The following is a 144179-nucleotide window of genomic DNA, read 5'->3' as shown; positions in this document are numbered from 1 at the left end:
ATGTATGTAGCATGCATGTAGTATGTATGTAGTATGTATGTAGCATGCATGTAGCATGCATGTATGTAGTATGTATGTAGCATGCATGTAGTATGTATGTAGTATGTATGTAGTATGTATGTAGTATGTATGTAGCATGTAGTATATGTAGCATGCATGTAGTATGTATGTAGTATGTATGTAGCAGGTAGTATATATGTAGCATGCATGTAGTATGTATGTAGCATGTAGTATGTATGTAGTATGTATGTAGCATGCATGTAGTATGTATGTAGTATGTATGTAGCATGTAGTATGTATGTAGTATGTATGTAGCATGTAGTATGTATGTAGCATGCATGTAGTATGTATGTAGTATGTATGTAGCATGTAGCATGCATGTAGTATGTATGTAGTATGTATGTAGCATGTAGTATGTATGTAGTATGTATGTAGCATGCATGTAGTATGTATGTATGTAGTATTTTTTTTTTAATTTTTTTATTTTTTTTACATTTAACACATTAGCCGGATGATGGGACTACTACTGTCCCATCATTGGCTAATGTGTCAATCACTGTCATGGTAGCAGGCATCGCCAGATGGGACTTGTAGTCCCATCGGACGATGCCTGCAAAGACCCCCGGACATCAGCACAGCCCCCCGGCAGGCCGGCACAGCTCCCCGGCAGGCCGGTACAGACCCCCACAGGGTGCACAGCCCCCCGGCAGGCCGGCACAGCCCCCTGGCAGGCCGGTGCAGACCCCCACAGGGTGCACAGGCCACCGGCAGGCCGGAACAGCCCCCCGGCAGGCCGGTACAGACCCCGGGCAGTCCGCACAGCCCACCGGCAGGCCGGCACAGCCCCCCGGCAGGCCGGCAGAGACCCCCGGAAGGCCCGTACAGACCCCCGAGAGGCTGTACAAGGGCAGGAAAGGGTTTTTCCAATTCCGATACCGGAAGTCTCATAGATAGAGTTGAGCGATACCGTCCGATACTTCAAAGTATCGGATCGGAATGGATCGGCCGATCTTAAAAAAAAGTATCGGTATCGCCGATTCCGATACCGGAAGTCCCATTCAAGTCTATGGGACTTCCGGTATCGGAATAAGAAAAACCCTGTTTTTGCCTTGTACAGCCTCTCTGGGGTCTGTACGGGCCTTTCGGGGGGCTGTGCCGGCCTGCCAGGGGGTCTGTGCAGGCTCCGGTGGTCTGTGCCGGCCTGCCGGGGGGCTGTGCCGGCCTGCCGGTGGTCTGTGCAGGCTCCGGTGGGCTGTGCCGGCCTGCCGGGGGGCTGTGCCGGCCTGCCGGTGGTCTGTGCAGGCTTCGGGGGTCTGTGCAGGCATCGTCCGATGGGACTACAAGTCCCATCGGGCGATGCCTGCTACCATGACAGTGATTGACACATTAGCCAATGATGGGACAGTAGTAGTCCCATCATCCGGCTAATGTGTTGAATGTAAAAAAAAAAAAAAAAAATTACATGCTACATACATGCTACATACATACAACATGCATACTACATACATGCTACATTCATACTACATACTACATACATGCTACATTCATACTACATATATACTACATGCAACATACATACTACATATATACTACATGCATGCAACATGCATACTACATATATACTACATGCTACATACATACTACATATATACTACATGCATGCTACATACATACTACATATATACTACATGCATGCTACATACATACTGCATGCTACATACATACTACATGCTACATACATACCACATATATACTACATACATACTACATGCATGCTACATGCTACATACATACTACATACATACTACATACATACTACATGCATGCTACATGCTACATACATAACACATATATACTACATGCATGCTACATACATACTACATGCTACATACATACCACATACATACTACATACATACTACATACATACTACATGCATGCTGCATACATACTACATGCTACATACATACTACATATATACTACATGCATGCTACATACATACTACATGCTACATACATACCACATACATACTACATACATACTACATGCATGCTACATACATACTACATGCTACATACATACCACATACATACTACATACATACTACATACTACATGCTACATACATACTACATATATACTACATGCATGCTACATACATACTACATGCTACATACATACCACATATATACTACATACAATAAAAAAAGTCCCTAGTCTCACTTTATGCCATTGCTGTGTGGGAATTTCCCACGCAGCAATGGCATAAAGTGAGACTAGGGACTTTTTTTTTTAAGTGGCGGAGGAATACAGTGCGGAAGGATACCTACCTTCCGTCATTGGATTCCTGCAGCCCGTAGAGAACGGCAGCATCAGCTGATGCTGCCGTTCTCTACCCAAGATCGTCGTGGGACACACTCGTGGACTGCTTCGGATCGTGGGTGAGTATTTTTGTGGTTTGTTATGTTAATATTTATTCCGTAAAAGACAATGGCTTCGGGGAACAATGTGACAAGTATTGGTAAGTATGTTACTCTGTTATATGTACTGTATGTCTATGTATGTATTGTATGAATGTATTGTATGTAGTATGTATGTAGTATATATGTGGTATGTATGTAGCATGTAGTATGTATGTAGTATGTATGTAGCATGCATGTAGCATGCAGTATGTATGTAGCATGCATGTAGTATATATGTAGTATGTATGTAGCATGTAGTATGTAGTATGTATGTAGTATGTATGTGGTATGTATGTAGCATGTAGTATGTATGTAGCATGCATGTAGTATGTATGTAGTATGTATGTAGTATGTATGTGGTATGTATGTAGCATGTAGTATGTATGTAGCATGCATGTAGTATATATGTAGTATGTATGTAGCATGTAGTATGTATGTAGCATGCATGTAGTATGTATGTAGTATGTATGTAGTATGTATGTGGTATGTATGTAGCATGTAGTATGTATGTAGCATGCATGTAGTATATATGTGTTATGTATGTAGCATGCATGTAGTATGTATGTAGTATGTATGTAGTATGTATGTGGTATGTATGTAGCATGCATGTAGTATGTATGTAGTATATATGTGGTATGTATGTAGTATGTATGTAGTATGTATGTAGCATGCAGTATGTATGTAGCATGCATGTAGTATATATGTAGTATGTATGTAGCATGTAGTATGTATGTAGCATGCATGTAGTATATATGTAGTATGTATGTAGCATGTAGTATGTATGTAGCATGCATGTAGTATGTATGTAGTATGTATGTAGTATTTTTTTTTTTTTTTTTAACATTTAACACATTAGCCGGATGATGGGACTACTACTGTCCCATCATTGGCTAATGTGTCAATCACTGTCATGGTAGCAGGCATCGCCAGATGGGACTTATAGTCCCATCGGACAATGCTTGCACAGACCCCCGGACATCAGCACAGCCCCCCGGCAGGCCGGCACAGCCCCCCGGCAGGCCGGTACAGACCCCCACAGGGTGCACAGACCACCGGCAGGCCGGCACAGCCCCCCGGCAGGCCGGTACAGACCCCGGGCAGTCCACACAGCCCCCCGGCAGGCCGGCAGAGACCCCCGGAAGGCCCGAAATGACGGCGCATCATGATGCGCACACACCGCGCATCATGATGACGTCATTTCGGCTGTCAATCAACTTTGAACTTCCGATTCCGATGCCGACTTCCGATATTGAAAAAATATCGGAAGTCGGTATCGGAATTCCGATACAGCAAGTATCGGCCGATACCCGATACTTGCGGTATCGGAATGCTCAACATTACTCATAGACTTGAATGGGACTTCCGGTATCGGCATCGGCGATACCGATACTTTTTTTAAAGATCGGCCGATCCATTCCGATCCGATATTTTGAAGTATCGGACGGTATCGCTCAACTCTAGTCATTAGACAAGGTTTGGTGAGGTTATTTTCTATGATGTGTTTTTGCTAAAATTTACAGGATTTTTAAGTCCTTTTTTCCCTGTCTGTGAGCTTTGAATTGATGTTTAGTTAGGTACGCACAAAAAAATGGGGATCCTTGATATTGGATTGCGAGCTTATCTCTTTTGGCCAAAATAGTACCCAATACCTCATTGAATGCATTTATTATATGCATTTTTTTGTATCTTTTTATTGAACTTTTTATCATTCTTTGCAGGATGCAGCTGGGCTCCTTTTTGATGGCTGTGTTTTTGTGAATATTGCACATCATTCCGTCAGCCAGAGCCACGGGACTACTATTACTTATATCCCACATCATCCCATCACAGCCGCCGACTACTAACACTAAATCCCACATCATCCCGTCAGAGCCACCGGACTACTATCCCTAATATCCAACATCATCCCGTCAGCCAGAGCTACCGGACTACTACCCCTAATATCCCACATCTTCCCTTCTGCCAGAGCCACCGGACTACTACCCCTAATATCCCACATCATCCCATCATCCTGGGGTCAGAACCAGAGCATTGAGTTGAATGGTCCTAACTTCCATACCGGGGATCCCTTTAAGAGAGTCCTGGGGTCAGTACCAAAGTGCAGAGTGGATTTGCCCTCATTTCCATACTGGGGATCCCTTTAACAGGGGCCTGGGGTCAGAATCAGAGTGCAGAGTGGATTTGCCCTCACTTCCATACTGGGGATCCCTTTAAGAGGGGCCTGGGGTCAGAACCAGAGTGGTGAGTGGAATTGCCCTAACATCCATACCAATGAGACCCTTTAAGAGGCCCTTGGGTCTGAACCACAATGCTGAGTGGAACGGTCCTATCTTCCATACTGGTTATCCCTTTAAGAGAGGCCTGGGGTCAAAGCCAAAGAGCTGGATGGATTATCCCTGACTTCCATACCAATGATCCCTTTAAGAGAGGCCTGGGGTATTTGAAGGCAATTGCCCTGACTTCCATATCGGGGGATCCCTTTAAGAGAGCCTGGAGTCAGAACCAGAACGCTGAGTGGAATTGCCCTAACTTCCATACCGGGGATCCCTTTAAGAGAGGCCTGGGGTCAGAATCAAAGCGCTGAGGGATTTTCCCTAACTCCCATACCAGACATCCCTTTAAGAGAGGCCTGGAGTCAGTACCAAAGCGCAGAGTGGATTTGCCCTCACTTCCGTACCCGGGATCCCTTTAAGAGGGGCCTGGGGTGAGAACCAGAGTGCTCAGTGGAATTGCCCTAACTTCCATACCAATGATCCCTTTAACCCCTTAAATACAATTGACGTAATATTCCGTCCATGTGACCCTGGACCTAAATACCATGGACGGAATATTACGTCACCGCGATCAGCGGCGCCCACGTGGTGAGCGCCGCTGATCGTGGCCGAGTGTCAGCTAATTATCATAGCTGACACCCTGCACAATGTGTAAGGGGCAGTCACGGACCGCCCCCGACACGTTAACCCCTTGCACACCGCGATCAAACACGATCGCGGTGTACCGGGGGTTAAAGGGAAGCATCGGCAGGGAGGGGGCTCCCTCCGTGCTTCCCTGAGCCCCCCACGGCAGCGCAATGTGCAGCGCTGCTGCGGGGGACTCCTTTGCTGCAGGTCCCTGGATCCAATATGACGACGGGGACCTCCGGGGGCCTGCAGGAAGCTGGCTTCCTCAGTGCCTGCAAAGCGCAGGCATGAGGAAGCCTGTGCAGTGCCTGTGACAGATCGCTGATCTGTCACAGTGATTTGTGATGTGACAGATCAGCGATCTGTCACAGGACAGTTATGTCTCCCCTGGGACATTGTAATAAAGTTAAAAAAAAAAAAAAAAGTGTAAAAATAATTTTTAAAAAATCGCTAAATAAATTTAAAAAAAAAAAAAATATTCCCCAATAAATTCATTTTTTGGAAATAAAAAAAAAAAACACAATAAAAGTACACATATTTGGTATCGCCGCGTCTGTGACGACCCGCCCTATAAAACTTTCCCAATAGTTAACCCCTTAAGTGAACCCCTTCAAAAATAAAAATAAAAAACGAAGCAAAAAATAATGATTTATTATCATACCGCCAAACAAAAAGTGCAATAACGCACGATCAAAAAGACGCATATAAATATCCATGGTACCGCTGAAAACGTCATCTTGTCCCGCAAAAAACGAGCTGCCATACAGCATCATCAGCGAAAAAATAAAAAAGTTATAGCTCGCACAATAAAGTGATGCAAAAATAATTATTTTTTATGTAAAATTGTTTTCACTGCATAAAAGCGCCAAAACATAAAAAAATGACCTAAATGAGGTATCGCTGTAACCGTACTGACCCGAAGAATAAAATAGCCTTATAAATTTTACCGCACCCGGAACGGCGTAAACGCACCACCCAAAAGAAATTCATGAAACGCCTTTTTTTTGTAAATTCTGCGTCCCAAAAAATGAAATAAAAAGCGATCAAAAAATGTCACATGCCCGAACATGATACCAATAAAAGCGTCAACTCGTCCCGCAAAAAATAAGACCTCACGTGACTCGGTGGGTCAAAATATGGAAAAATTATAGCTCTCAATATGTGGTGATGCAAAAACTATTTTTACAATAAAAAGCGTCTTTTAGCGTGCGACAGCCGCCAAACATAAAACCGCCATAAATAGTAAATCAAACCCCCCGTTATCACCCCCTTAGTTAGGGAAAAATAATAAAATTAAAAAAATGTATTTATTTCCATTTTCCCATTAGGGTTAGGGGTAGGGTTAGGGTTAGGGCTAGGGCTAGGGTTAGGGTTAGGGCTAGGGCTAGGGTTAGGGTTAGGGTTAGAATTGGGGGTTTCCACTATTTGCGCACATCTGGTGCTCTCCAAACGCAACATGGCATCTGATCTCAATTCCAGCCAATTCTGCGTTGAAAAAGTCAAATGGTGCTCCTTCCCTTCCAAGCTCTGCCATGCACCCAAACAGTTTTACCCCCTCATATGGGGTATCAGCCTACTCAGGACAATTTGCAAAACAACTTTTGGGGTCCTATTTCTCCTGTTGCCCTTAGGAAAATAAAAATTTGGGGGCAAAAATATCATTTTTGTGGAAAAAAAATATTTTTTTTATTTTCACGCCTGGGCGTTATAAACTTCTGTGAAGCACTTGGGGGTTCAAAGTTCTCACCACACATCTAGATAAGTTCCTTAGGGGGTCTAGTTTCCAAAATGGTGTCATTTGTGGGGGGTTTCCACTGTTTTGGGACATCAGGGGTTTTCCAATCGCGACATGATGTCCAATCTCAATTCCAGCCAAAAACGTCAAATGGCGCTGCTTCCCTTCCGAGCTCTGCCGTGCGCCCAAATAGTGGTTTACCCCCACATGTGGGGTATCAGCGTACTCAGGACAAATTGCACAATAACTTTTGGGGTCCTGTTACCCTTGGGAAAATAAAAATTGGGGTGAAAAGATCATTTTTGTGGAAAAAACATGATTTTTTAATTGTACCGCTGTACGTTATAAACTTCTGTAAAGCCCTTGTGGGTTCAAAGTTGTCACCACATATCTAGATAAGTTCCTTGGGGGGTCTAGTTTCCAAAATGGGGTCACTTGTAGGGGGTTTCCACTGTTTAGGTACATCAGGGACTCTCCAAACGTGACATGGCGTCCGATCTGAATTCCAGCCAATTTTGCATTGAAAAAGTCAAACGGCGCTCCTTCCATTCTGAGTTTTGCCATGCGCCGAAACAGTCGTTCCCCCCACATATCAGGTATCGGCGTACTCAGGACAAATTGCACAATAACTTTTGCAGTCCAATTTCTCCTGTTACCCTTGGTAAAATAAAAAAAATTGAACCTGAAGTATTTTTTTGTGAAAAAAAGTTAGATGTTCATTTTTTTTTTTAAATATTCAAAAAAATTCCTGTGACACACCTAAAGGGTTAATAAACTTCTTGAATGTGGTTTTGAGCACCTTAAGGGGTGCAGTTTTTAGAATGGTGTCACTTTTGGGTATTTTCTATCATATACACCCCTCAAAGTGGCTTCAAATGTGATGTGGTCCTAAAAATAAAATGGTGTTGTAAAAATGAGAAATCGCTGGTCAACTTTTAACCCTTATAACTTCCTAACAAAAAAAAATTTTGGTTCCAAAATTGTGCTGATGTAAAGTAAACATGTGGGAAATGTTAGTTATCAAGTTTTTTGTGTGCCGTATCTCTGTGATTTAAGGGCATAAAAATTCAAAGTTGGAAAATTGCGAAATTTTCAAAATTTTCGCCAAATTTCCGTTTTTCTCACAAATAAACGCAAATTATATGAATGAAATTTTACCACTGTCATGAAGTACAATATGTCATGAGAAAACAATGTCAGAATCACCGGGATCCATGGAAGCGTTTCAGAGTTATTACCTCATAAAGGGACAGTGGTCAGAATTGTAAAAATTGGCCCGGGAGTTAACGTGCAAACCACCCTTGGTAGTGAAAGGGTTAATAGAAGCCTGGGTCAGAATCAGAGTGCTGAGGGATTTTCCCTAACTTCCATACCGGAGATCCCTTTAAGAGACCCTGGGGTCAGAATCAGAGCGCTGAGTGGAATGGTCTTAACTTCCGTACCGGAGATCCCTTTAAGAGGGAAAATGTGCCTATCGGATGGAGGAGGTGTGATGTGTATATGGGCAGGGAGGGGGGATTCATTTCTGTCATGTGGTCCCTGTTCCTTTCTTGGGGAAGACAATGGCTGGGAGCTTATGTTCCCGGGGATGCTAGATTTCTCCCACCATGTTAGTGTCTGTTGAGGTGTTGTTGTGGTGTGAGAAAACTGTTGCTCATAGCAACCAATCACAGCTCAGCTTCTTTTAAACAGTTATGGTAAAATGAAAGATGCTTAGTGATTGGTTGCAAGGAAAACTGTTGCTCATAGCAACCAATCACAGCTCAGCTTCTTTTAAACAGCTCTGGTGAAATGAAAGATGCTTCATGATTGGTTGGCGATACACACACATTCAGTTTTATATATATAGTTTATTGCTCTGATATGGATCTATATAAATACATATACACACGTGGACAAAATTGTTGGTACCCTTCTGTTAAAGACAATTTGTCGGAAGAATTGACCCTCCTAAGCCATCTATATGAACATGCATGTCATAGAAAGTTGAATAAAATGACACCTTGATATCAGTAATCAGATGCCTTATTCCAGAGAAATGCACTATTTTATTATATGTAAGTGAGCTGCTAGGATCAATGGGCTGGACACAGATCTTCATGAGAATCTGTCTCCAGACCTTATGTTAAATGAAAGGGGAAGTTACCACTGAGATGTGTAATGGCTACTCTCCTAATCTGACTATAGAGGTGTGCGTGACTGTAACTGACACATCTGCAGGTGCCTTAGTGCTTCAGCTTCCATTTCACAGGCATCCAGTTTTCCAATACAGCAGACCTGTGAGAGCTGCAGCCGCCTGCAGCAAATGTGTTTGTCAGGAGACAAAGTTCAGTTCTACTATCCTGTGTTAGTTACTTTAAATATAAGCTCTGGAGGCAAATTATCATGCAGATTAGTATCCTGCCCATAATTAACAGCTCTTTTTTTAAATACAAGAAAAACATGGATTTTTCTGGAAAATACGTTGGATAGCAGATATCAAGGTATCATTTTATCAGCTTTCTATGAAAGACATGCCCATACAGATGGCGCAGGAGGGTTGACCCTACTGACAGATTCCCTTTAAAGTAACAAAAACACACAATGTTGACTATGTGACAGAGTCACTGGTGAAGTGATGGAGGGGAGATACATGTCACTGCCCATGATGGTGTAAACCAGAGTAGTTTCCTCCAGCACACCACGTGTTGGGAGAATTAAATGAAAGTTAGGTTATGGGCTGGTTTTATTGGACATTCATAGAGTGGATGTCCACTGTATCTCCACCTGCAGAGTCCTGACAGGACCTGTGTGATGTCAAGATCATGTGATCAGTCACATGATGGAGGAGTCATATGGTCTGGTCATATATGTCTGATGGCCAGAGCTTCCAGTGTTCAGTGTGTGCCTGGAGAGGGAGCACTCCAAGAAGATGTGTTAAACCTGAACTGTGGACATTGCTACCTGTGAGCGGGCTGCTCCCCGCAAGGAAAAGACTATGTTTTTGTTTCTTTGTTTTGCTGTTTTGCCCAGAGGGCCATGTTTATTTTCCCAAGCTTGGTTAATGCTGTCTTCAATAAACCAAGTATACCTCTGTGTCCAGCCGAGTGAGGTGCTCTACCACAACTGAAATAACTTGAACCTGACTGAGGGACAAGGGAGAATCCATTTTGGATTTTAAGTTCAGGACATCTCCTTCCACTCCTGAAATGTTCCCCCACCCTTGCATTCCCCAAGGTCATAAAGAGCCATGCAGTGTTTATCTTTAATTAAAAAGCTAGAAACAAACCTTTTGAAGCTCTTGACACAATGATGTGAAATCTTCTGCAGCTGTAGCCAGCTCTTTTGTCTGAATGAAACACATGGAAACCCCATGGTACAACAAGTCACAGCAAGCTCTGAGGTACTGAGTCTGGAAAATGACCTATAATAACAGAAAGCAATATCTGAGACTAGCCGAGCACATAATCCGAATCAGTGTTCCTTTCTCCATGCGCCCATATATAGCTACCTGTAGCATTCTATATTATGGAGTTACTAGCTGAAGAGCCCGGTGCTGCCCGGGCATAGTAACTAACTGTGGTTAGTTATAGCAAATTATAATTATCCTCCATCCCATAGTCCCGTGCTCATATACCCATCATACATATCCATGATCCCATAGGCCCATGCCCATATACCCATCATACATATCCACGATCCCATAGGCCCGTGCCCATATACCCATCATACATATCCTCCATCCCATAGTCGAATGCCCATATACCCATCACACATCCTCCATCCCATAGTCCCATGCCCATATACCCATCACACATCCTTCATCTCATAGTCCCATGCTCATATACCCATCATACATATCCTCCATCCCATAGTCCCATGCCCATATACCCATCATACATATCCTCCATCCCATAGTCCAGTGCCCATATACCCATCACACATCCTCCATCCCATAGTCCCGTGCCCATATACCCGTCATACATATCCTCCTTCCCATAGTCCAGTGCCCATATACCCATCACACATCCTTCATCTCATAGTCCCATGCCCATATACCCATCATACATATCCTCCATCCCATAGTCCCGTGCCCATATACCCATCATACATATCCTCCATCCCATAGTCCAGTGCCCATATACCCATCACACATCCTCCATCCCATAGTCCCGTGCCCATATACCCATCATACATATCTTCCATCCCATAGTCCCATGCCCATATACCCATCATACATATCCTCCATCCCATAGTCCAGTGCCCATATACCCATCACACATCCTCCATCCCATAGTCCCGTGCCCATATGCCCGTCATACATATCCTCCATCCCATAGTCCAGTGCCCATATACCCATCAGACATCCTCCATCCCATAGTCAACCATTATGACATCATAATGAGGGGCGGGGCTTGATACACACACTTTTTCCCCATTATATAGATAGGGGCAAAATTGTTTGGTGAATTGGAACGCGCGGGGTTAAAATTTCACCTCACAACATAGCCTAGGATGCTCTCAGGGTCTAGATGTGTGACTGTGCCAAATTTTGTGGCTGTAGCTGTGACGGTGCGGATGTCTATCCCGGACATACACACATACATCCATACATACATACACACACTTGAGCTTTATATAATAGATAAAGCATAGCTAATAGGAATTACATACAGTAGGCATATTTGGTCTCTATGCGAAGATAAAATCCAGCGAGATCCAATGGCAGTACAACCAACCCATTCAGAGCTTCGGGCACAAAGTTATGGGCCAGCCACGGTTCTGGACAGAAAATCTTATTCTCAGACATGGGAGACAGCCAAGTCCAGGGGAGGCAACAAAGTGTGGTAGGGGAGAGCCTAGGAGATAAGAGACAGCTGCTCATTTTGAGCTCAGTTTTTCTAATGGCCAGAGGATACGTTGGCTGATGCAGCCAGGAATACCTGTAACTAAGATTTGGACCTGTGATCCATCAGCGCCTCCCTGTGATCACAAGTTACATAACATGGTTATTGCAACTTATCTATGCCAAATTCTTTGTACTACACTCCTGACTGCAGGGGCTGGCTGGCACTTTTCTGCCTGTGGGCAATCACAAGGCAGTGGCCCTCGAATTGTGGTGGCTCACCTCTGCTCTGCTTATCTCTGGCCGCTGCATTAAAGCAGCAGCGATGACAAGCTTTAAAGACAGGCTGGTACATAGATATGGGAACAGAACAGGGCTTGCTGCATAGATATGGGAGTAGAACCAAGCTTACTGCCTACATAGATACTGTAACAGAAGCAAGCTAACTACACAGACACAAGAACGGACCCAAGATAACTACGTAGATAAGGGAACTGAAACAAGCTTACTACAGAGATAAGCAAGTAGAACTGCGCTTACTACAGAGCTATGGGAGCAGATCCGAGCTTACTAGCAAGATATGGGAGCAGAAATGAGCTTACTACAGAGATATAGGAGCACAACAGAGTTTACTACAGAGATATGGGAGCAGAAGAGAGTTTACTACAGAGATATGGGAGCAGAACAGAGTTTACTTCAGAGATATGGGAGCTGAACCGAGATTGCTAAGTCTACTACATAAATGCGGGAACAATACCAAGCTTACGGCATACATATGGTACCAGAATCTAGATTACTACATCGATACAGTATCAGAACCAAGCTTACTGCTTAGATATGGTACCATAACTGAGATTACCTTCAAACATACAACTCCAGAAACACGGACATGTAAACACACAGTATGCAGGGGCATTGCTAGGGTCCTAAAAGACCAGGGGTCCAAGCCCCAAAGTGCATGTTTCTCCATATGACCCCCCCTATATTCATATAAAATAGCATCTGTACATATGTAATTACAGTATATCACTGATGCTAGCCAACAACACACAATGCAGAGACCAATAGTATCAAAATGACTACTACAAAAGACCAAACAATACGGCTACACAATGTCCACTACCATCACCACTACACAGAGAATACATAATAATATGACCATTACCTCTACATAACAAAATACTCTATACAAAGACCAATGATACCAGCATACACCTTCTACTACATAATGACTGAAACACATTAACCTGTTACTAAATAAAAAAAATAAAAACACTACTAAAAAGAGCAATATTACCACCTTACAGTAACCGTATATTGGTAGATACCAGTCCCACAGAACATACACGTGATTACAGTACAGTTTAACTTACACATGACGTTCTTTCTTATTTGGGTTGTTCACTTTTCCAGTCTTTTCCATCTGGCCCAGACCTCCATTACCACTTCTCCAGCCACAGCTGGCCTGCACAGATTACAACAAAAACACAGTTAAAGCGACGTCGCCATCTATTTCCAACCTACAAAAACTCCCCACTCTGCGTGCACTTGCGGTGTGGAGCACTGACCCCAATATTTAAAAAATTGGGCCATTATTAGGATTACTCCCTCCCCAAAAATTAAAGTGTCCCATAGAAAGTATTAATGCCCCTACTGTGCAAAGGCCTGTATTCTATGTAATATCCCAAGTGCCCCCTTCCAGAAACAAATACCCTTGAGCGTCCACTTAAAGTTAATAATGCCCCCCCCAACAAAAATAAATAATGGGACCTGAGTGCCCCTATCAAAACTAATAATGTCCCCTTTTATAACAAATAATGTCCTCTGAGTATCCACACAGCTCTGTATATACAGAATGATGGTTCTACAGCCCTCAATACGCAATGTGATGGTCCCCAATGCCCTTTATAATACATTGAGGACCCCAGAGCTCCCTTTATATAGTAAAATGGCTACATAGCCTCTATATACAATATGATGTCCCCACTGCCCCCTATATATAGTATGAAGGTCCTCACTGTCCTATACGTATTATACAGTGGGGAAAAAAGTATTTAGTCAGCCACCAATTGTGCAAGTTCTCCCACTTAAAAAGATGAGAGAGGCCTGTAATTGACATCATAGGTAGACCACAACTATGAGAGTCAAAATGAGAAAAGAAATCCAGAAAATCACCTTGTCTGATTTAGCAAGATTTATTTTGCAAATTATGGTGGAAAATAAGTATTTGGTCACCTAAAACCATGCAAGATTTTTGGCTCTCACAGACCTGTAACTTCTTTAAGAGGCTCCTCTGTCCTCCACTTATTACCTGTAGTAATGGCAGCTGTTTGAACTTTTTATCAGTATAAAAGACACCTGTCCACAACCTCAAACAGTCACATTCCAAACTCCACTATGGTGAAGACCAAAGAGCTGTCGAAGGACACCAGAAACAAAATTGTAGCCTGCACTAGGCTGGGAAGACTGAATCTGCAATAGACAAACAGCTTGGTGTCATGAAATCAACTGTGGGAGCAATAGTAAGAAAATGGAAGACATACAAGACCACTGATAATCTCCCTCGATCTGGGGCTCCAGACAAGATCTCACCCCGTGGGGTCAAATTGATCACAAGAACGGTGAGCAAAAATCCCAGAACCACACGGGGGGATCCAGTGAATGACCTGCACAGAGCTGGGACCACCATAACAAAGGCTACCATCAGTAACACACTAGGCCACCAGGGACTCAGATCCTGCAGTGCAAAATGTGTCCCCCTGCCAGTACATGTCCGGGCCCATCTGAAGTTTGCTAGAGAGCATTTGGATTATCCAGAAGAGTATTCTGAGAATGTCATATGGTCTGATGAAACCAAAGTAGAATTGTTTGGTAGAAACAAAACTCGTCGTGTTTGGAGGAGACAGACTGCTGAGTTACATCCAAAGAACATCACCATACCTACTGTGAAGCATGGGGATGGCAACATCATGCTTTGGGGCTGTTTCTCTGCAAAGGGACCAGGACGACTGATCCGTGTAGATGAAAGAATGAATGGGGCCATGCATTGTGAGATTTTGAGTACAAACCTCCTCCCATCAGCAAGGGCGTTGAAGATGAAACATGGATGGGTCTTTCAGCATGATAATGATCCCGAGCAAACCCACAGGGCAATGAAGGAGTGGCTTCATAAGAAGCATATGAAGGTCCAGGAGTGGCTTAGCCAGTCTCCAGATCTCAACCCCACAGAAAACCTTTGGAAGGATTTGAAAGTCCATGTTGCCCAGGGACAGGCCCAAAACATCACTGCTCTAGAGGAGATCTGCATGGAAGAATGGGCCAACATACCACCAACAGTGTGTGCCAACCTTGTGAAGATAATTTGTTTGACCTCTGTCATTGCCAAAAAAGGATATATAACAAAATATTGAGATGAACTTTTATTAATGAACAAATACTTATTTTCCACAATAATTTGAAAAATAAATCTTGCCAAATCAGACAAGGTGATTTTCTGGATTTGTCTCCTCATTTTGACTCCCATACTTGTGGTTTACCTATGATGTCAATTACAGGCCTCTCATCTTTTTAAGTGGGAGAACTTGCACAATTGGTGGATGACTAAATACTTTTCCCCCACTGTGTGTGTGTATATACACACACACACACATTATGAAGGCCCTCACACCACCATTCCTCACACAGTGCCTCATCATCCCCCATCCCCCACACACAGCCCCTCATTATCCCCCCATTCCCCACACAGCCCCTCATCATCCCCCTTCTCCCTACAGCCCCTCATCATCCCCCCTTCTCCCCACAGCTCCTCATCATCCCCCTTCTCCCCACAGCCCCTCATCATCCACCTTCTCCCCACAGCCCCTCATCATCCCCCTTTTTCCCCACAGCCGCTCATCATCTCCACTTCTCCCCACAGCACCTCATCATCTTGCCACAGCCCCCCTTCTCCCCACAGCCCCTCATAATCCCCCCTTCTCCCCACAGCCCCTCATCATCCCCCTGCTCCCCACAGCCCCTCATCATCCCCCTTCTCCCCACAGCCCCTCATCATCCCCCCTTCTCCCCACAGCCCATTATCATCCCCCCTTCTCCCCACAGCCCTTTATCATCTTGCCACAGCCCCTCATCTTCCCACAGCCCCTCATCATCCCCCTTCTCTACACAGCCCCTTATCACCTTGCCACAGCCCCTTATCTTGCCACAGCCCTCATCTCCCCACAGCCCCTTATCATCTCACATTCTCCCCACAGCCCCTCATCTCCCCACAGCCCCTCATCATCCCTTCTCCCCACAGCCCCTCATCCCCCTTCTCCCCACAGCCCCTTATCTCACCATAGCCCCTCATCATCCCTTCTCTCCACAGCCCCTTATCATCCCCCTTCTACCCACAGCCCCTTGTCATCTTGCCACAGCCCCTCATCATCCCCATCTCCCCACAGCCCCTCATCATCCCCCTTCTCCCCACAGCCCCTTGTCATCTTGCCACAGCCCCTCATCTCCCCACAGCCCCTTATCACCCCCCTTCTCCCCACAGCCCCTCATCATCCCTTCTCCCTACAGCCCCTTATCATCCCCCTTCTCCACACAGCCCCTAATCATCATGCCACAGCCCCTTATTATCTTGTCACAGCCCCTCATCTCCCCACAGCCTCTTATCATCCCCCCTTCTCCCCACAGCCCCTCACCATCCCTTCTCCTCACAGCCCCCGTCATCCCCCTTCTCCCCACAGCCCCTTATCTCACCACAGCCCCTTATCTACCCACAGCCCCTCATCATCCATTCTCGCCACAGCCCCTCATCATCCTCCTTCTCCCCACAGCCCCTCATCATCCCTTCTCAGCACACACAGCTCCTCATCACCTCCCCTTTCTCCCCACAATGCCCCTCATCATCCCCCCATTCCCCACACAATCTTCCCTTTGCAGGTCCACTCAAGTAGTATCAACCCCTTTCCAAAATACATCCTCAGGGTCCTCACACCAAGTTCTGCATCCCATTTGCAGCACCTCAGTCCTCTCCTCACAGGGCTCCATGCTGCAGCCTCTCAGTTTCCTTCTCCAGCAGCCTTGCCAAAACACAGCTTCACTTCCTGCTATTGGATCGTCACTGGACTGAAGGAGGCCCCGCCCCTTCCAGTGACATCATTACCTGAAGAAATCAACTCCGATCTTCTAGACACAAACCCTGCTGCCAGCCGCATCACACAGACAGTACTGTGCAGCACAGCAGACACGGCCACACGCAGTTTGCTGTGTGCAGCCATCAGGAGGCCGGCCCTGCACAGCTGCTTGGTGAGTGACCCGGGGAGCACTTGCCTTCCTGCCACCTGGCCCAGCCTGCCCCTGCCTGACTGCATACTTGTATATTGTTCTGTAAATAAATGCTTGTATAATTCTAGTGTGCCTTTTAGGTGATTAAATATAAAATTAATCTTGGGCTGCTCTTTTATCTCGATCCACGAATCTCCACATCCGCATGCTCAGTTGGTTCTATTATACGCTACCCAGGTTGCTTTCTGACCTGACATAAGCCTGTTGTTGGACGGGCCTTATGACGAACGAGGAACTGGTGCCATAATGGCGTATTGTTTTAGTGAGGAACTCTGGGAGTGGTGGCCGGGAGGTTTAAATACATATCCCTAGCCTGGATATATATTCCCCCTCACTGGGAGCACCTCACTAACTCATACCTATTAGGGAAGCCTTTCCGGTGAGTATTTGCCCTCTGTGCAGTTCCCTGACTGACCTAGAGCAAGAGGTTGCACGAGAGAGCCGATCCCTGAGGGGCCCTTCTCTCCCCTCCTCCTATGAGATCCATCACACTGACAAAGTAATTTTCAATTTAAATCTACTGAATATTAACTATTGAAAATCAGACATTGTTTTCAATTGTGGTTCAAGTTTAACAGAAGAGTACAACAATAATATTCATGACTGTATATATATATATATATTATATATATATATTTATATATATATAATAAATAAAGCTCAATGTGGGTGTGTATGTATGTATGTATGTATGTATGTCTGGGATTGGCATCCGCACCGTCGCAGCTACAGCAACAAAATTTGGCACAGTCACACGTCTGGACCCCGAGAGTGTCATAGGCTATGTTGTGAGGCAAAATTTTAACCCTGAGCATTCCAAACAATTTTGCCCCTATCTACATAATGGGGAAAAAGTGTATGTATTAGCATCTGCACCGTCGTAGCTACAGTCACAAAATTTTGCAGTCACATGTCTGGACCCCGAGAGCATAATAGGCTATGTTGTGAGGCAAAATTTTAACCCCACGCGTTCCAATTCACCAAACAATTTTGCCCGTATCTACATTTAGGTAGAAAAATTGTATGTATTCGCATCTACACCATCGCAACTACAGCCACAAAATTTTGCACAGTCACACGTCTGGACCCCGAGAGCGTCATAGGCTATGTTGTGAGGCAAAATTTTAAGCACGCGCGTTCCAGTTCACCAAACAATTTTGCCCCTGTCTACATAATGGGGAAAAAGTGAAAGGCAAAGTGTTGGAGGCCAATTGACAGCTGCCAGATGTGAACAAGGGGGACTTAAAGAATGAGTGTGATGGCGCCAAAGAGTATATACCATACAGCTGCTAAGGTGGGGCCCTGACATAGGATACTCACCACACTTGGGGATATGAACACACACACAAAATGCGCCATACACTACCACGTGCTTCAACACATATACCACCCTCAGCACACATTTCACCACACATACACCAACCTCGCCACATAAAAGTCGAAACACAAAAGTCGCCACTCAAAACTCGCCACGGTGTTCCAGAGCTGTTTAAAAGATGAAAAATGGGCTGTGATTGGTTGCTATCAGCAACAGATTTCCTTATAGACAGTTGTGGTAACTGAGGCCTATTATTCTTAGCATTTCTATGGTGTTAGCGTCCTTCTGTAAAGCTGGAAATAACACAATTTATTACTGTGCCAACACAGACCACCCTCTGACACAGACTGCAGGAGGAGCCCAGTATCACACAGGATAGGATTAGATACACGGCTCAGCAGTCAGTATCACACAGGATAGGATTAGATACACAGCTCAGCAGTCAGTATCACACAGGAGAGGATTAGACACATGGCTCAGCAGGCAGTATCACACAGGATAGGGTTTGATACACAGCTCAGCAGTCAGTATCACACAGTATAGGATTAGATATGCAGCTCAGCACACAGTATCACACAGGATAGGATTAGATACACAGCTCAGCAGACAGTATCACACAGGATAGGATTAGATATGCAGCTCAGCAGTCAGTATCACACAGGATAGGATTAGATACACAGCTCAGCAGTCAGTATCACACAGGATAGGATTAGATACACAGCTCAGCAGTCAGTATCACACAGGATAGGATTAGATACGCAGCTCAGCACACAGTATCACACAGAATAGCATTAGATACATGGCTCAGCAGACAGTATCATACACGCCTCAGCAGTCAGTATCACACAGGATAGGATTAGATGCACGGTTTTTATGTGCAATATAATCATTTATAATTTGTTATAACTAACCACAGTTGGTTACTATGCCCAGACAACACCGGACTCTTCAGCTAGTATATATATATGTATATACTGTATATATACACACACATACACACACACATTAAATAGGGGCTTGCAAAAGTATTCACCCCCTGTTTTTTTTGTGCGAATATTAGGGTGAAGACTGTCCAAATTACTGTCACTGTTAAGTGGTGGTAGAGCCTTTGCATTTTTTTAATCAAAAAACATTAACTAAGTAACGTATATTATTTTCATGCACTAAGCTGTTTATTTATTCACTGCAGGGTATTTAATCTTTAAGTTTCTGTCTTTGTTTTTTATAGTCTGTGGCCATATGTGAACATGTGCTTACACACAGCAAGCACACCAGTTTGTATCCCAGATCATACCCTTGGGTTTTTTTTCAGTCTGTTTTGCATCCTGTGCATATAAAGGTGTGGCCTGCATTTCCTTGAGCTGGGCATTATATTGATGGTCTCCCAAGGCTGTGTCCACTAGCTGGGCCCAATTCTTCTCAGTCCTTATCCACATGCATGTCCCTTGACAAACGGTAAGGTTTTTAATATTAGTGTTAAGACTGTTCCAATTATGGTCACCGTTAAGTGGTGGGATGGCTTTTGCTTTTTTTGATCAAAAACATGTTAACTAAGTACCGTATATTATTTTCATGCACTAAGCTGTGTATTTATGTACGGCAGGGTATTCAATTATTATGTTTCTGTATTTGTTTTTTAAGGTCAGTGGCCAGTGTGAACATGCGTTTACACGCTGCAAGCACACCAGTTTGTATCCCAGTTCATACCCTTGGGTTTTTTTTTTTCAGTCTGTTTGCATCCTGTGCATAAACAGTGGGGAAAAATTATTTGTCAGCTACCAATTGTGCAAGTTTTCCCACTTAAAAAGATGAGAGAGTATGCCAAATAAGACAAGATGATTTGTTTTCTCATTTTGACTCTCATAGTTGTGGTCTACCTATGATGTCAATTACAGGCCTCTCTCATCTTTTTAAGTGGGAGAACTTGCACAATTGACATCTGACTAAATACTTTTTCCTCCATTGTAAAAGTGTGGCCTGTCTTTCCTTGAGCTGGGCATTATTGTAACAACCTTGCTGGCATCACTGCATGGCCTCCCATCCCCCGCACACCAACTTACTTTCTGCTTCAAGCCATGCTGTGATTTCTGTCTGTTGCCAGCTCTGTGCCTCTGCTCCCCATGTTTCCAGACTGTGTGTATAGGGGGGCGGCGCCTGAACTCTCTGGTTCTTATGCAGTCAGGGTGCACCTGTGTAATCTGTCCCTGACCAATCACCTGGAGCCCTTGACTATTTAGTTTCGCCACTCCCACTGAAACATTGCCTGTGCAATGTCTAATCTCAGTTAGTATCTTGCTGCTGAGGAAGCCAGGCCCTGTTCTGTGTATCTCCTTCTCTGGAGATTTACTCTTAGTTTTGCTTTGTACCTTGTCTGCCTGCCAGGAGGCTGCATATCCTGGCCCTTGAGTCTTGTTCCCAGTGCCTTGTCTGTTCTCTGCCCGCCTGCCAGGAGGCTGAATATCCTGGTCCTTGTGTCTTTGTCCCAGTCTCTCTGTCTGAACTCAGTCTTACCTTTGTCTATCAGTCTCCCTTTCTCCTTGTCCGTGGCTCCCTTCCTTGCTGTGTCTTTCCTTGTGTCCTCCCTGTCTGTGCATCTGCACCCTCGCGGCTTTATCTGTGCATCTGCACCCTCGCGGCTTTATCTGTGCATCTGCACCCTCGCGGCTTTATCTGTGCATCTGCACCCTCGCGGCTTTATCTGTGCATCTCCTGTGGCAACAGGTTCAAACCTGTTCTCTCCTATATCACTCCTTCCTGCCTATATCCATACCTGCACCTCCTATGTGAACAGATCCCTACCTGCTCCTTCTCATGCCGTGCCCGCCTGCCCTGTGTCTCCAAGCCGTGCCCGCCTGCCCTGTGTCTCCAAGCCGTGCCTGTCTATAGCCTCTGTCAAAGTGACTTGTCCCCGAGTGGGACCAGCAGCCACAGCCAGACACCACCCTGGAGTGGCACCCGACAGCTATCTGCCGCACAAGCCTGACCTCACCATCGGAGGCTCCAGAGAAGACCGAGGTAGCTGTCGTAGTCACGCCCCTTCCAGGGTAGTCTGGTTTGTGGCCCTTGGTAAGAGTCCCTCCTCCTCACTAAGATCGGTGACTGTTCGTGTGCCTTGTGGGAGCTTCGGCCCTGCAGATGTGTTAAAGCTGCAAGCCAGACGGAGTCTGTGTAGGGTTCCTGTTCCACAGCTCCAGAATCCGGTGACGGTGTTTGGTGATGGTCGTGCCCTACTTATGAACAGTCGAGTGTCGAAGGGACAACTACAGCTCCAAATCGGAGCATTATATTTGGAGAAGTTCATTTTACACTTGATGACCAGTTTGCCCATCGGTCCTTCTGAGCCGGATACTCTACTGCCCGTTCCGGTCCGAAGACCCAGCGTGGTGCCACACTTGGAGCTACCTAGTCACCAAAGGTATCTAGTTCCAATGTTACAAGGTCAGGCTACAGTGTTACCTTCCCCATCTGTTCTGCTGGCTATTGGGTCATGGTGTGCTGATGTCACTGAAGAAAAGGAAGCAGTGGCGCCCTCCCCACACACCTCCTGTGACCAGTTCCCAGAAGCATCCCTGTCGCTTGAAAATTTTTCTTTAGGCCATGGGCAGAAGATGGATCCTGTATGTATGCCTCCAGCTTCCATTTGGCAGGTGGGTGAAGAGGTTGGAACAGTGACCCACGTATCTCCATTTCTCTCCAACCTGGAAGGGGAGGACCAGTTTTTTCAGGGTAACAGGCTGAAGTGGCTCCCTGTATGTATGCCTCCAGCTTCCATTTGGCTACTTGGTGAAGATACCTGGGCAGAGATGCTTCCTCCTGATCCTAAGGAGGAGGTCCAATTTTCTTGGGATTTCGGGCTGAAGTTGGACTCAGTGAATGTCTCTTCTGTTTCCAGCTGGCCGGCTGATGTAGGGGTCAAGTCTGAAGCTTCCAGGTGCCTGCCCTCTGCCAATCAGGAGGAAGAAGTCTTTGTACCCTCTGTGTTGGAAACTGACTCCCTTAGGCACCAAGAAACCAGGCAATCTGGGATTCCTGATGGCACACATACTCCATCCTACCTGAAGGATGTTGTGTCAACCTGGTCTGTGTGTGGCCCCATACTCCCTCTTCAGGTCATTCTGGCAGGCTTGAGGAAGAGGGGCCGTAAAGGGGGGGGTACTGTAACAACCTTGCTGGCATCACTGCATGGCCTCCCATCCCCCACACACCAACTTACTTTCTGCTTCAAGCCATGCTGTGATTTCTGTCTGCTGCCAGCTCTGTGCCTCTGCTCCCCATGTTTCCAGACTGTGTATAGGGGGGCGGCGCCTGAACTCTCTGGTTCTTATGCAGTCAGGGTGCACCTGTGTAATCTGTCCCTGACCAATCACCTGGAGCCCTTGACTATTTAGTTTCACCACTCCCACTGAAACATTGCCTGTGCAATGTCTAATCTCAGTTAGTATCTTGCTGCTGAGGAAGCCAGGCCCTGTTCTGTGTATCTCCTTCTCTGGATTTTTACTCTTAGTTTTGCTTTGTACCTTGTCTGCCTGCCAGGAGGCTGCATATCCTGGCCCTTGAGTCTTGTTCCCAGTGCCTTGTCTGTTCTCTGCCCGCCTGCCAGGAGGCTCAATATCCTGGTCCTTGTGTCTTTGTCCCAGTCTTTCTGTCTGAACTCAGTCTTACCATTGTCTATCAGTCTCCCTTTCTCCTTGTCCGTGGCTCCCTTCCTTGCTGTGTCTTTCCTTGTGTCCTCCCTGTCTGTGCATCTGCTCCCTTGCAGCTTTATCTGTGCATCTGCACCCTCGCAGCTTTGTCTGCACGGCTCCTTAGCCGCTCTGCCTGCTCCGCACTCCTGCGGCTCTGCCTACCTGCATCTCCTGTGTGAACAGATTCAAACCTGTTCTCTCCTATACCACTCCTTCCTGCCTATATCCATACCTGCACCTCCTGTGTGAACAGGTCCAAACCCGTTCTCTCATATACCACTCCTTCCTGCCCATACCTGCACCTCCTGTGTGAACAGGTCCAGATCCTGTTCTCTCATATACCTCTCCTTCCTGCCCATACCTGCACCTCCTGTGTGAACAGGTCCAGATCCTGTTCCAGCATACACCACTCCCTCCTGCCTACACCTGCTGTGTGAACAGGTCCCTACCTGCTCCTTCTCATACCACGCCAATCTGTCCTGTGTCTCCAAGCCGTGCCCGCCTGCCCTGTGTCTCCGCTGTGCCTGTCGTGTCTACCTGCCTGCCTGTCTATAGCCTCTGTCAAAGTGACTTGTCCCCGAGTGGGACCAGCAGCCACAGCCAGACACCACCCTGGAGTGGCACCCGACATCTATCTGCCGCACAAGCCTGACCTCACCATCAGAGGCTCCAGTGAAGACCGAGGTAGCTGTCGTAGTCATGCCCCTTCCAGGGTAGTCTGGTTTGTGGCACAGTGGGGCCACAAACCCCCGGCTCGTGCCATTCAGCCAAGGCGCGAGCGTGACAATTATATTGATGTGGTCTCCTGTTGTGAGCTCATTTTCTGGTCTACCAGTTGTGAGTTCTCCTTCCAGGCTCCCTGTGGTGGTAACAGGAGGTAGTGAGGCTGATCAGTGGAGATCTGCCACCTGATAAGGAGGATGACGATTGGACCTCAGGAATCTCAGTCTGGATATTGATCTTTGGGGATAAAAGGATACTTCTTTCGTAGGATAATCTTGGATATATTTGTATCTGGACATTCGATATATTATCCTGATTTGTTTAATCTGATTTATGATGCTTATTGTTTATTTTCCGTGGTTGTTACATATGGCTAGTCACATATAAAAAAATTTTGTTTAGATAAATTGTGAACAAGGCCTCTTGGCCGAAACGTCAATATTTTTTGTCATATAAACCAAGCGTATGTTTCTAACAGAGAAAATGTGAAATTTTGAAATAAATCATCACCTTGCATGAAATTAGTGTCTCAAGGTTTTCGCTCTAGAATAGTAGCCAGGGGGTGCCAGGAATATATGGCAAGGTGGGCAGCAAGATGGAGGTGGTGGTATCGCTGCCACGGAAACTAGTAGCTCCAGTTCAGGAATATACTCTTTCCTCCCCTGCAGGTACAATAGCGTGCAACTTGGTTATCATCTCCTTTTACAGCTAATCTGCAGTTAATGCTACTCACAGTCCTGTTAGTCTGCCTCACTAGCTTCTGTCACAATTCTGAGGTAGGTCTTCAGGTTGATGGCTCGGCAGGCTAGGATCCTGTTCATAATGCCATTTTTTTTCTGTATGGGATGGCCTCCACCGAGCCGGGGTGTAATGGCAGCCAATGGTCATGGTGGTCTCACCGACTGGCAGGCCATTCTCAGCAGAATAAAAAGGGGAAAGTTTGTGGTAGGGATGCAGAATCAGTCAGTCTCAACAATATCCAGACGTCAGGTGCAACAGGAAGAAAAGCTCGCTTTTACTAGAGCAGTTGATGATGAAGGTGATTATGATGATGATTACATCTCTCCAGTCATTCAATACACTCAGCCAACAGCCCCTCATGATGTGATGAACTCAGCTTTTCTCTAGTCACCTTCCACGGCAGCCATATTGGAGGATGTCTCCACCGCCCTAATGAGGGACAGGAAATGCACAAGAGGTTAAATAACCCTCCCCTTCCTGCTATCTCCAGTGTTTTTTCCTGTCCCCTATGGGGCATGAAGAGGTCCTGATAGTGCTGCCGTGGCCGGCAACTGGAGGCACTACAACATCAGATACCTGTAACACCGGGCAGTCAACGGTCGGGGTTCTGCTCTTCTCCGTAGGAAGGCTGCTCCCATCTCCACTTTGGTGGTACTCGGGACCCTTGCCCGCCCCTCCTGCGCCCCCTCAGCAGGGTAAAGCGGTGCTGTGCGGCCGGGGTCCTCCTGGAGCTCCCTGGCATCCTCCTCGGCATGCGATCCGGGCAGCTGTGGAATTCAGCTGTGGGGAGGGGTGATTGAAATGACCCCCACCCGTGGACTGAGGGGAGGAGGAGCACACAACACGCTGGATGGACCTTGGTTATTCTAATCCTTGTCTTGGTGCATCCAGGTAAGGCCATTATCTGTACAGTGACTGTGGCAGACTGACCATGGACAGCGACAAACCCTTACTGCCTGCTACTGCGGAGCACAGCGTCTCTCTCCTACTGTAAGTAGTGGGGTGGGTACCCCCTCTTCTGTCCAGAGTAGTCTCGGAGGTGACTTAGTATGCCTTCTCTCTCTCTTGTAGGGAGACCAGGTGTGGTTCCAGGCCTCCCTCTTCATATAGGAGTAGCTTTGTCAGCCCTGCACGGATGATGTGTTACGTACAGAGCAGCCCTCCATACTGGACAGTATAAAAACTCTCATCAGACAAGAAGTCCAATCTTCTATGACAACATTTTCCCAGCCGCAGCCCCCTCCTGCTAGGAGGAAATTGGCACCTGTGGAATCTGTGACTCGGGTGAATTTGATACCTCTATCTCAGAGGATGCTTGGGAAAATGAGGGTTCCACTTCCACCCTCAGATCAGGGAATACTATTTCTCTTCCGAAGGATGTCTCTGGCCATACTAGGCTGAGCGTGACTACATTCGTCACGGCCGCTAAGCAGCTTGAAGCTGGGCTGGGAATGAGAGACCAGATTAGTTAGTATGGGAGGAGGAAGTGGAATTCTCTATATGAGATTTTTGGAGAGGCTGAACCCTTCACAGCTGGTAATGGGCCCCTCCCGAGAGAGACTTGGTGTCACCTCAGAATCGAGGAATCGTTTTTTCCCTTGGGCAGAGATGGCTCCTTATGGGAAGCCCCTAAAGTGGACGTGCAGGAGAGCAGCTCTTCCATTTAAGGGCAACTCTCAATGGCAAGCTTGCTCAGGAAATCCTGGGATGCCTCCACAACCCTGCTTAAGGCCAATATAGCCTCTACGTGTGTAGCCGGGTCCCTGTCTGCTAGTGGCATACGCCGGAGGATCACCTCACTCAGGGGACCTCCAGGGAAGAAACCCTTGACTCTCTTTCCCTATTACAAAAGCGACAGGGTTCCTAGCGGATGCTTCTGCTAAGTCCGTCCGGGCAGCAGCAAAATCTGCGGTGCCAACTGGCCCTTCTAGGTTCATCAGGTGGTGGCTGCTAAGCAGCTTGGGCCGGGACCCGATTGGGAGACCAGCCTGCAATCGCAGGTCACAGGTCAGGTATTTACCTCTCCAACTCAGCCAGGGGAACTCTGTGGCTGAAAGCTTGAGGAGTAGAGTTGAGCGACTTTTGGTTTTTTAGGGTCGAGTTTCGTTTCGTGAAACCCGACTTTTCCAAAAGTCGGGTCGAGCAAGATCGGCCGATTATAGGGAAAAGTCGGGGTCGTCCCGAAACACGAAACCCAATGTAAGTCAATGGGGAATAAAAGTCGGCAGTGAGAGGAGGACAGGAAACACACCTACAGTGCCCATTTGAATGCCAAAAGCATCAATTCTTCTTACTTAAGCTTGTCAACCTTAATTAACTTCATAATACAAGTTACGCACTGAAAAATGGGGGTTATTTGGCTAAAGTTGTGGGGGGAGGGCTGGCTCCAGGTTTTCATGTGCCCTGGGCGAAAGAGCGCCCCTTTAACACATACCACAACTCATCATGCTCCGATACGGCAGAGAAATAGCGGTATAGTACAATGAAAAATACTTCACTTTTTACATCTCATGACGAGGCCCATCTATTTCTCCATACAGAATCATTGGTCCCATATAATGTTTGAAACAGTATATGATGAGCTCCACATAATGCTACAGTATATGTTGGTCCCCATGGATGAAGCTCCACTGTCTTATGGGCCCAAATAATGCTCCAAACATAATGGGCCCCATTTCTAATGCTCTAGTGTATAATGGGCCCTGTAAATGCTGCTCCAGTGTCTGATGTCCACCTTTGGAATGTTCCAGTGTATGGTGGGCCCCATCTATCATTCTCCAGAGTATAGTGCTCCCCAAAAATTGCTGTCCCAACATTGAAAACAATCAAATAAGTCTCCTCGCTAGGGAATCCCTGTACTAGTCTGGACTCCTCGTCGTCCCCATCTTCCATCTCACTGCACAGTATTTCAACCTTGCAAGTGCTGTGATCCTGAGCAAGCAGGGGGGGCCCACTCGTTGGTGACGGCACTGGCACAGGGCCTCTGATAGTACGGTGGTGTGTCTGATGGCGGGTGGGCCGAACCTGCACTTTCATCTGCAGCTTCCTCTTTGTCACCGTGTAAGATGGAACTGTATATGGGAAGGGTAACCTGAGTTTCATCAGGGTCAGATTCAGGCCGTGTAGCGTGCGAGGGGAATGTAGTGGTCTGGGTCAATGTACCAGCAGATTCATCGAGCAGTGGCTGGGCATCAGTGCACTTGTGTCGCCCCCAGGAGTACGGTCGCCACAGTGGCATTACCTTCTTCCTAGGGAGTGTGATGTCATGCTTGGGAGCAACGAAGGATCTCTCTAGCAGATTAACTGATTGGGCGGCGTTATTCCCACGAGTCATGACCCTCCAAACAGCGTTCATGAAGGCAAAGTGTTTGGGCAGTATGGTTGCAAAGCTGAACCTTAAAGGAATGTCCAGAAGGGCACCACCAGGAGTGGAGCCTACGGTTAAATTCGACTCCACCTGGGAAACCTCAACCATGCCAGCTACAGAACAGATGCACATTGCAAGCTTAATTCCGTTAACGAACGAGACTCCGTCATGCCCCGCGGTCCGAGTCCGGCTTACTAGAGGGACACGTGAGGCTCTGGCACATGAGATTGGCCAATAACTGGTGTGTCATGCCCTTACATGTCCGTGGCTGCATGTGCGCTACACTGAAAAGGCCAGCGTTTGTCGCTTACAGGTGCAGATAACCCGCTGAACAACGTTAGTGATGGGGATCACTGATTACAATTATTACCCGCGAACGATGATTTCCCAGTAAGTGCAGGTCAACCGCAGTTCCGGAATTAGGCCTAACCGTCATTCCTGAAAAAATGAAAAACTTACGTGTGCAAACCACAGGTGCTGTAGCTTGCTTAACAGCTCGCCAGCCGTTCTCACGCCCAGTATGGATTACACGTGATTGCACAAAGGTGAGAAAGGGTACTGTATCCCCAGTTAACATGTATGGATAGCGTACACATTCAAAATATGTCTATACATCAGGAGGCAGGCTCAGATGGTGTTAGGCCCAGTATGGATTGCACGTGATTGCACAAAGGTTAGAAAGGGTACCGTATCCCCAGATAACATGTATGGATAGCGTACACATTCAAAATATATGTCTATACATCATGAGGCAGGCTCAGACGGTGTCAGGCACAGTATGGATTGCACGTGATTGCACAAAGGTTAGAAAGGGTACCCTATCCCCAGATAACATGTATGGATAGCGTACACATTCAAAATATGTCTCAGGAGGCAGGCTCAGACGGTGTTAGGCCCAGTATGGATTGCACGTGATTGCACAAAGGTTAGAAAGGGTACCGTATCCCCAGATAACATGTATGGATAGCGTACACATTCAAAATATATGTCTATACATCAGGAGGCAGGCTCAGACGGTGTAAGGCACAGTATGGATTGCACGTGATTGCACAAAGGTTAGAAAGGGTACCGTATCCCTGGATAACAAGTATGGATAGCGTACACATTCAAAATATATGTCTCAGGAGGCAGGCTCAGACGGTGTTAGGCCCAGTATGGATCGCACGTGATTGCACAAAGGTTAGAAAGGGTACCGTTTCCCCGGATAACATGTATGGATAGCGTACACATTCAAAATATATGTCTATACATCAGGAGGCAGGCTCAGATGGTGTCAGGCACAGTATGGATTGCACGTGATTGCACAAAGGTTAGAAAGGGTACCGTATCCCTGGATAACAAGTATGGATAGCGTACACATTCAAAATATATGTCTCAGGAGGCAGGCTCAGACGGTGTTAGGCCCAGTATGGATTGCACGTGATTGCACAAAGGTTAGAAAGGGTACCGTATCCCCAGATAACATGTATGGATAGCGTACACATTCAAAATATATGTCTCAGGAGGCAGGCTCAGACGGTGTTAGGCCCAGTATGGATTGCACGTGATTGCACAAAGGTTAGAAAGGGTACCGTATCCCCGGATAACATGTATGGATAGCGTACACATTCAAAATATATGTCTCAGGAGGCAGGCTCAGACGGTGTTAGGCCCAGTATGGATTGCACGTGATTGCACAAAGGTTAGAAAGGGTACCGTATCCCCAGATAACATGTATGGATAGCATACACATTCAAAATATATGTCAATACATCAGGAGGCAGGCTCAGACGGTGTCAGGCACAGTATGGATTTGACGGCCCAGATTACACAGCGGAGGAGCAGGGAGAGGTAAAGATTGCAAATGCTGGGGTCCTGCCCAAGCAAGGGGGGCCCACTCGTGGGCGTCGGTACTGGCACTGGGCCCCTCATAGTACAGCGGTGTGTCTGACGGCGGGTGTGCACCACCACAGTCAGAGACACTTGATTGCACTATTAGGGACCCTGTGCCAGTGCCCGCGCCCAAGAGTCGGCCTACCCACCTGTCCAGGGCAACGGCACTCGCACGGTGTCGTGCGCTAGGTGGTGACCCCGGCCATGGGGGGGGGGTGGCAGCACAGTTAGGGAGTTTTAGAAAGTGGCATATGTTGATGTTGGACATTCAGCTGATGCAAAAGGCGAAATAGGTGAAGTCCCAGGCAGAGGTGGACCAAAGCAAGCCATTTTTCTGTCACCCTATGTGTCATCAGGGGAAGGTGGGACAAAATCCTTGGAAACCCATGCATGGTTCATTTTAATGAAGGTTAGATCATCCACATTTTGGGTTGACAGACGGGTCCTTTTTTCTGTCAGGATTGATCCAGCTGCACTGAAGACTCTTTCCGATAGCACACTTGCAGCTGGGCAAGCGAGCTCCTGTAAGGCATATTGGGCCAATTCAGGCCAGGTGTCCAGTTTAGCGGCCCAATAGTCAAAGGGGAATGACCTGTGTGGGAGAACATCGATATGGGAGGAAAAGTAGTTTGTAACCATAGTTGACAACTGCTGTCTCCTGTCACTTTCCATCGATGCAGTATTACCAGTTGTGTGAGCGGTATTTGAAAAATCAGTCCACAACATTGTCATGAAACCCCTGTCTCCAACGCCACTTCTGCTGTGTGCACCACGAACACCTGCCAAGCTGCCCCCGGCCCGTACAGCTTGTGTGAGAACCATCACCGCTGCTGTGTGCTGGGAATGCCTCAAGCAACCGATTTACCAGAGTTGCTTGTTTATTAGCCAATATTAGGTCAAGGTTCTCCTGTGGCATGATGTTTTGTAATTTGCCTTTATAGCGTGGATCCAGGATGCTGGCCAACCAGTAGTCGTCATCGTTCATCATTTTGGCAATGCGGGGGTCCCTTTTTAGGATCTGCAAGGCATAATCTGACATGTGGGCCAATGTTCCCGGTGTCAATGATGCACTGCGAGTGCTGGGTGGAGGAGCACTTTCTGGCAAATCCACATCCCTCCAGTCACGCACAAACCCTGTACCAGACCTTGCCACGCCAACATTTTCACTTGCCCCACGAGATGCATCCTCCTCCCCTAAGTAATCATCCCCATCATCATCATCCTCCTCCTCTTCTTCCTCCACCTCGTCCACGAGAGGTCCCTGAGCAGACAATGGCTGAATGTCATCAAGGATTCCCTCCTCCTCTTCCTCCTCATCAACATTGGCTGCAGAAGCCTGCTCCTTAAGGTGTGTCAAAGTTTGCATGAGCAGACGCATAAGTGGGATGCTCATGCTTAGGATGGCGTCGTCTGCGCTTACCAGCCGTGTGCATTCCTCAAAACACTGAAGGACTTTACAGAGGTCTTTCAGGTTCGACCACTGCACACCTGTCAACTCCATGTCTGCTCTCAAAGTGCCTGGCCGTGTATCCTCCCACAAATGCATTATGGCCTGCCTCTGCTCGCACAGCCACTCCACCATGTGCAGGGTGGAGTTCCACCTTGTTGCAATGTCGATAATGAGGCGGTGGTTGGGAAGGTGGAGCAATGCATACGAACGGAGTGTACAGGCGACCGGCGGATGTGCGCGCACAGTCTTCGCACCTTCTGGAGCAGGGCTGTTAACTCCGGATAATTTTTGAGGAAGCACTGCACCACCAGGTTCAAGGTGTGAGCCAAGCAAGGTATGTGGCTGAGTTTTGAAAGGGCTATGGCTGCCACAAAATTACGGCCGTTATCACTACCTACCTTGCCTGCCTCAAGATGTACACTGCCCAGCCATGACTCAGTTTGTCGCTTCAAGTACTCGGCCAGCACCTCGGCGGTGTGTCTGTCGCCCAAACACATCATCTGCAACACAGCCTGCTGACGCTTTCCACTAGCTGCTCGATAGGGGGACACATCGTGTGCAACAGTGGCAGCTGCAGATGGAGTGCTCGTACGACTGCGCTCTGTGGACGAGCTTTCGCTTCTGGAGGAGGAGGAGGAGGGTCGAACGCCTACAGCCAACTGTTTCCTATACCGTGGGCTAGGCAGCACTGTCCCACCACCGCTGTCCCCTGTGGACCCTGCATCCACCACATTAACCCAGTGCGCAGTGATGGACACGTAACGGCCCTGGCCATGCCGACTGGACCAAGCATCAGTTGTGAGGTGCACCTTTCCGCTCACTGACTGCTTGAGTGCATGGACAAAGCGGGCTTTCACATGATGGTGGAGGGCTGGGATGGCTTTGCGAGAGAAGAAGTGGCGACTGGGTAGGTCATAGCGTGGTACTGCATAGGCCATGAGTTCGCGGAAAGCTGTGCTTTCCACCAACCGAAAGGGCATCATCTCAAACGAGATTAGTTTGGCAATGTGGGCGTTCAAACCCAGTGTACGCGGATGAGAGACTGAGTACTTTCTTGACCTACTCATAGTGTCTGGGAGGGTGAGCTGGACTTGAGAGCTGCATATGGTGGAAGTAGCGGTGGACAGGGCGGACTGAGAGAGGGTTGATGATGGTGATGGAGTTGGTGTTCTTTCTGATGGCCTAGAATCAGTCTTTCGTTGATATAACAGTGGGATTCCCTGAGTGCTGTGGCCTTGCAACGACACCTCAACATTTGCTGCTGTGCTAACCGGTGGGCTTACAGTGGGGGAAACAATGTAGCGTTGCTGACTACCTTCGTTGTGATCAGTTGCACATGTGGCACTTGAGGTTTGGTGTTGTGTCCACGCTTGCAAGTGCATGCTGGTTAAATGTCTAAGCATGCAACTGGTATTCAAATTTTTCAGATTTTTCCCTCGGCTAAAGGTCTTTGCGCACTTCTTACAGATAACCTTGGCCTGATCATGAGGATTTTGTTCAAAAAAGTGCCACTGCACTCTTCCTACTTTGGCAGACATTTTGCGGCCTAGCACGCTGTGATCTTTTGACCCTCTGGACAAGCTGTCCAGCAACTCTTTTGATGTTTGGAACCTGTCTTTGGAGTGTTCCGGGCCTGCCAGATAACAGCTGTTGCGATGTCGATGTCTGCTGTGGATGCTCCTCATCTGAGCTATTGGAAGCAGCACCCTCTTCCCCCAATGGATGCCAATCTTGGTCAACAACTGGGTCATCCATCACCTCCTCTTCTATGTCATGTGCACCTTCCTCTGTGTCACCGTGTATGGTGGTATAGTGTGCGGGAAGGGGCACCTGAGTCTCATCAGGGTCAGAATCTGGCTCTGTACACTGCGAGGACAATGTAGTGCTCTGAGTGAATGTACCAGCAGAATCATCCATCAGCGGCTGTGCATCAGTGCACTCCATGTCAGATTCATCTTGGCCTGGGTAATTCACCATTTGACTTGATAATCCAGGCATGGTATGTGAAAACAGCTCCATGGAGTAATCAGTAGTATGGCCTGCGTCATCCTTCAATCTTGGTTGGGGTGAAGGACACAAGGAAAGGTGTGGTTCATGAACATGAGCCTCCAATGACGACTCAGTGCTTTTACTTTTTACAACTGAAGAAGAGGAGGCGATAGAGCTGGAGGCTGAGTCAGCAATGTAAGACAAAACTTTTTCCTGATGCTCTGGCTTTAAAAGCGGTTTGCCAACTCCTAGAAAACTAAGCGTTCGAGGCCTTATGTAGCCAGACGATGACGCAGGCTCAACACCTCCTGCATTCGGTCCTATTTTGCTCTTGCCACTACCATCAGATCCACCACCAACACCATCATTACCAGCTGCCAACCCCCGCCCAATTCCACGGCCTCTTCCACCAGCCTTCCTCATTTTTGGTAGAAATGTAGACAAAATCCAACAAACTATATAGTAATGTAAAACAAGGTACAAGGTGTCTATAGGACAGGGGAGATTTTGAATTTCTGCAGACACTTTTGGACACTGGATACTTTTGGATTGTGTGAGGCCCACTGATATCTGAGCGCTATGTCACAGGCTCGATGGCACAGCTGTGACCAAAGTGACTAGAGGATAAGGGAGATTTTGAATTTCTGCAGACACTTTTGGACACTGGACACTTTTGGATTGTGTGAGGCCCAATGAATATCTGAGCGCTATGTGACAGGCTTGATGGCACAGCTGTGACTAGAGGATAAGGGAGATTTTGAATTTCTGCAGACACTTTTGGACACTGGACACTTTTGGATTGTGTGAGGCCCACTGATATCTGAGCGCTATGTCACAGGCTCGATGGCACAGCTGTGACCAAAGTGACTAGAGGATAAGGGAGATTGGATTGCTTTTAAAAAAGCAGTTTGCAGAGCAGTGGGTAAACAGCAATGCCAGCCTGTCAGGAAGCCTTAAAAGGCAGCCCAACAACCAACACCACTGATACACCACAATATAGCCTCCCCTTGCACTGCAAACACAGTGACTGGTGTGTTGTGCAGGCCAAATTGCTAGCAGCAGAAGCAGTTTTTTTTTTCTTCTCAGCAGGACAAAAAAAAAAAATTGGGATTGCTTTTAAAAAAGCAGTTTGCGGAGCAGTGGGTAAACAGCAATGCAGGAATGTCAGGAAGCCTTAGAAGGCAGCCCAACAACCAACACCACTGATACACCACTATATAGCCTCCCCTTGCACTGCACACACAGTGACTGGTGTGTTGTGCAGGCCAAATCGCTAGCAGCAGAAGCAGTTTTTTTGTCTTCTTCCCTGCCTAACGCTCTCCCTACAGAATCAGCAGCAACCTCTCCCTATACTGAGATCGGCAGAAGTAAGATGGCGGTCGGCGTGCACGCCCTTTTATACCCCCTGTGACGCCCACCAAAGCAAGCCAATCTCTTGCATGCCCTTCTGAAAGATGGTGGTAACCCCTGCCTATGTCATCACGTTGCCCACAGTGTCCGTGGATCCTGATTGGCTGAAAAAGAGCGCAAAACAAACTTTTGAAACGCGACTTTGGCGCGTAAGTCGCCGACCTCGTGGCCGACCTCATCCTAGGGTCGGGTTTCATTTCATGAAACCCGACTTTGCCAAAAGTCGGCGACTTTTGAATTTTTTCGACCCGTTTCGCTCAACTCTATTGAGGAGGAGATTTTCTGTCAAACATCTATACATTTCCCTTTCAGGGAAATTATGTGGCCCAGCTCTGGATGATATCCTAGAGAAAGCAACTGATAAAAAGAAGTCTCTTCCGGAACCTAGGGAACGATTGTTTCGTTTCCCTCCCTGTGACCAGTCCTCCCAGAATTCACGGTTCTCCGGTCGGGACCGACCCTTGAATTTCACAGATTGTTGCAATCCATAACCACAAACCAATGGTTATTTGCACCTTTCACGATGGAATGAGATTGAGGTTTGAGAGTCCTCCCCCTCAAAGCCTGTGACGTCCTTGCAGGCATACCTCCAAAAATCCTTGCTGTCAGACATAAAGACACTTCTCCAAGGCGATCTCCCCAGTTCCACGCTGTGCATGACTGCTCCCGTCGGGTGTCAATTGCTAGGCGGCTTGGAGCAGGTCTGAGACCAGCGGGCAAATCGACAGGAGATGGGCAGAGGCCACTACTCTCGCCTCTTCATAATTGTAAAACTCTCAGGAAGCAGGGTTATAATAAGCTTAAAACCCTTGAACCAAGTGGTAAAGTACAGATGATTCAGTATGGAGTCGGTTAAGTTGTCAATCCCCCCCTCATAGGACAAATTGGGTGTTGGCCACAATAGACCTGAGGGACGCTTACTATCATGTCCCGATTCATCCAGACCACAAGGATTTCCTCAGGTTTGCAGTTTTCCAGGGTCCCCGAGTCAACCACTACCAGTTCAATGTCCTGCCGTTTGGGGTGTCATCAGCCGCATGAGTGTTTACCAAGATAATGGCAGAAGCAATGATCTTCATTTGCCAGCAGGGGATTTGCATTGTCCCATACCTAGACGACCTTCTAATAAGGGCTCCATCCATGTCTCACCTGAACCAGGACGTAGGAAAGTCCCTGGAGATTTTACAGTCCTTGAGTTGGATCCCCAACCTGGAGAAATCAGACCTTCTTCCTTCGTCAGGGAAGAAGTTCTTAGGGATACTCCTGGACTCAGGAAGGCGAACATCTTTCTTACCCAGGGAATGACAACTTGACCTTGTTCAGAGGTCCTCCAGGTTCGGAGACCAGATAGCACCAACCCTGAGACTCAATGTCCATCCTAGGTTCACTTACAGCGTGCATCCAAACTGTTTCCTGGGCTCAAGCCTATACTCGGTTCCTTCAGTCCTATGTGCTCCGGTGTTCGAAGAAGTATCGGAATACTCTGACCAAGAGAACCCCTCTTCCTGGTCAAGTGAAGGCGTCTCTCCTATGGTGGCTGGACTACCAGAACCTCCAGCGGGGCATCAGCTGGGATCAGCTCTCCCTGAAAATTGTCACCACAGATGCCTGTCAGGGTCTGGGGTGCTATAGTGGAGAAATCACACTTCCAGGGGGTATGGCCCCCAGACGTCAGAGCCAGCTCCTCAAATGTGAGAGAACTGAAAACTGTGGAGGAAGCGTTGAAAGCAGCATCAACCCTTGTCCAAATCATCATGTACGTGTCTGCCCAGACAATGCGACTACAGTATCCTACATCCGAACCAAGGAGGCACGAAATTCTTCAACCAAAAAATTGGTAGCTGCAAGAAATTTTTCTTGGGCAGAGAAACGTCTGTTGTCCATATCAGCAGGCAAACTTCCTCAGCAGGAAGGACCTTCATTCTGGGGAAGGGAGCCTAGACCAAACAGTATTTTTGCCTCCGGTGTCAAGGTGGGGAAATCCCGATGTGGACCTTTTTTCCAGCGGTCAAAACGCAAAGGTGGAAATGTCTTTTTTTTTTTTTCTTAGTCCCACCGATGGAGCGTGGGAAGTAGATGCCTTCTCCCATCCGTGGCAGTTCGATCTGGCTTACGCCTTCCCTCCGATTCCCATGATAACGAGAACACTGCAGAAGATACAGGCAGAACAAGTCGCTACAATCCTAGTGGCTCCCTTGTGGCCAGGGAAAAGTTGGTATGGAGCCATACGGAACATGGCTCAGGAAGGCCCAATACTTCTGCCCCTAGAGGGCCAGTCTCCTTTACTAAGATGCTCTACTGCACCCAGACCCGCACAGAATGAACCTTGCGGCCTGGCTACTGAAGCCGGAATTCTAATGGCTTAAGGCATTTCCGAGGAAGTGATCCAAACTCTACAGGGCCACCGGTCATTCTAGGCTGAGCATGACTAACGCCATTTACGGGTAGGTTTGGAAGATGTTCTCATCTTGGTGTTCCCTAAGTGCCCTTGACCCCTTCCATCCTAATATCACACAGATCTTAGAATTTCTTCAAGACGGCTTAGTTCTAGGGCTCACTCCTGGTACACTAAAGGTACAGGTGTCATCTTAGTTCATTTTACCATCAAGATCTGGCAAGCAATCGATGGATCAAGCGATTCATAACCTCTGCAACTAGAATCCGCCCAGACTCCGTAGTCAGTTTCTCCATGGAACTTGAACCTAGTTCTCAAAAGCTTGACTAGGGTACCGTTTGAGCCACTGTCTTCCACGGCTCTGGAAAACTTAACACGAAAAACTGTGTTTTTGTTAGCAATTACTACCACAAGGTGCATAGGAGAATTACAGGCCCTTTCAATACAGGAGTCATACTTGATCATCACGGAAGATAGCATCTTCCTAAGGTTAAATCCCTCCTTTATGCCTAAGGTAGTCTCAAACTTTCATAGGTTCCAGTTCATTGTATTACCTTCCTTCTGTACAAACCCCTCCAACACGAAAGAAGCCTTTCATACCCTCGACGACGTCTGTAGAGTAGTTTTCTTCTACCTCCAGCAGACGGAGAGTTGGAGGATTGACCAGATTTTATTTATTCAAATTTCTGGTCGGAATAAAGGCAAAAAAGGCGGCCAAAATTGCAATCACGAATTGGATCAGGCAAGCTATCAGCCTCACCTACTCATCACAGAACGTTCCTCCTCCTACATCTCTGAAAGCCCACTCTACTCGTCAGTATCAACATCATGGGCAGGAAAAGGGGATGCATCTTCTGAGCAGATATGAAGAGCCGCCACCTGGTCATCTGTACATACATTCACCAGACACTATACACTAAATTTCAACAGGGATTTAACGTTTGGCAAATGTTTTACATGCTGTTGTCCCTCCCTAAGAAACTAGTTGTTGGTATTTCTCCAATGTGGCTGTCGTGGAAGGTGATTAGAGAAAATAGAATTAGTCTTACCTGTAATTCGGTTTCTAGGAACCTTCCACGACAGCACTAATTTCCCTCCCTATCTGATACTCATATTTCATGATTCCTTCACCCTGGTGGTAACTATACATGCTAGTGTGTCCAGAAAAAACACTGGTGATAGCAGGAAGGGGAGGGTTATTTAACCTCTTGTGCATTTCCTGTCCCCCATTAGGGCGGTGAAACATCCTCCGATATGGCTGTCGTGGAAGGTTCCTAGAATTAGTCTTACCGGTAATTTGGTCTCTATTTTTTCCAAGAATGTGTAGCAGCTCTCCTCACTTCTGCTGCATATAGCACTACACGTGCACAAGAAATTGCTCGCAGCCTTGACCTTGGCATCCACAACACCTCAGGCTTAACAGGAAACCTCTGCTCTTTTCCCACCGCTGACAACTAAGGCTTGTAATAAGACATCCATTACCTTATCTCTAACTGTCGTTGTCTGGCAGTTGGGCACTTTTTGAACAACGCAGGACACTGTCCCATGTGGCAGCACAGATTTTGCTGTAGTCCCGGCAATGACAACAGCAAAGGTACAGGCTGGCCTTCTCAATCTCAAGCACCAAACAATTCCAGGATCACAGGGTTTCTTCTCCTGGGCTTAGTTTCTTCTGTATGGTCTCCTACCCACCAAACTTCACAATTGCCCTTACTCTAATTACATGTGTGTGTGTGTGTGTGTGTGTTTAAAAATGACCGAAGAGCTCGCTTCTCACACCATCAGAATTGACAGACATTTGTGATACCTGACTTTACAAAGCACCACAAGTTCAAGTAAAGAACATGCCTACAACTGTGAACAGTTTTTTTCTTTTTATTGTGAAGCAAACAACAAATAGGACAAAATAACTGAAAATTTCAGTGTGCATAACTATCCACCTTCCTAAAGTCAGTACTTTGCAGAGCCTCCTTTTGCGGCAATTACAGCTGCAAGTCACTTTGGATAAGTCTCTATGAGCTTCCCTCATCTTACCACTAGGATTGTTGCTCATTCCTCAAAGCAATACTGATTTAGCTCTTTCAAGTTAGATTGTCTCCTATGGTGAATAGCAATCTTCAAGTCTGACCACAGATTGTCAAATGGATTAATGTCTGGGCTATTACTAGGACACTTGTTAAATATTAATTATGGGTACTCTCAATTCTGTACTGAGCTCATTGCCCATGGAAGGTTTAGCTGACATTACATGTGTTATTCCTGTACACTTAGCTCAGGTTAGATGGTAAAACCATACATAGAAAACACGTGGTATGTATATAACCAAATGATCACACAGTAAGGGGGACTCACACTTTACACGGACACCAGGCGGAGGTTGTAAGCTAAACTGCTGACATGTGAGTTAAACAAGTGCTTCTTCATTCAAACATGCTATTGATACAGCGAGACAAAAACTGCCATTCAGGATCCCAGGAAAGATGGGGATTAAACTCTAATATGGACATTCTCTTTGTAACTATTTCACCTATTTTGTTGTTTTGCAATAATTCTTTTTGGTGGACAATCCAATAAACCACTACCTTTTTTTTTTTTTTTTCCTTTGGAGTAATACATCTGGTAAAGAGACCTGAATAGATAAATATACAAAATAAGTATATTTAACACCACTCCAAAACATATACACATTTCCCTTTAAACCAATCGAGGGTTACTTTAGCAGTACGCTTTTGGTCATTGTCTATTTTGAAATTAAACCTTCGTCCCAGTTTCAAATCACTGACAGTGAAAGGTTTTGCTCAAGAATATCCCGCTATTTCTCACCATCCATCTTCGCCTTCACTAAGACCATTTTCCTTGTTTCTGCTGCCGAAAAACATCCTCGTACAACCACAGTTGACATTTGAAGGACATGGTAGGATTACATTTTAGCGGTTTGTATGTAGAGGGCTCACTAAGAATTACCCATACCAATTTGCATTAGAGTGCATTATCCAAGACAAATACACACCCACCTTTGTCTGCCTTGCATATTGTTATATTGTGGTTGGACTGCAAGCTTTTAATAGGCTAAAATTGTACTTAATTGAAATTGCTTTTATATATTTATGCAGTTATTTTGTCATGTAAACCTACATGAAAATGTACTCACTCCCCCTTAAAAACATAACCTTTATAACTTTTTAAAGACTGATAGATGTCAATTACTTTTTCTCATTTGTTCCATAGTTTCTTTGGATCGTGCATTATGTCTAGCTTTTGATGTACTTTATCTCTAATTCACTTTGTCAGGAAGGTACTATTTAAGTGATATCTTGATTGAAAACAGGTGTGACAGTAATCATGCCTGTGTGTGGCTATCAAACTTGAACTCAGTGTCCCAAAGATGTGATGAACCACAATTTATTTATGTTTTAAGGGGGAGAAATCATTTTTTCACTTAATAGTAAGGACCTATATTTTGTTTACTTATGTTCTTTGTCTAGTATTTAAATTTGTTTTGTGATCTGAAACATAAGTGTGACAAACTTGCAAAAGAATAGGAAATCAGGAAGGGGGCAAACACTTTTTCACAAAACTGTATATTCGCTTCATACAGGGCAGATGTCAGCTGTAATACATGCAGATTCCAGTTGTGTAACAGCTGCAAACAGCACTAGCCAGTGTACACAAGCCAGTATCGTGATCACCAGTGAGTCAATCTGTAGATTACTATGGCAGACAGTTGCCCCTTGCAGGCCCTTGTCACTAGAGATGAGCGAACTGGTTGGAAAAAGTCTGCCAACTTCAAACATAGCACATTCCGATTTGCATCCACTTTCACAAGCATTTTTACTCAGTCTGCAAAATTTGGTCACAGTTCTGCTAATCATTGCATTTCCACAAATGCTTGTGTTATTAATTTGGCTAGGATAGGGGTACTGTATGATGAGTGGTGGGAGGGGTTGTGGAGAGGTGTGTGGGGTTTTTTTCTTTTTTTTTTCTCTCAACTATATGCATGTTGAATCCGGCAGCCAATCAAGGAGCAAAAATCATCCACAATATATTGACACAAGGTCTTCTGTGGCTGACTGCTGATATCACATGACACATGCCATATAAAAAGCGGACATCTTGTTTTGCTGGCACCATTTGCTCAGTGTCACAGTGCAGAGAAGCCGCTCCTGATAATGCTGCAAGTAAACTTGTCAGTTAGTGTGATAGGATCCTATCCTGTGTGAAATTGATCTTCCAGCATCTGAAGAAATTGTGCAAAAATTGTGTGGCAGTCCCTGGAGGCTACATTTGCTACCCCAAACCGTTCGTGATAAAACTGTTTCAGGGATAAATCAGAAGGTCAGATTTCCACTTAAAAATCGTTAGGCCTAATATTGGGGTGCAACCATTAGGCCCAATTAGCTGCTACAAATCACTTGTGATAAAACTGTCTTTCAGTGTGAAATCAGAAGGCCAAATATCCACTTAATATCCACTTAAAAATCTTTAGGTATAAGAGTATGTTTCCATAATCAGGAAACGCTGACCAGTGGCCAGATGTTACAGCATAGTGGAGGGGATTTTATGAAATGCCATCTCCACATGTGTTCAAAGGCGCAGGTGGCAGACCTGTGTATACGCACATGAGGCGCGTCTTTTTTTAGACCGCAGCATTTCTATTTACCTTGCGGAGAGACTCGGTCTCAGCAAGATAAACATCAGTCTATGTATAGGATGCGGTGATTCCGCATGTGTTCAATGAACACATGCGGAATCACCATGCATAGAAAAGCCGGCAGCGCTTTGGACGGAGTGGGTAACTGCTGCATCCAAAGCGCTGCCTTTCCCGAACGTGGAAACATACCCTAACAGTAGACTTCAGGCACACTATCTAAGAAAATAAATAGTGATTATTTAGTGACTGACTGACAGCTGTGGGCCTAAGGTTGTGAAACAGCAGGTTACAAGATGGGAAGGCTAATTACAACATGAGTGGGGAAAAAAGCGAGGTTGTGGTGGAAGGGGAATAGGCTTGGTGTTTGACGTGTACGTAAGTTAGGTGTTAAAGTTAATGAAGGCTCAACTGAACAAACATGGTCTCGTCCTATCTAGAAACCACTGACAACATGTGTTATTGGATGGGCTCATCAACAAAAAATATAAAAGTTTTCAGAAAATGGTGACAGAACAAATTTTTTTCTTTTGTAAATTTCTGAATTTTACAATAACCTTCAGAAAGTTAAAAAAACTATACAAGTTGCTTAACCATTGCCCTATGAATAACACAATTTAAAATACAGTGCCAAAATTGCAGTTTTTCACAATTTTACCCCACAGAGTTTTTTTTCCCATTTTTCAGTATATAATATGGTAAAATTAATGGTGTCATCAAAACTACAACTTGACCTGGAAACTCAAGCCTTCATATGGCTATTTCTACAATGTTTATTACAGTACAGTAAATGTAAGGCTATGTGCACACGTAGCGGAACTCTCGCGGAAGTTACCGCGAGAATTCCAGATTCCATTCCGCGTGAAAATCGCATGTTAAATTCCTGCGGAAAAGCTAGCGTTTTGCAAGCGTAAGTAGCTTGCAGAATGCTAGCGTTTTCCAAGCGATCTGTAGCATCGCTTGGAGAACTGATTGACAGGTTGGGCACCCTCGTCAAACATAGTGTGACCAACTTTTTACTACTGAGGCTGCCTATGCAGCCTCAGTAGTAAAAGATGGGATGTAAAAAATAATAAAAAAATAAAAAATATTGTTGTTCTTACCGTCCGACATCCCGCACAGCCTTCCCGCCTCTCTCCACGCTCCCGGTCCCAGTAATCCTTTGTGAGAATGACCGCGATGGCGTCCGTTCTCGCGGGATTGCGATGTCTTGCGGTCATTCGCGACGACGTCTCCTCCGGGCCGTGGGTACCATCCGCAAATATTCTGCTTACTTTTCGCTTGGTGTGCACAGCGACATGCAGAAAGTAAGCAGAACAATGCATTCCTATGGGTGTGGGATCGCTGCGATTCCGCTAAATTAATGAGCATGCTGCGTTTTTTACTGCAAAGCGATTCCGCCGTGGAAAAAATCGCAGCATTAGCACAGCATTGCGGAATCCCATAGGAATGCATGGGATGCTTATTTTTCGCAGCAAAATCGCGCGTTTAAAACCGCTGCGGAAATGCAAAAAAAACGCTACCTGTGAACAGAGCCTAAGAAGAAATCATTGTCTACAGTTAGACTTTGTACCCAAGCGGTTTAGATGTAAAGCAGAAATATCTACTCATGTCAGCACTGATACAGTTAATGGCAGTAAATTCAGCATTACAAATAGTTAAGCATAATCATTTGATGCAATGAAGCGTTTGCTGTGAATATAGCCATAATCTCAGCTAATAACCATATCCAGATACTGTGTTCATAAAAGGTAAGCACATTTCAGCCTTAAATGTTATCATCCGGCTTTTTTCATTACATCCTCAATAACTATTAGAAGCAATTCCTTTCCTTCTCCCTAGGCAAATAAGAAGGCCTTGCTTTATTCATTAGGAAAACATGCTTACCATTAAAATCCCCATTAACAATCAACATGTCCTACATTCCATCTTTTCAGGTTGCCCTCTAAGTAATGACACAGTAATTGGTGTTCTCCCACAGATTTAGCATTTTAAATTTTAATTTTGTCACCATGGTAGATAAAGTATCATATCTAATCAGTATTACTGTCCAAAATGAAAAAAATGCTTATTTTCCATCAGATAGTATGTAGAAGTACTTTTTTTTCTTTTTTTTTTTTTTTAAGGCTACAGGATTAATCTTTCTTATTTAGCCATCTTATTCTTGAAGAGTTAAAGCCTTTTGCAATAGAATCACTGTTGACCAGTAGATTCATAGAGCCAAAGAAGCTAGTTTGGTAATGTGGCGCCCCTGAGGCTGAGTCGCCACAGAGGTACTGCACCTCCTCCTGAGGTGTGGTGCCCCACCATCCAGGTAAGTTGGAGGCTCCTGACCACGCTCCCACACTCGCACCCCACACAACAGAGTAGTTCAGCAAAGCCACATTGCGGCTCCTTGCTTAGTGAGTAGCAGAGCACCTTTGGTGGCTCCCTGCTTGGAACACGAAATGTGCTGGGAGGCGGGTGGAATTGAGAATACATAAAAGAGCGGGAAGGTTTAGGATTACAAGTCAGTCTGGGAGAGGAAACCACTCAGAGAGAAGTGAGGAAAGAAGGAGGTGCTGCAGCAGACCTGAGTGACCTGGGTCTGCTGGCACAGGAAAGGAAAGAAGGAGAAAGACATTGAACTGAAACCTGATCTTCCATAAGAGAGAGATTAGAATGGAATGAAGGAGTAAAAGGGAACAGAGAGGACGTGGGTTAGAGGAAGAACCCTGCCTAGAAGTTCTAAGCGCAAGGCCGGGGCCCGGTCCCCGAGGTTGTATGAACACTAATGGTTCTGCAGCAGACACTGGTGGAGTAGTGGGCTGTAAATGCACTACTCCCATCTAAGACTTGGGGCACAACAGCAACTTGGATAGTGACCCGGGACTCAGGAGTAGGGAGTCCCCGAAGCAGGCTACAGCTGTCTGCTGTACAAGTAGAGTTCTTGGGAACATCTGTCAGGAGGAACTCCAGTGTAACTCAGTACTAGGAGATATTCACACTTAAAGGCGCTATAAGAGGAGACGTTCAGAAAGGTACATGTTGGCGGAGCGCTGGAAGGGAGCATTCCATCTTGCCTGGAGGTTGACTGAGTCCCTGACCCGGAGGACACAGTACGGAGGTGGGCACCTGTGTGTTCTATAGACTGTGAGTAAAGCTTTGGAACTAAAGGCCCTGGTGTCCTCCACTGATTCTTGCACCAACACACACAGCACTTCTACCTTTGGGTACCAGCTTCTACACCGCTTGTGCCTCTCCTCTAACTCCACATCTACACTGCCCTGGGGCTACAGCACCACCAGTGGGGAGCTTCACCATCTTGGCTGCAACACACCACCAGCCCCAGAGGATCTGCATGCAGCGTTGGCCTAACATCTCAATTGCTGAACACCACAGGTGGCGTCATGAACTATTCATTGAAATCATTACATTCCCCCAATACTTGGGCGCCCAAGGCCACGGACCGGGTCCCTGCTGCTGTGACACATCCCGCTGTTACTGGCCCGATACCGAGTACCCCACAGCCCTGGGATGGCGACCCAGTAATATAGAGATGAAGTCAATGGCAAAATCAGATCCAAATGTATAGTCATGGGAATCTAGGTCATACTTTAGGAGGTCAAACAGATGAAACAGGCATAAAGGAGTCAGGTGGTCTTAAACTGTATTTACACTGTGAGATTATGCAACATCTGTGCCGATTCATGTCTCCATTGTTTCTGCTTTGGCCGCTGGGTAGCAGCACTCCTTTTTTGCTTGTGACTCAAGATATGGATGAACTCTTTTTACATCAAATGTCTTTGTTCTCGAAAAAGTACGACATAGTGATCATGAGAGATTTTAATTATCCAAGTATTTGTTGGGAATCTCTCTCAGGCAAAAGTAATGGGTCCAGAAAAATCTCATCTTCTCTCGCTGACAACTTTAGCTTTCAAAAGGTAGAAGAGAGAACAAGACTATCTACCATCCTGGACCTAATTCTTATCAATAGAGAGGAAATGGTTGATTAAGTAAAGGTGGCTGGGAATTTAGGAGGCAGCAATCGTGCTATACTCAAATTTTGGATTAAAAGAAGTGGAAGACCTGAGAGGACTCTGCTTTAAGATTGGACTTAAGAAAGAGTGATTTTAATGAACTCAGAAAGAAGGTAGGAAAGGTCTGATGGCTGCATGTTCTAAAGGACAGAAATGTCCAAGAAGGATTGGAAATTTTGCTAAATGAAATTTTCACTGCACAATCAGTGAATCACGAAAAGAAGAAAGACTTGGAAGCATTTAAAGAGACTAAAATGGATGACGACAGAATTTAAACACTTGCTTAAAAGGAGAAAAGATTAATATCAAATTGAAAAAGGGTTCATATCAAAAGAATATAATGCTATCTGCAGGGAACGTAGGCAAGTGTTAGAAAAGCTAAAGCCAGTATTTTAATGAGGCTTGTAAGGGAGACCAAAAACAATAAAAAAAAGGATTTAGGGGTATGTTTAAAGCAAAAGAAAAGTCAAAAGATGCTATAAGATTTTTACAGGATAAAAAGGGTCAAGTGGTCAAAAATGATATTGAGAAGGCCAAACTATTCCTTTTTTGCATCTGTGTTCTTTAATAAAGCATATGTAACATCAACTGATCTTTACTGTGCTATTGAAATAATAAAAGAATCCACACTATATATAACTAGAGATATGGTGAGGGAGCACTTTGCTAATTTAAATTAATTTAAATCTTCTGGTCCAGATTAATTACATCCTAGGGTACTGAAAGAGTTAGTGGGATGACCTCACACCCAGGGCTGTGGGGTACTCGGTACCGGGCCCGATGAGCTTTAATGGGAGATGTCACGGCAGCTGGGACCCGGCTCGTGGCCCTGGGCGCCCATTGTAAAAGGAGAATGTTCAGTGTGCTTAGGATAAGTGATTTTTGACGCCACCTGTGGTGTTCGGCAATAGAGATGTAAGCCGACGCTGCAGACAGATCCTCTGGGACAGATGGTGTGGTGCAGCAGTGATGTTATAGCCCTCCACAGGCAGGGCTGTAGTCCCAGGGCAGTGTAGTAGAGGTGACACTTAGATGGAGTAGTGTCAGGCGCGAGGGATGTAGCAGTGCTGGGCAGGTTGGCGCAGGAATAAATTCAGGACACCAGAGCATGTAGTTCCAAAGCTTTACTCACAGTCTGTTGTACAAACAGGTGCCTGCCTCCATGCCATGTCCTCTGGGTTAGGGACTCAGTCAACTTCCAGGCCAGATGGAATACTCCCTTCCAACACTCTGCCAACATGTGCCTTTCTGAATGTCTCCTCTTATAGCGCTTTTAAATGAAGTACTCCCAGTACTGAGTTACACTGGAGTTCCTCCTGTCCGATGTTCTTATGAACTCTACTTGTACGGCAAACAGCTGTAGCCTGCTTTGGGGTCTCCTTGCTACTAAGTCCCGGCTCACTATCCAGTTGCTGTTGTGCCCCCAAGTCTTGTGTGGGAATAAAGCGGTCACTACTTCTATTCCTCCGGTGTCTGCTGCAGGACCATTAGTATCCATACAACCTCGGGGACCGGGCCCCGGCCTTACGCTTAGAACTTCTAGGAAGGGTTCTCTTCTAACCCAAGTCCTCTGTTCTCTTTTACTCCTCACGTTCCATACTAATCTTTCTTTCTATGGAAAATCAGGCTTTCAGTCTCTCTGTGTCAGCAGACCCAGGTAACTGGGATCTGCTGCAGCACTTCCATCCATCTATCCCTCTCTCTGGGGATCTTCTTCTCTCTCCAACTCAACAACAATTCTGACTCCATCAGACTGACTAAATCCTAAACTCTTCCCGCTCTCTTTAATGTAACTAAGCTCCACCCAGCACATTTCGTGTTCCAAGCAGGGAGCCACCAATGGGTGCTTTGCTACACTACAAGCAGGGAGCCACCAAAGGTGCTTTCCTACACTACTTTGTGGTGTGGGGTGCAGGTGTTGGAGTGTGGTCAGGAGCCAACACCTTACCTGGATGGTGGGGCACCACACCTCAGGAGGAGGTGTAGTACCTCTGTGGCAACTTAACCTCAGGGGCGCCACATTAGCAGAGGAAATTGCAGAACCACTAGCCAGAATCTTTGAAAATTTCTAGAGAAAAGAAGTCTAAGAAGACTGGACCAGGTCAAATGTTGTTCCTATCATCAAAAAAGGAAAGAAGATGGAGCCAGGAAATTACAGGCCAGTGAGCCTTACTTCTATACCAGGAAAGATCTTTGTACAAATTGTAAAACAGCATGTATATAAGTACTTGGATAAGAATACAGCAATTAAGCAGAGCCAGCAAGGGTTTGTAGCAAAAAGTCATGCCAGTGAAATCTGCAGATGATGTAAAGCTATGAGGCATAGCTAACACTAGGAAAGACAGAGAAAGTATCCAGAAGGATATAAATAAGCTTGAATAGTGGGCAGCAACTAAAAGACTGGTATTTAACAGGGGAAAATGCAAGATTCCTCATCTGGGCAAACAAAATAAAAATTACATCTACAGAATGGGAGGAATAGAGCTAAGTAACAGAACATGTGAAAAAGACTTGGATATACTAATAGATCACAGACTGAATCTGTGAAAATTTTTGGAGATCAGAAGTCCCCAAAGATTGTAGAAGTGCAAATGTTGTACCTGTGTTAAAAAAAGTAAAGAAAATGGAGGTAGGAAATTAAAACTCCGTTGAACTTTGCATCTATATCAGGAAAGACCTTTGCACAAATTATTGAACAGCATGTATCAAACTATTTTGATAAGACGACCGTAATTAACCAGGGCCAGCATGGGTTTGTAGCAAACAAGTCATACCATACAAATCTAATTTTTTTCTATAATGGAATCACTGACAGGGTGGATCAGGGAAAGGCAGTAGATGAGGCATATCTCAACTTCAGCAAAGTATTTGATAAAGTATATCATACTATCCTTTGTAAGATGACCGCCAGACGGTTCCTTGAGGGAAGATATGTATCATCGCGGTTGGTAGCTTCGGTTATGTGAGCTCGGAAAGCATGATCCAGCACATATAGTACTGGTAGATTTATTAGGCCATTCCAGGGCTGGGTTTTCCGAGTAGTTAAAAGAGATGGGTGGGAAGGACTGCTCACATATCTCCACCCCAGGGGCATGGTTTGGCAGATAAAATGGAGAGCGAGTGTCTCATTCATCATCTGGGTCTGGAGATGTGTGGATCTCCTGTGTGTTGGTCTGAGCTAAGGCCTAAAGAACCAGACACTATCCTGAAAGGGCAGATCCACAATATTGTATGGATTTTTTACTTTGTGCTTTCACTTTGTGTCAGAAAAGGCTGTTCTTGTGTTTGGTTCCCTGAGTGGTTATGCAGTATTAATAATCCTGCCTGGACATTTTCATGAAACCACTTCCCATGCATACCTTAACCTCAGTACTGTGAGTACAAAACCATACAATTGGTGCTAAAAACACGTGCACGAATCCCAAGGGGCAGTGTGACTGCCTCAGTGAAACCGCATGTCCTGGGTGAAAGCGACTGCAGTAGCAAAAGCTGACAACATAGAGGGGTTGATAAAGCAACTGGTGCAGGCTAATCTCCAGCAGCAACAGATATGGCAGCAGCAGTAGCACTGGCAGAAGCAGCAGCTGATGAACCTGCTAGCTGAGGCGATCTGTGGCAGGGCAACCGCCCCAAGTCCAGGTTATGACGCACACGTGAGAAAGATGGTAAGATGAGCATCACAAAAGATGACCCATGCTGATGAAGTTGAGATGTTCCTGGAAGTCTTTGAGAGGGTGGCGGAATGGAAGAAATTGCCTCCGGAGCAGTGGGCAAATATTCTGGCACTATATTTAACAGGGAAACCATAGAAGGCCTATTATGACCTGGCCTTGCAAGATGAAAAAGAGTATGCCAAGTTGAAAACTGAGATCTTGTTGCACTTAGGAGTGAATGACTGTCAGGGCACAACAGGTGCACCACTTTTCCTATTGCAGTGACAAACCTCCCCAGTCCTACATGTTCAACCTCCTAAACTTGGTCCAAAAGTGGTTGCATCCTGAATCCTCCAGTCCAGCACAGATAATGCAGAGGGTCATCATGGACAGGTTAATAGATTCCCTACCAAGGCCGGTGCAATCCTGGGTTGCCCAGGGAGATCCTTGTAATGCTGATGACCTAGTGAGCCTGATGGAGAGGTACCTGGCAGTCAAGAGTTCCTTGGGGAAGCAAGGGGTCTTAGCCCCCCTTTGGGAGCCCCAGTATGTACATGCTAGCATCCAAATGAGCAGAGCTAGAGCCACATCTGGGGGGCATTCAAGAGCTTAGTAGGCATCTGAGTTCAGGCCAAAGGCTCTATGGTGTAATTTGTTGGAGGTGTCATACCCCAGGTCACATAGCCGCCCATTGCCCTACGACCACCGAGCCAATGTACTGCAGCACAGGACAGCACTGCTCATATTTTTCATGTCCTGCCTGCAGTGCTGTTGCTTACCTAGGCGAGGGATCACAGACATGTCCAGTATCAATGAATGGAGTTCAATTGCTGGCCTGTTGGACTCAAGTAGTTTGGTAAACCTAGTGAGGGCTACTATTCCTCATTGGCTGATTCCTGGTAAGATGGTGGGCATCCACTGTATCCATGACAAAGCTAAAGACTACACTGGGGGATGAGTGGACAAAGACACAAACTGTGGCACTGAGTCCTATGAGGTGGGCGTAGTCAAGGGCATTTTGCATCCTATTATAATAGGGTGGGACTTTGCCTTATTTTGGGACTTGTGGTGAAAAGCAAGGACATTTGGTTGCCTGGACAATAGTCAAGTCACTCCTAAAGAAACCTCAACATAGGCTGCAGCTGACAGGTTTTCATTTTGTGTGTTTGTTTATGTTGAGAATGAAACAGCATCCCCTGAGGCCAATATCCCTGAGATGGAGGTGTTATGAACAAGTCACCAAGGAGGATGGCAGGAATAGGCTAGGCTCCCAGGAAACCAGAAAGGTTGGTAACTTAGCGGATTGCAGACCCCTAATCCTAACAACACAACTAGCAGTAGCTGTGGAGCGTACCTACGAAACCCTAGACGCCTCTCCACAGCCGGAGAGCTAACTAAGCCTAAAGCAAGAAAGGTGAAATCTAAACTGCCCCGGAGTAGACCCCAAAGGAATAGATAGCCTCCAAACATATATTGTCAGTGAGACAAAATGAGACACAAACACAGGCAGAAAATAGACTGAGCAAATGATGGGGCCCAAACTGACTAGATAGGATAGCAAAGGAAAGACACTGTCTGCCATCATGGAAAAACCCTAAAAAAATCCAACATGTCTGATGTACAAAAAAAACACTGAGGTCTCACGACCTTGCCCCCACTATATCAGCATTCTGGTATGAACTGACAGCAAAGTAAATGAGACTAATATAACAGGGGACTGAACAAACTGACACAAGCTGTAACATATGGAGCAGGGTCCAGCACAGCCCCCAGCTGGGAGCACGCTGAACCAGCAAAGCAGAAAAAGGCAAAACCAGTTAGAAGCAATGGATTAGCAAATGAACAACTTAGCTGAAAATGCAGGATCAGGCAGGAGACAGCAGACCTCAAGTAGCACAGAAAGAACTAATCACCAGCAACAATTGAGGGAAGTCTGCTCACTTAAATACTCCCAATCAGTAACCCTAGATCTCCAATCATCATCATCATCAGGTGGCAGACCTCTGTCAATCCGGCCAGCTCCACTACCCACAGTAACCAACACAGACAGCTCCGACTCAGAAGTAAGAGAATTCACAACAGAGGTGTCCGGGGGAAACGTTGGAACCGCCAAACTCAATGATTTATCTCTAACAGTGGCATTTGATAATGTGACAGTATGTAATGATTGTTGCTCAAGAGCTGTGGGCTGACATTCGATACCCATATTTTGCCATGAATGGGGAGTTAATATCTCGAGTCACCAAGCTGAGAGGGGAGGAAATAAAGCAGTTACTAGTGCAAGGGTTGTACAGATGCAAGGTGTTAGATATTGCCCATACTCATGTGTTAGGTCAGGGGTGGGGAACCTCAGGCCCGAGGGCCATTTACGGCCCTCAATGACCTTTTATCAGGCCCTGAGCAGATTCTCAAGGACCGCATTCTTGGGCAGGGAGAGCTGTATTTTGATTGCCACAAGCTCATTAATTTCTTCTTGCTCTGTTGGCAGACACACTCACTGAACATTGAAGGGCATGCAATGAAAGATTAAGTCATGAAACCAGTGCCAGTCAGGATGTACTTTGTGGGCGGAGTTTGTATGGCCCCCGAAGGATGGTATAAATATCCAAATGGCCCTTCGCAGAAAAAAGATTCCCCACCCCTGTGTTAGGTGGTCATTTAGGGGTAGAAAAAAACTCAGGAACGGATCCTCCAGAGGTTCTACTGGCCCGGTTCTCAACAGGATATTGTGAATTTCTGTAGGTCCTGTCCCACCTGTCAGCTGACCTCCCCGGTGGCTCATTTCCATAGGCCTTTAGTGACATTGCCCATCTTTGAGGTTCCATTTGATCGCATAGCTATGGATCTAGTGGGACCCCTGGTCAAGTCTACCAGAGGGCATCAGAATATCTTAGCTGCACTGTACTATGCTACACGGTATCCATTGGCCACACCGCTATGAAACCCCTCCGCCAAATGTATAGCCCGGGAGTTGGTCCATATCCTTTCTAGAATGGAGTTGCCTACGGAGATCCTAATGGACCAAGGGATCGCGTTTATGTCAAAGGTGATGAGGGAGTTGTGCAAATCACACAACTCCAGACCTCAGTCTACCATCCACAGATGGATTGCTTGGTGGAAAGGTTTAATAAAACATTGAAGGCCATGTTGAAGACTGTTGTAGAGAAGGACGGCCGAGACTTAGACTGTCTACTGCCATACCTTCTGTTTCTGTTCTCCATCATAGAAGTCCCACAAGCCTCTACTGGCTTCTCCCCATCTAAACTCTTATATGGCTGACACCCCATGGACTCCTGGATGTAGCAAAGGAGACCTGAGAGGTGGAGTCTATGCCCTAGAGGAGTGTAATCGAACATGTGGCCCAGATGCAAGAGAAAATTGCTGAGGTTATGCCCATTTTGAAACAGGTGAGTGTACAATAGATCGGCGAGAGTGAGACTCTTCAACCCTAGGGATTGAGTACTGGTATTGATAGCTATGGTAGAGAGCAAATTCCTGGTAAAGTGGCAAGGCCCCTACGAAATAGTTGAAAAGGTTGGAGACGTCAACAATAAAGTCCACCAACCAGAAAGAAGGAAGCCCTTCCAGGTGTACCACATCAGCCTGATTAAGCCATGGCAAGATAGGGAGCCTTTTGAAGCTCCATATTTGATGGCTAAGCGTGAAGCTGATGTGGAAGAGGTTAAGGTGGCAGAGACGCTGTTAAGTGCCCAAAAGCAACAGTGCCAAGAGATGATACATCAGAACAGAGACCAATTCTCAGGATTACAAGGTTGTATCAAGATCATAGTTCATGAGGTTCTGATGGAGCCTCATGTCTAGGGAAACTTGAAGCCATATCAGATTCCCGAAGCCCACTGAGAGATGATCTCCAAAGAGGTGAAGCAGATGCTGAGCCTGGGACTCATTGAAAAATCCAAGAGCAGCTTTTCCAGTCCCATAGTCTTAGTGCCGAAACCAGATTGAGAATAGTGGTTTTGCAATGACTGTAGGAAGCTGAATGAGGTCTCTAAGTTCGATGAATACCCAATGCCCCTTGTCGATGAATTGATTGAGAGGCTAGAGCCGGCCCAATATGTTATTACCCTTGACTTCACAAAAGGGTATTGACAAATTCCTATGTGCCAAGATGCCAAGGAGAAGACTGCCTTCTCAATGCCAGACGGATGTTTCCAGTACACAAGGATACCGTTCGGGTTACAAGAAGCTCCAGCTACCTTCCAGAGAGCCATGGACCAGATCCTCACTCCCCACAAGAGGAATGCAGTGGCTTACCTGGATGACAATTTGATCTTTAGCCAGGATTGGGGAAACCATCTGAGCAAAGTCCAGATGATACTTGATGCTTTACAGAAGGTGGGGTTTTCAAAAAGCCTAAAGTACTGTGCCATGGGAATGAAGGAAGGTAAATATTTGGGCTATGTCATAGGCAGGGGTGAAATAAATCCCCAAATAAATAATGTTGAGCTTCTATGAGCCCTGAACTAAATCCTAGTGTGCATCTTTGGAAAGAGCTAAAACATGCCGTCTGGAAAAGGCAACCTTCAAACATGAGCAGTTTGCTCTCGAGAAGTGGGCCAAAATACCTGTTGAGAGGTGCAGAAGTCTCATTGACAGTTACAGGAATTGTTTGATTGCAGTGATTGCCTCAAAAGGTTGTGCAACAAAATATTTAGTTAAGGGTACAATCATTTCTGTCCAGGCCTATTTCATGAGTTTTATTTATTTATTTTTTTAATTCTGTGGAAGCATGTTTGAAAAGCAATGTCTGACTTTCATTTGTTCATTTTCATAGATTTTTTATTTATCATAACTTTTATCAGATTCAAGTTATTTCAACAATTTTGACCACGTGTGTAGCCATCTTCAAGTATCTTAACGGATGCAACAATGTAGAGGGATCATCCTTATTCTTGTTTGCACATGGAAACACAAGAAGCAATGGAACAAAACTGAAGGGGAAAAGATAAAGATTAGATATTAGAAAAAAAATTGGCAGTGAGGGTGATCAATGAGTGGCACAGACTTCCATGAGAGGTGGTGACTTCTTTAATGGAAGTCTTCAAACAGAGGCTGGACAGACAGCTATCTGAGATGGTTTAGTGAATCCTGTATTGAAAAGTGGATTGGACACAATGACTCTGGATGTAGTTTTCAACTCTAACTTTCTATGATGTATGACCAGCACCAGTCTTGTTTTTTTTTTTCTCTGCGATTTTATTGCTGCCTTATAGTGAGTAATGGGATTAATTTTGATCAAAGTTTTGACCACTACTTCCTGAGAGCCCTAGATGGGGTTGTCAGATATTTAAATCCCTGAAACGCTAACTCAGCTATCATTCAATAGTTCGGCTATCTTGGTGTATACTGCTATGTTGTGCTCCATTTTTTTTTTTTTCCTGATTATTCCCGTTCTTTGAGCTGGATCTGACCTGGCACCTGGCTATCCTTTTTACCAGCTTGAGCTATCGTACTATGTAAGTCTAGATCCCTGTACAGGGTTTAAAGGGTGAAGGCCAAGGCAAACCCTTGGTACTGGGAAATGGAGTAAATTTTTCATGGCAACGATTTAGGAGCAGCTAGATGACTGCAGACACTGCAAACATGACAGATTATCATGAATGTGCATTGATAAAAACATTGTGTGATGCTAGTCACGTCTCACGATCAAGTTGTGAGTCGGAGTGATCAAGGAGTCCAAGGTCAGAAGCCAGGAGGTATGAGTACCGGGAAGTTAACTGATCATAGCTAAAGGGGTTAAACAGGCGGCTGGCCAGAGCAAAGTCCAAAGGCAGGCAACAGATCAAGCAAACAGAACACAAGGCACAGTAGAGCACAGAGCACAAACCTCACAAGATGAATGTACATCTGGCAGTGGTCTGGGAGAAGCTGCTCAGTTAAGCAGACATTGCAATTACCTGGGATAGTGAGCACCTGAGACAGCTGATGCCTCCCAGTCACAGATTGGCTAGTTGAGCTGCCAATCAACACACTGACAGCTCAACACATCTCTGTACCAGATTGGATGGCCATGCTATCCATCAAAGTACTGACAGCTTCAGCACGCCCCTGTACCAAATTGGACAGCCGAGCTGTCAGTAACTGCACCCAGACACTCTGAGGGGTGGAACCGTGACCGTACCCCCTCTTCTAGGGGGTCACCGGACCCCGAGGCTTCCCAGGTAATTTTACATGGAACCGATCAGCCTTCACATCTCGAGCAGGGACCCAGAATCTCTGCTCTGGTCCATATCCCCTCCTGTGGATGAGGTACTGGAGGAAATTATGGACCCTCTGAGAATCCACACCACTCTGAACTTCATACTCCAGGCCACCGTCTATTGAATGCGGAGGAGGCGGGGATGAAGGAGACAATGTAAAATGGACATACTCCTTTAATAGGGATTTATGGAATATGTTAGGCATGGAGGAAGCTTTAATCTAAATGCCACAGGATTGACCACCTCTAGGATCTCATATGGGCCAATAAACTTTGTACCCAACTTCTCTGATGACAACTTCAGTTTAATGTTCCTAGACAACAACCAAACCTTATCCCAATCTTGAAAACAGGACCCACTGTGTTAGGCGTCGGGTTCCTGCCACTGCACAGCAGGAATCCAGAGCCTTGCACCCAGCGGTCTTCCAATTCTTCTTCGGCCGCAGTGGAGCATGCTCAGCAGATTCGTCGGTCCCAGTGCTTTGCCCAGGCCAACTTCATGGGTTTGCTTGCTGCTGCCACCTCTGGCACAGCTATGACAATGCATCCTGCTCAGCAGCGAGATTCTCCAGGGACTAAGTCCTCATGTCGGGCCACTGAGCATGCCCGTGGAGTGATCTCCCATTGGAGATCGAGGGTCACGTGCTTAGGTCCTGCTCATGTTCAGATTGGCCCATCCGAGAAGCCAGGAAGGTCCCATGACGCCCGTGGCTATAAAAGGTTCACATGGTCGCTCGCCCATGCGCTAGGGTAGACTGTATTTACAGACTATAAGGTGTGAGAGATGTATGAATGTATCTGGTGACTGACTCATTATGAAACCCCTACCCTTGGTACGCATGTGTTGTGCAGCCTAGCCTGCTAGCGCCCAGACTTAGGTGTAGGTAGCTCAGGGTTTGAGTCAGACATTGGTCCTCACCAGTGATCCAGCACGCCTCAGTGCACGTGCTCCACACTCCACTGCCAGCGTCTTTAGCGGCGCTCGTGGCAGCGACGCCACGCGCTCAGTGGGCCTAGAGGTACTCTAACCCCGTGTCCTTGGGGTAGCGTTCTGTGGCCGTACACTGTGCGCTCTTTTAGCCGAGCTCTGTGAGCACAAACAGGCTCTGGCGTTTATGTTCAGCAGTAGTGCAGCTCTGTGAAGCAACAGAGTCCGCACCTGTACACACCGGGTGACGATAACCCGCGTGTGTTTTATAGTATACTGCCATATAGTATGCGCCATTACTGAGCAGCAGGTTACCACCCCTGCACGGTGGACCCCAGGCTGCGAATGCACCTTATTACCATCTTTATTATTTGGTGCGTTCCGCCAGCCCTAACATTATCCTAGTGCCAGGGTCTGGCTAGTAATGGCGAATGAACAGCGACTGCTGCAGTACATCCGGCAGCTGCAGGGCAGGTTGGCGGCTCTCGAGCGTTCAGCCTCAGCTGCGGATGTTACTGCTGTCGCTGTTCAGGCAGCCACAGAAGCTGGCTCCCGTGTGACCACAGCCATCCCTGCCCAGACTTTGTCCCGCCTCCCGCTACCCGAGAAGTTCTCGGGTGATAGTGCTTCTTGTAGGGGTTTCGTAAGCCGGTGCTCTATACAGCTGGAGCTGCTGGCTGCACGATTCCCCGCTGAACAGGCTAAAGTGGGATTTATTATTTCCCTTTTGTCAGGCAGGACTTTGGAGTGTGCCACACCGCTGTGGGAACGTGGTGATCATGTGGTGCAGAGTGTCTCGCGGTTCTTGGACACTCTGAAGCAGGTCTTCCTGGGACCATGAGTCACCCATGACAACATGCTCCAGCTGCTGGCATTGTCACAGGGCTCATCCATGGTCAGCCACTTTGCCATCCAGTTCCGGACACTGGCCTCAGAGTTAGAGTGGCCAGATAAGGTCATCATTCCGGCATTCTGGATAGGTTTGGCTGGCCATGTGAAGGACGCTTTGGCCACCAGGGAGATTCCCGCTACACTGGAGGAGCTTATCACTGTCTCCACCTGTATTGATCTTCGCTTCGCCGAGTGAAGTTTGGAGCGGGCCCAGTGTTGGCAGAGGTTTAGGTTGGCACCTAGTTTTGCTAAACCTCTGGAATCTTCCGATCGGGCGTCCGAGCGTCAGGGGGCTTCCCGTGAGGGATCTGGGCCCCGGTCCGCTTGAGCTCCTGTGAGCTGTCATGTTTGCCGGCAGTCTGGTCATTTTTGCCAACCGGTGTCCACAGCAGCTGTGAGAACGCTCGCACCTAGAGGCCATAGGAGGCGGCGCACTAGAATCAGTGGCGTTTTCCTCCAAGCTGTCCTTTAAGGGGACACTTGAGTTTGATTCTTCCACTCTGGCAGTGCAGGTTTGCATGGATTCCGGGGCAGAGGGCATTTTTATGTCGTCAGCCTTCGCTCAACGGCACGCTATACCCCTGGTTATGATGTCTACACCAGTCATCGTCAGAGTGGTGAACGGCGCCACACTACCCTCACTGATAACCCATCAGACCGCCCCCTTGTTACTCTCACTGGCTCCATCTCATCAGGAGACGATATCCCTCCTCGTCATGCCCAAGGGTATTGACCAGGTACTTCTAGGGGTCCCCTGGTTGCGGTACCACTCACCCCATATAGAGTGGTCCTCAGGGAGGATTATTGGGTGGAGTAAATCATGTGAGGGTAGAAGTCTGAGGGAGTGCATTCAGGTTGCCTCCACCGAGGTTCCCACAGATCTCTCCTCGCTCCCCAAAACACTATCGACCGTATGGGGACGTATTCTCCAAAAAGGCGGCGGAGACCCTTCCACCACATCGCCTCTGTTACTGTCCTATTGACCTCTTGCCTGGTGCTGAGCCTCCCCGGGGTTGAGTCTATCCCCTATCTCTCCCGGAGACAGAGGCCATGTCTCAATACATCAGGGAGAATCTGGCAAGAGGATTAATTAGGAAGTCAGTGTCACCAGCGGGGTCGGGATTCTTCTTCGTCCTGAAGAGTGGGGAACTACGTCCTTGCATTGATTACAGGGGTCTTAACGCCATGACCGTTAAGAATAAGTATCCTCTGCCCCTGATATCAGAGCTGTTTGATAGGCTACGGGGAGCGAGGGTGTTTTCCAAACTTGATCTGCGGGGGGCTTACAACCTGATTCGCATCCATGATGGGGACGAATGGAAGATGGCATTTAACACCAGGGATGGGCACTATGAATACCTGGTGATGCCCTTCGGCCTCTGTAATGCCCCGGCCGTCTTTCAAGACTTTTTGAAAGATATCTTCCGGGATATGCTTGCCACCTCGGTTGTAGTCTATCTGGATGATATTCTCATCTACTCTCCAGATATTGACTCCCACCGGAGAGATGTTTTCAAAGTTTTCGATCGCCTGCAGGCAAACTCTCTATGCCAAGTTGGAGAAGTGTGTGTTTGAGCAGGAGTCCTTGCCTTTCCTGGACTATATCATCTCCACCTGGGGATTGGCCATGGATCCTGCCAAGCTACAGGTGGTGATGGATTGGCAGGAACCTCATTCTCTTAAAGTGGTGCAGCGGTTTTCCCTTCCCCATGACAGCACTGCAGATATGAGAGATGGTATCTGCCCCCAGGAAACCTGTAGCAGAGACATAAGAAGGGGGCGGCACCTCTCTTCCTCAGTTTGGTTTCCTGTTTCCCGCAGGCGGATGCCTGGGGGAGAGTCCATACCTCCGGAGGGATCCCCCTCTGATGTCGTCCGGTCAGGAGGCCGAGGTCCGCGGGGAGAGGATGGCAGCGATGCGTGGTGGCGCGCGCCAGTCAGCCCAGCTCGGTGGGCGCTGTGAGCGGTGTCCTCCTCGTGAGACTCCCCGGCGGCCGCTCCAGAGGGAGGCTGGGCCGAGGGAGGCGTGGCCACCACGACGCTGGCACCGACTGAGTGGCAACTGCTTCCGGGGTCGCACCGGAAGTGATGTCACACGCCGGGAGAGAGGTGTACTGGGCACTTCCGGGTGGGAGCGGTCCAAGAAGCGCGCACCGCTCCTCCATAAAAAGGAGACAAGGCAGGTGCCACTGGTCCCTGAGAGGCTGCACACAGGCTCCAGCATTGTAGAGCCAGATCAGCAGCGGAGCGCAGATGGATCCTGAAGACGAGATGCGCGCGCAGGAGGAAGAGCCACCAGCTACCGGAGTACCCAGAGGGCCGGGTGAGTGCCTTTTGTAAGGCAGCACCATATATTAACAACTGCCCTATGTATGTCTTCTGTAGGGAAAGGCCACATCAAAGCAAAAGAACAAGGAATGTGCACTATGCAAAAAGGCCCTAGCTAAATCTTATGAGAAGCGACTTTGTTGCTCGTGCATTAAAAAAACAGTGGCCGAAGAGTCACCATCCCTGCTCCAGAGCATTAAAACTATGATCCGGGATCAAGTAAAGTCGACGGTAAAAGATGAATTATAGGAGCAGACTACACTTGGCTCCGATATAACTCCTGCTTCACCCCCGCCCCCACCTCCTCCTCTCCCTCCCACATAAATAACTACAGACATAGAGTCTGAGGAAGAACAAGGGGAGATAGGGCCCTCGGACTCGAACCTGGACTCCTCGGACGAGGAAAAGGGTCATCCATATTTCCTATCTGAGGACATTGGGAAATTACTAAAGCTTGAAAGGTCCACAATGGGACTTGAAACACCAAAAGAGCCAAAGTCAATTCAAGATGCTATGTTTAGCAATCTTGAGGGGAAAAAGCTAAGGGTTTTTCCCTTCCATGATAACCTGTTAAATTTGATCAAGAGGGAATGGAAGAAACCCAACAAAAAATGTCCATACTGTAGGCGCTCAAACGTAAATACCCGTTTGATGAGGAGGCATGTGATAAATGGGAAAAAGCTCCCAGACTAGATGCCGCCATTGCTAGTACATCCAGGAGAATAGCATGGCCATTTGAGAACATGGGTGCCATAAAAGATCCCCTTGACAAGAAAGCAGACGCTTTTCTAAAATCTGCTTGGGAAGCATCGGCTTGGTCATTTAAGCCGGTGGTGGCCGCCACTTGTACAGCGCGTGCTATGGTCAAGTGGTTAGACAAATTAAGTGACCAAATTAAGAATAAATGCCCAAGGGAGACACTGCTGGAGGCAATACCTTCCTTACAGAAGGCAGCAGGATTCCTGGCTGACGCAGCAGTAGATTCCGTCCGAGGTGCCGCCCGTGCATGCGCCCTTTCAAATTCAGGCCGCAGAGCACTTTTTGTTAATTTACTGGTCGGCAGACTTCCAGTCAAAGGTTAAACTCTCCGCCGTCCTGTGTGAGGGTCAATACCTGTTTGGGAAAGCATTGCACAAAATTTTAGAAAAAGCATCAGATAAGAAAAAACGGTTTCCACCCCCTTCCCTAGTCGGTGGACTGAAGCTCGCTCATCCTTTTGTGGAGCAGGGAACAGAGGGAGCCGAGGGCGGCCAAATGATAGAACCACGTGGGGCAGACCCTGGAGGGGAAAAGAGAAAGGATTCCTCTTTAGTAAAACCACCCCGAGACCCGATACTAAGCAATGATGCCAGGGCGCTTGGGGGAAGGCTTCGGTTCTTTGTCCATCAATGGGTAGCATTGCCCACCTCAAAGTGGGTAACCGACCTGTTAGCCGAGGGCCTGTGACTAAGTTTTCTAAGCCTTCCACCTCAAAGAGTAAAAGTGACCCGGGTAGCCAAAAAGAATCAGGCCACGCTAGAAAAGGAGATTCAACTCCTCATGCAAAAGGAGGTACTACTAAAAATACCTTGTCATCAAGTAGGGAAAGGATTTTACAGCACTATGTTCCTCACGCCAAAACCAGATGGGTCACTAAGAACAATATTCAATCTCAAAGCCCTGAATCAATACATCAGAACAGAGAAATTGAAAATGGAGACCTTGGGGTCAGCAGTGAAGCTACTCGACCCGGGTTGCTACATGGCAGTAATAGATCTTACTGACGCCTTTTACCATGTCCCAATATGGGGGGAACACCAACAATATCTAAGATTGTTAGTAGAGATTGCTCAAGTCCCCTCTCATCTACAGTACCAGTGCCTACCCTTCGGGGTATCAGTGGCCCCTCGTATATTTACAAAAATCATCGGGGAAGTAGCGTCCTTTTATAAGAAGGGAAAATATCCTGTTGGTACCCTATCTAGACGATTTCCTCATCATAGCAAATGACAAGCAAAATTGCGAAAATGCAGTTACCAAGGTCCTGGAAATATTAACCAGGTTAGGCTGGATGATCAATCTAAAAAATCCAAATTAACTCCAGTGCAGTCACAAGAATTCCTTGGAATTCAATTGGACTCATTAAAACAGCAGTGCATTTTCCAGAAAGGAAAGTTGGGGCTATCCAACAAAAAATACAACGGATACAATCCGGTCGAGCCATATCAGTAAGAGAGGCAATGTCTCTCCTGGGCACGTTGACAGAAACAATCCCAGCGGTCCGGTGGGCACAAGCCCATACGAGAGAACTACAGTGGCAGATCCTATCCGAACAGGAGAAGGGTCCTTCCAATTTAAATCAGGAGATCATTCTCTCACCTCAATGCAGGAGTCATTAAAATGGTGGCTAAGCACCGAAAACTTAAACAGATCAGTGCCCTGGACTACTCAAAACTCGGTGGTACTGACCACGGACGCAAGTATGATTGGTTAGGGGGCACACATAGAGAAACGAACCCTACAGGGCCAGTGGGAACCCGGATTGAGGGATGTATCCTCAAATCTAAAAGAACTGGCGGCTGTGAGGCGAGCCCTTCCCCTAGTAAAGCGAGAAGTGCAAGGGAGACATGTCACCATATTATCCTACAACAACCCGGTCATAGCATACTGTTGTGAGTTCATTTTCCCCTTCACCATTGAGGTCTGATGAACTCCCTCTTCTGGTGAAGGAAGGTAGTGAGGCTGATTACCAAGCATCTGGGCAGGATGATGATGACTGGGTGACAGGAATTGCTGACTGGATATAAGGCAGCTGACGCCCTTCTGCCTTGCTGGTGATCTCTCTGAGGGATTCTAGGAGACCAGTCTGATTCCTGCTCCTCAAAAGCTAAGTTTTCTGCTCTCCTTTTTGCATTTGTGTTTTTGGTTTTGTTTTTCCTTGTTTTTCTGGATTTCTGCCATTCCCTGCTGGGGTGTGCTGAATTCCTTTTTGCTCTGTCTTCAGAAAATACCTGAGTACTGATATAGTCTTTTTGAAGCCTAGCGTCTTCAGGGCTTTTTTCCCTATCAGCTGTTGGCTCTTGTTTTGATAGGGTTTTTGGCGGATTACAGACAGCAGCTTTTCTATCCTGTCCTATGTAGTTAGCTTGGGCCCCATCGCTTGCTCAGCCTATCTTTCTATCTGTGTGAGTGTTTTTTCATCTTGCTTCACCGTCATTATATGTTGGGGGCTGCCTATTGCTTTGGGGTCTGCTCTGGGGCAGTTTAGATTTCCCTTTCTGTCTTTAGGCTATGTAGTTCTCCGGCTGTGATCGAGGGGTCTAGGGCACCGTAGGAACCCCCCACGGCTACTGCTAGTTGTTGTTGATAGGTTCAGGGGTCTGTAATCCGATAGCTGCCAACTTCTCTGGTTTTCTGGACTTAGCTAGTACTTCTGTTTTTGCCTCCTACGGTGACTCATTCATAACAGCATACCTAAACAGACAAGGGGGTACAAGGTCGGCAACCCTTATGGCAAAGGCCAGGGAATTATTCGCATGGACGGAAAGCAATCTTCTGTCCTTATCGGGTACACATTTAAAGGGGGCAATTATCTGGCTGATTATTTAAGCCGTCATGTACTACACCAGGGATAATGGTCCCTAAGTCAAAAAATTTTTGGGGAAATCTGCACTGCCTGGGGCACACCAGAAGTAGACCTGTTTGCTACCAGGGAAAATCGACAGTGGACAGGTTCTACTCCCTAAATCCAAGAGAGCAACCAGAGGGGGTGGATTCGCTACTACACCGGTGGAAATTTTGTCTGGCCTATGCGTTCCCCCTGTTTCCATTGATTCCAGTAGTCTTGAAAAAGATCAGACAGGACAAAGTTCGAATAATCCTGGTTGCGCCCTTCTGGCCGAAAAGGGCATGGTTCACATGGCTCAGACGCATGTCTATCTCGGACCCATGGATACTCCCAGATACCCCGAATCTGCTATACCAGGGCCCAGTAGAAAACCCCAGGGTTCACAGGCAGCACCTCACTGCGTGGAACTTGAGAGGGGACTCCTTCTAGCAAAAGGGTTCTCAGTCCCGTTAGTAACCACCCTGCTCGCTAGCAGAAAGGAGGTAACCACGTAAATACCAAAAAATTTGGGAAAAATTCTTGCAGTTCATGGGCCAGCAATGGACTGGGACAGCCCAGAAAATACCAATAAAAGAGATCCTAGAGTTTCTCCAAAAAGGACTGTCCAGATATTGGCCCTGGGTGCGTTGTTTGATCAAAAACTGGCTGATCACCCATGGATCTATAGATTCATTCCGGCCTCCTTTACATCCAGGCTCACAAAATTAACATCTAAGGTAGCTCCCTGGGATCTAAATTTAGTATTAAGGGTTCTGACAGCATCTCCATTTGAGCCTATTGCTTCCATCTCAATAAAGGTGCTAACGCTAAAAACAGTACTCCTGGTGACCCTAACCTCAGCTCGTCGTGTCTGCGAGCTGCAGGCAATATCTGTAAATCCACCATATACTGTACCACCTTTTTGGATGATAGAATGATCATAAAAACTGATCCAGCCTTCCTACCGAAAGTAAATTCCACAGGGAGCAGGAGATAATTTTGCCCTCGTTTTGTCCAAACCCCAAATCCCAGGGAGAGAAAACCTTCCATTGCTTAGATGTCAGACGTTGCCTGCTTCAATATATATTAGCCTCAAAATCATGGCGACAGTCTTCAGCCCTTTTTGTCTCCTTTCAGGGGACAAACAGGGGTAAGAAAGCTTCAAAATCAACAATTGCACGATGGCTACGTATGGGTATTGCACTGGCTTATTCTTCTTTAGATCAGACTCCCCCACTGGGTGTAACAGCTCACTCTACCAGAGCCATAGCCATGTCCTGTGCTTAAAGGGCAAATGCTTCGGTTGAGCAGATCTGTAAAGCAGCAGTATGGTCCTCACCACCCACTTTCTTCCGACACTATAGACTAGACCTAGGGCCCTCAAATCTGGCCTTTGGGAGAAAAGTGTTGTCTGCTGTTGTCCCACCCTAGGAGTCTATTCTATCTTTCCTCTCATGTCTGCGGTGCTGTCATGGGGAAGGGAAAAAATGATAATTACCAGTAATTTGATTTTTCAGAGCCATGAGAGCACCGCATTGTTCCCGCCCTATCTTGGTGATGGTTGTGTGGTGCACAAGAAAATTTAAAGTATGTATCTGGATATGTAAATCTATGTTAAAAAAAAAATAATAAAGGAAAAAAAAGGTGAATATTAGTGACACAGTTATATAACATGTATGTAAACTAATAAAGCGGTTACTAGAGTTGAGCGACTTTTGGTTTTTTAGGGTCGCGTTTCGTTTCGTGAAACCCGACTTTTCCAAAAGTCGGGTCGAGCAAGATCGTCCGATTATAGGGAAAAGTCGGGGTCGTACCGAAACACGAAACCCAATGTAAGTCAATGGGGAATAAAAGTCGGCAGTGAGAGGAGGACAGGATACACACCTACAGTGCCCATTTGAATGCCAAAAGCATCAATTCTTCTTACTTAAGCTTGTCAACCTTAATTAACTTCATAATACAAGTTACGCACTGAAAAATGGGGGTTATTTGGCTACAGTTGTGGGGGGGAGGGCTGGCTCCAGGTTTTCATGTGCCCTGGGCGAAAGAGCGCCCCTTTAACACATACCACAACTCATCATGCTCCGATACGGCAGAGAAATAGCCGTATAGTACAATGAAAAATACTTCACTTTTTACATCTCATGACGAGGCCCATCTATTTCTCCATACAGAATCATTGGTCCCATATAATGTTTGAAACAGTATATGATGAGCTCCACATAATGCTACAGTATATGTTGGTCCCCATGGATGAAGCTCCACTGTCTTATGGGCCCAAATAATGCTCCAAACATAATGGGCCCCATTTCTAATGCTCTAGTGTATAATGGGCCCTGTAAATGCTGCTCCAGTGTCTGATGTCCACCTTTGGAATGTTCCAGTGTATGGTGGGCCCCATCTATCATTCTCCAGAGTATAGTGCTCCCCAAAAATTGCTGTCCCAACATTGAAAACAATCAAATAAGTCTCCTCGCTAGGGAATCCCTGTACTTGTCTGGACTCCTCGTCGTCCCCATCTTCCATCTCACTGCACAGTATTTCAACTTTGCAAGTGCTGTGATTCTGAGCAAGCAGGGGGGGCCCACTCATTGGCGACGGCACTGGCACAGGGCCCCTGATAGTACGGTGGTGTGTCTGATGGCGGGTGGGCCGAACCTGCACTTTCATCTGCAGCTTCCTCTTTGTCACCGTGTAAGATGGAACTGTATATGGGAAGAGTAACCTGAGTTTCATCAGGGTCAGATTCAGGCCGTGTAGCGTGCGAGGGGAATGTAGTGGTCTGGGTCAATGTACCAGCAGATTCATCGAGCAGTGGCTGGGCATCAGTGCACTTGTGTCGCCCCCAGGAGTACGGTCACCACAGTGGCATTACCTTCCTCCTAGGGAGTGTGATGTCATGCTTGGGAGCAACGAACAATCTCTCTAGCAGGTTAACTGATTGGGCGGCGTTATTTCCACAAGTCATGACCCTCCAAACAGCGTTCATAAAGGCAAAGTGTTTGTTTTACGTGGGCAGTATGGTTGCAAAGCTGAACCTTAAAGGAATGTCCAGAAGGGCACCACCAGGAGTGAAGCCTACGGTTAAATTCGACTCCACCTGGGAAACCTCAACCATGCCAGCTACAGAACAGATGCAAACATTGCAAGCTTAATTCCGTTAATGAACGAGACTCCGTCATGCCCCGCGGTCCGAGTCCGGCTTACTAGAGGGACACGTGAGGCTCTGGCACATGAGATTGGCCAATAACTGGTGTGTCATGCCCTTACAAGTCCGTGGCTGCATGTGCGCTACACTGAAAAGGCCAGCGTTTGTCGCTTAGCGGTGCAGATAACCCGCTGAACAACGTTAGTGATGGGGATCACTGATTACAATTATTACCCGCGAACAATGATTTCCCAGTAAGTGCAGGTCAACCGCAGTTCCGGAATTAGGCCTAACCGTCATTCGTGAAAAAATGAAAAACTTACGTATGCAAACCACAGGTGCTGTAGCTTGCTTAACAGCTCGCCAGCCGTTCTCACGCCCAGTATGGATTACACGTGATTGCACAAAGGTGAGAAAGGGTACCATATCCCCAGATAACATGTATGGATAGCGTACACATTCAAAATATATGTCTATACATCAGGAGGCAGGCTCAGACGGTGTTAGGCCCAGTATGGATTGCACGTGATTGCACAAAGGTTAGAAAGGGTACCGTATCCCCAGATAACATGTATGGATAGCGTACACATTCAAAATATATGTCTATACATCAGGAGGCAGGCTCAATCGGTGTCAGGCACAGTATGGATTTGACGGCCCAGACTACACAGCGGAGGAGCAGGGAGAGGTAAAGATTGCAAATGCTGGGGCCCTGCCCAAGCAAGGGGGGGTCACTCGTGGGCGTCGGTACTGGCACTGGGCCCCTCATAGTACGGCGGTGTGTCTGACGGCGGGTGTGCACCACCACCGTCAGAGACACTTGATGGCACTATGAGGGACCATGTGCCATTGCCCGCGCCCAAGAGTCGGCCTACCCACCTGTCCAGGGCAACGGCACTCGCATGGTGTCGTGCGCTAGGTGGTGACCCCGGCCATGGGGGGGAGGCAGCACAGTTAGGGAGTTTTAGAAAGTGGCATATGTTGATGTTGGACATTCAGCTGATGCAAAAGGTGAAATAGGTCAAGTCCCAGGAAGAGGTGGACCAAAGCAAGCCATTTTTCTGTCACCCTATGTGTCATCAGGGGAAGGTGGGACAAAATCCTTGGAAACCCATGCGTGGTTCATTTTAATGAAGGTTAGATCATCCACATTTTGGGTTGACAGACGGGTCCTTTTTTCTGTCAGGATTGATCCAGCTGCACTGAAGACTCTTTCCGATAGCACACTTGCAGCTGGGCAAGCGAGCTCCTGTAAGGCATATTGTGCCAATTCAGGCCAGGTGTCCAGTTTAGCGGCCCAATAGTCAAAGGGGAATGACCTGTGTGGGAGAACATCGATATGGGAGGAAAAGTAGTTTGTAACCATAGTTGACAACTGCTGTCTCCTGTCACTTTCCATCGATGCAGTATTACCAGTTGTGTGAGCGGTACTTGAAAAATCAGTCCACAACATTGTCATGAAACCCCTGTCTCCAACGCCACTTCTGCTGTGTGCACCACGAACACTTCTGCCAAGCTGACCCCGGCCCGTACGGCTTGTGTGAGAACCATCACCGCTGTTGTGTGCTGGGAATGCCTCAAGCAACCGATTTACCAGAGTTGCTTGTTTATTAGCCAATATTAGGTCAAGGTTCTCGTGTGGCATGATGTTTTGTAATTTGCCTTTATAGCGTGGATCCAGGATGCTGGCCAACCATTAGTCGTCATCGTTCATCATTTTGGCAATGCGGGGGTCCCTTTTTAGGATCTGCAAGGCATAATCTGACATGTGGGCCAATGTTCCCGGTGTCAATGATGCACTGCGAGTGCTGGGTGGAGGAGCACTTTCTGGCAAATCCACATCCCTCCAGTCACGCACAAACCCTGTACCAGACCTTGCCACGCCAACATTTTCACTTGCCCCACGAGATGCATCCTCCTCCCCTAAGTAATCATCCCCATCATCATCCTCCTCCTCTTCTTCCTCCACCTCGTCCAGGAGAGGTCCCTGAGCAGACAATGGCTGAATGTCATCAAGGATTCCCTCCTCCTCTTCCTCCTCATCAACATTGGCTGCAGAAGCCTGCTCCTTAAGGTGCGTCAAAGTTTGCATGAGCAGACGCATAAGTGGGATGCTCATGCTTAGGATGGCGTCGTCTGCGCTTACCAGCCGTGTGCATTCCTCAAAACACTGAAGGACTTTACAGAGGTCTTTCAGGTTCGACCACTGCACACCTGTCAACTCCATGTCTGCTCTCAAAGTGCCTGGCCGTGTATCCTCCCACAAATGCATTATGGCCTGCCTCTGCTCACACAGCCGCTCCACCATGTGCAGGGTGGAGTTCCACCTTGTTGCAATGTCGATAATGAGGCAGTGGTTGGGAAGGTGGAGCAATGCATACGAACGGAGGGTACAGGTGACCGGCGGATGTGCGCGCACAGTCTTTGCACCTTCTGGAGCAGGGCTGTTAACTCCGGATAATTTTTGAGGAAGCACTGCACCACCAGGTTTAAGGTGTGAGCCAAGCAAGGTATGTGGCTGAGTTTTGAAAGGGCTATGGCTGCCACAAAATTACGGCCGTTATCACTAACTACCTTGCCTGCCTCCAGATGTACACTGCCCAGCCATGACTCAGTTTGTCGCTTCAAGTACTCGGCCAGCACCTCGGCGGTGTGTCTGTTGCCCAAACACATCATCTGCAACACAGCCTGCTGACGCTTTCCACTAGCTGCTCGATAGGGGGACACCTCGTGTGCAACAGTGGCAACTGCAGATGGAGTGCTCGTACGACTGCGCTCTGTGGACGAGCTTTCGCTTCTGGAGGAGGTGGAGGAGGAGGAGGGTCGAACGCCTACAGCCAACTGTTTCCTATACCGTGGGCTAGGCAGCACTGTCCCGCCACCGCTGTCCCCTGTGGACCCTGCATCCACCACATTAACCCAGTGCGCAGTGATGGACACGTAACGGCCCTGGCCATGCCGACTGGACCATGCATCAGTTGTGAGGTGCACCTTTCCACTCACTGACTGCTTGAGTGCATGGAAAATGCGGTCTTTCACATGATGGTGGAGGGCTGGGATGGCTTTGCGAGAGAAGAAGTGGCGACTGGGTAGGTCATAGCGTGGTACTGCATAGGCCATGAGTTCGCGGAAAGCTGCGCTTTCCACCAACCGAAAGGGCATCATCTCAAACGAGATTAGTTTGGCAATGTGGGCGTTCAAACCCAGTGTACGCGGATGAGAGACTGAGTACTTTCTTGACCTACTCATAGTGTCTGGGAGGGTGAGCTGGACTTGAGAGCTGCATATGGTGGAAGTAGCGGTGGACAGGGCGGACTGAGAGAGGGTTGATGATGGTGATGGAGTTGGTGTTCTTTCTGATGGCCTAGAATCAGTCTTTCGTTGATATAACAGTGGGATTCCCTGACTGCTGTGGTCTTGCAACGACACCTCAACATTTGCTGCTGTGCTAACCGGTGGGCTTACAGTGGGGGAAACAATGTAGCGTTGCTGACTACCTTCGTTGTGATCAGTTGCGCATGTGGCACTTGAGGTTTGGTGTTGTGTCCACGCTTGCAAGTGCATGCTGGTTAAATGTCTAAGCATGCAACTGGTATTCAAATTTTTCAGATTTTTCCCTCGGCTTAAGGTCTTTGCGCACTTCTTACAGATAACCTTGGCCTGATCATGAGGATTTTGTTCAAAAAAGTGCCACACTGCACTCTTCCTACTTTGGCAGACATTTTGCGGCCTAGCACGCTGTGATCTTTTGACCCTCTGGACAAGCTGTCCAGCAACTCTTTTGATTTTTGGAACCTGTCTTTGGAGTGCTCCGGGCCTGCCAGATAACAGCTGTTGCGATGTCGATGTCTGCTGTGGATGCTCCTCATCTGAGCTATTGGAAGCAGCACCCTCTTCCCCCAATGGATGCCAATCTGGGTCAACAACTGGGTCATCCATCACCTCCTCTTCAATGTCATGTGCACCTTCCTCTGTGTCACCGTGTATGGTGGTATAGTGTGCGGGAAGGAGCACCTGAGTCTCATCAGGGTCAGAATCTGGCTCTGTACACTGTGAGGACAATGTAGTGCTCTGAGTGAATGTACCAGCAGAATCATCCATCAGCGGCTGTGCATCAGTGCACTCCATGTCAGATTCATCTTGGCCTGGGTAATTCACCATTTGACTTGATAATCCAGGCATGGTATGTGAAAACAGCTCCATGGAGTAATCAGTAGTATGGCCTGCGTCATCCTTCAATCTTGGTTGGGGTGAAGGACACAAGGAAAGGTGTGGTTCATGAGCCTCCAATGACGACTCAGTGCTTTTACTTTTTACAACTGAAGAAGAGGAGGCGATAGAGCTGGAGGCTGAGTCAGCAATGTAAGACAAAACTTTTTCCTGATGCTCTGGCTTTAAAAGCGGTTTGCCAACTCCTAGAAAACTAAGCGTTCGAGGCCTTATGGACCCAGACGATGACGCAGGCTCAACACCTCCTGCATTCGGTCCTATTTTGCTCTTGCCACTACCATCAGATCCACCACCAACACCATCATTACCAGCTGCCAACCCCCGCCCAATTCCACGGCCTCTTCCACCTGCCTTCCTCATTTTTGGTAGAAATGTAGACAAAATCCAGCAAACTATATAGTAATGTAAAACAAGGTACAAGGTGTCTATAGGACAGGGGAGATTTTGAATTTCTGCTCACACTAGTGGACACTTTTGGATTGTGTGAGGCCCACTGAATATCTGAGCGCTATGTCACAGGCTTGATGGCACAGCTGTGACCAAAGTGACTAGAGGATAAGTGAGATTTTGAATTTCTGCAGACACTTGTGGACACTGGACACTTTTGGATTGTGTGAGGCCCACTGAATATCTGAGCGCTATGTCACAGGCTCGATGGCACAGCTGTGACCAAAGTGACTAGAGGATAAGTGAGATTTTGAATTTCTGCAGACACTTGTGGACACTGGACACTTTTGGATTGTGTGAGGCCCACTGAATATCTGAACGCTATGTCACAGGCTCGATGGCACAGCTGTGACCAAAGTGACTAGAGGATAAGTGAGATTTTGAATTTCTGCAGACACTTGTGGACACTGGACACTTTTGGATTGTGTGAGGCCCACTGAATATCACAGCGCTATGTCACAGGCAGAAATTGGCTAGTGTATCACAAACTACAAGGTGTATGTAGAATTGGGCAGAGTAGGAATCTCCCTAGAGTGCAGGTCTGTAAGAACGGAACATGTCCTCGACTTATTCTCACAGAGTGACACAGATAGCTTCACTGTGGCTGTGATAACAGCCGTTACACGGTACTGTGTGAGGAGCGTACACCGCTGTATGGTGTGAAAACATGCACGCTCAGTCCATCAGCAGGACAAAAAAAAAAATTGGGATTGCTTTTAAAAAAGCAGTTTGCAGCTCAGTACCTCAGCAGGACAAAAAAAAAGCAGTGGGTAAACAGCAATGCAGCTGTCAGGAAGCCTTAGCAGGCAGCCCAACAACCAACACCACTGATACACCACAATATAGCCTCCCCTTGCACTGCACACACAGTGACTGGTGTGTTGTACAGGCACAATCGCTAGCAGCAGAAGCAGTTTTTTTTTCTTCTTCCCTGCCTAACACTCTCCCTACAGAATCAGCAGCAACCTCTCCCTATGCTAAGATCGGCAGAAGTAAGATGGCGGTCGGCGTGCACGCCCTTTTATACCCCCTGTGACGCCCACCAAAGCAAGCCAATCACTTGCATGCCCTTCTGAAAGATGGTGGTGACCCGTGCCTATGTCATCACGTTGCCCACAGTGTCCGTGGATCCTGATTGGCTGAAAAAGAGCGCAAAACAAACTTTTGAAACGCGACTTTGGCGCGTAAGTCACCGACCTCGTGGTCGACCTCATCCTAGGGTCGGGTTTCGTTTCATGAAACCCGACTTTGCCAAACGTCAGCGACTTTTGAAATTTTTCGACCTGTTTCGCTCAACTCTAGCAGTTACCTTTGCATACTCTGAAACAAACTGAGGAAGAGAGGTGCTACAGGTTTCCTGGGGGCAGATACCATCTCATATCTGCGGTGCTGTCATGGCTCTGGAAAATCAAATTACCGGTAAGTAATTATCATTTTTATGGGGTTCATAAATTACTATCGCCAATTCATCCCCCACTTCTCGACTTTGGTAGCACCCTTGGTAGCCCTCACCAAGAAGGGTGCAAATCCCAAGTTGTGGTCGGAACCGGTCTCCAAGGCCTTCTCCTCCATTAAGTCCCATTTTGCTACTGCTCCCATTCTACATAGCCCCGATGTTGATAAGCCCTTCATTCTAGAAGTGGATGCCTCTTCCGTCGGTGCTGGAGCGGTCCTGTTTCAGAAATGACACGCAAGGTCGGAAGTACCCATGCTTCTTTTTCTCCAAGACCTTCACAGCGGTGGAGAGGAATTATGCCATCGGGGACAGGGAGTTGCTAGCGATGAAGTTGGCCTTCTCGGAGTGGAGACACCTCCTGGAGGGGGCTCGCCATCCTTTCCAGGTGTTCACCGACTACAAAAACTTGGTGTATCTGCAAACAGCCCAGCGGCTAAATTCTCGCCAGGCTGTCTTTGTTCTTTTCCCGGTTCCACTTCACCCTCCATTTTCTCTCCGGGAAGAAGAACATTTCAGGCCGATGCTCTCTCCCGCTCTGTGGTGTCATCGGAGAAAGAGGAGGAGGAGCCTCGGCTGATCGTTCCGTTCCATCTGAGAGCCTGAGGACTGTGGCTCCGGTTGCGCTTGAGTCAGTTCCTCCGGGCAAGACATTTGTCCCTGCCCGTCTGCGACCGGAGGTCCTCTCTTGGGCTCATTCGTCCAGGGTGGGTGGACATTTCGGGACAAAATGGACCTCTGAGCTTCTGGCGAGGACATACTGGTGGCTGCATATGGCCCGTGACGTCAGGCACTATATTCAGGCGTGCGTCTCTTGTGCCCAGAATAGGTCCTCTCGGCAGTGGCCCGCTAGGCTTCTTTATCCTCTGCCGGTAGCGGACAGTCCCTGGGAGATGGTCGGTATGGACTTTGTGGTGGGGCTACCCAAGTCCAGTGGCCGCACGGTCATTTGGGTTATCACCGACCATTTCTCTAAGATGGTGCACCTGGTACCTCTCTCCCGGTTACCTTCTGCGCGGGGCCTGGCAGTGTTGTTCATTAAGCATGTTTTCCGCCTGCATGGCATGCCGGACAAGATTGTCACTGACCCGGGTCCTCAGTTTGCATCCCGGTTTTGGAGAGAGTTTTGTTCCCTGCTCAGCATTGAGCTGAATCTCTCCTCGGCCTATCATCCCGAGACGAATTGGTTGGTAGAGAAAGCCAGCCAGACCCTGATCACGTATCTTTGACATTTTGTCTCGGCCAGGCAGGATGACTGGGCATCCTTGCTGCCATAGGCAGAGTTCGCTTTGAACAATGCTGTGGCCGACTCCACCGGTCAGACCCCATTCCTCCTAAATTACGGCCAGCATCCGCGCATCCCTGTGCCTATGCCCGTGTCATCCATCGACTCCAGGGTGGCAGACTGGGCGGTGGAGGCATGCGACATTTGTGATCACACCCAGGATGCTATCCAGGCTTCCAAGGAGAGAATGAGGACCTCCACTGACGCACACCTGCGCCCTGCTCCGACTTTTGCCCCTGGCGACTTGGTGTGGCTCTCCGCCCGAAACATCAGGCTGTGGGTAGAGTCCGCTAAGTTCGCACCGCGCTACATTGGCCCCTTCAAGGTCCTCGAGCAGATCAGCTCTGTGGTCTACCGTTTAGCCCTTCCACCACACTTGCCTATCTCTGATACATTCCACGTGTCCCTCCTTAAGCCTGTTCAATGCCATCGTGGGATGCAAGGTGATGCGGGGCAAAAATTTTTATTTGGTGGATTGGAAGGGTCATGGTCCAGAGGCTCGGATCTGGGAGCCAGTGGAGAACATCCACGCTCCGCTCCTCATTGTGGCATTTGAGCGTAGTGAGGCTCAGAGGGGAGGGGGCACTAGGAGGGGGGTAATGTTAGGCGTCGGGTTCCTGCCACTGCACAGCAGGAATCCAGAGCCCTGCACCCAGCGGTCTCCAATTCTTCTTCGGCTGCAGTGAAGCCTGCTCAGCAGATTCGTCGGTCCCGGCGCCCTGCCCAGGCCAACTCCGTGGGTTTGCTTGCTGCTGCCACCTTTGGCACAGCTATGACAATGCATCCTGCTCAGCAGCGAGATTCTCCAGGGACTAAGTCCTCATGTTGGGCAACTGGTCATGCCCGTGGAGTGATCTCCCATTGGAGATCGAGGGTCACATGCTCAGGTCCTGCTCGTGTTCAGATTGGCCCATCCGAGAAGCCAGGAAGGTCCCATGACGCCCGTGGCTATAAAAGGCTCGCGTGGCCGCTCGCCCATGCGCTAGGATAGACTGTATTTACAGACTATAAGGTGTGAGAGATGTATGCACGTATGAATGTATCTGGTGACTGACTCATTAAGAAACCCCTACCCTTGGTACGCATGTGTTGTGCAGCCAAGCCTGCTAGCGCCCAGGCTTAGGTGTAGATAGCTCAGGGTTTGAGTTAGACATTGGTCCTCACCAGTGATCCAGCGCGCCTCAGTGCATATTCTCCACACTCCACTGCCAGCGTCTTTAGCGGCGCTCGTCGCAGCAACGCTGCGTGCTCAGTGGGCTTAGAGGGACTCTAACCCGGTGTCCTTGGGGTAGCGTTCTGTGGCCGTACACTGTGCGCTCTTTTAGCCGAGCTCTGTGAGCACAAACAGGCTCCGGCGTTTATGTTCAGCGGTAGTGCGGCTCTGTGAAGCAAGCGTCCGCCCCCGTACACACCGGGTGATAACCCACGTGTGTTTTATTGTATACTGCCATATAGAATCCGCCATTATTGAGCAGCAGGTTACCACCCCTGCACAGTGGACCCCGGGCTGCGAACGCACCTTATTACCATCTTTATTATTTGGTGCGTTCCGCCAGCCCAAACACACTGAATGTCTATCGGCCTTTTGTTTTTGGCGAATCTGAGCAGTCCCAATATTCTTCTGAACCTCCCTCCAGACATCCCCAAGTCTCTGTATGGCGACCTAAACCCCAGGGCATTCAGAAATGATCCTAGAAAATTCACCAAATTGTGGATGAAAGCCATGACTACAGAAGAATGGTGAGGCTTTGGTAGATTGATTTACTCGACTGTTAAAAGCAACTCAGCTAGAGGTGAAAACGAAGACCATTCCTCCTGTCGCGCTGCCACAAAGCACCTAAAAATTTGTACCAAAGATTGATTTGTCCTCTCAGTCTGACCATTGGTTTCAGTCTGATAAGCAGATGAAAATGACAAGTCCATTCCTAGTTTACTGCAAAAAGCTCTCCCAAATTTAGAGACAAATTGTATTTCCCTATCAGACAAAATGTTCAGAGGGATCCCATGTAGCCTTACGCTATGAGAAATAAACAATCAGGTAATCCTGACAGAGGAACAAAATGAGCTTGTCTGCTGAATCGTTCAACTACCACCCAAATAGAAGTTTCCCACCAGACAGAGGCAAATCTGTAAAGAAATCCATGGCGATATAAGTCCATGGTCTTTCAGGAATAGGCAATAGAGGCAATTCCCCAGCCGGCCAGCTACGACTGAGTTTGGCGCGTGCGCAGACTTCACAAGCAAATACAAAATCTTTAATATCATTATGCATGGATGGCCAACAAAAAAGTCTAGTAACAGCTATCCTTGTGGCAGTAACTCCAGGATGACCACTTAAAATGAAATCATGAAATTCCTGTAACACTCGCAATCTTAGGCACACAGGCACAAATAATTTGGACTTCGAGGAAGTGGAAGGAGCCAATGACTGAACTTTACGAATCTCCTCTTCTAATTTTGAGGTTACCATTGACACCACCATACCCTGAGGAATAATGGAGGATGGGGGTTCTGGAGGAGAAATGGAATCTAGACTACGAGATAAAGCATCAGCTTTCACTTTCTTAGACAAGGATCATCTGGCCTGTCAGGAGTTAACCTTTTAGCCAATTCAATGTAAGCTACTGTAAATTCTTGTTATCCGTGATCACAGTAACTGGATGAGCCGCCCCCTGCAAAAAACGCCTCCATTCCTCAAAGGCCAATTTGACAGCAAGTAACTCCTGATTACCCACATCATAATTTCTCTCTTCCGGTGAAAATTTTTTAGAAAGAAAAGCATATGGATGCAGGTTAGTCAGAGTTTTGGGCCCCTGCGATAAGACTGCCCCCACCCCAATCTCCGAAGCATCCACCTGTACGATGAACGGTTCTTGAAGATCAGGCTGGATCAGAATGGGTGCTGACATAAAACACTCTTAATCTGTCAAAAGCCCTGATAGCATGCGGTGACCAAACCTTGAGATTCATTTCTTTATGTGTAACGTCAGTAAGTTGTTTAGCAATCGTGAAAACCCCTTGATTAGTGTTGAGCGATACCTTCCGATAATGGGAAATATTGGATCGGATTGGATCGGACCGATACCCCAAAAATATCGGATATCGCCGATATCCGATACCGGAAACCAATACAAGTCAATGGGACACATATCAGAATGAAAATAAACCCTTACTTTCCTTGTAGGTTAATTCTACATGAAGGAAAACAACTAAGAATAATGTAGAATGTATTGGGGGAGGTGGAGGAGACATTAAAGGCATAGAGGTTTAGCCCAATCAAATGGAATAGCAGGAATTAATTTTTTTTAAGACGTTCGGAGTTACAAAGATATTGACTATGTTAAGCTTTTTTATATTTTGTCAGATATTTATGTTTCACTACTTCCATGCTCTTCACCTTCTTTTTTACTTCTCCCACACTTTCTCCTTCATCATCCTCAGCAGCAGTATCTTTTTCATCAACTTATTCTTCACCTTATTCATCTTCTTCTTCACCTTCTTCCTATTATTCTTATTTTTTTTTTTTTTTACATTCTTCATATTCCTCTTATTCAGCTATTATTCTTCTTCATATTCTACTTCTTCTAATTCATATTCTTCTTCATCATATTGTTATTTGTGACAGGCATTCCTGTAGTTGTTATCTATAAAAGTTTGAAGATTACACCTTCTGTTCTGCCTGTCACAAAAGATTTACAACAGGATTTGTCCACGTTCAGTTTTGCCTGCAGCAGCAGGTATTTTCCAGGGGCACCACGTGGAGTAACGGACTCACCCCCATACACTGCTTAGTCTTCTTCTGCTTATATTTTAGATAATATCTTTTGCTCTGATTTTTAGTCATATGCTTAATGTTCTGCTTTTTGTTCTGCAGCTTCTTGTTTTTCTGCTTCTTGGTCTTCTGTCTCTTGTTCTTCTGTATCTTTGTGGTTGTCTTCTTGTTCTTTGTCCTGTTGGTCATCTTCTTCAGGGTCATCTTCTTGGTCTTCTTCGGGGTGGTCTTCGGGGTCGTCGTCTCCAGGGTCGTCACTTTCGGGGTCGTCTTCTTCGGGGTGGTCTTCAGGGTGGTCATTTTTGGGGTGGTCATCTTCGGGGTGGTCTTCAGGGTGGTCTTTAGGGTCGTTAGGGAGATCCAGTATGATTACCAAAAACCATTTCAAAAAGCTTGAACTTGGAAATGTAGCAGAAGGTACAAGAAGGCTGAGGAACTGCTGAGAACCAGCTGACGCTACTGGAACCTGGATGGGTAGCCGAAGGTACAATAGCCAATGGAACTACCGAGGACCAGCTGATGGTACTGGAACCTGGTTACTAAGCAGGGGATACCTGTGCCAGAAAGCACTACGAAGGACCAGCAGACGATGGTGGAACTCGGATACTGAGAAGGAGGCACCTAAGCCAAAGGCTCTGCCTGGAACCAGCTGACGTTACTGGAACATATGGGGGACATATTCAAGATTGACTTCCAAAGAACCAGCTAATTGTACTGGAACTCAGATAGGCAGCAGAAGGTACACATGAAAAAAAAAGTTGCAAGGCCGTGAGCCGGCCGGAGTTACTGAAACCCACAGTCCTACAGGGGGAGCTTGTCCTATTGGCACTACGGAACCAGCCTTCATTGCCAGATCCCACAGCCCACACAGGAAACACCTAAACTGCAGGCACCATAGAGTCGGCTAACCCGACCGCATCACGACAGGACAACGTATTGGAGGAAAAGTGATGTTGACACTACCCAGAAACAGCTGGCGTGCTGGAACTAGGCTGGGCAGGAGGCAGTACTCATGCCAAAGACACTTCTGAGCAGCAACTGGCGGTGTTGGAGCCCAGGGATTACAGGAGAAACAGAGTGTAGCCAGAGGCCTAATTGGAGCAAGTTTAATATCTGTAGTAGTGTGAGTGTGGTCAGAGCAGGAGAAATTGCCAGACACACAGCAGGGGATCAGCTGATGTGACTGAACCCCAATAACACAGGAGCAAGTGTTGACTGTACAGACGGCACTTCTGAGCAGTAACTGGTGGTGTTGGAGCCCAGGGCTTACAGTTCAGGTGGTAGAAACATGAACACAACAGGAGACCTGGATACTGTTGCCAACCAATTATTTAATCTGGAACAGGACTGGCAAATTCCTGCGAGATCCAGGCCTTGTTCATTTTCAGAAAAGTAAGCCGGTCAACGTTATCGGAGGATAGTCACATGCGATGGTCTGTTAGTACACCACCTGCTTCACTAAAGACGCGTTCTGATAATACACTAGCTGCAGGGCAAGCCAGCACCTACAATGCATACTGGCCATGAATCCAGCTTAGAGACCCAAAACTTGAAGGGGGAAGAGCCATGTGGGAGAACACTGAGAGGGCAAGACATGTAGTCTGTCACCAAGTGATGAAAGAGGAACAGCATCCACTCCAGGTGAAGAAATAAATATCTTTATTCTGCCAGTGGTAGATACAACGTTTTGACCATAAGGTCTTTATCAAGTATAACAAATGGCAAATGGAGAGACCACATATAGCGTGGATAAACCAATCACCACAATGGAAATGCCCCTATATCAAAATACATACATAACATTTTAAACAAGACATAAAGTGTATAAAATAGATAATATAGTGTATAAAACAGTATAGAATTGTACAAATCTGAAAAGTCACATCAGTATAGGAGAAGAGGCATAAATAATCAAAAGTGGGGCAATCTCCCAATCAGCTCATAACATCATCATTGCTATGACAATGTCTCACCAATCCCCATTCTCTTAACATGGTCAATATGTACCAACCAATGAAGGCGATATACACCATTAGCGTCAAAGTGTGACCAATCACTACAATCATTACAGAGCAAACGGCAAAATAGCTGTCATAGATACAGTGGGGCAAAAAAGTATTTAGTCAGTCAGCAATAGTGCAAGTTCCACCACTTAAAAAGATGAGAGGCGTCTGTAATTTACATCATAGGTAGACCTCAACTATGGGAGACAAACTGAGAAAAAAAAATCCAGAAAATCACATTGTCTGTTTTTTTTTTTTTTCCTTTTATTTGCATATTATGGTGGAAAATAAGTATTTGGTCAGAAACAAGCAATCAAGATTTCTGCCTCTCACAGACCTGTAACTTCTTCTTTAAGAGTCTCCTCTTTCCTCCACTCATTACCTGTAGTAATGGCACCTGTTTAAACTTGTTATCAGTATAAAAAGACACCTGTGCACACCCTCAAACAGTCTGACTCCAAACTCCACTATGGTGAAGACCAAAGAGCTGTCAAAGGACACCAGAAACAAAATTGTAGCCCTGCACCAGGCTGGGAAGACTGAATCTGCAATAGCCAACCAGCTTGGAGTGAAGAAATCAACTGTGGGAGCAATAATTAGAAAATGGAAGACATACAAGACCACTGATAATCTCCCTTGATCTGGTGCTCCACGCAAAATCCCACCCCGTGGGGTCAGAATGATCACAAGAACGGTGAGCAAAAATCCCAGAACCACGCGGGGGGACCTAGTGAATGAACTGCAGAGAGCTGGGACCAATGTAACAAGGCCTACCATAAGTAACACACTACGCCACCATGGACTCAGATCCTGCAGTGCCAGACGTGTCCCACTGCTTAAGCCTGTACATGTCCGGGCCCGTCTGAAGTTTGCTAGAGAGCATTTGGATGATCCAGAGGAGTTTTGGGAGAATGTCCTATGGTCTGATGAAACCAAACTGGAACTGTTTGGTAGAAACACAACTTGTCGTGTTTGGAGGAAAAAGAATACTGAGTTGCATCCATCAAACACCATACCTACTGTAAAGCATGGTGGTGGAAACATCATGCTTTGGGGCTGTTTCTCTGCAAAGGGGCCAGGACGACTGATCCGGGTACATGAAAGAATGAATGGGGCCATGTATCGTGAGATTTTGAGTGCAAACCTCCTTCCATCAGCAAGGGCATTGATGATGAAACGTGGCTGGGTCTTTCAACATGACAATGATCCAAAGCACACCGCCAGGGCAACAAAGGAGTGGCTTCGTAAGAAGCATTTCAAGGTCCTGAAGTGGCCTAGCCAGTCTCCAGATCTCAACCCTATAGAAAACCTTTGGAGGGAGTTGAAAGTCCGTGTTGCCAAGCGAAAAGCCAAAAACATCACTGCTCTAGAGGAGATCTGCATGGAGGAATGGGCCAACATACCAACAACAGTGTGTGGCAACCTTGTGAAGACTTACAGAAAACTTTTGACCTCTGTCATTGCCAACAAAGGATATATCACAAAGTATTGAGATGAAATTTTGTTTCTGACCAAATACTTATTTTCCACCATAATATGCAAATAAAATGAAAAAAAACAGACAATGTGATTTTCTGGATTTTTTTTTCTCAGTTTGTCTCCCATAGTTGAGGTCTACCTATGATGTAAATTACAGATGCCTCTCATCTTTTTAAGTGGTGGAACTTGCACTATTGCTGACTGACTAAATACTTTTTTGCCCCACTGTACCTATATACGAGCTGACAAATAGCTGGCGGAGGCGCCGCGTAGCCGCAGGAGATGCCGAGACAAGGCGAAGTCTCACAACAAGTCCATGTCAGGAGTATCACGCAAGCGCGATCTCAGATGGGACATCATCACCGAGAGTCCGTCTCTGTTGTGAATGAGTCACCGAGGAGGAAAAAACAAAAAGCAAGCTAAGCCCAGAAAACCGGAGAGGTTGGTAACTAGCGGATTGCAGACCCCTGATCCTATCCCCACAGCTAGCAGTAGCCGTGGAGCGTGCCTACGGTGGTCCTAGATGCCTCGTCACGGTCGGAGAACTAAATAAGCCTAAAGAAAGAAAGGGAAAATCTAAACTGCCCCAGAGCAGACCACAAAGCAATAGACAGCCCCCAACATGTATTGTCGGTGAAACAAGATGAAAACACAAACACAGATAGAAAGATAGGCCGAGCAAATGATGGGGCCCTCACTAACTAGAAAGGACAGGAAAGAAAAGCTGCTGTCTGCAATCACGCAAAAAACCCTGCCAAAAAATGTCCAACACGTCTGATAGAAAAAGGCCCTGAAGTCGCTAGACTTCAATTCCCTATATCAGCACTCAGGTATATTCTGAAGACAGAACAAAAGAGATCAACTGATCAGAGACAAAATGGGGATTCAGCCCAGTCCCAGCCAGGGCTGGCTGAACACAAAAACTAAGTAAACCAGACGAAAACTCATATGAACAATAGCAGAGAAAACTTAGCTTTAAGAAGGCAGGAACCAAACTGGAAACCAGTTGTGACAGTCAGGAGAAATCACCAGCAAGAAACTAGGGAGTCGGCTGCCTTAAATCCAAACAGAAAATCCTGATGTCCAATCACAGTCCTCTTCCTCAGGTGGCCGGTCTCTGCCATTTAGATCAGCTTCATTAACTTCACCAGAAGCCAGAGGCAAACCTGAAAATGAGCTCACAACAGTCCCCACCCTTGAGAAGGGGTCACTGAACTCTCATACACGCCACCGGGACGATCAGGATGGGCCCGATGAAAAGCACGCACCAATCTATCGGCATGAATATCAGAGGCAGAGACCCAAGAAATGTCCTCCTGGCCATAACCCTTACACTTGACCAAATACTGGAGTCTCCGTCTAGCCAGACGAGAATCCAGTATTGCCTGTAAAGAAATGTACAATAGATACATAAAGCACATTGGAAGACTATAAAACGGAGAATTTACTTGTGAAATAAAAATTCCTTAGTATTTCTCTGCACTTTTTCTATTAGTTTGATATACATTTTTATTTGTTAAAAATAACAAAGTAAAAAAGTCACAACAACATAAACCTGTGCAAATAGATTTCAGGTTTTATGAGAAAAAAAAAACTTTAGGTCTTTTAATATTAGGGGGTATTTCTCAGTGGTAGACAGTTAGACTGCAGATCAAGAGATCTTTGGTTTAACTCCAAGTGCCCCCTGAAGATGTGTTTACAATGGATTAATAATACTGTACATGATTTCTTACCTACATATTTATGCAAGCGTTTGAACCATGTGAAGTTGAATTCATGTTTTTGTGCTTTCTTAAAGCACATTGGTAGACTCTAAAACTAAGATTTGACTGGTAAAATAAAAATTCCTGAGAGTTCCTCTGTACTGTTTGCTAAAGTTAATTATTTTTAACAAAGAAAAATGCATATCAAAGTAAAAAACACAACCATATATAAACTAAAAAAAAATTTCAGGTTTCATGTTAAAAAAGAAGAGTTTACATTTTTCAAATATAGGTGGCATAGCTTAGTGGTAGAGCATTTGACTGCAGATCAAGAGGTCCTTGATTCAACTCCGAGTGCCCCCTGAAGGTACATTTTCAACAGATTAAAAATACATCCTTTGCTACCTATATATTTATACTAGATTTAGAACTGTATCAAGTTTAATTCATGTTTTCTTTATATGAATACTATTTAAGAAATGCAGCAAAAAGTTTGAGAAATTTTGCCTGTAAAGAAATGTACAAAAGATACATAAAGCACATTGGAACACTATAAAACTGAGAATTTGCTTGTGAAATAAAAATTCCCGAGTGTTTCTCTGTACTTTTTGTATTAGTTTGATATACATTTTTATTTGTTAAAAATAACAAAGTAAAAAAGTCACAACAACATAAAACTGCAAATAGATTTCAGGTTTAATGAGAAAAAAAAAAAAAGTTTAGGTCTTTTAATATTAGGGGGTATATCTCAGTGGTAGACAGTTAGACTGCAGATCAAGAGATCTTTGGTTTAACTCCAAGTGCCCCCTGAAGATGCATTTACAATGGATTAATAATACTGTACATGATTTCTTACCTACATATTTATGCAAGCTTTTGATCCATGTGAAGTTGAATTCATGTTTTTGTGCTTTCTTAAAGCACATTGGTAGACATTGGTAGACTTTAAAACCGGCAATGTCTTTACCTGTCTGTACATGTCATCCCCTGAAGAAGAGGTTTTTAACTTCGAAACGCGTTGGGAAATAAATATATTAAGCACACAACTTGTGAGGAGTGATGGTCTGGCAGCGCACATTTAATCCATAAAAAATCCTACTGGTGAATCTGAAGATTTATGGCCACAGCGTGGTCATTTGGATGTGCAGCAAGCTGACCTTGTTCCTTTATGCCTGTTACTCTCCTGCATAGGGTGAGTATAATTAATTGTTTTACTTCTCGATTTTCTCAGATAAGACCCTATTGCGCTCTTTTCCTTTCAGTTTCCACTAACATAAAGCACATTGGAAAACTATAAAACTGAGAATTTGCTTGTGATATAAAAATTACTGAGTGTTTCTCTGTACTTTTTGTATTAGTTTGTTATTTTTAACAAATAAAAATGTATATCAATGTAAAAAAATGCACAACATAAAACTGCAAATAGATTTCAGGTTTTATGAGAAAAAAAAAAAGTTTAGGTCTTTTAATATTAGGGGCTATATCTCAGTGGTAGACAGTTAGACTGCAGATCAAGAGATCTTTGGTGTAACTCCAAGTGCCCCCTGAAGATGCGTTTACAATGGATTAATAATACTGTACATGATTTCTTACCTACATATTTATGCAAGCTTTTGAACCATGTGAAGTTGAATTCATGTTTTTGTGCTTTCTTAAAGCACATTGGTAGACTCTAAAACTAAGAATTGACTGGTAAAATAAAAATTCCTGAGAGTTCCTCTGTACTTTTTGCTAAAGTTAATTATTTTTAACAAAGAAAAATGCATATCAAAGTAAAAAAACACAACCATATATAAACTGAAGAAAATTTCAGGTTTCTTTTTAAAAAAGAAGAGTTTACATTTTTCAAATATAGGTGGCATAGCTTAGTGGTAGAGCATTTGAACATTTTTCAGATTGCATGTTGAAAAAAAAAATTGAGCGTTGGCGGATTTCAAATATAGGGGGTATAGCTCAGTGGTAGAGCATTTGACTGCAGGTCAATAGGTCCTTGGTTCAACTCTGAGTGCCCCCTGAAGGTACATTTTCAACAGATTAAAAATACATGCTTTGCTACCTATATATTTATACTAGATTTAGAACCGTATGAAGTTGAATTCATGTTTTCTTTATATGAATACTATTTAAGAAATGCAGCAAAAAGTTTGAGAAATTTTGCCTGTACAGAAATCTACAAAAGATACATAAAGCACATTGGAAGACTATAAAACTGAGAATTTGCTTGTGATATAAAAATTACTGAGTGTTTCTCTGTACTTTTTGTATTACCGTATATACTCGAGTATAAGTCGATCCGAGTATAAGTCGACCCCCCTAATTTTGCCTCAAAAACCTGGGAAAACTTATTGACTCGAGTATAAGTCTAGGGTGGGAATTGCTGAAGATACTGGTAAATTTCAAAAATAAAAATAGATAAGAATGAATAATGGTGGCCCAAAATATTGAAATGCTGCGCAACTTATGCCCCATAAATGCTGCACATGAATAATGGTGGCCCAAATATTGAAATGCTGCACAACTTATGCCCCATAAATGCTGCACATGAATAATGGTGGCCCAAATATTGAAATGCTGCACAACTTATGCCCCATAAATGCTGCACATGATTAATGGTGGCCCAAATATTGAAATGCTGCACAACTTATGCCCCATAAATGCTGCATTACCGGCTCTTCAGTCCCTCTGCGCTGGCTCTTCAGTGACTCAGAGGGCGCGTACTATCCACGTCATCGCGCCCCCTGTACGTCACTGCCAGAAGACGCGCCGGGAGAGAGCGGCACAGAGCGACTTGAAACAACGCCGCCACGGCCCTCTCATCCGCCGCCGCCGGGACACTGACAGGCTGCAGGGGACCGCAGACAAGTACCGGGGAACGCGGAGACGACGGGGACCAGGTAAGATTGAACCGTGACCCGAATATAAGTCGAGGGGGGTGTTTTTCAGCCCAAAAAGGGGGCTGAAAAATGCGACTTATATTCGAGTATATACGGTAGTTTGTTATTTTTAACAAATAAAAATGTATATCAATGTAAAAAAAGGCACAACATAAAACTGCAAATAGATTTCAGGTTTTATGAGAAAAAAAAAAAGTTTAGGTCTTTTAATATTAGGGGCTATATCTCAGTGGTAGACAGTTAGACTGCAGATCAAGAGATCTTTGGTGTAACTCCAAGTGCCCCCTGAAGATGCGTTTACAATGGATTAATAATACTGTACATGATTTCTTATCTACATATTTATGCAAGCTTTTGAACCATGTGAAGTTGAATTCATGTTTTTGTCTTTCTTAAAGCACATTGGTAGACTCTAAAACTAAGATTTGACTGGTAAAATAAAAATTCCTGAGAGTTCCTCTGTACTTTTTGCTAAAGTTAATTATTTTTAACAAAGAAAAATGCATATCAAAGTAAAAAAACACAACCATATATAAACTGAAGAAAATTTCAGGTTTCTTGTTAAAAAAGAAGAGTTTACATTTTTCAAATATAGGTGGCATAGCTTAGTGGTAGAGCATTTGAACATTTTTCAGATTGCATGTTGAAAAAAAAAAAAATTGAGCGTTTGCGTTTTTCAAATATAGGGGGTATAGCTCAGTGGTAGAGCATTTGACTGCAGATCAAGAGGTCCTTGGTTCTACTCCGCGTGCCCCCTGAAGGTACATTTTCAACATATTAAAAATACATCCTTTGCTACCTATATATTTATACTAGATTTAGAACCGTATGAAGTTGAATTCATGTTTTCTTTATATGAATACTATTTAAGAAATGCAGCAAAAAGTTTGAGAAATTTTGCCTGTAAAGAAAACTACAAAAGATACATAAAGCACATTGGAAGACTATAAAACTGAGAATTTACTTGTGATATAAAAATTACTGAGTGTTTCTCTGTACTTTTTTGTGTTAGTTTGTTATTTTTAACAAATAAAAATGTATATCAATGTAAAAAAAGGCACAACAGCATAAAACTGTGCAAATAGATTTCAGGTTTTATGAGAAAAAAAAAAAAAAAGAGTTTAGGTCTTTTAACCCCTTCACCCCCAAGGGTGGTTTGCACGTTCATGACCGGGCCAATTTTTACAATTCTGACCACTGTACCTTTATGAGGTCATAACTCTGGAACACTTCCCTTGATCCTGGTGATTCTGACATTGTTTTCTCATGACATATTGTACTTCATGTTAGTGGTAAAATTTCATTCAAATAACTTGCGTTTATTTGTGAAAAAAATGGAAATTTGGCAAAAATTTTGAAAATTTCGCAATTTTCCAACTTTGAATTTTTATGCCCTTAAATCACAGAGATATAGCACACAAAAAACTTTATAACTAACATTTCCCACATGTTTACTTTACATCAGCACAATTTTGGAACCAAAATTTTTTTTTGTTTGGAAGTTATAAGGGTTAAAAGTTGACCAGCGATTTCTCATTTTTACAACACCATTTTATTTTTAGGACCACATCACATTTGAAGCCACTTTGAGGGGTCTATATGATAGAAAATACCCAAAAGTGACACCATTCTAAAAACTGAACCCCTTAAGGTGCTCAAAACCACATTCAAGAAGTTTATTAACCCATTAGGTGCGTCACAGGAATTTTTTTGAATATTTAAAAAGAAATGAACATCTAACTTTTTTTCACAAAAAAAATACTTCAGGTTCAATTTTTTTTATTTTACCAAGGGTAACAGGAAAAATTGGACTGCAAAAGTTATTGTGCAATTTGTCCTGAGTACGCTGATACCTGATTTGTGGGGGGAACGACTGTTTCGGCGCATGGCAGAGCTCAGAATGGAAGGAGCGCCGTTTGACTTTTTCAATGCAAAATTGGCTGGAATTCAGATCGGACGCCATGTCACGTTTGGAGAGTCCCTGATGTACCTAAACAGTGGAAACCCCCTACAAGTGACCCCATTTTGGAAACTAGACCCCCCAAGGAACTTATCTAGATATGTGGTGAGAACTTTGAACCCACAAGGACTTTACAGAAGTTTATAACGTACAGCGGTACAATTAAAAAATCATATTTTTTCCACAAAAATGATCTTTTCACCCCAATTTTTATTTTCCCAAGGGTAACAGGACCCTAAAAGTTATTGTGCAATTTGTCCTGAGTACGCTGATACCCCACATGTAGGGGTAAACCACTATTTGGGCGCATGGCAGAGCTCGGAAGGGAAGCAGCGCCATTTGACGTTTTTGGCTGGAATTGAGATCGGAGAACATGTCGCGTTTGGAAAACCCCTGATGTACCAAAACAGTGGAAATCCCCCACAAATGACACCATTTTGGAAACTAGACCCCCTAAGGCAGTGGTCCCCAACCTTTTTTGCACCAAGGACCGGCTTGAACCAAGACCATTCTTCCATGGCCCGGCAGGGCGGGGATGGAGGTGTGACAGGGGTGGGGCTTTTGTCATAAGGGGGCGGGGCTATGGACGCAGTTGTAGTTTAGCAATGCATACATACATTTAATTATAACATTTATAATGTGACTCAACTCACCATAGGTTTTGAATGAGTGGGAGCACCTGGCTTGTTTCTGTTTCAGTGGGAGCACTGGGCTACTTCTACTGATGACCGTCACTGCTAATGATGATTGGAACCTACAAGGAAATGGAGCATTGAGCACTTAAGAACAATTGTACTGGAGTACTGTACATGCAGATTATTTTCTAATCATCAGAAAATGTATGTATGGTTCCCCCCGTCCAGCTCTGTGTGGCTCCCCCTGTTGTATGCATGGCTCCCCTGTCCCATCCTGTATACATGGCTCTGCGCCCACTCTCCCATCCTGTATACATGGCTCTGCTCCCATCCTCCCATCCTGTATGCATGGCTCTGCTCCCACTCTTCTATCCTGTATACATGGCTCCCCTGTCCCATCCTGTATGCATGGCTCCGCTCCCACTCTCCCTCCCTTGTATACATGGCTCCGCTCCCACTCTCCCTCCCTTGTATATATGGCTCTGCTTCCACTCTCCCTCCCGTGTATATGGCTCCGCTCCCATTCTCCCTCCCCTGTGTATATGGCTCCGCTCCCATTCTCCCTCCCCTGTGTATATGGCTCCGCTCCCATTCTCCCTCCCCTGTGTATATGGCTCCGCTCCCATTCTCCCTCCCCTGTGTATATGGCTCCGCTCCCATTCTCCCTCCCCTGTGTATATGGCTCCGCTCCCATTCTCCCTCCCCTGTGTATATGGCTCCGCTCCCATTCTCCCTCCCCTGTGTATATGGCTCCGCTCCCATTCTCCCTCCCCTGTGTATATGGCTCCGCTCCCATTCTCCCTCCTGTGTATATGGCTCCGCTCCCATTCTCCCTCCCCTGTGTATATGGCTCCGCTCCCACTCTCTCTCCCTTATATTTATGGCTCCCCCATCCTCCCCCATCATACTTACCCTCACGTCGCTGAACTTCCTTCCCGTCGCTGCACTTCCCTGCATCTCGTGGCGCTTCATTTCCTTCCTGTGCGGAGCGGTCACGTGCTACCGCTCATTAAGGTCCATGAATATGGACGCCACACCTATGGGAGATGAGTGGCGTCCATATTCATGACCTTAAATGAGCGGTAGCACGTGACCGCTCAGCGCTGGATGAAGCCGCCGCGGGATGAAGCCGCCGCGGGATGAAGGGTGAGTATCAGCTGCTGCACCGCCCCCCGGCTCCCCTTGTGTCCGCGGACCGGCAAGGGCACTGCAACGGCCCGGTGCTGGGCCGCAGACCGGCGGTTGGGGACCCCTGCCCTAAGGAACTTATCTAGATGTGTGGTGAGAACTTTGAACCCCCATGGGCTTCACAGAAGTTTATAACATAAAGCCATGAAATTAAAAAATCATAATTTTTCCACAAACATGATCTTTTCACCCTCAATTCTTATTTTTCCAAGGGTAACAGGACCGTAAAAGTTATTGAGCAATTTGTTCTGAGTACGCTGATACCTCACATGTGGGGGTAAACCACTATTTGGGCGCATGGCAGAGCTCGGAAGGGAAGCAGCGCCATATGACGTTTTTGGCTGGAATTGAGATCGGACACCATGTCGCGATTGGAAAACCCCTGATGTACCTAAACAGTGGAAACCCCCCACAAATGACACCATTTTGGAAACTAGACCCCCTAAGGAACTTATCTAGATGTGTGGTGAGCACTTTGACCCCCCCAGTGCTTCACAGAAGTTTATAATGCCCGGGCGTGAAAATAAATAATTCGTATTTTTTCCACATACATGATCTTTTAGTCACCATTTTTTATTTTCCCAAGGGTACCAGGAGAAATTGGACCCCAAAAGTTGTTGTCCAATTTGTCCTGAGTATGCTGATACCCCATATGTGGGAGAAAACTACTGTATGGGCACACGTCGGGGCTCGGAAGGGAAGTAGTGACGTTTTGGAATGCAGACTTTGATGGAATGGTCTGCGGGTGTCATGTTGCCTTTGGAGAGCCCCTAATGTACCTAAACAGTGGAAACCCCCCACAAATGACACCATTTTGTAAACTAGACCCCCCAAGGAACTTATCTAGATGTGTGGTGAGCACTTTGAACCCCTCAGTGCTTCACAGAAGTTTATAATGCCCGGGCGTGAAAATAAATAATTCGTATTTTTTCCACAAACATGATCTTTTAGTCACCATTTTTTATTTTCCCAAGGGTATCAGGAGAAATTGGACCCCAAAAGTTGTTGTCCAATTTGTTCTGAGTATGCTGATACCCCATATGTGGGAGAAAACTACTGTATGGGCACACGTCGGGGCTCGGAAGGGAAGTAGTGACGTTTTGGAATGCAGACTTTGATGGAATGGTCTGCGGGTGTCATGTTGCCTTTGGAGAGCCCCTAATGTACCTAAACAGTCGAAACCCCCCACAAATGACCCCATTTTGAAAACTAGACCCACTAAGGAACTTATCTAGATGTGAGGTGAGCACTTTGAACCCCCAAGGGCTTCACTGAAGTTTATAATGCCAGGGCATGAAAATAAAAAAATAGTATTTTTTCCAGAAACATGATCAATTAGTCCCCAATTTTTTCATTTTCCCAAGGGTAACAGGAGAAATTGGACCCCCAAAAGTTGTTGTCCAATTTGGCCTGAGTACGCTGACACCCCATATGTGGGAGAAAACTACTGTATGGACACACATCGGGGCTCGGAAGGGAAGCAGTGACGTTTTAGAATGCAGACTTTGAAGGAATGGTCTGCGGGTGTCATGTGCGTTTGGAGAGCCCCTGATGTACCTAAACTATTGAAACTCCCCACAAGTGACCCCATTTTGGACACTAGACCCCCCACGGAACTTATCTAGATGTGTGGTGAGCACTTTGAACCCCCAAGTGCTTCACAGAAGTTTATAACACTCGGACGTGAAAATAAAAAAATCATTTTTTTCCACAAAAATGATATTTTTGCCCCCAATTTTTTATTTTCCTAAGGGTAACAGGAGAAATTGGACCCCAAAAATTGTTTTGCAATTTGTCCTGAGTAGGCTGATACCCTACATGTGGGGGTAAAACACTGTTTGGGCGCATGGCAGAGCTTGGAAGGGAAGGAGCACCATTTGACTTTTTCAACTCAGAATTGGCTGGAATTGAGATCAGATGCCATGTTGCATTTGGAGAGCCCCTGATGTGCCCAAACAGTGGAAACCCCCAATTATAACTCTAGCCCTAGCCCTAACCCTAGCCCTAACCCTAAGGCTGTGTGCACACGCTGCGGATTTTGCTGCGGTTCCGCAGCGGTTTTGGCTGCTGCGGACCCGCAGCAGTTTCTGCTGCGGTGTTCAGTACCATGATTCCCTATGGGAATCAAAAACCACAGTGCAGACGGTGCGGAATTTTCCGCGCGGATTATCTGCGGTTTTCAATCCGCAGAAAGAATTGACATGTCAATTCTTTCTGCGGATTCTCCTGCGGTTTGCCATCTCCTCTATTGAGGAGATGAAAAACCGCAGGACAAAACCGCAGAGCAATCCGCAGGTAAAAATCCGCGCGGATGAATCCGCACCTAATCCGCAGCGTGTGCACACAGCCTTACCCTAACGGGAAAATGGAGATAAATACTTATTTTTTAGTTTTATTATTTTTCCCTAACTAAGGGGGTGATAACGGGGGGTTTGACTTACTATTTATGGCGGTTTTTATGTTTGGCGGCTGTCACACGCTAAAAGACGCTTTTTATTGTAAAATAGTTTTTGCATCACCACATTTTGAGAACTATAATTTTTCCGTATTTTGACCCACTGAGTCATGTGAGGTCTTATTTTTTGCGGGACGAGTTGATGTTTTTATTGGTACCATTTTCGGGCACGTGACATTTTTTGATCGCTTTTTATTCCTATTTTTGGGACGCAGAATGAACAAAAACCAGCGTTTCATGAATTTCTTTTGGGGGGGTGCGTTTACACCGTTCTGCGTGCGGTAAAATTGATAAAGCGGTTTAATTCTCTGGGGTAGTACGGTTACAGCGATACCTCATTTAGGTCTTTTTTTATGTTTTTGTCGGTTTTATGCAATGAAAACTATTTTATATAAAAAATAATTATTTTTGCATCGCTTTATTCTGCGAGCTATAACTTTTTTATTTTTCACTGATGATGCTGTGTGGCGGCTCGTTTTTTGCGGGACAAGATGACGTTTTCAGTGGTACCATGGATATTTATATGCGTCTTTTTGATCGCGCGTTATTACACTTTTTGTTTGGCGGTATGATAATAAATCATTATTTTTTGCTTCGTTTTTTATTTTTATTTTTTAAGGGGTTCGCTAAAAGGGTTAACTAATGGGACAGTTTTATAGGGCGGGTCATTACGGACGCGGCAATACCTAATATGTGTACTTATATTGTTTTTTTTTTTTATTATTATTTCCAAAAAATGGATTTATTGAGGGAATATTTTTTTTTTTTTTCTAATTTATTTGGCGATTTTTTTTTAAATTTATTTTTACATTTTTTTTTAATTTTTTTTTTACTTTATTACATAGTCCCAGGTGGGACATCACTGTCCTGTGACAGATCGCTGATCTGTCACATCACAGATCACTGTGACAGATCAGCAATCTGTCACAGGCATTGAAGAAGACTTCCTCTAGCCTGCGCTTTGCAGGCACTGAGGAAGCCAGCTTCCTCAGGTCCCCGAAGGCCCCCGTCGCCATCTTGGATTCTGGGGCCTGGAGGATAGGAGCCCCCCGCAGCAGCGCTGCACATTGCGCTGCCGTGGGGGGCTCAGGGAAGCACGGAGGGAGCCCCCTCCCTGCCGATGCTTCCCTTTAACTCCCGGTATCATGTTTGATCGCGGTGTGCAAGGGGTTAACATGTCGGGGGTGGTCCGTGACCGCCCCTGACACATAGTGCCGGGTGTCAGCTGTGATAATCAGCTGACACCCGGCCGCGATCAGCGGCGCTCACTACGTGGGCGCCGCTGATCGCGGTAGACGTACTATCCCGTCCACGGTCATACGGGCCCGGGTACCGTGGACGGGATAGTACGTCTGATGTCAGGAAGGGGTTAATATTAGGGGCTATATCTCAGTGGTAGACAGTTAGACTGCAGATCAAGAAATCTTTGGTTTAACTCCAAGTGCCCCCTGAAGATGCGTTTACAATGGATTAATAATACTGTACATGATTTCTTACCTACATATTTATGCAAGCTTTTGAACCATGTGAAGTTGAATTCATGTTTTTGTGCTTTCTTAAAGCACATTGGTAGACTCTAAAACTAAGATTTGACTGGTAAAATAAAAATTCCTGAGAGTTCCTCTGTACTTTTTGCTAAAGTTAATTATTTTGAACAAAGAAAAATGCATATCAAAGTAAAAAAACACAACCATATATAAACTGAAGAAAATTTCAGGTTTCATGTTAAAAAAGAAGAGTTTACATTTTTCAAATATAGGTGGCATAGCTTAGTGGTAGAGCATTTGAACATTTTTCACAATGCATGTTGGAAAAAAAGTGAGCGTTTGCATTTTTCAAATATAGGGGGTATATCTCAGTGGTAGAGCATTTGACTGCAGATCAAGAGGTCCTTGGTTCAACTCCAAGTGCCCACTGAAGGTACATTTTCGACAGATTACCCAAATACATGCTTCGCTACCTATATATTTATACTAGATTTAGAACCGTATGAAGTTGATTTCATGTTTTCTTTATATGAATACTAGTTAAGAAATGCAGCAAAAAGTTTGAGAAATTTTTCCTGTAAAGAAATCTACAAAAGATACATAAAGCACATTGGAAGACTATAAAACTGAGAATTTACTTGTGATATAAAAATTACTGAGTGTTTCTCTGTACTTGTTGTATTAGTTTGTTATTTTTAACAAATAAAAATGTATATCAATGTAAAAAAAAGGCACAACAACATAAAAATGCAAATAGATTTCAGGTTTTATGAGAAAAAAAAAAAAGTTTAGGTCTTTTAATATTAGGGGGTATATCTCAGTGGTAGACGGTTAGACTGGAGATCAAGAGATCTTTGGTTTAACTCCAAGTGCCCCCTGAAAATGCGTTTACAATGGATTAATAATACTGTACATGATTTCTTACCTACATATTTATGCAAGCTTTTGAACCATGTGAAGTTGAATTCATGTTTTTGTCTTTCTTAAAGCACATTGGTACACTCTAAAACTAAGATTTGACTGGTAAAATAAAAATTCCTGAGAGTTCCTCTGTACTTTTTGCTAAAGTTAATTATTTTTAACAAAGAAAAATGCATATCGAAGTAAAAAAAACACAACCATATATAAACTGAAGAAAATGTCAGGTTTCATGTTAAAAAAGAAGAGTTTACATTTTTCAAATATAGGTGGCATAGCTTAGGCTGGTTTCACATTAGCGCTTTTTAAGCGCACGCACGGCCGGGGGTAGCTCCGCCCCCAAGCCGGCTCTCTGCCCGGCGTGCCCGCCCCTTGCTTGTAGCGCCGCCTCCTAGCGCACAGCGGCGCCTGCGATTGGCGCACCCTATCTTTAGCATAGGGTGCGCAGATCGTGCGCAGGCCGTGCGCTAGTTGCGCTTTGTCCTGTGCTTCACACTTTTGACGGTGCGCCGTGCGCGCCAAAATCCTAAAAGTTTGATTTTGGCGCGCACGGCGCACCGTCAAAAGTGCGCAGCGCAGGTCAAAGCGCAACTAGTGCATGGCCTGCGCACGATCTGCGCACCCTATGCTAAAGATAGGGTGCGCCGATCGCAGGCGCCGCTGTGCGCTAGGAGGTGGAGCTACAAGCAAGGGGCGGGCACGCCGGGCAGAGAGCCGGCTCGGGGGCGGAGCTACCCTCGGCCGTGCGTGCGCTTAAAAAGCGCTAATGTGAAACCAGCCTTAGTGGTAGAGCATTTGAACATTTTTCAGATTGCATGTTGAAAAAAAAAATTGAGCGTTTGCATTTTTCAAATATAGGGGGTATAGCTCAGTGGTAGAGTGCCCCCTGAAGGTACGTTTTCAACAGATTAAAAATACATGCTTTGCTACCTATATATTTATACTAGATTTAGAACCGTATGAAGTTGAATTCATGTTTTCTTTATATGAATACTATTTAAGAAATGCAGCAAAAAGTTTGAGAAATTTTGCCTGTAAAGAAATCTACAAAAGATACATAAAGCACATTGGAAGACTATAAAACTGAGAATTTACTTGTGATATAAAAATTACTGAGTGTTTCTCTGTACTTGTTGTATTAGTTTGTTATTTTTAACAAATAAAAATGTATATCAATGTAAAAAAAAGGCACAACAACATAAAACTGTGCAAATAGATTTCAGGTTTTATGAGAAAAAAAAAAAGTTTAGGTCTTTTAACCCCTTCACCCCCAAGGGTGGTTTGCACGTTCATGACCGGGCCAATTTTTACAATTCTGACCACTGTCCCTTTATGAGGTTATAACTCTGGAACGCTTCAACGGATCTAGGCGATTCCGAGATTGTTTTCTCGTGACATATTGTACTTCACTTTAGTGGTAAAAATTTTTTGCTATAACTTGCGTTTATTTATGAAAAAAACAGAAATATGGCAAAAATTTTGCAATTTTCAAACTTTGAATTTGTATGCCCTTAAAACAGAGAAATATGTGACACAAAATAGTTACTAAATAACATTTCCCACATGTCTACTTTACATCAGCATAATTTGGGAAACAACATTTTTTTTTGTTAGGAAGTTATAAGGGTTAAAATTTGACAAGCGATTTCTAATTTTTACAACAAAACTTACAAAACCATTTTTTTTAGGGACCACCTCACATTTGAAGTCACTTTGAGGGGTCTATATGGCAGAAAATACCCAAAAGTGACACCATTCTAAAAACTGCACCCCTGAAGCTACTCAAAACTACATTCAAGAAGATTATTAACCCTTCAGGTGCTTCACAGGAGCAGAAGCAACGTGGAAGGAAAAAATGAACATTTAACTTTTTAGTCACAAAAATAATATTTTAGCAACAATTTTTTTATTTTCCCAAGGGTAACAGGAGAAATTGGACCCCAAAAGTTGTTGTCAAATTTGTCCTGAGTATGCTGATGACCCCATTTTGGAAACTAGACCCCCTAAGGAACTTATCTAGATGTGTGGTGACCACTTTGAACCCCCAAGGGCTTCACAGAAGTTTATAACACCCGGGCGTGAAAATAAAAAATCATATTTTTTCCACAAACATGATCATTTAGTCCCCAATATTTTGTTTTCCCAAGGGTAACAGGAGAAATTGGACCCCAAAGGTTGTTGTCAAATTTGTCCTGAGTATGCTGATACCCAATATGTGGGGGGAACCACTGTTTAGGCACATGGCAGGGCTCAGAAGGGAAGGAGCCCCGTTTGACTTTTTCAACCTAAAATTGGCTGGAATTGAGATTGGACGCCATGTCACGTTTGATGAGCGTCTGATGTGCCTAAACAGTGGAAATCCCCCACAAGTGACCCCATTTTGGAAACTAGACCCCCTAAGGAACTTATCTAGATGTGTGGTGACCACTTTGAACCTCCAAGGGCTTCACAGAAGTTTATAATACCCGGGCGTGAAAATAAAAAATCATATTTTTTCCACAAACATGATCATTTAGTCCCCAATATTTTGTTTTCCCAAGGGTAACAGGAGAAATTGGACCCCGAAGGTTGTTGTCAAATTTGTCCTGAGTACGCTGCTACCCAATATGTGGGGGGGAACCACTGTTTAGGCACATGGCAGGGCTCAGAAGGGAAGGAGCCCCGTTTGTCGTTTTCAACCTAAAATTGGCTGGAATTGAGATTGGACGCCATGTCACGTTTGACGAGCGTCTGATGTGCCTAAACAGTGAAAACCCCCCACAAGTGACCCCATTTTGGAAACTAGACCCCCTAAGGAACTTATCTAGATGTGTGGTGACCACTTTGAACCCCCAAGGGCTTCACAGAAGTTTATAACACCCGGGCGTGAAAATAAAAAATCATATTTTTTCCACAAACATGATCATTTAGTCCCCAATATTGTGTTTTCCCAAGGGTAACAGGAGAAATTGGACCCCAAAGGTTGTTGTCAAATTTGTCCTGAGTACGCTGATACTCAATATGTGGGGGGAACCACTGTTTAGGCACATGGCAGGGCTCAGAAGGGAAGGAGCCCCGTTTGACTTTTTCAACCTAAAATTGGCTGGAATTGAGATCGGACGCCATGTCACGTTTGACGAGCGTCTGATGTGCCTAAACAGTGGAAACCCCCCACAAGTGACCCCATTTTGGAAACTAGACCCCCTAAGGAATTTATCTAGATGTGTGGTGAGCACTTTGAACCCCCAAGGGCTTCACAGAAGTTTATAACACCCGGGCGTGAAAATATAAAATCCTGTTTTGTTCCCACATAAATGATCATTTAGTCCCCAATTTTTAATTTTCCCAAGAGTAACAGGAGAAATTGGACCCCAAAAGTTGTTGTTCAATTTGTCCTGAGTACCCTGATACCCCACATGTGGGAGAAAACTACTGTTTGGGCACACGTCAGGGCTCGAAAGGGAAGTAATGACGTTTTGGAAAGCAGACAGATGGAATCGTCTGCGGGCGTCATGTTCCATTTGCAGAGCCCTTGATGTTCCTAAACAGTAGAAACCCCCAATAAGTGACCCCATTTTGGAAACTAGACCCCCTAAGGAACTTATCTAGATGTGTGGTGAGCACTTTGAACCCCCAAGTGTTTCACTAAAGATTATAGTGCCCAGGCGTGAAAATATAAAATCCTGTTTTGTTCCCACATAAATGATCATTTAGTCCCCAATTTTTAATTTTCCCAAGAGTAACAGGAGAAATTGGACCCCAAAAGTCGTTGTCCAATTTGTCCTGGGTACTCTGGTACCCCACATGTGGGAAAAAACTGTTTAGGCACACGTTGGAGCTCGATAGGGAAGTAGTGTTGTTTTGGAATGCAGACTTTGATGGTCTGCTGGCGTCATGTTCCATTTGCAGAGTCCCTGATGTGCCTAAACAGGAAAAAACCCCACATATGACATCATTTTGGATACTAGACCCCCAATGAACAAATCTAGATGTGCCCCCAACTAATCTAATGTAAATTAGTAGTGCATGGAGGTGTGGTACAATTTGAAGCAATCCTTCATGCACAGGCCAGGTTTTTCGGGGCAGGTGTCGCACTGGTAAGTGGTGTCCCTGCGTATTCCTTTTTTGTAACACACTCGACACCTTTTTTGCGGCTTACCTTTTCTTGGGGTTGGCGGGACCACCCCCGGAAAATGCTGACCTGGGACAATATGAGCACCTTCAGTTCCTGAAGTACTGGGGCCCGCTCCTTCCTGAGCGCCAAACATCATGGCCTTAACCACTACCTCCTGGAAATGAAGGTACTCCGTATCGCTGGGGCATGCACATTGTGACAGCAGGAATGCGTTGAGCATTGCCATTTGGACGATGTGCACGGCCAGCTTTTTGTACCACACCTTGGCCTTCCTCAATGCATTGTACGGTTGGAGGAGTTGATCGGAGAGATCAACTCCCCCCATTTTTTTGTTGTACCCCACTACACATGTCGGTTTGAGGACCTGTGTAGAGGTACCCCGTACAGTGCAGAGGGTACTGCCATCACCGTGTATGGTGGTCAAGAGATGGACATCTCTCTTGTCCTTGTACTTGACCACCAGCAGGTGGTTGCTACATTGGGCTCTGCTCTCACCTTTTCGGAGCATCTGCCCAAGTAGCGTCTTCGGGAGGCCTCTCTGATTTTTGCCGACAGTACCGCAGATGGATGAAGATAGATTGGGCAGGGATCAACAGTTAGGGTTGTAGTCAGGTGGCACAAAGGGGGGTGAAAAAATGAAAAACGGCAGGCACAAGCTTGGATAAGTGACGTGTGTCACTTATCCAACTTTTGCGGCTGCGGAATGTGTGAACGGAAGTGGCGCAAAGGGGGCTAAGGAAAAAAAGCGAGCGCGAGTGTTGATCGGTGAACTGCGTCACCGATCAACGCTCGCCGGCTGCGCACGGAGGTGGCGCAAAAGTGGGGTGGAGGGGGGTAAAAGGGGGTTGAAGGGGGGTAAGAGGGGGGTGGAGGGGGGATGGGGGGATAAAGATAGATTGGGCAGGGGATCAGGGATCAATTAACACTTACAATTGTAGTTTTCTTTCTTCTTCTTCTTCTTCTTTCTTCTGCAGGGATTGTGATGCTACAAGCTGTGGCACCACAATACCCAGCACAGGAGCTCTTGCTGCGTCCGACCTCTCTGCAGGAATCCTCAGCTAGAGTGAGGACCCCTGCAGACAGGTCAGACAGGTCAGAGGCAGGTCAGGGGGCAGGTCACAGAGCGGTCACATCGCTGCTGTGACCTGTCATTGGTGGGATCGAATGATTACATCGATCCCACCAATCCCTGATCTGCCTGGTGACCATGGCAACTGCCTAGAATCGGAGCTCACAGCTCCGATTACTAGGCAGGTCATGCCCAGGTCACCAGCAGGGCACAGAGCGGTCACATGGTGACCGCAGCTGTGCCCTGTGGTTGGCGCGATCGCCGATCTAATCGATCACGCCAGCCAACTCCTGCAGGCCCTGCTGGGCCTGCATCAGGCTCCAGCACGATCGGTGCTAATATAGCACCGATCCTGGCCGGTACTGGCAGGGCACAGCGGCGATATAGCGCCGCTGTGCACTGCGATTGGCGCGATCGATCAGATCGGCGATCGCGCCAATCCGGGTGCTTTTTGCCGGTGCCTGGCATTGCCAGGCACCGGCTCTAGGATCGAATACATCGGTACTCGATCCCCGCCTAGGACATCATTGTTTCAGCCAAGCTGATTGGCTGAAACAATGAGAAACGCTGCGATTGGCTGTTCAGAATTGAACAGCCAATCACAGCGCTCTGGATGCCGGGGGGGCGGGATTGCAGCCCGGGATGCCGACGCCATCTTTTCTAAGGTGAGATGGCGTCGGAATTTTAATGCGATCACCGCGACTTTGGTCACGGTATCGCATTAAAGGGACCGACGTACTATCCCGTCCACGGTCATACGGGCCCGGGTACCGTGGACGGGATAGTACGTCGGATGTCAGGAAGGGGTTAATATTAGGGGGTATATCTCAGTGGTAGACAGTTAGACTGCAGATCAAGAGATCTTTGGTTTAACTCCAAGTGCCCCCTGAAAATGCATTTACAATGGATTAATAATACTGTACATGATTTCTTACCTACATATTTATGCAAGCTTTTGAACCATGTGAAGTTGAATTCATGTTTTTGTCTTTCTTAAAGCACATTGGTAGACTCTAAAACTAAGATTTGACTGGTAAAATAAAAATTCCTGAGAGTTCCTCTGTACTTTTTGCTAAAGTTAATTATTTTTAACAAAGAAAAATGCATATCGAAGTAAAAAAACACAACCATATATAAACTGAAGAAAATGTCAGGTTTCATGTTAAAAAAGAAGAGTTTACATTTTTCAAATATAGGTGGCATAGCTTAGTGGTAGAGCATTTGAACATTTTTCAGATTGCATGTTGAAAAAAAAAAATTGAGCGTTTGCATTTTTCAAATATAGGGGGTATATCTCAGTGGTAGAGCATTTGACTGCAGATCAAGAGGTCCTTGGTTCAACTCTGAATGCACCCTGAAGGTACATTTTCAACAGATTAAAAATACATGCTTTGCTACCTATATATTTATACTAGATTTAGAACCGTATGAAGTTGAATTCATGTTTTCTTTATATGAATACTATTTAAGAAATGCAGCAAAAAGTTTGAGAAATTTTGCCTGTAAAGAAATCTACAAAAGATACATAAAGCACATTGGAAGACTATAAAACTGAGAATTTACTTGTGATATAAAAATTACTGAGTGTTTCTCTGTACTTGTTGTATTAGTTTGTTATTTTTAACAAATAAAAATGTATATCAATGTAAAAAAAGGCACAACAACATAAAACTGTGCAAATAGATTTCAGGTTTTATGAGAAAAAAAAAAAGTTTAGGTCTTTTAAGCCCTTCACCCCCAAGGGTGGTTTGCACGTTCATGACCGGGCCAATTTTTACAATTCTGACCACTGTCCCTTTATGAGGTTATAACTCTGGAACGCTTCAACGGATCTAGGCGGTTCTGAGATTGTTTTCTCGTGACATATTGTACTTCACTTTAGTGGTAAAAAATTTTCGCTATAACTTGCGTTTATTTATGAAAAAAACAGAAATATGGCAAAAATTTTGAAAATTTTGCAATTTTCAAACTTTGAATTTGTATGCCCTTAAAACAGAGAAATATGTGACACAAAATAGTTACTAAATAACATTTCCCACATGTCTACTTTACATCAGCACAATTTGGGAAACAACATTTTTTTTTGTTAGGAAGTTATAAGGGTTAAAATTTGACAAGCGATTTCTAATTTTTACAACAAAACTTACAAAACCATTTTTTTTAGGGACCACCTCACATTTGAAGTCACTTTGAGGGGTCTATATGGCAGAAAATACCCAAAAGTGACACCATTCTAAAAACTGCACCCCTGAAGCTACTCAAAACTACATTCAAGAAGATTATTAACCCTTCAGGTGCTTCACAGGAGCAGAAGCAACGTGGAAGGAAAAAATGAACATTTAACTTTTTAGTCACAAAAATAATATTTTAGCAACAATTTTTTTATTTTCCCAAGGGTAACAGGAGAAATTGGACCCCAAAAGTTGTCAAATTTGTCCTGAGTACGCTGATACCCAATATATGGGGGGAACCACTGTTTGGGTAAACAGTGGAAACCCCCCACAAGTGACCCCATTTTGGAAACTAGACCCCCTAAGGAACTTACCTAGATGTGTGGTGACCACTTTGAACCCCCAAGGGCTTCACAGAAGTTTATAACACCCGGGCGTGAAAATAAAAAATCATATTTTTTCCACAAACATGATCATTCAGTCCCCAATATTTTGTTTTCCCAAGGGTAACAGGAGAAATTGGACCCCAAAGGTTGTTGTCAAATTTGTCCTGAGTATGCTGATACCCAATATGTGGGGGGAACCACTGTTTAGGCACATGGCAGGGCTCAGAAGGGAAGGAGCCCCGTTTGACTTTTTCAACCTAAAATTGGCTGGAATTGAGATCGGACGCCATGTCACGTTTGACGAGCATCTGATGTGCCTAAACAGTGGAAACCCCCCACAAGTGACCCCATTTTGGAAACTAGACCACCTAAGGAACTTATCTAGATGTGTGGTGACCACTTTGAACCCCCAAGGGCTTCACAGAAGTTTATAACACCCGGGCGTGAAAATAAAAAATCATATTTTTTCCACAAACATGATCATTTAGTCCCCAATATTTTGTTTTCCCAAGGGTAACAGGAGAAATTGGACCCCAAAGGTTGTTGTCAAATTTGTCCTGAGTACGCTGATACCCAATATGTGGGGGGGAACCACTGTTTAGGCACATGGCAGGGCTCAGAAGGGAAGGAGCCCCGTTTGACTTTTTCAACCTAAAATTGGCTGGAATTGAGATTGGACGCCATGTCACGTTTGATGAGCGTCTGATGTGCCTAAACAGTGGAAACCCCCCACAAGTGACCCCATTTTGGAAACTAGACCCCCTAAGGAACTTATCTAGATGTGTGGTGACCACTTTGAACCCCCAAGGGCTTCACAGAAGTTTATAACACCCGGGCGTGAAAATAAAAAATCATATTTTTTCCACAAACATGATCATTTAGTCCCCAATATTGTGTTTTCCCAAGGGTAACAGGAGAAATTGGACCCCAAAGGTTGTTGTCAAATTTGTCCTGAGTACGCTGATACTCAATATGTGGGGGGGAACCACTGTTTAGGCACATGGCAGGGCTCACAAGGGAAGGAGCCCCGTTTGACTTTTTCAACCTAAAATTGGCTGGAATTGAGATCGGACGCCATGTCACGTTTGACGAGCATCTGATGTGCCTAAACAGTGGAAACCCCCCACAAGTGACCCCATTTTGGAAACTAGACCACCTAAGGAACTTATCTAGATGTGTGGTGACCACTTTGAACCCCCAAGGGCTTCACAGAAGTTTATAACACCCGGGCGTGAAAATAAAAAATCATATTTTTTCCACAAACATGATCATTTAGTCCCCAATATTTTGTTTTCCCAAGGGTAACAGGAGAAATTGGACCCCAAAGGTTGTTGTCAAATTTGTCCTGAGTACGCTGATACCCAATATGTGGGGGGGAACCACTGTTTAGGCACATGGCAGGGCTCAGAAGGGAAGGAGCCCCGTTTGACTTTTTCAACCTAAAATTGGCTGGAATTGAGATTGGACGCCATGTCACGTTTGATGAGCGTCTGATGTGCCTAAACAGTGGAAACCCCCCACAAGTGACCCCATTTTGGAAACTAGACCCCCTAAGGAACTTATCTAGATGTGTGGTGACCACTTTGAACCCCCAAGGGCTTCACAGAAGTTTATAACACCCGGGCGTGAAAATAAAAAATCATATTTTTTCCACAAACATGATCATTTAGTCCCCAATATTTTGTTTTCCCAAGGGTAACAGGAGAAATTGGACCCCAAAGGTTGTTGTCAAATTTGTCCTTAGTACGCTGATACCCAATATGTGGGGGGGAACCACTGTTTAGGCACATGGCAGGGCTCAGAAGGGAAGGAGCCCCGTTTGACTTTTTCAACCTAAAATTGGCTGGAATTGAGATCGGACGCCATGTCACGTTTGACGAGCGTCTGATGTGCCTAAACAGTGGAAACCCCCCACAAGTGACCCCATTTTGGAAACTAGACCCCCTAAGGAACTTATCTAGATGTGTGGTGAGCACTTTGAACCCCCAAGGGCTTCACAGAAGTTTATAACACCCGGGCGTGAAAATATAAAATCCTGTTTTGTTCCCACATAAATGATCATTTAGTCCCCAATTTTTAATTTTCCCAAGAGTAACAGGAGAAATTGGACCCCAAAAGTTGTTCTCCAATTTGTCCTGAGTACCCTGATACCCCACATGTGGGAGAAAACTACTGTTTGGGCACACGTCAGGGCTCGAAAGGGAAGTAATGACGTTTTGGAAAGCAGACTTTGATGGAATGGTCTGCGGGCGTCATGTTCCATTTGCAGAGCCCTTGATGTTCCTAAACAGTAGAAACCCCCCATAAGTGACCCCATTTTGGAAACTAGACCCCCTAAGGAACTTATCTAGATGTGTGGTGAGCACTTTGAACCCTCAAGTGTTTCACTAAAGATTATAATGCCCAGGCGTGAAAATATAAAATCCTGTTTTGTTCCCACATAAATGATCATTTAGTCCCCAATTTTTAATTTTCCCAAGAGTAACAGGAGAAATTGGACCCCAAAAGTTGTTCTCCAATTTGTCCTGAGTACCCTGATACCCCACATGTGGGAGAAAACTACTGTTTGGGCACACGTCAGGGCTCGAAAGGGAAGTAATGACGTTTTGGAAAGCAGACTTTGATGGAATGGTCTGCGGGCGTCATGTTCCATTTGCAGAGCCCTTGATGTTCCTAAACAGTAGAAACCCCCCATAAGTGACCCCATTTTGGAAACTAGACCCCCTAAGGAACTTATCTAGATGTGTGGTGAGCACTTTGAACCCCCAAGTGTTTCACTAAAGATTATAATGCCCAGGCGTGAAAATATAAAATCCTGTTTTGTTCCCACATAAATGATCATTTAGTCCCCAATTTTTAATTTTCCCAAGAGTAACAAGAGAAATTGGACCCCAAAAGTCGTTGTCCAATTTGTCCTGGGTACTCTGGTACCCCACATGTGGGAAAAAACTGTTTAGGCACACGTTGGGGCTCGATAGGGAAGTAGTGTTGTTTTGGAATGCAGACTTTGATGGTCTGCTGGCGTCATGTTCCATTTGCAGAGTCCCTGATGTGCCTAAACAGGAAAAAACCCACATATGACATCATTTTGGATACTAGACCCCCAATGAACAAATCTAGATGTGCCCCAACTAATCTAATGTAAATTAGTAGTGCATGGAGGTGTGGTACAATTTGAAGCAATCCTTCATGCACAGGCCAGGTTTTTCGGGGCAGGTGTCGCACTGGTAAGTGGTGTCCCTGTGTATTCCTTTTTTGTAACACACTCAACACCTTTTTTGCGGCTTACCTTTTCTTGGGGTTGGCGGGACCACCCCCGGAAAATGCTGACCTGGGACAATACGAGCACCTTCAGTTCCTGAAGTACTGGGGCCCGCTCCTTCCTGAGCGCCAAACATCATGGCCTTAACCACTACCTCCTGGAAATGAAGGTACTCCGTATCGCTGGGGCATGCACATTGTGACAGCAGGAATGCGTTTAGCATTGCCATTTGGACGATGTGCACGGCCAGCTTTTTGTACCACACCTTGGCCTTCCTCAATGCATTGTACGGTTGGAGGAGTTGATCGGAGAGATCAACTCCCCCCATTTTTTTGTTGTACCCCACTACACATGTCGGTTTGAGGACCTGTGTAGAGGTACCCCGTACAGTGCAGAGGGTACTGCCATCACCGTGTATGGTGGTCAAGAGATGGACATCTCTCTTGTCCTTGTACTTGACCACCAGCAGGTGGTCGCTACATTGGGCTCTGCTCTCACCTTTTCGGAGTATCTGCCCAAGTAGCGTCTTCGGGAGGCCTCTCTGATTTTTGCCGACAGTACCGCAGGCTGCGGTACGTGGCTCAGAGAGGGATTTGTAGAGTGGGATGCTGGTATAAAAGTTATCAGTGTAGAGGTGATAACCTTTATCCAGCAGTGGGTGCACCAAATCCCACACAATTTTCCCACTCACTCCCAGGAAAGGAGGACACTCAGGGAGTTCAATCCGGGTGTCCTTCCCTTCGTAAACTCTAAATTTGTGGGTGTACCCTGAGGTACTCTCACACAACTTATAGAGTTTGATTCCGTACCTGGCCCTCTTACTGGGCAGGTATTGATGGAATCGCAGCCTTCCCTTGAAGTGAACCAAGGACTCATCCACGCAGATGTCCCTTTGGGGCACATACACTTCAGCAAACTTTTTGTTGAAGTGTTCAATGACCGGCCGAACTTTGAACAGACGGTCAAAGTTGGGGTCATCTTGTGCGGGACACGCTGCATTATCAGTATAATGCAGAAACTTGTGGATGGCCTCAAAACGCGTCCGCGCCATGACCATTCGGAACACTGGAGTGTTGTATAAAATATCAACATTCCAATATTGCCGAATTTCCGGCTTCTTCAGTATCCCCATATGGAGGACCAGGCCCCAAAACTGCGTCATTTCAACTGCGTCTACAGGAGACCAGTTTGAAAATGTTGAACGCGGGTTTTGCTCCAAAAATTGACGAGCGTACAAATTAGTTTGCTCCACCATGAGGTTAACAAAATCCTCAGAGAAAAAGACTTTGAAAAAGTCAATTTCTGTGAGGCCGGTGGTGTCAAACTTGATTCCTGATTCTGCCACAAAATCAGGAATCAGTGGCTTGTAATTTTTGGGGGGCGAGGTCCATACGGGGAGCACTGGGTCAGCTGCGGGCATGGTGGGCGCTGCCTCATTTTCTGTCCTGGAGCGTCTGCGTGGCGGTTCCGCAGGACCCGAGGAGGAAGATGAGGAGGGGGAAGAGGAAGAAGAAGAGGATGAAGAATCCGAAAAATAAAGAAAAGTCGGATCGTCATCCAAATCGCTATCGGTTTCGGAGGCAAGTAAAGCATATGCCTCCTCCACTGAATAGCGCTGTTGGGATGAATTTGATGACATTTTTGTGTAAATATGGTGCTTGGGTGTACACTTTATTGAAAACTGTATGTGTATGTGAGGGGGGGGAGTGATTGGTGTAAACTTTCTGTAAAGAAAAAGCTGTGGAAAAAGTCTAAAACAGCAGGCCCTAGCTGATAAGTGTCACTTATCAAAACTAGGCTGCTTGATGTGCTCACGGGGTGGCGCAAGGGGGTGGGAAAAAAAAAAGGAAAACGGCAAACTCTGATAAGTGAACTGTGTCACTTATCCAAGTATCGCAGCTGCGGGATGTGTGTACGGAGGGGCTAAGGAAAAAAAAGCGAACTCAAGTGTTGATCGGTGAACTGCGTCACCAATCAATGCTCGGCGGCTGCGCACGGAGGTGGCGCAAAAGTGGGGTGGAGGGGGGTAAAAATAGGGGGAAGGGGGATGGGGGGATTGGGGTGGATGAAGAGAGATTGGGCAGGGATCAACAGTTAGGGTTGTAGTTAGGTGGCACAAAGGGGGGTGAAAAAAATGAAAAGCGGCAGGCACAAGCTTGGATAAGTGACGTGTGTCACTTATCCAACTTTTGCGGCTGCGGGATGTGTGTACTGAAGTGGCGCAAAGGGGGCTAAGGAAAAAAAAGCGAGCGCGAGTGTTGATCGGTGAACTGTGTCACCGATCAACGCTCGCCGGCTGCGCACGGAGGTGGCGCAAAAGTGGGGTGGAGGGGGGTAAAAGGGGGTTGAAGGGGGGTAAGAGGGGGGTGGAGGGGGGATGGGGGGATGAAGATAGATTGGGGGGGTGAAGATAGATTGGGCAGGGGATCAGGGATCAATTAACACTTACAATTGTAGTTTTCTTTCTTCTTCTTCTTCTTTCTTCTGCAGGGATTGTGATGCTACAAGCTGTGGCACCACAATACCCAGCACAGGAGCTCTTGCTGCGTCCGACCTCTCTGCAGGAATCCTCAGCTAGAGTGAGGACCCCTGCAGACAGGTCAGACAGGTCAGAGGCAGGTCAGGGGGCAGGTCACAGAGCGGTCACATCGCTGCTGTGACCTGTCATTGGTGGGATCGAATGATTACATCGATCCCACCAATCCCTGATCTGCCTGGTGACCATGGCAACTGCCTAGAATCAGAGATCACAGCTCCGATTACTAGGCAGGTTATGCCCAGGTCACCAGCAGGATCTAATCGATCACGCCAGCCAACTCCTGCAGGCCCTGCTGGGCCTGCATCAGGCTCCAGCACGATCGGTGCTAATACAGCACCGATCCTGGCCGGTACTGGCAGGGCACAGCGGCGATATAGCGCCGCTGTGCACTGCGATTGGCGCGATCGATCACATCGGCGATCGCGCCAATCCGGGTGCTTTTTGCCGGTGCCTGGCATTGCACTTGGCACTTGGCATTGGCACTTTAGTCGCGGTATCGCATTAAAGGGACCGACGTACTATCCCGTCCACGGTCATACGGGCCCGGGTACCGTGGACGGGATAGTACGTCAGATGTCAGGAAGGGGTTAATATTAGGGGGTATATATCAGTGGTAGACTGCAGATCAAGAGATCTTTGGTTTAACTCCAAGTGCCCCCTGAAGATGCGTTTACAATGGATTAATAATACTGTACATGATTTCTTACCTACATATTTATGCAAGCTTTTGAACCATGTGAAGTTGAATTCATGTTTTTGTGCTTTCTTAAAGCACATTGGTAGACTCTAAAACTAAGATTTGACTGGTAAAATAAAAATTCCTGAGAGTTCCTCTGTACTTTTTGCTAAAGTTAATTATTTTGAACAAAGAAAAATGCATATCAAAGTAAAAAAACACAACCATATATAAACTGAAGAAAATTTCATGTTTCATGTTAAAAAAGAAGAGTTTACATTTTTCAAATATAGGTGGCATAGCTTAGTGGTAGAGCATTTGAACATTTTTCAGATTGCATGTTGAAAAAAAAAGTGAGCGTTTGCATTTTTCAAATATAGGGGGTATAGCTCAGTGGTAGAGCATTTGAGGTCCTTGGTTCAACTCCGAGTGCCCCCTGAAGGTACATTTTCAACAGATTACAAATACATGCTTCGCTACCTATATATTTATACTAGATTTAGAACCGTATGAAGTTGAATTCATGTTTTCTTTATATGAATACTAGTTAAGAAATGCAGCAAAAAGTTTGAGAAATTTTGCCTGTAAAGAAATCTACAAAAGATACATAAAGCACTTTGGAAGACTATAAAACTGAGAATTTACTTGTGATATAAAAATTACTGAGTGTTTCTCTGTACTTGTTGTATTAGTTTGTTATTTTTAACAAATAAAAATGTGTATCAATGTAAAAAAAGGCACAACAACATAAAAATGCAAATAGATTTCAGGTTTTATGAGAAAAAAAAAAAAAGTTTAGGTCTTTTAATATTAGGGGGAATATCTCAGTGGTAGATACTTAGACTGGAGATCAAGAGATCTTTGGTTTAACTCCAAGTGCCCCCTGAAGATGCGTTTACAATAGATTAATAATACTGTACATGATTTCTTACCTACATATTTATGCTAGCTTTTAAACCATGTGAAGTTGAATTCATGTTTTTGTGCTTTTTTAAAGCACATTGGTAGACTCTAAAACTAAGATTTGACTGGTAAAATAAAAATTCCTGAGAGTTCCTCTGTACTTTTTGCTAAAGTTAATTATTTTTAACAAAGAAAAATGCATATCAAAGTTAAAAAACACAACCATATATAAACTGAAGAAAATTTCAGGTTTCATGTTAAAAAAGAAGAGTTTACATTTTTCAAATATAGGTGGCATAGCTTAGTGGTAGAGCATTTGAACATTTTTCAGATTGTATGTTGAAAAAAAAAGTGAGCGTTTGCATTTTTCAAATATAGGGGGTATAGCTCAGTGGTAGAGCATTTGACTGCAGATCAAGAGGTCCTTGGTTCAACTCTGAGTGCCCCCTGAAGGTACATTTTCAACAGATTAAAAATACATGCTTCGCTACCTATATATTTTTACTAGATTTAGAACCATATGAAGTTGAATTCATGTTTTCTTTATATGAATACTAGTTAAGAAATGCAGCAAAAAGTTTGAGAAATTTTGCCTGTAAAGAAATCTACAAAAGATACATAAAGCACTTTGGAAGACTATAAAACTCAGAATTTACTTGTGATATAAAAATTACTGAGTGTTTCTCTGTACTTGTTGTTTTAGTTTGTTATTTTTAACAAATAAAAATATATATCAATGTAAAAAAAGGCACAACAACATAAAAATGCAAATAGATTTCAGGTTTTATGAGAAAAAAAAAAAAAAAAAAAAAAGGAGTTTAGGTCTTTTAATATTAGGGGGTATATCGCAGTGGTAGACTGCAGATCAAGAGATCTTTGGTTTAACTCCAAGTGACCCCTGAAGATGCGTTTACAATGGATTAATAATACTGTACATGATTTCTTACCTACATATTTATGCAAGCTTTTGAACCATGTGAAGTTGAATTCATGTTTTTGTGCTTTCTTAAAGCACATTGGTAGACTCTAAAACTAAGATTTGACTGGTAAAATAAAAATTCCTGAGAGTTCCTCTGTACTTTTTGCTAAAGTTAATTATTTTGAACAAAGAAAAATGCATATCAAAGTAAAAAAACACAAACATATATAAACTGAAGAAAATTTCAGGTTTCATGTTAAAAAAGGAGAGTTTACATTTTTCAAATATAGGTGGCATAGCTTAGTGGTAGAGCATTTGAACATTTTTCAGATTGCAGGTTGAAAAAAAAAAGTGAGCGTTTGCGTTTATCAAATATATGGGGTATAGCTCAGTGGTAGAGCATTTGACTGCATATCAAGAGGTCCTGGGTTCAACTCCAAGTGCCCCTTCAAGGTACATTTTCAACACATTAAAAATACATGCTTCGCTACCTATATATTTATATTAGATTTAGAACCTTATGAAGTTGATTTCATGTTTTCTTTATATGAATACTAGTTAAGAAATGCAGCAAAAAGTTTGAGAAATTTTGCCTGTAAAGAAATCTACAAAACACACATAAAGCACATTGGAAGACTATAAAACTGAGAATTTACTTGTGATATAAAAATTACTGAGTGTTTCTCTGTACTTGTTGTATTAGTTTGTTATTTTTAACAAATAAAAATGTATATCAATGTAAAAAAGGGCACAACAACATAAAAATACAAATAGATTTCAGGTTTTATGAGAAAAAAAAAAAAGTTTAGGTCTTTTAATATTAGGGGGTATATCTCAGTGGTAGATAGTTAGACTGGAGATCAAGAGATCTTTGGTTTAACTCCAAGTGCCCCCTGAAGATGCATTTACAATGGATTAATAATACTGTACATGATTTCTTACCTACATATTTATGCAAGCTTTTGAACCACGTGAAGCTGAATTCATGTTTTTGTCTTTCTTAAAGCACATTGGTAGACTCTAAAACTAAGATTTGACTGGTAAAATAAAAATTCCTGAGAGTTCCTCTGTACTTTTTGCTAAAGTTAATTATTTTTAACAAAGAAAAATGCATATCAAAGTAAAAAAAACACAACCATATATAAACTGAAGAAAATTTCAGGTTTCATGTTAAAAAAGAAGAGTTTACATTTTTCAAATATAGGTGGCATATCTCAGTGGTAGAGCATTTGACTACAGATCAAGAGGTCCTTGGCTCAACTCCGAGTGCCCCCTGAACGTACATTTTCAACAGATTAAAAATACATGCTTCGCTACCTATATATTTATACTAGATTTAGAACCGTATGAATTTGAATTCATGTTTTCTTTATATGAATACTAGTTAAGAAATGCAGCAAAAAGTTTGAGAAATTTTGCCTGTAAAGAAAACTACAAAAGATACATAAAGCACTTTGGAAGACTATAAAACTGAGAATTTACTTGTGATATAAAAATTACTGAGTGTTTCTCTGTACTTGTTGTATTAGTTTGTTATTTTTAACAAATAAAAATGTGTATCAATGTAAAAAAAGGCACAACAACATAAAAATGCAAATAGATTTCAGGTTTTATGAGAAAAAAAAAAAAGTTTAGGTCTTTTAATATTAGGGGGTATATCTCAGTGGTAGATACTTAGACTGGAGATCAAGAGATCTTTGGTTTAACTCCAAGTGCCCCCTGAAGATGCGTTTACAATGGATTAATAATACTGTACATGATTTCTTACCTGCATATTTATGCAAGCTTTTGAACCATGTGAAGTTCAATTCATGTTTTTGTCTTTCTTAAAGCACATTGGTAGACTCTAAAACTAAGATTTGACTGGTAAAATAAAAATTCCTGAGAGTTCCTCTGTACTTTTTCCTAAAGTTAATTATTTTTAACAAAGAAAAATGCATATCGAAGTGAAAAAACACAACCATATATAAACTGAAGAAAATGTCAGGTTTCATGTTAAAAAAGAAGAGTTTACATTTTTCAAATATAGGTGGCATAGCTTAGTGGTAGAGCATTTGAACATTTTTCAGATTGCATGTTGAAAAAAAAAAATTGAGCGTCTGCATTTTTCAAATATAGGGGGTATAGCTCAGTGGTAGAGCATTTGACTGCAGATCAAGAGGTCCTTGGTTCTACTCCGAGTGCCCCCTGAAGGTATATTTTCAACAGATTAAAAATACATGCTTTGCTACCTATATATTTATACTAGATTTAGAACCATATGAAGTTGAATTCATGTTTTCTTTATATGAATACTATTTAAGAAATGCAGCAAAAAGTTTGAGAAATTTTGCCTGTAAAGAAATCTACAAAAGATACATAAAGCACATTGGAAGACTATAAAACTGAGAATTTACTTGTGATATAAAAATTACTGAATGTTTCTCTGTACTTGTTGTATTAGTTTGTTATTTTTAACAAATAAAAATGTATATCAATGTAAAAAAAGGCACAACAACATAAAACTGTGCAAATAGATTTCAGGTTTTATGAGAAAAAAAAAAAAGTTTAGGTCTTTTAATATTAGGGAGTATATCGCAGTGGTAGATAGTTAGACTGGAGATCAAAAGATCTTTTGTTTAACTCCAAGTGCCCCCTGAAGATGTGTTTACAATGGATTAATAATACTGTACATGATTTCTTACCTACATATTTATGCAAGCTTTTGAACCACGTGAAGTTGAATTCATGTTTTTGTCTTTCTTAAAGCACATTGGTACACTCTAAAACTAAGATTTGACTGGTAAAATAAAAATTCCTGAGAGTTCCTCTGTACTTTTTGCTAAAGCTAATTATTTTTAACAAAGAAAAATGCATATCAAAGTAAAAAAACACAACCATATATAAACTGAAGAAAATGTCAGGTTTCATGTTAAAAAAGAAGAGTTTACATTTTTCAAATATAGGTGGCATAGCTTAGTGGTAGAGCATTTGAACATTTTTCAGATTGCATGTTGAAAAAAAAAAGTGAGCGTTTGCATTTTTCAAATATATGGGGTATAGCTCAGTGGTAGAGCATTTGACTGCAGATCAAGAGGTCCTTGGTGCAACTCCGAGTGCCCACGGAAGGTACATTTTCAACACATTAAAAATACATGCTTCGCTACCTATATATTTATACTAGATTTAGAACCGTATGAAGTTGAATTCATGTTTTCTTTATATGAATACTAGTTAAGAAATGCAGCAAAAAGTTTGAGAAATTTTGCCTGTAAAGAAATCTGCAAAAGATATATAAAGCACATTGGAAGACTGTAAAACTGAGAATTTACTTGTGATATAAAAATTACTGAGTGTTTCTCTGTACTTGTTGTATTAGTTTGTTATTTTTAACAAATAAAAATGTATATCAATGTAAAAAAAGGCACAACAACATAAAAATGCAAATAGATTTCAGGTTTTATGAGAAAAAAAAAAAAAAAGAGTTTAGGTCTTTTAATATTAGGGGGTATATCTCAGTGGTAGACTGCAGATTAAGAGATCTTTGGTTTAACTCCAAGTGCCCCCTGAAGATGCGTTTACAATGGATTAATAATACTGTACATGATTTCTTACCTACATATTTATGCAAGCTTTTGAACCATGTGAAGTTGAATTCATGTTTTTGTGCTTTTTTAAAGCACATTGGTAGACTCTAAAACTAAGATTTGACTGGTAAAATAAAAATTCCTGAGAGTTCCTCTGTACTTTTTGCTAAAGTTAATTATTTTGAACAAAGAAAAATGCATATCAAAGTAAAAAAACACAACCATATATAAACTGAAGAAAATTTCAGGTTTCATGTTAAAAAAGAAGAGTTTACATTTTTCAAATATAGGTGGCATAGCTTAGTGGTAGAGCATTTGAACATTTTTCAGATTGCATGTTGAAAAAAAAAAGTGAGCGTTTGCATTTTTCAGATATAGGGGGTATAACTCAGTGGTAGAGCATTTGACTGCAGATCAAGAGGTCCTTGGTTCAACTCCGAGTGCCCACTGAAGGTACATTTTCAACAGATTAAAAATACATGCTTCGCTACCTATATATTTATACTAGAATTAGAACCGTATGAAGTTGAATTCATGTTTTCTTTATATGAATACTAGTTAAGAAATGCAGCAAAAAGTTTGAGAAATTTTGCCTGTAAAGAAATCTACAAAAGATATATAAAGCACATTGGAAGACTATAAAACTGAGAATTTACTTGTGATATAAAAATTACTGAGTGTTTCTCTGTACTTGTTGTATTAGTTTGTTATTTTTAACAAATAAAAATTTATATCAATGTAAAAAAGGCACAACAACATAAAACTGTGCAAATAGATTTCAGGTTTTATGAGGGGAAAAAAAAAAAAAAAAAAAAAAAAGTTTAGGTCTTTTAATATTAGGGGGTATATCTCTTTGGTAGACAGTTTGACTGCAGATCAAGAGATCTTTGGTTTAACTCCAAGTGCCCCCTGAAGGTGCGTTTACAATGGATTAATAATACTGTACATGATTTCTTACCTACATATTTATGCAAGCTTTTGAACCATGTGAAGTTGAATTCATGTTTTTGTCTTTCTTAAAGCACATTGGTAGACTCTAAAACTAAGATTTGACTGGTAAAATAAAAATTCCTGAGAGTTCCTCTGTACTTTTTGCTAAAGTTAATTATTTTGAACAAAGAAAAATGCATATCAAAGTAAAAAAACACAACCATATATAAACTGAAGAAAATTTCAGGTTTCATGTTAAAAAAGAAGAGTTTACATTTTTCAAATATAGGTGGCATAGCTTATTGGTAGAGCATTTGAACATTTTTCAGATTGCATGTTGAAAAAAAAAAGTGAGCGTTTGCATTTTTCAGATATAGGGGGTATAACTCAGTGGTAGAGCATTTGACTGCAGATCAAGAGGTCCTTGGTTCAACTCCGAGTGCCCACTGAAGGTACATTTTCAACAGATTAAAAATACATGCTTCGCTACCTATATATTTATACTAGAATTAGAACCGTATGAAGTTGAATTCATGTTTTCTTTATATGAATACTAGTTAAGAAATGCAGCAAAAAGTTTGAGAAATTTTGCCTGTAAAGAAATCTACAAAAGATATATAAAGCACATTGGAAGACTATAAAACTGAGAATTTACTTGTGATATAAAAATTACTGAGTGTTTCTCTGTACTTGTTGTATTAGTTTGTTATTTTTAACAAATAAAAATTTATATCAATGTAAAAAAGGCACAACAACATAAAACTGTGCAAATAGATTTCAGGTTTTATGAGGGGAAAAAAAAAAAAAAAAAAAAAAAGTTTAGGTCTTTTAATATTAGGGGGTATATCTCTTTGGTAGACAGTTTGACTGCAGATCAAGAGATCTTTGGTTTAACTCCAAGTGCCCCCTGAAGGTGCGTTTACAATGGATTAATAATACTGTACATGATTTCTTACCTACATATTTATGCAAGCTTTTGAACCATGTGAAGTTGAATTCATGTTTTTGTGCTTTCTTAAAGCACATTGGTAGACTCTAAAACTAAGATTTGACTGGTAAAATAAAAATTCCTGAGAGTTCCTCTGTACTTTTTGCTAAAGTTAATTATTTTGAACAAAGAAAAATGCATATCAAAGTAAAAAAACACAACCATATATAAACTGAAGAAAATTTCAGGTTTCATGTTAAAAAAGAAGAGTTTACATTTTTCAAATATAGGTGGCATAGCTTAGTGGTAGAGCATTTGAACATTTTTCAGATTGCATGTTGAAAAAAAAAGTGAGCGTTTGCATTTTTCAGATATAGGGGGTATAGCTCAGTGGTAGAGCATTTGACTGCAAATCAAGAGGTCCTTGGTTCAACTCCGAGTGCCCACTGAAGGTACATTTTCAACAGATTAAAAATACATGCTTCGCTACCTATATATTTATACTAGAATTAGAACCGTATGAAGTTGAATTCATGTTTTCTTTATATGAATACTAGTTAAGAAATGCAGCAAAAAGTTTGAGAAATTTTGCCTGTAAAGAAATCTACAAAAGTTATATAAAGCACATTGGAAGACTATAAAACTGAGAATTTACTTGTGATATAAAAATTACTGAGTGTTTCTCTGTACTTGTTGTATTAGTTTGTTATTTTTAACAAATAAAAATTTATATCAATGTAAAAAAGGCACAACAACATAAAACTGTGCAAATAGATTTCAGGTTTTATGAGGGGAAAAAAAAAAAAAAAAAAAAAAGTTTAGGTCTTTTAATATTAGGGGGTATATCTCTTTGGTAGACAGTTTGACTGCAGATCAAGAGATCTTTGGTTTAACTCCAAGTGCCCCCTGAAGGTGTGTTTACAATGGATTAATAATACTGTACATGATTTCTTACCTACATATTTATGCAAGCTTTTGAACCATGTGAAGTTGAATTCATGTTTTTGTCTTTCTTAAAGCACATTGGTAGACTCTAAAACTAAGATTTGACTGGTAAAATAAAAATTCCTGAGAGTTCCTCTGTACTTTTTGCTAAAGTTAATTATTTTGAACAAAGAAAAATGCATATCAAAGTAAAAAAAACACAACCATATATAAACTGAAGAAAATTTCAGGTTTCATGTTAAAAAAGAAGAGTTTACATTTTTCAAATATAGGTGGCATAGCTTAGTGGTAGAGCATTTGAACATTTTTCAGATTGCATGTTGAAAAAAAAGTGAGCGTTTGCATTTTTCAAATATAGGGCGTATTTCTCAGTGGTAGAGCATTTGACTGCAGATCAAGAGGTCCTTGGTTCAACTCTGAGTGCCCCCTGAAGGTACATTTTCAACAGATTACAAATACATGCTTCGCTACCTATATATTTATACTAGATTTAGAACCGTATGAAGTTGAATTCATGTTTTCTTTATATGAATACTAGTTAAGAAATGCAGCAAAAAGTTTGAGAAATTTTGCCTGTAAAGAAATCTACAAAAGATACATAAAGCACTTTGGAAGACTATAAAACTGAGAATTTACTTGTGATATAAAAATTACTGAGTGTTTCTCTGTACTTGTTGTATTAGTTTGTTATTTTTAACAAATAAAAATGTGTATCAATGTAAAAAAAGGCACAACAACATAAAAATGCAAATAGATTTCAGGTTTTATGAGAAAAAAAAAAAAGTTTAGGTCTTTTAATATTAGGGGGTATATCTCAGTGGTAGATACTTAGACTGGAGATCAAGAGATCTTTGGTTTAACTCCAAGTGCCCCCTGAAGATGCGTTTACAATGGATTAATAATACTGTACATGATTTCTTACCTGCATATTTATGCAAGCTTTTGAACCATGTGAAGTTCAATTCATGTTTTTGTCTTTCTTAAAGCACATTGGTAGACTCTAAAACTAAGATTTGACTGGTAAAATAAAAATTCCTGAGAGTTCCTCTGTACTTTTTCCTAAAGTTAATTATTTTTAACAAAGAAAAATGCATATCGAAGTGAAAAAACACAACCATATATAAACTGAAGAAAATGTCAGGTTTCATGTTAAAAAAGAAGAGTTTACATTTTTCAAATATAGGTGGCATAGCTTAGTGGTAGAGCATTTGAACATTTTTCAGATTGCATGTTGAAAAAAAAAAATTGAGCGTCTGCATTTTTCAAATATAGTGGGTATATCTCAGTGGTAGAGCATTTGACTGCAGATCAAGAGGTCCTTGGTTCTACTCCGAGTGCCCCCTGAAGGTATATTTTCAACAGATTAAAAATACATGCTTTGCTACCTATATATTTATACTAGATTTAGAACCATATGAAGTTGAATTCATGTTTTCTTTATATGAATACTATTTAAGAAATGCAGCAAAAAGTTTGAGAAATTTTGCCTGTAAAGAAATCTACAAAAGATACATAAAGCACATTGGAAGACTATAAAACTGAGAATTTACTTGTGATATAAAAATTACTGAATGTTTCTCTGTACTTGTTGTATTAGTTTGTTATTTTTAACAAATAAAAATGTATATCAATGTAAAAAAAGGCACAACAACATAAAACTGTGCAAATAGATTTCAGGTTTTATGAGAAAAAAAAAAAAGTTTAGGTCTTTTAATATTAGGGAGTATATTGCAGTGGTAGATAGTTAGACTGGAGATCAAAAGATCTTTGGTTTAACTCCAAGTGCCCCCTGAAGATGCGTTTACAATGGATTAATAATACTGTACATGATTTCTTACCTACATATTTATGCAAGCTTTTGAACCACGTGAAGTTGAATTCATGTTTTTGTCTTTCTTAAAGCACATTGGTAGACTCTAAAACTAAGATTTGACTGGTAAAATAAAAATTCCTGAGAGTTCCTCTGTACTTTTTGCTAAAGTTAATTATTTTGAACAAAGAAAAATGCATATCAAAGTAAAAAAACACAACCATATATAAACTGAAGAAAATTTCAGGTTTCATGTTAAAAAAGAAGAGTTTACATTTTTCAAATATAGGTGGCATAGCTTAGTGGTAGAGCATTTGAACATTTTTCAGATTGCATGTTGAAAAAAAAAAGTGAGCGTTTGCATTTTTCAAATATAGGGGGTATATCTCAGTGGTAGAGCATTTGACTGCATATCAAGAGGTCCTTGGTTCAACTCCGAGTGCCCCCTGAAAGTACATTTTCAACTGATTAAAAATACATGCTTCGCTACCTATATGTTTATACTAGATTTAGAACCGTATGAAGTTGAATTCATGTTTTCTTTATATGAATACTAGTTAAGAAATGCAGCAAAAAGTTTGAGAAATTTTGCCTGTAAAGAAATCTACAAAAGATATATAAAGCACATTGGAAGACTATAAAACTGAGAATTTACTTGTGATATAAAAATTACTGAGTGTTTCTCTGTACTTGTTGTATTAGTTTGTTATTTTTAACAAATAAAAATTTATATCAATGTAAAAAAGGCACAACAACATAAAACTGTGCAAATAGATTTCAGGTTTTATGAGGGGAAAAAAAAAAAAAAAAAAAAAAAGTTTAGGTCTTTTAATATTAGGGGGTATATCTCTTTGGTAGACAGTTTGACTGCAGATCAAGAGATCTTTGGTTTAACTCCAAGTGCCCCCTGAAGGTGCGTTTACAATGGATTAATAATACTGTACATGATTTCTTACCTACATATTTATGCAAGCTTTTGAACCATGTGAAGTTGAATTCATGTTTTTGTGCTTTCTTAAAGCACATTGGTAGACTCTAAAACTAAGATTTGACTGGTAAAATAAAAATTCCTGAGAGTTCCTCTGTACTTTTTGCTAAAGTTAATTATTTTGAACAAAGAAAAATGCATATCAAAGTAAAAAAACACAACCATATATAAACTGAAGAAAATTTCAGGTTTCATGTTAAAAAAGAAGAGTTTACATTTTTCAAATATAGGTGGCATAGCTTAGTGGTAGAGCATTTGAACATTTTTCAGATTGCATGTTGAAAAAAAAAGTGAGCGTTTGCATTTTTCAGATATAGGGGGTATAGCTCAGTGGTAGAGCATTTGACTGCAAATCAAGAGGTCCTTGGTTCAACTCCGAGTGCCCACTGAAGGTACATTTTCAACAGATTAAAAATACATGCTTCGCTACCTATATATTTATACTAGAATTAGAACCGTATGAAGTTGAATTCATGTTTTCTTTATATGAATACTAGTTAAGAAATGCAGCAAAAAGTTTGAGAAATTTTGCCTGTAAAGAAATCTACAAAAGTTATATAAAGCACATTGGAAGACTATAAAACTGAGAATTTACTTGTGATATAAAAATTACTGAGTGTTTCTCTGTACTTGTTGTATTAGTTTGTTATTTTTAACAAATAAAAATTTATATCAATGTAAAAAAGGCACAACAACATAAAACTGTGCAAATAGATTTCAGGTTTTATGAGGGGAAAAAAAAAAAAAAAAAAAAAAGTTTAGGTCTTTTAATATTAGGGGGTATATCTCTTTGGTAGACAGTTTGACTGCAGATCAAGAGATCTTTGGTTTAACTCCAAGTGCCCCCTGAAGGTGTGTTTACAATGGATTAATAATACTGTACATGATTTCTTACCTACATATTTATGCAAGCTTTTGAACCATGTGAAGTTGAATTCATGTTTTTGTCTTTCTTAAAGCACATTGGTAGACTCTAAAACTAAGATTTGACTGGTAAAATAAAAATTCCTGAGAGTTCCTCTGTACTTTTTGCTAAAGTTAATTATTTTGAACAAAGAAAAATGCATATCAAAGTAAAAAAAACACAACCATATATAAACTGAAGAAAATTTCAGGTTTCATGTTAAAAAAGAAGAGTTTACATTTTTCAAATATAGGTGGCATAGCTTAGTGGTAGAGCATTTGAACATTTTTCAGATTGCATGTTGAAAAAAAAGTGAGCGTTTGCATTTTTCAAATATAGGGCGTATTTCTCAGTGGTAGAGCATTTGACTGCAGATCAAGAGGTCCTTGGTTCAACTCTGAGTGCCCCCTGAAGGTACATTTTCAACAGATTACAAATACATGCTTCGCTACCTATATATTTATACTAGATTTAGAACCGTATGAAGTTGAATTCATGTTTTCTTTATATGAATACTAGTTAAGAAATGCAGCAAAAAGTTTGAGAAATTTTGCCTGTAAAGAAATCTACAAAAGATACATAAAGCACTTTGGAAGACTATAAAACTGAGAATTTACTTGTGATATAAAAATTACTGAGTGTTTCTCTGTACTTGTTGTATTAGTTTGTTATTTTTAACAAATAAAAATGTGTATCAATGTAAAAAAAGGCACAACAACATAAAAATGCAAATAGATTTCAGGTTTTATGAGAAAAAAAAAAAAGTTTAGGTCTTTTAATATTAGGGGGTATATCTCAGTGGTAGATACTTAGACTGGAGATCAAGAGATCTTTGGTTTAACTCCAAGTGCCCCCTGAAGATGCGTTTACAATGGATTAATAATACTGTACATGATTTCTTACCTGCATATTTATGCAAGCTTTTGAACCATGTGAAGTTCAATTCATGTTTTTGTCTTTCTTAAAGCACATTGGTAGACTCTAAAACTAAGATTTGACTGGTAAAATAAAAATTCCTGAGAGTTCCTCTGTACTTTTTGCTAAAGTTAATTATTTTGAACAAAGAAAAATGCATATCAAAGTAAAAAAACACAACCATATATAAACTGAAGAAAATTTCAGGTTTCATGTTAAAAAAGAAGAGTTTACATTTTTCAAATATAGGTGGCATAGCTTAGTGGTAGAGCATTTGAACATTTTTCAGATTGCATGTTGAAAAAAAAAGTGAGCGTTTGCATTTTTCAGATATAGGGGGTATAGCTCAGTGGTAGAGCATTTGACTGCAAATCAAGAGGTCCTTGGTTCAACTCCGAGTGCCCACTGAAGGTACATTTTCAACAGATTAAAAATACATGCTTCGCTACCTATATATTTATACTAGAATTAGAACCGTATGAAGTTGAATTCATGTTTTCTTTATATGAATACTAGTTAAGAAATGCAGCAAAAAGTTTGAGAAATTTTGCCTGTAAAGAAATCTACAAAAGTTATATAAAGCACATTGGAAGACTATAAAACTGAGAATTTACTTGTGATATAAAAATTACTGAGTGTTTCTCTGTACTTGTTGTATTAGTTTGTTATTTTTAACAAATAAAAATTTATATCAATGTAAAAAAGGCACAACAACATAAAACTGTGCAAATAGATTTCAGGTTTTATGAGGGGAAAAAAAAAAAAAAAAAAAAAAGTTTAGGTCTTTTAATATTAGGGGGTATATCTCTTTGGTAGACAGTTTGACTGCAGATCAAGAGATCTTTGGTTTAACTCCAAGTGCCCCCTGAAGGTGTGTTTACAATGGATTAATAATACTGTACATGATTTCTTACCTACATATTTATGCAAGCTTTTGAACCATGTGAAGTTGAATTCATGTTTTTGTCTTTCTTAAAGCACATTGGTAGACTCTAAAACTAAGATTTGACTGGTAAAATAAAAATTCCTGAGAGTTCCTCTGTACTTTTTGCTAAAGTTAATTATTTTGAACAAAGAAAAATGCATATCAAAGTAAAAAAAACACAACCATATATAAACTGAAGAAAATTTCAGGTTTCATGTTAAAAAAGAAGAGTTTACATTTTTCAAATATAGGTGGCATAGCTTAGTGGTAGAGCATTTGAACATTTTTCAGATTGCATGTTGAAAAAAAAGTGAGCGTTTGCATTTTTCAAATATAGGGCGTATTTCTCAGTGGTAGAGCATTTGACTGCAGATCAAGAGGTCCTTGGTTCAACTCTGAGTGCCCCCTGAAGGTACATTTTCAACAGATTACAAATACATGCTTCGCTACCTATATATTTATACTAGATTTAGAACCGTATGAAGTTGAATTCATGTTTTCTTTATATGAATACTAGTTAAGAAATGCAGCAAAAAGTTTGAGAAATTTTGCCTGTAAAGAAATCTACAAAAGATACATAAAGCACTTTGGAAGACTATAAAACTGAGAATTTACTTGTGATATAAAAATTACTGAGTGTTTCTCTGTACTTGTTGTATTAGTTTGTTATTTTTAACAAATAAAAATGTGTATCAATGTAAAAAAAGGCACAACAACATAAAAATGCAAATAGATTTCAGGTTTTATGAGAAAAAAAAAAAAGTTTAGGTCTTTTAATATTAGGGGGTATATCTCAGTGGTAGATACTTAGACTGGAGATCAAGAGATCTTTGGTTTAACTCCAAGTGCCCCCTGAAGATGCGTTTACAATGGATTAATAATACTGTACATGATTTCTTACCTGCATATTTATGCAAGCTTTTGAACCATGTGAAGTTCAATTCATGTTTTTGTCTTTCTTAAAGCACATTGGTAGACTCTAAAACTAAGATTTGACTGGTAAAATAAAAATTCCTGAGAGTTCCTCTGTACTTTTTCCTAAAGTTAATTATTTTTAACAAAGAAAAATGCATATCGAAGTGAAAAAACACAACCATATATAAACTGAAGAAAATGTCAGGTTTCATGTTAAAAAAGAAGAGTTTACATTTTTCAAATATAGGTGGCATAGCTTAGTGGTAGAGCATTTGAACATTTTTCAGATTGCATGTTGAAAAAAAAAAATTGAGCGTCTGCATTTTTCAAATATAGTGGGTATATCTCAGTGGTAGAGCATTTGACTGCAGATCAAGAGGTCCTTGGTTCTACTCCGAGTGCCCCCTGAAGGTATATTTTCAACAGATTAAAAATACATGCTTTGCTACCTATATATTTATACTAGATTTAGAACCATATGAAGTTGAATTCATGTTTTCTTTATATGAATACTATTTAAGAAATGCAGCAAAAAGTTTGAGAAATTTTGCCTGTAAAGAAATCTACAAAAGATACATAAAGCACATTGGAAGACTATAAAACTGAGAATTTACTTGTGATATAAAAATTACTGAATGTTTCTCTGTACTTGTTGTATTAGTTTGTTATTTTTAACAAATAAAAATGTATATCAATGTAAAAAAAGGCACAACAACATAAAACTGTGCAAATAGATTTCAGGTTTTATGAGAAAAAAAAAAAAGTTTAGGTCTTTTAATATTAGGGAGTATATTGCAGTGGTAGATAGTTAGACTGGAGATCAAAAGATCTTTGGTTTAACTCCAAGTGCCCCCTGAAGATGCGTTTACAATGGATTAATAATACTGTACATGATTTCTTACCTACATATTTATGCAAGCTTTTGAACCACGTGAAGTTGAATTCATGTTTTTGTCTTTCTTAAAGCACATTGGTAGACTCTAAAACTAAGATTTGACTGGTAAAATAAAAATTCCTGAGAGTTCCTCTGTACTTTTTGCTAAAGTTAATTATTTTGAACAAAGAAAAATGCATATCAAAGTAAAAAAACACAACCATATATAAACTGAAGAAAATTTCAGGTTTCATGTTAAAAAAGAAGAGTTTACATTTTTCAAATATAGGTGGCATAGCTTAGTGGTAGAGCATTTGAACATTTTTCAGATTGCATGTTGAAAAAAAAAAAGTGAGCGTTTGCATTTTTCAAATATAGGGGGTATATCTCAGTGGTAGAGCATTTGACTGCATATCAAGAGGTCCTTGGTTCAACTCCGAGTGCCCCCTGAAAGTACATTTTCAACTGATTAAAAATACATGCTTCGCTACCTATATGTTTATACTAGATTTAGAACCGTATGAAGTTGAATTCATGTTTTCTTTATATGAATACTAGTAAAGAAATGCAGCAAAAAGTTTGAGAAATTTTGCCTGAAAAGAAATCTACAAAAGATATATAAAGCACATTGAAAGACTATAAAACTGAGAATTTACTTGTGATATAAAAATTACTGAGTGTTTCTCTGTACTTGTTGTATTAGTTTGTTATTTTTAACAAATAAAAATGTATATCAATGTAAAAAAGGCACAACAACATAAAACTGTGCAAATAGATTTCAGGTTTTATGAGGGGAAAAAAAAAAAAGAGTTTAGGTCTTTTAATATTAGGGGGTATATCTCAGTGGTAGACAGTTAGACTGCAGATCAAGAGATCTTTGGTTTAACTCCAAGTGCCCCCTGAAGATGCGTTTACCATGGATTAATAATACTGTACATGATTTCTTACCTACATATTTATGCAAGCTTTTGAACCATGTGATGTTGAATTCATGTTTTTGTCTTTCTTAAAGCACATTGGTAGACTCTAAAACTAAGATTTGACTGGTAAAATAAAAATTCCTGAGAGTTCCTCTGTACTTTTTGCTAAAGTTAATTATTTTTAACAAAGAAAAATGCATATCAAAGTAAAAAAACACAACCATATATAAACTGAAGAAAATTTCAGGTTTCATGTTAAAAAAGAAGAGTTTACATTTTTCAAATATAGGTGGCATAGCTTAGTGGTAGAGCATTTGAACATTTTTCAGATTGCATGTTGAAAAAAAAAAGTGAGCGTTTACATTTTTCAAATATAGGGGGTATAGCTCAGTGGTAGAGCATTAGACTGCAGATCAAGCGGTCGTTGGTTCAACTCCGAGTTCCCCCTGAAGGTACATTTTCAACAGATTAGAAATACATGCTTCGCTACATATATATTTATACTAGATTTAGAACCGTATGAAGTTGATTTCATGTTTTCTTTATATGAATACTAGTTAAGAAATGCAGCAAAAAGTTTGAGAAATTTTGCCTGTAAAGAAATCTACAAAAGACACATAAAGCACATTGGAAGACTATAAAACTGAGAATTTACTTGTGATATAAAAATTACTGAGTGTTTCTCTGTACTTGTTGTATTAGTTAGTTATTTTTAACAAATAAAAATGTATATCAATGTAAAAAAGGGCACAACAACATAAAAATGCAAATAGATTTCAGGTTTTATGAAAAAAACAAGTTTAGGTCTTTTAATATTAGGGGGTATATCTCAGTGGTAGATAGTTAGACTGGAGATCAAGAGATCTTTGGTTTAACTCCAAGTGCCCCCTAAAGATGCGTTTACAATGGATTAACTAAATGTGTATTTCCTGAAGGAAGTACAGATAGTGGTTTGAAATGCTGCCCAGGCTGCCCCTTTAAGAGAGACTTGCCTGCTGCACCTGCAAGACTTTCAACTCAGGATCCGTTTTAACTGTGGGTGCCTCTCAGGGGCCACTTTGGTCTCAGGGTCCGATTTTGTGGGTGGGGCACCTCAGGGTCAGATTTGGTGGGTGGGGCCCCTCAGGGTCCGATTTGGTGGCCGGGTCCCCTCAGGGTCTGATTTGGTGGTTGGGGCCCCTCAGGGTCCAATCTTGTGGCCGGGGCCCCTCAGGGTCCGATTTTGTGGGTGGGGCCCCTCAGGATCCGATTTTGTGGCCGGGGCCCCTCAGGGTCCGATTTTGTGTCCGGGGCCCCTCATGGTCCGATTTGGTGGGCGGGGCCCCCTGGGTCCGATTTGGTGGGCGGGGCCCTTCAGGGTCTGATTTGGTGGCCGGGGCACCTCTGGGTCCGATTTGGAGGCCGGGGTGGTTCAGCCTACGATTTGGAGGCCGGGGTGGTTCAGCCTACGATTTGGAGGCCGGGGTGGCTCAGCCTCCGATTTGGAGGCCGGGGTCACTCAGCTTTCGATTTGGCGCGCCGGCCCTTTAAGACTCATTTCGGTGCGCTGGCCCTTTAAGAATCACTGTGGCACGTCGGCCCTTTAAGAGCCAGGGTGGCTCACTGGGCTTCTAAATCCACTTTGTCGCACATTCTATCTCAGGGGCATGTGTTATGTGATGAAGCTAGATTTGCATTTGTGCTGTGGGTTTCACTTTAAGAGCTGATATTATGTGGCAGAAGCTCTGTCCTTGGGATGTCATGTGACGTTCGTAGGCGTTGGCATAGTAACTGGGTCTGCCTGCGCATATCAATGAGCTCAACTGCCATTTCAATCGCCTCAGGGCACGTTGTGCCATTACCCATTGAAAAGCATTGGAGACAGTGCATTCCAATGACGGGAAAAAAAAATTTCAAACGCAAATTGCGCAAAAACTACAAATCCGATCGACACGAAAAATACTTAGCACACCTCTCGTGGACGCTGGCTTCGAAACAACACCTTAACGGAGTCTGTGCGTGTAGCGGTTCGGGCTGTATTAATTGCGGAAATCAACTTAATAATAATAACTAGATGTGTATTTCCTGAAGGAAGTACAGATAGTGGTTTGAAATGCTGCCCGGGCTGCCCCTTTAAGAGAGACTTGCCTGCTGCACCTGCAAGACTTTCAACTCAGGATCTGTTTTAACTGTGGGTGCCTCTCAGGGGCCACTTTGGCCTCAGGGTCCAATTTTGTGGGTGGGGCCCTCAAGGCCCGATTTTGTGGGTGGGGCCCCTCAGGGTCCAATTTTGTGGCCGGGGCACCTCAGGGTCCGATTTGGTGGGTGGGGCCCCTCAGGGGCTGATTTGGTGGGTGGGGCCCCTCAGGGTCCAATTTTGTGGCCGGGGGCCCCTCAGGGTCTGATTTGGTGGTTGGGGCCCCTCAGGGTCCGATTTTGTGGGTGGGGCCCCTCAGGGTCCGATTTTGTGGCCGGGGCCCCTCAGGGTCCAATTTGGTGGGTGGGGCCCCTCAGGGTCCGATTCTGTGGCCGGGGCCCCTCAGGGTCTGATTTGGTGGTTGGGGCCCCTCAGGGTCCGATTTTGTGGGTGGGGCCCCTCAGGGTCCGATTTTGTGGCCGGGGCCCCTCAGGGTCCAATTTGGTGGGTGGGGCCCCTCAGGGTCCGATTTGGTGGGTGAGGCCCCTCAGGGTCCGATTTTGCGGCCGGGGCACCTCAGGGTCCGATTTGGTGGGTGGGGCCCCTCAGGATCTGATTTGGTGGCCGGGTCCCCTCAGGGGCTGATTTGGTGGGTGGGGCCCCTCAGGGTCCAATTTTGTAGCCGGGGCCCCTCAGGGTCTGATTTGATGGTTGGGGCCCCTCAGGGTCCGATTTTGTGGGTGGGGCCCCTCAGGGTCCAATTTTGTGGCCGGGGCCCCTCAGGGTCCGATTTTGTGGTTGGGGCCCCACAGGGTCCGATTTTGTGGTTGGGGCCCCTCAGGGTCCGGTTTTGTGGTTGGGGCCCCTCAGGGTCCGATTTTGTGGCCGGCGCCCCTCAGGGTCCGATTTCGTGGCCGAGGCCCCTCAGGGTCCGATTTCGTGGCCGGGGCCCCTCAGGGTCCGATTTTGTGGCCGGGGCCCCTCAGGGTCTGATTTTGTGGCCGGGGCCCCTCAGGGTCCGATTTTGTGGGTGGGGCCCCTCAGGGTCCGATTTTGTGGTTGGGGCCCCTCAGGGTCTGATTTTGTGGCCGGGTCTACTCAGGGTCCGATTTTGTGGGTGGGGTCCCTTAGGGTCTGATTTTGTGGGTGGAGCCCCCTGGGTCCATTTTGGTGGGCAGGTCCACTCTGGGTCCGATTTTGTGGTTGGGGCCCCTCAGGGTCCGATTTTGTGGTTGGGGCCCCTCAGGGTTCAATTTTGTAGGTGGGGTCCCTCAGGGTCCGATTTTGTGGCCGGGGCCCGTAAGGGTCCGATTTTGTGGCCGGGGCCAGTCAGGGTCCGATTTTGTGGTTGGGGGCCCTCAGGGTCCGATTTTGTGGGTGGGGCCCTCAGGGTCCGATTTTGTGGGTGGGGCCCCTCAGGGTCCAATTTGGTGGGCGGGGCCACTCTGGGTCTGATTTGGTGGGCGAGGCCACTCTGGGTCCGATTTCGTGGGCGGGGCCACTCTGGGTCCGATTTGGATGCCAGGGTTGCTCAGCCTCCTTTTTGTAGGCCAGGGTCTATCAGCCTCCGATTTGGAGCCTTGGGTCACTCAGCTTTCGATTTGGCGCGCCGGCCCTTTAAGACTCATTTTGGTGCACCGGGTCTTTAAGAATCACTTTGGCGCGTCGGCCCTTTAAGAGCCAGGGTGGCTCACTGGGCTTCTAAATCCACTTTGTTGCACACATTCTCTCTCAGGGGCATGCGTCATGTGATGAAGCTAGATTTGCATTTGTGCTGTGGGTTTAGCTTTAAGAGATGATATTATGTGGCAAAAGCTCTGTTCTGGAGATGTCATGTGACGTTCGTAGGCGTTGGCATAGTAACTGGGTGTGCCTGCGCATATCAATGAGCTCAACTGCCATTTCAATCGCCTCAGGGCACGTTTTAAGCTTCCCATTGAAAAGCATTGACACAGTGCATTCCAATGACGGGAAAAAAAATTTTCAAACGCAAATTGCGCAAAAACTACAAATCCGATCGACACGAAAAATACTTAGCACACCTCTCATGGACGCTGGCTTCGAAACGACACCTCAACGGAGTCTGTGCGTGTAGCGGTTCGGGCCGCATTAATTGCGGAAATCAACTTAATAATAATAATAATAATAAGAAGAAGAAGTTAGCAGCGTTCGGATTACAATATAGTGGTTTTTTCAAACCACTATAACTAGATGTGTATTTCGTGAAGGAAGTACAGATAGTGGTTTGAAATGGTGCCCGGGCTGCCCCTTTAAGAGAGACTTGACTGCTGCCCCTGCAAGACTTTCAACTCAGGATCCGTTTTAACTGTGGGTGCCTCTCAGGGGCATCTTTGGCCTCATGGTCCGATTTTGTGGGTGGGGCCCCTCAGGGTCCGATTTTGTGGCCGGGGCCCCTCAGGGGCTGATTTGGTGGGTGGGGCCCCTAGGGGTCCGATTTGGTGGGCGGGGCCACTCTGTGTCCGATTTGGTGGGTGTGGCCCCTAAGGGTCCGATTTGGTGAGCAGGGCCCCTCAGGGTCCGATTTGGTGAGCGGGGCCCCTCAGGGTCCGATTTAGTGGGCGGGGTCACTCTGGGTCCGATTTGGTGGGCGGTGCTCCTCAGGGTACGATTTGGTGGGCGGGGCCACTCTGGGTCCGATTTGGTGTGCGGGGCCACTCAGGGTCTGATTTTTCTAGAGGGGCCATGCTGGGTCCGATTTGGGGGCCAGGGTGGATCAGACTCCGATTTGGAGGTCGGGGTGGCTCAGCCTCCGATTTGGAGCCTGGGGTCACTCAGCTTTCGATTTGGCGCTCCGGCCCTTTAAGACTCATTTCGGTGAGCCGTCCCTTTAAGAATCACTTTGGCGCGTAGGCCCTTTAAGGGCCAGTTTGGCTCACTGGGCTTCTAAATCCACTTTGGCGCACATTCTCTCTCAGTGGCATGCGTCATGTGATGAAGCTAGATTTGCATTTATGCTGTTGGTTTCGCTTTAAGAGCTGAAATTATCTGCCAGAAACGCTGTCCTAGAGAGGTCATGTGAAGTTCGTAGGCGTTGGCATAGTAACTGGGTGAGCCTGTGCATATCAATGAGCTTAACTGCCACCTCACGACTGTCCCATGTTTTCCCTATGGCAACATTTTCCCATTGAAATGCATTGAGGAAAATGTTTTTTCAAAAGCGCAAAAACTCCAAATCCGATCTACATGAAAAATACTTAGCACACCACTCGAGGACGCTGGCTTTGAAACGAGGCCTCAATGGAGTCTATGCGTGTAGCGGTTCGGGCCGCATTAATTGCGGAAATCAACTGAATAGTAATAATAATTCTAGATGTGTATTTCCTGAAGGAAGTACAGATAGTGGTTTGAAATGGTGCCCAGGCTGCCCCTTTAAGAGAGACTTGCCTGATGCCCCTGCAAGACTTTCAACTCAGGATCCGTTTTAACTGTGGGTGCATCTCAGGGGCCACTTTGGCCCCAGGGTCCGATTTTGTGGGTGGGGACCCTCAAGGCCCGATTTTGTGGGTGGGGCCCCTCAGGGTCCGATTTTGTGGCCGGGGCCCCTCAGGGTCCAATTTGGTGGGTGGGGCCCCTCAGGGTCCGATTTGGTGGCCGGGGCCCCTCAGGGTCCGATTTGGTGGGTGGGGCCCCTCAGGGTCCGATTTTGTGGCCTGGGCCCCTCAGGGTCCGATTTGGTGGGTGGGGCCCCTCAGGGTCCGATTTTGTGGCCGGGGCCCCTCAGGGTCCGATTTTGTGGCCGGAACCCCTCAGAGTCTGATTTTGTGGGTGGGCCCCTCAGGGTCCAATTTTGTGGCCAGGGCCCCTCAGGGTCCGATTTGGTGGGTGGGGCCCCTCAGGGTCCGATTTTGTGGCCGGGGCCCCTCAGGGTCTGATTTTGTGGCCATGGCCCCTCAGGGTCTGATTTGGTGGGTGGGGCCTCTTAGGATCCGATTTTGTGGCCGGGGCCCCTCAGGGTCCGATTTTGTGGCCGGGGCCCCTCAGGGTCCAATTTTGTGGTCGGGGCCCCTCAGGGTCCGATTTTGTGGCCGGAACCACTCAGGGTCCGATTTGGTGGGTGGGGCCCCTCAGGGTCCGATTTGGTGGGTGGAGCTCCTCAGGGTCCTATTTTGTGGGCGGGGCCACTCTTAGTCCGATTTAGTGGGTGGGGCCCCTCAGGGTCCGATTTTGTGACTGGGGCCCCTCTGGGTTCAATTTTGTGGCCGGGGTCTCTCAGGGTCCGATTTTGTGGCCGGGGCCCCTCAGGGTCCGATTTTGTGGTTGGGGCCCCTCAGGGTCCGATTTTGTGGTTGGGGACCCTCAGGGTCCGGTTTTGTGGTTGGGGGCCCTCAGGGTCCGATTTTGTGGCCGGGGCCCTTGAGGGTCTGATTTTGTGGTTGGGGCCCCTCAGGGTCTGATTTTGTGGCCGGCGCCCCTCTGGGTTCAATTTTGTGGCCGGGGTCTCTCAGGGTCCAATTTTGTGGTTGGAGCCCCTCAGGGTCCGATTTTGTGGCCGGGGCCCCTCTGGGTCCGGTTTGGTGGGCGGGGCCCTTCAGGGTCCGATTTTGTGGGCGGGGCCCCTCAGAGTCTGATTTTGTGGGCGAGGCCCCTCAGGGTCCGATTTCGTTGGCGGGGCCCCTCAGGGTCGGATTTTGTGGGCGGGGCCCCTCATGGTTCGATTTTGAGGCCGGGGCCCCTCAGGGTCCGATTTTGTGGGTGGGGCCCCTTAGGGTCCGATTTTGTGGGTTGGGCCCCTCAGGGTACAATTTGGTGGGCGGGGCCACTCTGGGTCTGATTTGGTGGGTGTGGCCCCTAAGGGTCCGATTTGGTGAGCAGGGCCCCTCAGGGTCCGATTTGGTGGGCGGTGCTCCTCAGGGTACGATTTGGTGGGCGGGGCCACTCTAGGTCCGATTTGGTGTGCGGGGCCACTCAGGGTCTGATTTTTCTAGCGGGGCCATGCTGGGTCCGATTTGGGGGCCAGGGTGGATCAGACTCCGATTTGGAGGTCGGGGTGGCTCAGCCTCCGATTTGGAGCCTGGGGTCACTCAGCTTTCGATTTGGCGCTCCGGCCCTTTAAGACTCATTTCGGTGAGCCGTCCCTTTAAGAATCACTTTGGCGCGTAGGCCCTTTAAGGGCCAGTTTGGCTCACTGGGCTTCTAAATCCACTTTGGCGCACATTCTCTCTCAGTGGCATGCGTCATGTGATGAAGCTAGATTTGCATTTATGCTGTTGGTTTCGCTTTAAGAGCTGAAATTATCTGCCAGAAACGCTGTCCTAGAGAGGTCATGTGAAGTTCGTAGGCGTTGGCATAGTAACTGGGTGAGCCTGTGCATATCAATGAGCTTAACTGCCACCTCACGACTGTCCCATGTTTTCCCTATGGCAACATTTTCCCATTGAAATGCATTGAGGAAAATGTTTTTTCAAAAGCGCAAAAACTCCAAATCCGATCTACATGAAAAATACTTAGCACACCACTCGAGGACGCTGGCTTTGAAACGAGGCCTCAATGGAGTCTGTGCGTGTAGCGGTTCGGGCCGCATTAATTGCGGAAATCAACTGAATAGTAATAACTAGATGTGTATTTCCTGAAGGAAGTACAGATAGTGGTTTGAAATGGTGCCCGGGCTGCCCCTTTAAGAGAGACTTGCCTGCTGCCCCTGCAAGTCTTTCAACTCAGGATCCGTTTTAACTGTGGGTGCCTCTCAGGGGCCACTTTGGCCTCAGGGTCTGATTTGGTGGGTGGGGCCCCTCAGGATCCGATTCGGTGGTCTGGGCTACTCAGGATTTGAATTAGTGGCCAGGATTCCTCAGGGTCCAATTTTGTGGGTGGGGCCCCTCAGGGTCTGATTTTGTGGGTGTGGGCCCTCAGGGTCCAATTTTGTGGGTGGGTCCCCTCAGGGTCCGATTTTGTGGGTGGGTCCCCTCAGGGTCCGATTTTATGGGTGGGGCCCCTCAGGGTCCGATTTTGTGGGTGGGGACCCTAATGGTCCGATTTTGTGGGTGGGGCCCCTCAGGGTCCGATTTTGTGGCCAGGTCCCCTCAGGGTCCGATTTCGTGGCCGGGGCCCCTCAGGGTCCGATTTTATGGCCGGGGCCCCTCAGGGTCTGATTTTGTGGGTGGGGCCCCTCAGGGTCCGATTTTGTGGCCGGGCCCCTCAGGGTCAGATTTTGTGGCCGAGGCCCCTCAGGGTCCGATTTTGTGGCCGGGGCCCCTCAGGGTCCGATTTTGTGGCCGGGGCCCCTCAGGGTCCGATTTTGTGGCTGGGGCCCCTCAGGGTCCGATTTTGTTGGTTGGGCCCCTCAGTGTCTGATTTTGAGGGTGGGGACCCTCAGGGTCCGATTTTGTGGGTGGGGCCCCTCAGGGTCCGATTTGGTGGGCGGGGCCCCTCAGGGTCCGATTTGGTGGGCGAAGCCCCTCAGGGTCCGATTTGGTGGGCGGGGCCGCTCAGGGTCCGATTTGGTGGGCGGGGCCCCTCAGGGTCCGATTTGGTGGGCGGGGCAACAATGGGTCTGATTTGGTTGGCGAGTCCACTCTGGGTCTGATTTGGTCGGCGGGGCCACTCTGGGTCCGATTTGGAGGCCAGGGTGGCTCAGCCTCCAATTTGCAGGCCATGGTCGATCAGCCTCCGATTTCGAGCCTGGGGTCACTCAGCTTTCGATTTGGCGCGCCGGCCCTTTAAGACTCATTTTGGTGCGTCGGCCCTTTAAGAATCACTTAGGCGCGTCGGCCGTTTAAGAGCAAGTTTGGCGCACTGGGCTTCTAAATCCACTTTGGTGCAAATTCTCTCTCAGGGGCATGCGTCATGTGATGAAGCTAGATTTACATTTGTGCTGTGGGTGTCGCTTTAAGAGCTGATATTATGTGGCAGGAGCTCTGTCCTGGAGGTGTCATGTGAAGTTAGTCGGCGTTGGCATAGTAACTGGGTGTGCCTGCGCATATCAATGAGCTTAACGCGATTTGAATCGCCTCAGGGCATGTTTTGACTGTGGCAACATTTTCCCATTGAAAAGCATAGAGGAAAATGTTTTTTCAAACGCAAATTGCGCAAAAACTACAAATCCGATCGACACGAACATTACTTAGCACACCTCTCGTGGATGCTGGCTTCGAAATGACACCTCAACGGAGTCTGTGCGTGTAGCGGTTCGGGCCACATTAATTGCGGAAAACAACGGAATAATAACAATAAGTTAGCAGCGTTTGGATTACAACATTAATACTAGATGTGTATTTCCTGAAGGAAGTACAGATAGTGGTTTGAAATGGTGACCGGGCTGCCCCTTTAACAGAGACTTGCCTGCTGCCACTGCAAGACTTTCAACACAGGATCTGTTTTAACTGTGGGTGCCTCTCAGGGGCCACTTTGGCCTCAGTGTCTGATTTGTTGGGTGGGGCCCCTAAGGATTCGATTCAGTGGCCTGGGCTCCTCATGGCTTGAATTGGTGGCCGGGATCCCTCAGGGTCTGATTTGGTGGGTGTGGCCCCTCAGGGTCTGATTTTGTGTTTGGGGCCCCTCAAAGCTGATTTTGTGGGTGGGGTCCCTCACGGTCCGATTTTGTGGCCGGGGCCCCTAAGGGTCTGACTTTGTGGGTGGGGCCCCTCAAGGTCCGATTTTGTGGGTGGGGCACCTCAGGGTCCGATTTTGTGGCCGGGGCCCCACAGGGTCCAATTTTGTGGCCAGGCCCCTCAGGGTCTGATTTTGTGGCCGGGGCCCCCCAGGGTACGATTTTGTGGGTGGTGCTCTTCAAGGTCCAATTTGTTGGGCGGGGCCACTCTGGGTCCAATTTGGTGGGCTGGGCCCCTCAGGGTCCGATTTGGTGGGCGGAGCACCTCAGGGTCCGATTTGGTGACCGGGGCCACTCTGGGTCCGATTTGGACTCCAGGGTGGCTCAGCCTCCGATTTGTAGGCCAGGGTCGATCAGCCTCCGATTTGGAGGCCGGGGCGGCTCAGCCTCCGATTTGGAGCCTGGGGTCACTCAGCTTTCGATTTAGCACGCTGGCCCTTTAAGACTCATTTCGGTGCGCCAGCCCCTTAAGAATCACTTTGGCGCGTCGGCCCTTTAAGAGCCAGTTTGGCTCACTGGGCTTCTAAATCCACTTTGGCGCACATTCTCTCTCAGGGGCATGCGTCATGTGATGAAGTTAGATTTGCATTTGTGCTGTGGGTTTCGCTTTAAGAGCAGAAATTATCTGCCAGAAACTGGGTCCTGGAAAGGTCATGTTACGTTCGTAGGCGTTGGCATAATAACTGTGTGTGCCTGCGCATATCAATGAGCTTAACTGCCATTTCAATCGCCTCAGGGCATGTTTTGTCTGTGGCAACATTTCCCCATTGAAATGCGTTGAGGAAAATGTTTTTTCAAATGTAAATTGCGCAAAAACTACAAATCCGATCGACACGAAAATTACTTAGCACACCTCTCGTGGACGCTGGCTTCGAAACGACACCTCAACGGAGTCTGTGCGTGTAGCGGTTTGGGCCGCATTAATTGCGGATATCAACTGAATAATAAGAATAAGTTAGCCGCTTTCGGATTACAACATTAATACTAGATGTGTATTTCCTGAAGGAAGTACAGATAGTGGTTTGAAATGGTGCCCGGGCTGCCCCTTTAAGAGAGACTTGCATGCTGCCCCTGCAAGACTTTCAACTCAGGATCCGTTTTAACTGTGGGTGCTTCTCAGGGGCCACTTTGGCCTCAGGGCTCTATTTTGTGGGTGGGGCCCCTCAGGGCCCGATTTTGTGGGTGGGGCCCCTCTGGGTCCGATTTTGTGGCCGGGGCCCCTTAGGGTCCGATTTGGTGGGTGGGGCCTTTCAGGTTCTGATTTGGTGGGTGGGTCCCCTCAGGATCCGATTTGGTGGGTGGGTCCCCTCAGGGTCCGATTTGGTGGGTGGGGCCCCTCAGGGTCCGATTTGGTGGCAGGGGCCTCTCAGGGTTCGATTTTGTGGCCGGAACCCCTCAGGGTCCGATTTTGTGGGTGGGGCACCTCAGGGTCCAATTTTGTGGCCGGGGCCCCTCAGGGTCTGATTTGGTGGGTGGGGCCCCTCAGGGTCCGATTTTGTGACCGGGGCCAATCAGGGTCCGATTTTGTGGGTGGGGCCCCTCAGGGTCCGATTTTGTGTCCGGGGCCCCTCAGGGTCCGATTTTGTGGTTGGGGCCTTTCAGAATCCGATTTGGTGGGCGGGGCCCCTCAGGGTTCAATTTGGTTGGCGGGGCCCCTCAGGGTCCAATTTGGTGGGCGGGGCCCCTCAGGGTTCAATTTGGTGAGCTGGGCCCCTCAGGGTCCGATTTGGTAAGTGGGGCCCCTCAGGGTCCGATTTGGTCAGCGGGGCCCCTCAGGGTCAGATTTGGTGGGCGGGGCCCCTCAGGGTCAGATTTTGTGGCTGGGGCCCCTCAGGGTCCGATTTTGTGGCCGATGCCCTTCAGGGTCTGATTTTGTGGCCGGGGCCCCTCAGGGTCCGATTTTGTGGGTGGGGCCCCACAGGGTCCGATTTTGTGGCCGGGGCTCCTCAGGGTCTGAATTTGTGGGTGGGGCCCCTCAGGGTCTGATTTTGTGGGTGGGGCCCCTCAGGGTCCGATTTTGTGGCCGGGGCCCCTCAGAGTCCGATTTTCTGGTTGGGGCCCCTCAGAGTATAATTTTGTGTCCAGGTCCGCTCAGGGTCCTATTTTGTGGGTGGGGCCCCTTAGGGTCTGATTTTGTGGGTGGAGCCCCCTGGGTCCAATTTGGTGGGCAGGGCCACTCTGGGTCCAATTTGGTGGGTGGGGCCCCTCAGGGTCCAATTTTGTGGTTGGGGACCCTCAGGGTCCGATTTAGTGGGCGGGGCCCCTCAGGGTCCGATTTTGTGGCAGGGGCCCCTCAGGGTCCGATTTTGTGGGTGGTAAACCTCGGGGGCCGATTTGGTGTTCGGGGCCACTCGGTGGGCCGATTTGGTGGGCGGGGCCACTCTGGGTCCGATTTGGTGGGCGGGGTCACTCTGGGTCTGATTTGGTGGGCGGGGTCACTCTGGGTCCGATTTGGTGGGCGGGGCTCCTCAGAGTCCGATTTTGTGGCCGGGGCCCTTCCGGGTCCAATTTTGTGGGTGGGGCCCCTCTGGGTTCGATTTTGTGGCCGGGGTCTCTCAGGGTCTGATTTTGTGGCCGGGGCCCCTCAGGGTCCGATTTTGTGGTTGGGGCCCCTCAGGGTCCGATTTTGTGGTTGGGGCCCCTCAGGGTCCGATTTTGTGGTTGGGGCCCCTCAGAGTGCGGTTTTGTGGTTGGGGGCCCTCAGGGTCCGATTTTGTGGCCGGGGCCCCTCAGGGTCTGATTTTGTGGTTGGGGTCCCTCAGGGTCCGATTTCGTGGCTGGGGCCCCTCAGGGTCCGATTTTGTGGCCGGAGCCCCTCAGGGTCCGATTTTGTGGTTGGGCCCCTCAGGGTCCGCTTTTGTGGCCGGGGCCCCTCAGGATTCGATTTTGTGGCCGGGGTCCCTCAGGGTTCGATTTTGTGGGTGGGGCCCCTCAGGGTCCGATTTTGTGACTGAGGCCCCTCAGGGTCCGATTTTGTTGGTTGGGCCCCTCAGGATCCGATTTTGAGGGTGGGGCCCCTCAGGGTCCGATTTTGTGGCCGGGGCCCTTCAGGGTCCGATTTTGTGGTTGGGGCCCCTCAGGGTCTGATTTTGTGGCCGGGTCTACTCAGGGTCCGATTTTGAGGGCGGGGCCCCTTAGGGTTCTATTTTGTGGTTGGGGGCCCTCAGGGTCCGATTTTGTGGGTGGGGCCCCTCAGAGTCCGATTTGGTTGGCGGGGCCCCTCAGGGTCCGATTTGGTGGGCGGGGCCCCTCAGGGTCCGATTTGGTGGGCGGGGCCTCTCAGAGTCCGATTTTGAGGGCGGGGCCCCTCAGGGTCCAATTTTGTGGGTGGGGCCCCTGAGGTTCCGATTTGGTGGGCGGGGCCCCTCTGGGTTTGATTTTGTGGCCGGGGTCTCTCGGTCTGATTTTGTGGCCGAGGCCCCTTAGGGTCCGATTTTGTGGTTGGGGGCCCTCAGGGTCCGATTTTGTGGGTGGGGCCCCTCAGAGTCCGATATGGTTGGCGGGGCCCCTCAGGGTCCGATTTGGTGGGCGGGGCCTCTCAGGGTCTGATTTTGTGGGTGGGGCCCCTCTGGGTTCGATTTTGTGGCCGGGGTCTCTCAGTGTCCGATTTTGTGGCCGGGGCCCCTCAGGGTCCGATTTTGTGGTTGGGGCCCCTCAGGGTCCGATTTTGTGGTTGGGGCCCCTCAGTGTCCGATTTTGTGATTGGGGCCCCTCAGGGTCCGGTTTTGTGGTTGGGGCCCCTCAGGGTCCGATTTTGTGGCCGGCGCCCCTCAGGGTCCGATTTCGTGGCCTGGGCCCCCTCAGGGTCCGATTTTGTGGCTGGGGCCCCTCAGGGTCCGATTTTGTGGCTGGGGCCCCTCAGGGTCCGATTTTGTGGTTGGGCCGCTCTGGGTCCGATTTTGTGGCCGGGGCCCCTCAGGGTCCGATTTTGTGGCTGGGGCCCCTCAGGGTCCGATTTTGTGGCTGGGGCCCCTCAGGGTCCGATTTTGTTGGTTGGGCCCTTCAGGATCCGATTTTGTGGCCGGGGCCCCTCAGGGTCCGATTTTGTGGTTGGGGCCCCTCAGGGTCCGATTTTCTGGCCGGGATCCCTCAGGGTCCGATTTTGTGGCCGGGACCCCTCAGGGTCCGATTTTGTGGCCGGGGCCCCTCAGGGTTCGATTTTGTGGCCAGGGCCCCTCAGGGCCCGATTTTGTGGCTGGGGCCCCTCAGGGTCCGATTTTGTAGGTTCGGCCCCTCAGGGTCCGATTTTGAGGGTGGGGCCCCTCAGGGTCCGATTTTGTGGCCGGGGCCCCTCAGGGTCCGATTTTGTGGCCGGGGCCCCTCAGGGTCCGATTTTGTGGCCGGGGCCCCTCAGGGTCTGATTTTGTGGCCGGGTCTACTCAGGGTCCAATTTTGAGGGCGGGGCCCCTCAGGGTCCGATTTGGTGGGCGGGGTCCCCAGGGTCCAATTTTGTGGGTGGGGCCCCTCTGGGTTCGATTTTGTGGCCGGGGTCTCTCAGGGTCCGATGTTGTGGTTGGGGCCCCTCAGGGTCCGATTTTGTGGTTGGGGCCCCTCAGGGTTCAATTTTGTAGGTGGGGTCCCTCAGGGTCCGATTTTGCGGCTGGGGCCGGTCAGGGTCCGATTTTGTGGCCAGGGCCAGTCAGGGTCCGATTTTGTGGTTGGGGCCCCTCAGGGTCCGATTTTATGGTTGGGGCCCCTCAGGGTCCGATTTTGTGGGTGGGGCCCCTCAGGGTCCGATTTTGTGGGTGGGGCCCTCAGGGTCCGATTTTGTGGGTGGGGCCCCTCGGTCCGATTTTGTGGGTGGGGCTCCTCAGGGTCCAATTTGGTGGGCGGGGCCACTCTGGGTCTGATTTGGTGGGCGAGGCCACTCTGGGTCCGATTTGGTAGGCGGGGCCACTCTGGGTCCGATTTGGATGCCAGGGTTGCTGAGCCTCCTTTTTGTAGGCCAGGGTCTATCAGCCTCCGATTTGGAGCCTTGGGTCACTCAGCTTTCGATTTGGCGCGCCGGCCCTTTAAGACTCATTTTGGTGCGCCGGCTCTTTAAGACTCACTTTGTCGCGTCGGCCCTTTAAGAGCCAGGGTGGCTCACTGGGCTTCTAAATCCACTTTGGCGCACACATTCTCTCTCAGGGGCATGTGTCATGTGATGAAGCTAGATTTGCATTTGTGCTGTGGGTTTTGCTTTAAGAGCTGATATTATGTGGCAGAAGCTCTCTCCTGGGGTCATCATGTGACGTTCGTAGGCGTTGGCATAGTAACTGGGTGTGACTGCGCATATCAATGAGCTCAACTGCCATTTCAATCGCCTCAGGGCACGTTTTAAGCTTCCCATTGAAAAGTATTGGAGACAGTGCATTCCAATGACGGGAAAAAAAAATTTCAAACGCAAATTGCGCAAAAACTACAAATCCGATCGACACGAAAAATACTTAGCACACCTCTCATGGACGCTGGCTTCGAAACGACACCTCAACGGAGTCTGTGCGTGTAGCGGTTCGGGCCGCATTAATTGCGGAAATCAACTGAATAATAATAAGAAGAATAAGTTAGCAGCGTTCGGATTACAATATAGTGGTTTTTTCAAACCACTATAACTAGATGTGTATTTCCTGAAGGAAGTACAGATAGTGGTTTGAAATGGTGCTCGGGCTGCCCCTTTAAGAGAGACTTGCCTGCTGCCCCTGCAAGACTTTCAACTCTGGATCTGTTACAACTGTGGGTGCCTCTCAGGGGCCACTTTGGCCTCAGGGCCCGATTTTGTGGGTGGTGCCCCTCAGGGTCCGATTTTGTGGCCGGGGCACCTCAGGGTCCGATTTGGTGGGTGGGGCCCCTCAGGGTCCGATTTGGTGGGTGGGGCCCCTCAGGGTCCGATTTGGTGGTTGGGGCCCCTCAGGGTCAGATTTTGTGGCCGGGGCCCCTCAGGGTCCGATTTTGAGGCCGGAACCCCTCAGGGTCCGATTTTGTGGTCGGGGCCCCTCAGGGTCCGATTTGATGGGAAGGGCCCGTCAGGGTCCAATTTGATGGTTTGGGCCTTTCAGAGTCCGATTTGGAGGGCGGGGCTCCTCAGGGTCTGATTTGGTGGGTGGGGCCCTCAGAGTCCGATTTTGTGGCCAGGGCACCTCAGGGTCCGATTTGGTGGGTGGGGCCCCTCAGGGTCCGATTTGGTGGGTGGGGCCCCTCAGGGTCCGATTTTGTGGCCGGGGTCCCTCAGGGTCCGATTTGGTGATTGGGGCCCCTCAGGGTCAGATTTTGTGGCCGGGGCCCCTCAGGGTCCGATTTTGTGGCCGGAACCCCTCAGGGTCCGATTTGATGGGAAGGGCCCGTCAGGGTCCAATTTGATGGTCGGGGCTCCTCAGGGTCCGATTTGGTGGCCGGGTCCCCTCAGGGTCCGATTTTGTGGCTGGGGTCCCTCAGGGTCCGATTTGGTGGCCGGGTCCCCTCAGGGTCCGATTTGGTGGGTGGGGCCCCTCAGGGTCCGATTTTGTGGCCGGGGTCCCTCAGGGTCCGATTTGGTGGTTGGGGCCCCTCAGGGTCCGATTTTGTGGTTGGGGCCTTTCAGAATCTGATTTGGTGAGCGGGGCCCCTCAGGGTCCGATTTGGTGAGCGGTGCCCCTCAGGGTCCGATTTGGTGGGCGGGACCCCTCAGGGTCAGATTTGGTGGGAGGGGCCCGTCAGGGTCAGATTTGGTGGGCGGGGCCCCTCAGGGTCCGATTTGGTGGCCGGGTCCCCTCAGGGTCCGATTTGGTGGGTGGGGCCCCTCAGGGTCCGATTTTGTGGCCGGGGTCCCTCAGGGTCCGATTTGGTGGTTGGGGCCCCTCAGGGTCCGATTTTGTGGTTGGGGCCTTTCAGAATCTGATTTGGTGAGCGGGGCCCCTCAGGGTCCGATTTGGTGAGCGGTGCCCCTCAGGGTCCGATTTGGTGGGCGGGACCCCTCAGGGTCAGATTTGGTGGGAGGGGCCCGTCAGGGTCAGATTTGATGGGCGGGGCCCCTCAGGGTCCGATTTTGTGGCCGGGGCCAGTCAGGGTCCGATTTGGTGGGCGGGGCACCTCAGGGTCCGATTTTGTGGCCGGGGCCCCTCAGGGTCCAATTTTGTGGGCGGGGCCCCTCAGGGTCCGATTTTGTGGCCGGGACCCCTCAGGGTCCGATTTGGTGGGCGGGGCCCCTCAGGGTCCGATTTTGTGGCCGGGACCCCTCAGGATTTGGTGTGCGGGGCCCCTCAGGGTCCGATTTGGTGGGCGGGGCCCCTCAGGGTCCGATTTTGTGGCCGGGGCCCCTCAGGGTCCGATTTTGTGGGTGGGGCCCCTCAGGGTCCGATTTTGTGGCTGGGGCCCCTCAGGGTCCGATTTTGTGGCCGGGGCCCCTCAGGGTTTGATTTTGTGGCCGGGGCCCCTCAGGGTCCGATTTTGTGGCCGGGGCCCCTCAGGGTCCGATTTTGTGGGTGGGGCCACTCTGGATCCGATTTGGTGGGTGGGGCCACTCTGGGTCCGTTTTGTTGGGCGGGGCCCATTAGGCTTTGATTTGGTGGGTGGGGTCACTCTGGGTAAGATTTGGAGACCGGGGTCGCTCAGCCTCCGATTTGGAGGCCGGGGTCGATGAGCTTCCGATTTGGAGGCCGGGGTCGATGAGCTTCCGATTTGGAGGCCGGGGTCGATGAGCCTCCGATTTGGAGGCTGGGGTCGATGAGCTTCCGATTTGGAGGCCGGGGTCGATGAGCTTCCGATTTGGAGGCCGGGGTCGATCAGCCTCCGATTTGGAGGCCGGGGTCGCTCAGCCTCCGATTTGGAGGCCGGGGTCGTCGAGCCTCCGATTTGGAGGCCGGGGTCGTCGAGCCTCCGATTTGGAGGCCGGGGTCGTCGAGCCTCCGATTTGGAGGCCGGGGTCGTCGAGCCTCCGATTTGGAAGCCGGGGTCGTCGAGCCTCCGATTTGGAGGCCGGGGTCGTCGAGCCTCCGATCTGGAGGCCGGGGTCGTCGAGCCTCCGATTTGGAGGCCGGGGTCGTCGAGCCTCCGAGTTGGAGGCCGGGGTCGTCGAGCCTCCGAGTTGGAGGCCGGGGTCGTCGAGCCTCCGATTTGGAGGCCGGGGTGGCTCAACCCCCCGATTTGGAGGCCGGGGTCGATCAGCATCCGATTTGGAGGACGGTTTGGCTCAGCCTCCGATTTGGAGGCCGGAGTGACTCAGCCTCCGATTTGGAGGCCGGGGTCGATCAGCCTCCGATTTGGAGGTCGGGGTGGCTCAGCCTCCGATTTGGAGCCTAGGGTCACTCAGCTTTCGATTTGGCGTGTCGGCCCTTTAAGACTCATTTCGGTGCGCCGGCCCTTTAACAATCACTTTGGCGCGTCAGCCCTTTAAGAGCTAGTTTGGCTCACTGGGGTTCTTCTAAATCAACTTTGGAGGACATTCTCTCTCAGGGGCATGTGTCATGTGATGAAGCTAGATTTGCATTTGTGCTGTGGGTTTCGCTTTAAGAGCTGATATTATGTGGCAGAAGCTCTGTCCTCGGGGCGTCATGTGACATTCGTAGGCGTTGGCATAGTAACTGGGTGAGCCTGCGCATTTCAATGAGCTCAACTGCCATTTCAATCGCCTCAGGGCACGTTTTGCCATTTCCCATTGAAAAGCATTGAGCCCGTGCAATCCAATGACGGGAAAAAAATTTTCTAACGCAAATTGCGCAAAAACTACAAATCCGATCGACACGAAAAATACTTAGCACACCACTCGTGGATGCTGGCTTCGAAACGACACCTCAACGGCGTCTGTGCGCGTAGCGGTTCGGGCCGCATTAATTGCGGAAATCAACTGGAAAATAATAAGAAGAACTAGATGTGTATTTCCTGAAGGAAGTACAGATAGTGGTTTGAAATCGTACCTGGCTGCGCCTTTAAGAGAGACTTGCCTGCTGCCCCTGCAAGACTTTCAACTCAGGATCCGTTTTAACTGTGAGTGCCTCTCAGGGGCCACTTTGGCCTCAGGGTCTGATTTGGTGGATGGGGCTCCTCAGGATCTGATTCCTTGGCCTGGGCTCCTCAGGGCTTGAATTGTTGGCCGGGATCCCTCAGGCTCCTATTTTGTGGGTGTGGCCCCTCAGGGTCCGATTTTGTGGGTGGGGCCCCTCAGGGTCCGATTTTGTGAGTGGGGCCCCTCAGGGTCCGATTTTGTGAGTGGGGCCCCTCAGGGTCTGATTTTGTGAGTGGGGCCCCTCAGGGTCCGATTTTGTGGTTGGGGCCCCTCAGGGTCCGTTTTTGTGGGTTGGGCCCCTCAGGGTCCGATTTTGTGGTTGGGCCCCTCAGGGTCCGATTTTGTG

At 45.6% G+C, this 144179-nt stretch overlaps 1 long non-coding RNA gene and 16 other non-coding genes across 17 annotated transcripts in view; 16 read left to right on the top strand and 1 right to left on the bottom strand.

Moving 5' to 3' along the window:
- The window catches only part of LOC141089541 (uncharacterized), an 18038-nt gene extending 4650 nt beyond the window's left edge, over positions 1-13388 (bottom strand). Inside the window, exons 1-2 of the long non-coding RNA XR_012232321.1 lie at positions 13295-13388; positions 10365-10499 (exon numbers count right to left, since the gene is read on the bottom strand). This is a non-coding gene — a long non-coding RNA (uncharacterized lncRNA). The remainder of the gene's footprint in view (positions 1-10364; positions 10500-13294) is intronic.
- Positions 13389-83286: 69898 nt separating this feature from the next.
- TRNAC-GCA (transfer RNA cysteine (anticodon GCA)) lies at positions 83287-83358 on the top strand. Its single transcript has one exon. It is a non-coding gene; the product is annotated as a tRNA-Cys (tRNA).
- A 1579-nt stretch (positions 83359-84937) lies between these two features.
- Positions 84938-85009, top strand: TRNAC-GCA (transfer RNA cysteine (anticodon GCA)). The gene has a single exon. It is a non-coding gene; the product is annotated as a tRNA-Cys (tRNA).
- Positions 85010-86574: 1565 nt separating this feature from the next.
- Positions 86575-86646, top strand: TRNAC-GCA (transfer RNA cysteine (anticodon GCA)). The gene has a single exon. It is a non-coding gene; the product is annotated as a tRNA-Cys (tRNA).
- Positions 86647-93971: 7325 nt separating this feature from the next.
- Positions 93972-94043, top strand: TRNAC-GCA (transfer RNA cysteine (anticodon GCA)). The gene has a single exon. It is a non-coding gene; the product is annotated as a tRNA-Cys (tRNA).
- A 15986-nt stretch (positions 94044-110029) lies between these two features.
- On the top strand, positions 110030-110101 carry TRNAC-GCA (transfer RNA cysteine (anticodon GCA)). The gene has a single exon. It is a non-coding gene; the product is annotated as a tRNA-Cys (tRNA).
- An 847-nt stretch (positions 110102-110948) lies between these two features.
- Positions 110949-111023, top strand: TRNAC-GCA (transfer RNA cysteine (anticodon GCA)). The gene has a single exon. It is a non-coding gene; the product is annotated as a tRNA-Cys (tRNA).
- A 1665-nt stretch (positions 111024-112688) lies between these two features.
- TRNAC-GCA (transfer RNA cysteine (anticodon GCA)) lies at positions 112689-112760 on the top strand. Its single transcript has one exon. It is a non-coding gene; the product is annotated as a tRNA-Cys (tRNA).
- An 842-nt stretch (positions 112761-113602) lies between these two features.
- On the top strand, positions 113603-113675 carry TRNAC-GCA (transfer RNA cysteine (anticodon GCA)). Its single transcript has one exon. It is a non-coding gene; the product is annotated as a tRNA-Cys (tRNA).
- Positions 113676-114514: 839 nt separating this feature from the next.
- Positions 114515-114586, top strand: TRNAC-GCA (transfer RNA cysteine (anticodon GCA)). Its single transcript has one exon. It is a non-coding gene; the product is annotated as a tRNA-Cys (tRNA).
- Positions 114587-115443: 857 nt separating this feature from the next.
- TRNAC-GCA (transfer RNA cysteine (anticodon GCA)) lies at positions 115444-115515 on the top strand. Its single transcript has one exon. It is a non-coding gene; the product is annotated as a tRNA-Cys (tRNA).
- Positions 115516-116371: 856 nt separating this feature from the next.
- Positions 116372-116443, top strand: TRNAC-GCA (transfer RNA cysteine (anticodon GCA)). Its single transcript has one exon. It is a non-coding gene; the product is annotated as a tRNA-Cys (tRNA).
- A 2683-nt stretch (positions 116444-119126) lies between these two features.
- Positions 119127-119198, top strand: TRNAC-GCA (transfer RNA cysteine (anticodon GCA)). Its single transcript has one exon. It is a non-coding gene; the product is annotated as a tRNA-Cys (tRNA).
- Positions 119199-120054: 856 nt separating this feature from the next.
- Positions 120055-120126, top strand: TRNAC-GCA (transfer RNA cysteine (anticodon GCA)). The gene has a single exon. It is a non-coding gene; the product is annotated as a tRNA-Cys (tRNA).
- A 1766-nt stretch (positions 120127-121892) lies between these two features.
- Positions 121893-121964, top strand: TRNAC-GCA (transfer RNA cysteine (anticodon GCA)). Its single transcript has one exon. It is a non-coding gene; the product is annotated as a tRNA-Cys (tRNA).
- A 2684-nt stretch (positions 121965-124648) lies between these two features.
- Positions 124649-124720, top strand: TRNAC-GCA (transfer RNA cysteine (anticodon GCA)). Its single transcript has one exon. It is a non-coding gene; the product is annotated as a tRNA-Cys (tRNA).
- An 847-nt stretch (positions 124721-125567) lies between these two features.
- On the top strand, positions 125568-125639 carry TRNAC-GCA (transfer RNA cysteine (anticodon GCA)). The gene has a single exon. It is a non-coding gene; the product is annotated as a tRNA-Cys (tRNA).
- Positions 125640-144179: the final 18540 nt, after the last annotated feature.

Source organism: Dendrobates tinctorius, unplaced genomic scaffold (assembly GCF_039654945.1).
Source record: "Dendrobates tinctorius isolate UK_male_01 unplaced genomic scaffold, ASM3965494v1 ptg000008l, whole genome shotgun sequence".
Lineage (NCBI taxonomy): Eukaryota > Metazoa > Chordata > Amphibia > Anura > Dendrobatidae > Dendrobates > Dendrobates tinctorius.
This window is presented reverse-complemented; position numbering and strand designations above follow the sequence as displayed.